This window comes from Oncorhynchus tshawytscha, linkage group LG05 (assembly GCF_018296145.1).
Source record: "Oncorhynchus tshawytscha isolate Ot180627B linkage group LG05, Otsh_v2.0, whole genome shotgun sequence".
Taxonomy (NCBI): Eukaryota; Metazoa; Chordata; class Actinopteri; order Salmoniformes; family Salmonidae; genus Oncorhynchus; species Oncorhynchus tshawytscha.
In genome coordinates this window covers 32801864-32946042 of record NC_056433.1, presented here as the reverse complement: position 1 = coordinate 32946042, position 144179 = coordinate 32801864, and the positions used below count along the sequence as shown (strand labels likewise).

The window sequence follows — 144179 nt, the reverse complement described above, 5'->3', positions numbered from 1 at the left end:
GCTGCAGTTAGTTTCAGTGTGGGTGGCAAGGAATAAGTTAGTCCTAAATATTTCTAAAACGAAAAGCATTGTATTTGGGACAAATCATTCACTAAACCCTAAATTAAATATTGTAATAAATAATGTGGAAATTGAGCAAGTTGAGGTGACTAAACTGCTTGGAGAAACCCTGGATTGCACACTGTCATAGTCAAAACATATTGATACAACAGTAGCTAAAATGGGGAGAAGTCTGTCCATAATAAAGCACTGCTCTACCTTCTTAACAGCACTATCAATAAGGCAGGTCCTACAGGGCCTTGTTATGTCGCACATGGACTACTGCCCAGTCGTGTGGTTAAGTGCCACAAAAAGGGACTGAGAAAATTGCAATTCGCTCAGAACAGGGCAGCACAGCTGGCCTTTGGATGTGCACAGAGAGCTAACATTAATAATATGCATGTCAATCTCTCTTGGCTCAAAGGGGAGAAGAGACTGACTTCATCACTACTTGTATTTGTGAGAAGTATTGGTGGCCTTTTTTGTGAGGCATTGGAAAACTTACCTGGCCTTTGTGGTTGAATCTGTGTATTTGAAATTCCCTGCCCGGCTGAGGGATCTTACAGATAACTGTATGGGGTATAAAGATGAGGTAGTCATTCAAAAATCACAGTAAACTCTGTTATTGCCAACAGTTAGTCCATGCAACTTATTATGAGTCTTGTTAAGGATATTTTTACTTCTGAACCAATTTAGGCTTGCCATAACAAAGGAGCTGAATACTTACTGACGCAACACATTTCAGCTTTTCATTTTTAATTAATTAGTAAAAAAATTCATTCCACTTTGACATTATGGGTATTGTGTACAGGCCAGTGGCAAAACAAAATCTAAGTGTAACTTTGAAATTTTCAGGCTTTAACACAACAAAATGTGTAAAAACTCTGGGGTGTAAATACTTTCTGAAGGCACTGTATGTGGAAAATGCATTGGATTTGAAAAAAGTCACCGACTGTTGTTTTGAGGATGGAATTTAAAACCACAGGATTATGTCATTATGGTAACCAAATTTAAACATAGACATACTTTGTATAAAATGTGTTCAATTTGTACCTTTCAGCAATGTCAGATATTCAACATTATAACTTTATTTTATTTATTTATTTGCACAAAAGAAAACAAGTAATAGACAAATATACAGATGAAAAACAAATAAAAAATAAAAACCGGTGTGTGTGCAGGTGTGGTTGGAAGCCCAAGGGTTTATATGAAAACCACACCACAAACAAACAATATACAATACATAAGTACAAATATAATAAAGGTTTGTTAAAACAGATTATCCTACTAATTATAAATATACAAATGAACGGATCAGTATAATATCTGCTTTCAGAAAAAAAATATAGGCTGGGCGGAACCATAAATCTAAGTTAAAGAATAGGACTAAATCTAATAAAACTTTATTTGAAGTGCATTTAAAGTTTGATTTGATTTAGTCCTACTCTTTAACTTAGATTTTTGGTTGAGATGGAGATGTGAATCCAACATATCCATGATTAATTTGTTGACAAACTGGGATAAAGCCAGACTAAGTCAGTGGCACTGATGGAACTAACCAAGCAGAAGATTCATCTCCTTCAAATGTTGATATTTGGTTGCGTTGACAACCAAATACAAATCAATATCACCTTTGAACTACAAAAAATAGCCTATTAACTTGTTGACAGGAAAACAAATGATATGTTGGATTCACGTCTTCAACTAAACCCAACATTGAAATGGAAGAATAGGATTATGACAGTGGCTCGGATGGAACTATCCAAGCAGTAGATAAATATCCTTTAAATGTTGATATTTGGTTGTGTTGTCAACCAAACACAATTCAATATTACTTTTGAAATACAGTAAATAGCCTAAAGTTAAGGCTATTTTACAGACCAATGTAACATTCAATCTTAAAATGAGTAACTCATCCATGGCCACATTTGAGGTTACTTTAACTATAAATGTATTCTTATTTAATTATATAGACCGTGCATGGTCAAGATAGCATGCATACTGTCGGTTGTTGCAGGTCTGCGGAGAGCTTCACAATTGCTATAATAATCTGTGCAGAATATCGAACGCCATTGATCACTTGCACCATGTACTTATAATGTAATTTCAACTGCAATCCAACTTTTGTTCTGCTGTTAGAATGAAGCACAGTGATAATACATTAATCTGTTGTATAAATAAACAAAATATCTGATATTGCGTTCCCATTTTAACTTTGCAGCGCTTTTAAATGGTTGAAAGTGCAGTGATAGCCATTTGGATGGCAACGAAACCAAAAATCAGACATAGTTTTTCCATTGGAATTTGGTTGTGCTTTTAGATGGTTGAAAGCATAGTGAGTGATAACACATTGGAAATTCAACTCACTTTTGACTGTCTTTTTGAGTGGGTTGAATATGGGTTGTAATCTCATTTATCAACTTCTCAACTAAATATTACCCAATTATCCATGTTGAAATGATGTGGTGTCCACTGTGGGTATTTTATCAAACACAACATATTTTGTCCTCATATGACAATTCTGAGGCCACTTTTAGTGAGTCTCCAAAGAGGTCATTATTGTGCATTTGTCTCAGGCTGTCTTGGGAAGAGCCAGGACAAATGGGACAAGGGCACCTTTTGCCTCTACAGGTGATTTGAGTGTCAGTGCCTCAGGCAAAAACTGTTCATTCTCCTCTTCCAAAACAAACTGCAATGTTTGGGACTTGTTCACACAGTAAATGGTGTTGCCAATGACAGCACAGCGAAAGGGCAAGGGGTTGGTCTGCTCCAGGGACGCACTGTTGTGCCATATCTTTACCACGGTGTTGTATTTGAACACGTTGACACCGTAGTCACGGTTGACATCAAACCTGTAGATGAAGTTTTTGAATGCCACCATGTCGGTGGATTTCTTCCTGCTGTTGTTGAACGGGCATTCCTCCCAGTCGTCTCTTTTAGTGTCATATCTTAGCAGACGATAAAATAGAGAGCCTCCGGACACGAACATCTCTCCATTACAGGTTGTTGCCTCGTGCGCAATAGCAAAAGCCCCTTTTGGTAGTGGTGCCACTGGGCGCCATCTATCCAGGCGAGGGTCATATTTCTCCACGGTAAAGAGACATTCCCCTCCGATTGCAAACAGGTAGCCGTCCATGGCCACCAGTTTGAGCTGAGACCGACCCTCGGTGAGCGGTCGAATTTCGCTCCAGCTGTCAGTGAGTGGGTTGTAGCAGAACACCTTGTCCGAGACTTTGCCTTTGTCGTCCTGCCTTTTGATTCCACCTGCCACGAATAGGTAATTGTACATGGTGCATATCCCAGAACCCTTTGTGTTGATTTCATCCGGCATCTTCGTCAGCACTTTCCAGTCCTTTGTCTCCTTGTTGTAATAGTAGATCACACGATTCTCATTCAGGGACACTATGGATAGAGGGCTCTGAGGGCGACTGTTCTCACGACTTGTAGGTCTGCTCCCGGCGCCGTCATACACCTCGTTGATTTCAGCCACCATCAACGCCCTCTTTCCCTCCATTCTCCTGGTGATAATTAGTTCTCTCTCCCCTCCGGTCAAACGCCCATAGACACCGGGATCCCGCAGTATTTGCAAGAAATTGTCACTCATGTACTTGTAGGCTTTCTCCTTCAACTCGCTGAGACGTTGCTTTTTGGCTATTGTCAAAATATCATAGCAGTTCTCGGCGGTAATCTGCTCCGACATTGTATCGAGAGCAGCTTGAACCGCGCAGGGGATTTGTAATATTTTAGCTCCGGTGATGACCTCTACAATATTATCCTTACTAACCTCCATTCGGCATGAGTAAATGTAATCCACCAAAATGGTCAAAGTCTTAAAACTCACCCCCTTCACTCGCAATACGTCTCGGGACTGCCGCGCCTTGAAATAGTCACTTTTCTCTGCCAAAACGGCTTTATGCGCTCCAAGTTTCTTTCCAGACACTTCAATCACTAAATCCGTCTCCTCTTTAGAAGCAAAGACTCCGTTTCCATATCCACATCCTTCCTGCCTCGACTGCAGTGCTGAGTTTCCCTGTGTAGCGTCTGGGTCGCTTTCTCCGCACACAGCATTCTGTCCCGCACTGCCTGTCTGTCCGCGCTGATGTATTGTCAGCGCTTCTGCAGCGATACAATAGGTGACAGACGCAGAGCTCCCCTCCTTATGCTCCACCTGGGAACTCGCTTTATCAATCAGACAGTGGTACTTCACAGCTCCTCCGCCGACTTCACACACGAGAGGGGTGCTCTGTGCTTGCGTTTCGTCATCCAGGCAGCAGAGGGAATATCCCAGGCTGTGCGCCACGTCAGCCTGTGCGCGGCAATTATCCTCTACCGCATCGCGCTCTATTGAACAGGGCTGCTCTTTGTTGAGCTGTGGGGTATTGCAATGTGTTAATGACATATGCTTTTGATCATCATTTGCATTTCCTGAGCCATTCCTTGGTTGGCTACCATTATAAAATCCAAGACCCATCACTCCATTGTCCATTTCAACAAGTGGTCTATTAGTCTCCGTAATACACTGGTACCCAAAGTTTTGATTCTCGTCTGGATCTGTTATCTCGGGTATATTTCCAACGAAGTCCTGCATCAGCAAAGCCATTTTGTCCACCTGCTCTTTCTCGTGACAGGCAGGTGGTGTATCAGCATCAACACTGTGTAGGCACAAGTCTGGGATGCACTGGGCACTGTTATCCATTATCAGAACGCACGGGTTTCTGATCTATGTATTTTTTAAAAATAATATTCTAGTTAAATCAGACAAGTCCAGTATATTGAAATAAGAGGCAATATAAGAGTCAATAGGTTTGATGGCAATCACCACTTAATGATTGATGGCAATCACCACTTAATGATCTCTTCCAGTCCCTTGGGCTAGGCCCACTACAGGCAATACAATTCATCTTCTGCACATCTATCACTCCAGTGTTTATTTTGCGAAATTGTAATTATTTCGCCACTACGGCCTATTTTTTGCTTTTCTATTGTGTTATTGACTGTACGTTTGTTTATCCCATGTGTAACTCCGTGTTGTTGTTTGTGTCGCACTGCTTTGCTTTATCTTGGCCAGGTCGCAGTTGTAAATGAGATTTTTTTTCTCAACTGGCCTACCTGGTTAAATAAAGGTGAAAAAAATCAAATTAAAAATAAAACTCTGGATTGTCACGTATGCTATCTCCTCTGGTCTCTTATTCATTTTCATTTGATCAGAGGGAAATATAAAAGAAAGGCATTTCCCTTGCAGTAACACGGCGGGTGGATGATGCCACGCAAGGAAACTGGGGATCATCGAGGACACAATCCTGTTTTCCTTTGTCCATCTTCATTTCAGGGTTCAACAGGTGCTGGTGCATCATCTGTGGAGAGGTGGGGAAATTATGCGCATCTGCATCGAGATTTATTTACCTCTTCTAAACATAATATACACAACAGCGACAAATGTTTGAGACAGTGGATTGTGGATGTGGCTATTAGCGTTTTCACCACTGTATTCTGACTTTTAAGAAAATACTTATATTGATAATGATCTATTTGAATTATACCATCTAATGTGTGCTATAGGCTATCAGAGGATTTGTGTTGATTGTGTAATTACTTTTGTGCGCCATAATATGTATACTGTGAGCGGCTTCATTTTCATCCATGGAACCACTTCAATAATTAAATACTTTCTTCCTTATCCTATTATTGCAATCAACAATCTAGTTTTGAAACAAACAATACGATTTGTAACGAACTAAAGAACAAACGCATAAACTACAAAACTACAAAAGCCAAAGTTAATGACATACTTACTCGTACAATAGGCTTTACTCCCCAGCTGCAAAATATGGTGCCTGATGCAGCCTGGTTATAGCCTATCTGATGCAGTGCAGTTTTATAAGGGCTTCCCCGATCGCAAAACCGCTTTGCTTGAAGAAAGAGCGAGTCGAGCCCCGAAACCTTAGGCTACTCGCTGCCGCAGACGACCGTGGCCTGTCAGTTTCGGATTGAGATAGGATGAAAGACTATTTTTCACCTTTAATATTCCTTTCAGCATAACTTCGAATCCCATCCAAACCAAATTTGAGAAAGTAAATTAGAAAAACAGTTAATGATTGAAGATTTGCCTTGCTCCTAAACACATTTTGCGGATGATGTAATATAATGAAGGGATTCTGGTTTGTACATTAAACCCTCCCCTTTTATTAACCCTTCACAGAAGTGTAATCTAAAGTATATCATTTATGACCGGATTGAATGCCAGAGAAATGCACGCAGGTCAAATGGTTTAACCTATACCCCACCCCGTAATACATGTGGGATTGGATTATTGTTCATTTATGACTGCATCCGTAAATTACTATAAGAAAGACAAACACTTACAAAAGAGAAGTGTGGGGATGGATAGCTAAACAAAAACGTAGGAATCAGATTCACACAGTGTACACAGCGCACAGTTTTTCCTTAGCAATCTAGACACAATACCCCCATAATGACTAAGCAACAACAGGTTTTTAGAATAAAAAAACAACAGAAATACCTTATTTACATAAGTATTCAGAACCTTTGCTATGAAACACGAAATTGAGCTCAGGTGCATCTGGTTTCCATTGACCATCCTTGAGATGTTTCTACGACTTGATTGGAGGCCACCTGTGGTAAATTCAATTGATTGGACATGATTTGAAAAGGCACACACCTGTCTATATATGGTCCCACTGTTGACAGTGTATGTCATTGTGATTGTGTCAAGACACAGATCTGTGGAAGGATGCCAAAACATTTCTGCAGCATTGGAAGCCCCCAAGAACACAGTGGCCTCCATCATTCTTAAATGGAAGAAGTTTGAAACCACCAAGACTCTTCCTAGAGCTGGCCACCTGGCCAAACTGAGCAATCAGGGGAGAAGGGCCTTGGTCAGGGAGGTGACCAAGAACCCGATGGTCACTCTGATAGAGGTCTAGAGTTCTTCTGTGGAGTTGAGAGAACCTTCCAGAAGGACTACCATCTCTGCAGCAGTCTACCAATCAGGCCATTATGGTAGAGTGGCCAGATGTAAGCCACTGTAAAAGGCACATGACAGCCCGCTTGAAGTTTGCCAAAAGCCACCTGAAGACTCTCAGACCATGAGAAACAAGATTCTCTGGTCTCATGAAACCAAGATTGAACTCTTTGGCCTGAATGCAAAGTGTCACGTCTGAAGGAAACCTGGCACCATCTCTACGGTGAAGCATGGAGGTGGCAGCATCATGCTGTGGGGATGTTTTTCAGCAGCAGAGACTGGGAAACTAGTCACGATTGAGGGAAAGATGAACAGTGCAAAGTACAGAGAGATCCTTGATGAAAATCTGCTCCAGAGCGCTCAGGACCTTAGATTGGGTCAAAGGTTCACCTTCCAACAGGACATTGACCGTAAGCATACAGCCAAGACAATACAGCAGTGGCTTCAGGACAAGTCTCTGAATGTCCTTGAGTGGCCCAGCCAGAGCCTGGATTTGAACTCGGTCAAGCATCTCTGGAGAGACCTGAAAATAGCTGTTTAACAACGCTCCCCATCCAACCTGACAGAGCTTGAGAGGATCTGCAGAGTAGAATGTGAGAAACTCTCCAAATACAGGTGTGTCAAGCTTGTAGCTTTTCAAGGCTTTAATCGCTGCCAAAGGTGCTTCAACAAAGTACTGACTAAAGGGTCTGAATACTTAAAAAAATACATCAATTGTATTTAACCTTTATTTAACTAGGCAAGTCAGTTAAAAACAAATTCTTATTTACAATGACGGCCTACCCCGGCCAAACCTGGACGACGCTGGGCCAATTGTGCGCTGCCCAATGGGACTCCCAATTACGACCGGATGTGATGCAGCCTGGATTTACTTAAGTAAATGTGATATTTCAGGTTTTGTTTTGAATACATTTGCAAACATTTATTAAAACCTGTTCTTGCTTTGTCATTATGGGGTATTGTGTGTAGATTGATGAGGGGAAAAAACAATTTAATCAGTTTTAGAATAAGGCTGTAACGTAACAAGATGTTGGAAAAAGACAAGTGGTCTGAATACTTTCCGAATGCACTGTATATCCAGATTGTCCAACTCAATATTGAAGGCACATAAAATGGATCCGTGGTATGGCAATCCCAGAGGAATTAGGCCTACAATATAAAAGGGTAAGGGCTATTACATTTTCCTACTCTCCTTCTGCCAAATGTCTTGTTTCATCTCAAACCCAGAATTGTGTCTTGAATGATCCCCATGTTGATAGCAAGTAGAACAACCAGCAACCGCCAACCAGCACCCAGGGCCTTTAATGAGAGTCTATTTTAATAGACCCTGCTTTATCTTCAGGAGAGAGTGCATGGCTCATGACCAGATAACCGCATGGGAAAAGCCTCCCCTCTGCACAGTTAATCAGAAATAGCTGTTGGCACAGGAAAGCAGAAGGTCATTTTAAACGGCTCAGAAACAATGGTGAGAAAAAGGAGGGAGAGGAGGGCCACAGGAAAGATGAAACCTCAGTTTCGCCGGGCCACAGTCTCTGATAGGATAGATCAATGGTTGCCATCCAGGGGTACTAGGACCCCTGGGGATACTTTGCCAATTCAAAGGGGGACCATAGGCCTACTGGTAAAATGCACATGAGTGGGTACTTCAGGGGTACTCCGGTCAGAGCAAAATTAAATTGGTGGCACAGCACCAAACAAGGTTGGGAACCACTGGGATAGATAAAGGAGCATGCAGATGGGGACCAATGGAGGTCAACACACACACACACACACACACACACACACACACACACACACACACACACACACACACACACACACACACACACACACACACACACACACACACACACACACACACACACACACAAAGTCCTGCAGTAGTTCACTGATGCCTGACCTCACTCTGACAGCAGAGATGAGCTGGTGAAAAAGGGATATTAGATATTATAAACCCTCTGTCATGCTTTATGATGCCACACGGATGGAGAGTGGGCAGCAAGCTAAAGGTCACAAACGCATACTTAATAAGTCTACAGCCATTCTAGTATAAATTGTTGTTATGGGGCATTTATTCCTAATTTACGAATTCTCTTTGTTTATGAGTGGGCAGGATGAAGATGACCTCTTCCCGCAGCTCCATTAGTGTATTTCAGTATCCAGTACACAGACCAGAAGGAGTAGGACTCATTACCAGGGACATACAGTATATACTTCTCCGTGGAGGAGACCACTCCAGAGCAGGCTATATATAGGCCACTGCAGTAGATGGAAGGTAATAATAGCGAAGCAAAAGATGGAATGAGAATAAGAATGAAGATGCAAGGGATGTGATTAGTCCCAGGCTGTATGTTATTTGCATCACTGGGTTTTGTACATGAGAAATAACTTTGAGTGAGATCTCGAGGGTAGTTTTAGCTATAAGTCCCTTGGTATATTCAGTCAGTTTGTCTGTGGGCTTACCTGGATTGTTCTTACCTAGCATGCAAGATCAAAGAATGGTATTTTTTTTTACAGCTCTTTATCGTAAAAAGGATCTTGATCATTAACTGCGGATATGTCTTAAAAGGATAGTTCACTCAAATTACAAAATGGCACATTAGTTTCCTTATTCTGTAAGCAGTCCGTGGACAAGGTATGACAACAATCCATACTTTGGATTTACTTCCCTAGCCGTTTTAGCATTTGTGGTACACATCCCATTCGAGTTCTTAGCAATTTTCGCACATCATGCCCAAATCACCCGAAAGTATCTCAAATTGATTGTGAAGCTCAACATAGTCACTGATAGATGATGTGAACATGAGGCACGGAAAATGCTCATATCTGTCCCATGACGTGAACAGGATTATTACCACACATGCATTTGGAAACTGTGCCAGGGAAGCTAATCAAAAGCATAGATTGCTGTCATACCTTGTCCATAGACTGCTTACACAGTAAGAGAACCAATATGTCATTTTATAATATGGGTGCACTGTCCCTTTAAAGTTGGACAGGAGGAAGAATAAGGTATCGTCATCATGCATGCCACCCACTGAAAAGAGAGGTATTTTAATGAATCCCCGTGGCAACTCTATCAGCATGTCTCATTGCTTTGGACATCTGAGATGGAACGCTGAGAAAATCCCATCAAGAAAGACACATCACAAGTTTGAAGTGGGCATAACATTATTAATGATAATCAATCATCAAGTGGAAACTGAGTTACATCACTGTATGGTTCCCAGTCTTGTGGACAAATAAACAGCAGGCATCTTTTCCTAATTAGGCTTTAATCAGCGCTAATGAATCTTCCAGAGCAAAGCAGCAGACAGTGATGTGAATGAACTCACTGTCCAGTCCCAAGGGACAGCCCACGGTACTGACAATGAAGCCATAGGCAACTTCACTGAGTGACACAGGAAGTTAGACATAACAGCAGTTTATATCTACACCATGCAAAAAAAAACAGTATGCTGTACTGTAGACGTAAGCAGAGTATGTACTGTATAGTTGCCAACTACAACCTGGCCGGTTCCCCTCTCTCCACTGGGATTCTCTGCATCTGGTGCTCTTCCATGCCGTCCCTAGGAGGGGTGCGTCACTTGAGTGGGTTGAGTCACTGACATGGTCTTCCTGTCTGGGTTGGCGCCCCCCCTTGGGTTGTGCCGTGGCGGAGATCTTTGTGGGCTGTACTCGTCCTTGTCTCAGGATGGTAAGTTGGTGTTTGAAGATATCCCTCTAGTGGTGTGGGGGCTGTGCTTTGGCAAAGCGCGTGTGGTTATATCCTCCTGTTTGGTCCTGTCCGGGGGTATCATCGGATGGGGCCACAGTGTCTCCTGACCCCTCCTGTCTCAGCCTCCAGTATTTATGCTGCAGTAGTTTATGTGTCGGGGGGCTAGGGTTAGTCTGTTATTTCTGGAGTATTTCTCCTGTCTTATCTGGTGTCCTGTGTGAATTTAAGTATGCTCTCTCTCTCTCTCGGAGGACCTGAGCCCTAGGACCATGCCTCAGGACTACCTGGCATGATGACTCTTTGCTGTCCCCAGTCCACCTGGCTGTGCTTCTGCTCCAGTTTCAACTGTTCTGCCTGCGGCTATGGAACCCTGACCTGTTCACCGGATGTGCTACCTGCCCCAGACCTGCTGTTTTCAACTCTCTAGAGACAGCAGGAGCAGTAGAGATAGTCTCAATGATCGGCTATGAAAAGCCAACTGACATTTACTCCTGAGATGCTGACCTGTTGCACCCTCGACAACTACTGTGATTATTATTATTATTATGAACATTTGACCATCTTGGCCATGTTCTGTTATAATATCCACCTGGCACAGACAGAAGAGGACTGGCCACCCCTCACAGCCTGGTTCCTCTCTTGGTTTCTTCCTAGGTTTTGGCCTTTCTAGGGAGTTTTTCCTAGCCACCGTGCTTCTACACCTGCATTGCTTGCTGTTTGGGGTTTTAGGCTGGGTTTCTGTACAGCACTCAGCTGATGTAAGAAGGGCTATATAAATTAATTTGATTTGATTTCAACTACATAGGGCAAGTGTCATAACCCTCCCAATGGAAAGAATGTACTCATTATTTCTCTGCAAGAGTTTCTCAAGGCTCTGCTTCAAAGCAGACATGGTTGCAGGAACTGTTATGATATGCATGCTCATGACTATCACATAAAGGTTTGACAGATAGCAGCGGAGGAGAGGAGAGCTTTAATTTAAAATATATCTCTCCTGAAAGAGAAACACTGTGCTGGAAATATGAATATGAATCCCAATTCTCTTCTCCATGATGCCATTCATTTGAAGAGTTTGCAAGTGAATTTCCTTTCTTGCTAATGCAGGCAGAATTGCTTGTCTATCTAGCTAGCAGAATCACCTCAAGTGGTTCTTATGTGAAGTAATGTGACTACCTAGAAATGGAAGATAAGAAATGTTCAGAGAGTAAAACGGATGAAATGTCATATTCACAAGTGAAAAGATGCACGCAAAGCCTCAACAAACATGACAGTGACTCTAACAGTTAACTGGAAGTTGGAGTCGAGCAAACTTACAGTAATTTGCTGAATTGAAGGCAGGCTTCTCCAGTACATAGCTTTCGGCCACATCAGCCACCCTCTTTCCCAGCCCAAGGCAGGACACACTGAAAACACACACACACACACACACACACACACACACACACACACACACACACACACACACACACACACACACACACACACACACACACACACACACACACACACACACACACACACACACACACACGCCTGCTTACAATATCTTCCACTGCTTCGCATTAAAACCAGACTGCTTACATTTGCCTCTTTAATAAGCAAACTTCTTCCCACTAGTGCCAGAACAAGACTAACCCTAATGTGTATTGACTTTGCGTGGGTCTTTTACCAATGTGAAGAAAGGGGATGCTTGGATTAGTCAGTGTACGTATGTTAAGTGTCTCTCACTGGCCCTGCAACCACGTTCATTACTCATCAAGACAAATATTTGTCACAGGAACGTTCAATACTTAAATGGATGATTGAGGGTCATCGTACGGCAGTCCCACTCTGGTAAAGGATGAGATCTATTGAATGTATTGGTGCTTTTTTTCACTAGATTCACGCTGATTTTTAACCAGAAGTTGAAACAACCGAGACATTCAGTGTGGCAGATACTTCTTCAAGGGCTTTCTAAAGGAGGCCCTTCCAGGAATTCCAAGTGTTCCAAAGACATATTGTGCGGTGCAGAAATCTGCTGCCGTATCTCATTCCACATGGTTAAATATGAGTGAGACGATTACATCTCATCTGGAAATATTTCTCCATGCTCCTTTCCCCAGGGCTGGGGACCCCCCCCAGCAGATCACAGAGGAGGGGAAGAAGAGAGAAGAAAACAGAGTGGAAGACTGAAAGAAAGGAAGGAAGCCCCATTGGCCAGTGTTTGTTCCTGTTGTTCCTCTCTCCCTCATATTTCCACCCTAATGAGATCACCATTACCCTGCCTCAGCCACAGCCACCTGCAGGGGAATATGTGTTCCCAGCTGTCCCAGTAGAATCACAGCTAGCATAGCGATTGGCTAAGTTAGCGTCGCTATTATTTGCTACTGCCTTCCTGACACCTGAAGTACTATCACCCCAAATCCAGAAATACAGTATCTTGGTAGAATCATATCTACAGCTCTGGAGGCTTTAATAGATGCCCACGCCACTCACTCAATGCCTGCAGAACCAAGAAGGAATCCGCTATGTGTCCAGGAAGAAAATAACTCAGAAGGATACAAAGTTGTTGCGAATCAATGTGTGCGTCACAAATGGCACCCTATTTCCTATGTAGTGCACTACTTTTGACCATGCCCAAAATAGGGCTTTGGTCCAATGTACACACTCCTACTCCTACTCACAATCAATACATCTGCCTATGCATGGCTGAGCCTTTACTCCATGACCCTTACACTCTGAAATGACTGTTACAAGCTGCGCTAGCTAGACTCTCTTTCCTTCTATGTGTCGCTCTTGCCACAGTGATTATATAAATCTCAGGGGTGGATGAGCAGATGTGTAATTACAGAAAACACTTACCAACTGGTCTTGGTGTGTGATTGCAGGAAACCCTTGCCAACTAGCAGGACTTAATAGACCTGATGCATTCCCTACCCCTGAGCTGGCTCAGTGACCAACCACACAGAACGAGACAACCAACATTAGGGCAGCAAATTGTGTGTATGCTGCTTCTTTGTCATTTGCGTCACAATATCTTTTGAGAATGTGTATCTTAAAGACACGTTAATCTGAGCTGATGTTGAGTCATACTGAGATATTCTGAAATGTTACAGTGAAGTAACTATACCGTCACCCACTAATATCCTCTTGGGTAATGCTTTGATGCAATTTGGTTCCAAAACCTGTCTACGCATCATACAAGAGGACCGACCGCTCTGATGATAAAATAGCAGGATTGAAAGAGACAGATTGTGGCCCTACACTTTTGAGGTGAAAGCCAACAAATAGCATCTGAGCTACTTTCAACATAGAGTACAATTCCACGGCCAAACGTAATTAACCTGCCGTGGATCAAAGCAGGGAAAAGGCTAGACAGAAACAAAGATGGTACTGTCTATTATTGATAGGGCATTGACTGTGTCAGTGACATCAACAGTGTTTGTTGTCCTCAGCTGTTGCCACACGGCTCATAGAGTAACAGGTAATGGGAAGGGGAAGACTTTACTTTTAAAGCACACTCACTTCCTCTGCAGCAGTCTTTCTGGCCAGCTGACTTCCTGTGTATAGCTGATGCATCCCTGCTCTGTAGCCTTGTGGTGTCTCAGCCCACCAGAATCATTGGTTCCGGGGCCATGTGGAAAGAAAGCTCATCGCAATCACCCACTAATGGAATCACATTATAGGTGAGACACGACCTACTCAACAGTTAAAATAATCAACAAACGTTCTAGCTTTTGTAGCACTCACGTGGTGTTTTGTTTGAGCAACGGTCAATGAGACATTCTTGAACTTTTGGCACGTTCTTTCTCATGTTGTAACATGGCATGTTGTTGTGCTGTACCCACTGATGCCACTCAGTCGCAAAAATTGGACAGTTTGTACATCTTTGTGTGCACAGGCCTCCTCATTCCAGTAGGCCATTTACTCTGCTCTTATAGCCCTGGAAACCAATCAAAACAAACAGAGAGTATACTGCATGACGCCAACCCTGCCTTTCTGCTTACTTCCTTTAATTGTGACTGAACCACATGGTTGTGCAAAACAGCATGGGGATAGCAGCTTGCAGTTGTTATCTATTGTCACAAAGTGTTATCAACAAAGGAATGAATCCACTGGAAACAAGATAGAAGACACAGCACATATGCCACAGTTTACACAATGGAAAACAGTCATCAAGTCTTTCCAAGTGCATAAGGTAGGCTACTGCATGACAGCAACCGGATGACATTTTTTGTTATCAGAAATATTTTGATGGTGACCTACCAAGTAGAATTTGGTGGTTGTGGATTATGAAATGACATTGCAATAAAAACAAACTGAGAGATGCAGGAGTTATTTGAGGGAAACTAAGTGTCCATCTCTTCACAGCAGTGGAGGATCCTCAGAGGAGGAAGGACAATTCTCCTCAGTGAATTTCATAAAAATGTGAATAGTAAAACATTTAAAAAGTTATCCCTTTTAGAAAAAAACTATACTAAATAAAATCACGTCACCAAGCAATTGATTAAAACACACTATTTTGCAAAGAAGGTCTACTGTAGCCTCAACAGCACTCTGTAGGGTAGCACAATGGTGTAGCCAGAGGACAGCTGCTTCCGTCCTCCTCTAACTTCAATACAAAACCTAGGAGGGTCATGGTTCTCACCCCCTTCCATAGAATTATACAGTAATTATGACAACTTCCGGAGGACGTCCTCCAGCCTATCAGAGCTCTTGCAGCATGAACTGACATGTTGTCCACCCAATCAAAGGATCAGAGTATTGATCTAGTACTGAAAGCAAAAGCTAGAGCTAACTAGCACTGCAGTGTATAAAATGTGGTGAGTAGTTGACGCAAAGAGAGAGAAAGACAATAGTTGAACAGTTTTGAACAACTTCATTTTCTCCAAAATGAACGAGAAGCAAGAGAGATATATATAGAGAGAGATTTTGTCATTTCTTTTCACTTTCAGTTTCACTTACTTAGCTAGCAAATTCAGGTAGCTAGTTTAGCCTACTGAAACACCCTGCTCAAACAGAGGGTTGCTATGTTAGCTAGCTGGCTATGACTATCCAACACAACCCTGGAACTCTTCCAAGTCAAGGTAAGCTTTTGGTTTTACAAATGTATTGCCACCTTGGCCCGCAGGTGTAACTGCTTATTGACTGTACACTAACGTTATTGCATGATTGCAGCGGGTTTTTCTAACACATTAGTTCTATTAGGTATGCTGACTATGATGTTACTTTAGCTAATATGGTGACAACGATGTAGGCTGTGTGTAGTGGTTATGATATGTTTTGGCTTGGAAAGTTTTTTTTGCCTGGTCACATACAGCTGATGTGTTGTGCATTGAAGTCCACAAGCAAAATGTGAGAGGAGGAGAGCGCATAGAAGGAATACAACGTGGCTGCTATGAAAGTGAACTATTTTTTTAAGCGTGTATTAATTTAGCAGATTCTGTTGAAAAACAGAAGCAAACGGAACAAAACAGTGATAAACATACCTGGCAAGAGTCAAGGCAACATTGAATGTCATTGTCTGTCCATGTGTCACTGTCGGTAGCCTCAAATTTGTCTCTCAAACTGTGTGCACCTACGTTGTAAACTTTCGTTCATAGGCTAGCTTGAAGCAACCTCATGATAGGTAAAGGGAAAATTTGAGTATCATGTAGTAGCCTAAACCTATCGCTGTTACATTGAACTGGGTGAATGGAACATGAATGAGAGTCATCCAATATGCTGTAATAGAAAAAAAACATCCTCCCTCATCTTAAATGGCACTGACCGCCACTGCTCCACGGTGACATACAGTACCAGTCAAAAGTTTGGACACACCTACTCATTGAAGGGTTTTTCTTTATTTTTACTATTTTCTACATTGTAGAATAATAGTGAAAACATTAACACTATGAAATAACACATATGGAATCATGTAGTAACCAAAAAAGTGTTCCTTTACATCCTTAGCCATCCTTTACAGCCTTGCTCACTCTTGGCATTCTCTCCAACAGCTTCACCTGGAATGCTTTTCCAACAGTCTTGAAGGAGTTCCCACATATGCTGAGCACCTGTTGGCTACTTTTCCTTCGCTCTGCGTTCCAACTCATCCCAAACCAGCTCAATTGGGTTGAGGTCAGGTGATTGTGGAGACCAGGTCATCTGATGCAGCACTCCATCACTCTCCTTCTTGGTCAAATAGCCCTTACACAGCCTGGAGGTGTGTTTTGGGTCATTGTCCAATTGAAAAACAAATGATAGTCCCACTAAGCGCAAACCAGATGTGATGGCGTATCGCTGCAGAATGCTGTGGTAGCCATGTTGGTTAAGTGTGCCTTGAATTCTAAATAAATCACAGACCGTGTCAACAGCAAAGCACCCCCACACCATCACACCTCCTCCTCCATGCTTCATGGTGGGAACCACACGTGGAGATCATCCGTTCACCTTCTTTGCATCTCACAAAGACACTGCGGTTGGAACAAAAATCTCAAATTTGGACTCATCAGACCAAAAGACAGATTTCCACTGATCTAATGTCCATTGTTTGTGTTTCTTGGCGCAAGCAAGTCTCTTTTTCTTATTTGTGTCCTTTAGTAGTGGCTTCTTTGCAGCAATTCTACCATGAACGCCTGATTCATGCAGTTTCCTCTGAACAGTTGATGTTGAGATGTGTTACTTGAACTCTGTGAAGCATTTATTTGGGCTGCAATCTGAGGTGCAGTTAACTCTAATGAACATATCCTCTTCCTTTCCTGTGGCGGTCCTCATGAGAGCCAGTTTCATCATAGCGTTTGATGGTTTTTGCGACTGCACTTGAAGAAACTTTCAAAGTTCTTGAAATGGTTTGATTACCTCATGAAGCTTGTTGAGAGAATCCCAATAGTGTGCAACGCTGTCATCAAGGCAAATGGTGGCTACTTTAAAGAATCTCAAATATAACATTTATTTTGATTTGTTTAACACAATTTTGGTTACTACATGATTCCATATGTGCTATTTCATGTCTTCGCTATTATTCTACAATGTAGAAAATAGCAAAAAACTAAGAAAAACACTTGAATGAGTAGGTGTGTCCAAACTTTTGACCGGTACTGTAGGCCTGAAGTTACATTACTCAGAATGCTCTCCGTGGGTTGTGTACACACACACAGGCAGAGGGGCTTGTTAACACTGCTCAAATAAATAAAAGAGTTCATTCATTTAAATCACAGTCAAAATGGACAGAGGAAAACTTAAATAGACCACATTAGACATTTTGTTCAGAGGCAGTAGGGGGGAGGTTAATAAGGAGTGCCCAAGGTCACTGAAGAGAGCTGCAACCTAGACTCAGGGATAGATGTAAATCATTTAGTATGTTATGTTATGTTTCATATGGTATGTATTCATCTGTAGATGTTCAGCATCCATTTTGTACGATATGTTACGAATTGCAATTTGTACAATATGTTACGAATTTTCTATACGCATGACATGTTATGCATTCCACTTTCCTGTGTCTAATGTTAGCAAGGCTAGTGGTGAGGGTTAAGGTTAGGGTTAGGGTTAAGGTTACGTTTAAGGTTAGGAGTTAGGGTTAGGGGTTAAGGTTAGGGTTAGAGGAAGGGTTAGCTAACATGCTAAGTAGTTGCAAAGTTGCTAATTAGCTTAAATCCTCAGGTTGTTCGTGACAGTCGCATAATACGTCCACAAATCCCCCCTGACCAAACTCCCTCCTTTCGTTTTTTTGGCTGAAGTAGCAAATCTGTCTTATGTAACATATCATACTAATTTGAGTTGGTGTCACAGGTTAACATTTAGTATGTCAGAGGCCTTGGCTGGTGGAAAAAGGAAAACCCGAGCCACCTCACTACAGCTTCTGAGAGCTCTGACCTTGACAATAATGATCTACTGTAAGAGAAACATTCCAACCAAACCTTGATTTACTGCAAGGATATAGAGCTGCTTGCAAGTATTTCTTTCCAACAGTAAAACACAAACAGAGTGCTCTTGGTTGATATTGGGTGTCCAGGCATTTTTGCTAGGATTTGTGAGTCATGTTAACCCTAAGCCTCCCGTTAGATTCAGGTGGTAGAAAAAAATTGTCACTGACGGATTTCTACCATACAGATGAATGTAAATATGCTTTTCACTGTCCCTTGAGGGCCAAAGAAGCTAAACACTCCCATGTTTTGGCACTAAATAAAACGATGACAACCAAAAGAGCATCAAAGAAGAAGACAGGATAGAGTGTAATAACCTCAACGGATTTAAAGTGATCTTAGTCAAATGTTACTTATAGGAAATTACAGATGTCCCGTTGGAAGACTTTGTAATGTTTATACATTCTGATACGCCTAACTGTAATTCTGCTTATATGAAGAAACCCTTTATTGAGTTAAATTCTATTGTCTGGCCTTTTGTTTTTGTGTCGGGCTGAAAGCAGAAGGGTACGCTGGACTTAAGAACATTTTGACTTCTGTTTCTCTTCATGATGAACAACATCACCATTCTGTAAAGCTCAAGCAATTCTTCCTAGAAAACATTCCCAGAACCGCAAGTGACAGAGCAACATTCCCAGAACTCTGCGGGAAAGTTATTTTTCAAATAACCAAAGGAGAACTTTTAGGGAATGTTACAGGAACAGTTGGGAGCCCTCATTTTTCATTATTCTGTGAATCTTTCCCCAGATCAATAAGACAACAGTTACCCAAACTTATAAAACATGAGAACACTCTCAATAAATCCTATATTGTCACTCTTCATCATTTCAAAGTATGTACTGATCAATGTTCACAGACAGCAGCCAGATACTAATGACTGTGCCTATCCTGAAAATAGCCTAATTGGCTAATTGATGGATTTTGAGTCAGCAGCAGCAGCACTGTAGATGGATGGGAATTGAATTTGAGGACTGGTTGAGGGAAGGATGTTTATACACAAGGCCAATCAAATCTCTTGATGGCAATGTCTTGAGAACCAGTTAAATGCCAGTTTGGACATGTAGTAAACAGAGGAGGTCCTTCATAATGCATTCTTGGCAGAATTGTATGGCTTGTCAGCAGAACGAAGTTCATAAGATTATGCAAATCATAGCTGAATGAGCTCTCTCTAGCTTGATGTATTTAGCAACCAGCCTAGGAAACACTTGTGCCTAATATTTAGAAAATGTGTGTGTGTGTGTGTGTGTGTGTGTGTGTGTATGTGTGTGTGTGTGTGCGCATATGCGTGTGCGTGTTTGTGGTTGATGGGGAATTAGGCTTCACAGGGCACCCTTGAGTGACAGATCACAGAGATGTTCAGTGTCAGCACTCAGTGAGGGTATAGACCAGGGGACACGGAGGGCAATTGGTGTTGGGAGATCCAGGAGAGCTCACCACGCAGCCCTCTTTGTGAGCATCATCGCAGATATGTAGTATGTGCTGTGGCTCCCGTAGAATCTGAGTCAAGGTACCGAAACAGCATCTGTGTGTGTGTGTGTGTGTGTGTGTGTGTGTGTGTGTGTGTGTGTGTGTGTGTGTGCGCACGCGCATGCGTGCGTATGCTTGTGTAAGGCAGTGTGCACACTTAGACTGGTCTCTCCAGGTGATCCCATGTCACTGGCACATTTCATTAAATCATTAACCCAAAAATGGTTGAGTGTTTTTGAATATAGTTTTGCTGTTGGCATATTTGTATACCCCCATCCTTAAGTGTTCATAACAGCATGAGTCAAAATAGACCGCTCATTAGTAAAACCACAGATCCCACTGTCACCCTGACAAAGACCCTGAGGGCCGTCTTGTACAGATGTGTGTTTATTTTGTTCAAAAGGGAACAGCTAGGATGTATGTCATTCTGTCACTGAAATCCCCCTGTCATCCTGTCACTTGAGGTCACGATATCACTGCACTGTATGTCGACAGGTCACATCTCTATGCATTCAGGTGACAGAAGTGACACAGTACTTTGTTTTCCTTTGGTGGAGATGGCTCCAGAACAGAAAGACACAGAGATTTATGACAACAATACGCCAATCAGGAAGAATCTCTCTCCAGTGAGGTAAAGCATTCAGACAGGACTAGCACATTCCATTAGCATAGGGAGATTTCCTCTTGCAAAAGGTTGCTCAGCTGCTCTGTGAATCAAGGCCAGTACATTCCCCACATACTGCCTGAGGTAGAAAATGGAGGTGGGTTTGGACTAATCGAATGATATAGTATTTTATTGGAGTTATAAGGGGCAGAATTTCCCTGAGAACCGACTGAGGTAAACCTATTTTGATGCACGAGGGCATCGATAATTCATTTGGAGGAGACATGACAGCAGACATCAGGTCAGACAATTAGTGGCTCATGTTGAATGAGGTCATATAACTTTGATAATTCTGCATGTACCTCAGCAGGAAGGTGTATAGGCTATTTACCTCTGCACAGATTTTGCCTACACACCTCAGAGCATAAATAGAAAGCAGACCTACTGCTGCAGCTGTTGTTCTGGGACCATATCTAGTCAGAAATGGAACAGCTCTCATTTCCTCCTCTCTCTCACTCTCTCTCTCTCTCCCTCCCCCACTTTCCAACTGTTTTCTCTCCTACTTTTCTTTTCCTACTGTCTGTTAAATGATCACTCTCAGGAGTGTAACAAACTATTCAACTAGTACCAGAAACTATTTGTATTGAACAACTATGGAATATCAACAATTAAAAGTCACCCCTCCACTTTCGCTCCTCCTGGGTTGGTACTGACTCAGCACACCCTCCTCGTGCTGACAAAAGACACATCCATTCAGCTCATTTACTGCATTCTTGAGTCTCGGTTAGACACCTGAACAGAATAGTTCACAAATAGGCCAGGGCTCTGTTGATATTATCTCCCAGGCAACCAGAGATGTGAGTGAGAAGCTAGAGTTCTGACCTCCACTCTAACACAAGATGGAGATGTAATCCTATCATGTGAGCCCCAGATCAGTTTACAGTCTGTATTCAATCCCCCAGTTTTTCCTTCACTTCACATTGTTCTTTGTTAATTCATTTGTCATAGATATCTTTATCGAGATTCTTTTGTTGCCGAAAGCTGCAACCACAGCCAACAATTAAAAATCCTTAAGAGTCTATTGACACACCCGTGGGTCAATCTAAATGATAAAACAATCCCCACCTGTCAGTTTGGGCTAGAGATATCAGTTTCTTGCATGGGCTGCGTCAAATGTTATTGGTCACATACACATGGTTAGCAGATGTTACTGCGAGTGTAGTAAAATGCTTGTGCTTCTAGTTCCTACAGTGCAATAATATCTAACAAGTAATCTAACAGTTTCACAACAACTACCTTATACACACAACTGTAAAGGGATGGAATAGGAATATGTACATATAAATATATGGATGAGCGATGGCCGAGCGCCATAGGTAAGATGCAATAGATGGTATAAAATACAGTATATACTGTATATATGAGATGAGTAATGTAGGACATGTAAACATGTATTAAAGCGGCATTATTTAAAATGACTAGTGATCCATTTATTAAAGTGGCCAATGATTTGAGTCTGTATGTAGGCAGCAGCCTCACTGTGTTAGTGATGGCTGTTTAACATTCTGATGGCTTTGAGATAGAAGCTGTTTTTCAGTCTCTCGGTCCCAGCTTTGATGCACCTGTACTGATCTCGCCATCTGAATGGTAGCGGGGTGATCATGCAGTGGCTCGGGTGGTTGTTGTCCTTGTTGATCTTTTTGGCCTTCCTGTGACATCGGGTGCTGTAGGTGTCTTGGAGGGCAGGTAGAGAGCCTTGCAGTTGAGGGTGGTGCAGTTGCCGTACCAGGCAGTTATACAGCCCGATGCTCTCAATTGTGCGTCTGTAAAAGTTTGTGAGGGTTTTAGGTGACCAGCCAAATTTCTTCAGCCTCCTGAGGTTGAAGAGGCGCTGTTGCGCCTTCTTCACCACACTATCTGTGTGGGTGAACTATTTCAGTTTGTCCGTGATGTGTACGCAGAGGATCTTAAAACTTTCCACCTTCTCCACTAATGTTCCATCGATGTGGATAGAGGGGTGCTCCCACTGCTGTTTCCTGAAGTCCAGTCAGCTCCTTTGTTTTGTTGACGTTGAGTGAGAAGTTGTTTTCCTGAAACCACAACTCTCAGTGCCCTCACCTCCTCCCTGTAGGCTGTTTTGTCGTTGTTAGTAAGTAATCAAGCCCACTACTGTTGTGTAATTCACTGCATCCGCTTATGTCGGCCTTATTCATCTGCGGCACAATGATGTTGAGCTACAACAGTGTTTGTCACTAAAACGTCTGTAACGCCACAAGTGTCATGGGACTCATCTGAAGGTAACCCATACAAACAAATGGAAGTATGGAGGTAATTTTGTGCCAACAAAAATAAAGGGTTATATATGCATAAAAAATATATATGCATATACAGTTGAAGTCTGAAATGTACATACACCTGAGCCAAATACATTTAAACTCAGTTTTTCACAATTCCTGACATTTAATTGTAGTAAAATGTCCCTGTTTTAGGTCAGTTAGGATCACCACTTTATTTTAAGAATGTGAAATGTCAGAATAACAGTAGAAAGAATGATTTATTTCAGGTTTTATTTCTTTCAACACATTCCCAGTGGGTCAGAAGTTTACATACACTCAATTAGAATTTGGGAGCATTGCCTTTAAATTGTTTAACTTGGGTCAAATATTTTGGGTAGCTTTCCACAAGCTTCCCACAATAAGTTGGGTGAATTTTGGCCATTCCTCCTGACAGAGCTGGTGTAACTGAGTCAGGTTTGTAGGCCTCCTTGCTCGCACACGCTTTTTCAGTTCTGCCCACAAATTGAGGTCAGGGCTTTGTGGTGGCCACTCCAATACCTTCACTTTGTTGTCCTTAAGCCATTCTTCCACAACTTTGGAAGTATGCTTGGGGTCATTGTCCATTTGGAAGACCCATTTGCGACCAAGCTTTAACTGATGTCTTGAGATGTTGCTTCAATATATCCACATAATTTTCCCTCTCATGATGCCATCTATTTTGTGAAGTGCACCAGTCCCTCCTGCAGCAACCCCACAACATGATACTGCCACCCCGTGCTTCACAGTTGGGATGGTGATCTTCGGATAAGGCAACCCCTTTATCCTCCAAAAATAATGATGGTCATTATGGCCAAACAGTTCTATTTTTGTTTCATCAGACCAGAGGACATTTCTCCAAAAAAGTACGATCTTTGTCCCCATGAGCAGTTGCAAAACTTAGTCTGGCTTTTTTATGGCGGTTTTGGAGCAGTGGCTTCTTCCTTGCTGAGCGGCCTTTCAAGTTATGTCGATATCGGACTCATTTTACTATGGCTACAGATACTTTTGTACTTGTTTCCTACAGCATTTTCACAAGGTCCTTTGCTGTTGTTCTGGGATTGATATGCACTTTTCGCACCAAAGTACGTTCATCTCTAGGGAGACCGAACGCGTCTCCTTCCTGAGCGATATGACGGCTGTGTGGTCCCATGGTGTTTATACTTGCATACTATTGTTTGTACAGGTGAACGTGGTACCTTCAGGCGTTTGGAAATTGTTCCCAAGGATGAACCAGACTTGTAGAGGTCTACAATTGTCTTTCTGAGGTCTTGGCTGATTTATTTTCATTTTCCCATGATGTCAAGCAAAGAGACACTGAGTTTGAAGGTAGGCCTTGAAATACATCCACAGGTACACCTCCAATTGACTCAAATGATGTCATTTAGCCAACCAGAAGCTTCTAAAACCATGGCATAATTTTCTGGAATTTTCCAAACTGTTTAAAGGCACAGTCAACTTAGTGCATGTAAACTTCTGACCCACTGGAATTGTGATACAGTAAATTATAAGTGAAATAATCTGTTTGTAAACAATTGTTGGAAAAATGACTTGTGTCGTGCACAAAGTAGATGTTTAACCGACTTGCCAAAACTAGAGTTTGTTAAAAAGAAATTTGTGGAGTGGTTGAAAAACAAGTTTTAATGACTCCAACCTAAGTGTATGTGAACTTCCGACTTCAACTGTATATATTTCCTGAGCTTTCTTATATCACCAGTCTTCTTTTTTGTTGCCATTTATGATTGTGTTATTCAATGCCTTTCTATGGGCTATAATAGTAAAGGCCAAATTCAATATTTTATCTAATGTTTTTTTTATATGAGAATGACCACATTGTTTTTTACGGGTAAGATAACTGAATGCCTCAAACCGCAAATAAAAGAGTTGAACTCCCGACGTAGACACATTTGTTGCAGTAGAAGCATAGTGCCGGTTCGTGCCGCGGTCTCGACGCATCTTATTGAGATATTTTAAGAAAACATTAATGTCATTGAACAGTCTCAGGAGATAGGCAAACCATGTTTAATATTTTGAAGAATTTGGATTTTTTTGCAATTTAGACAGCTGGCTTGTGGGACACGGGGGTGGATTATCATTATATGCACCAATACTCTGAGCCAAATATCCAAATGCAAGTCTCCACAGCGGAAACCGAAGTAGCATGACCAATGCTCCTCTCCAATCCCCACACAGGCCTCTACCCTCTGACAAGGGAGACAGACAGTATGCACTGGGGGCTGCCCTGCTGGTAGTCTATAGTAGCCCATTCAAATATCAATATCAAATATTCAATATCAAATATTCAATATATCCTGTACAGTAGAACATAAGTGGTGGGAATAGCAAAATGTTGTCCTTGTGCGGCTCTAGATATATACCGGTAAGCTTTGCTGCAACATGTTCAAAGTGTGTGACTGTGCGGTGTTGTGGATTAATGTCTGTAAAGGGCTTAGCCGGTTCCGTTTCAGTCCTACTGCTACTGAGCTGGCAACACAACCAAATCTGCTGCTTTGAACACCACAGACAGAAACCTTTTGAGCTTTTATCTTTAGAAACAGCTGTGGTCCCTTTTACTCCCGGACAGATAAGGCAACCCACAAACATGACACTACTCAATTCTCTTACTCTACCATGAGATTAACTCTACCTACATGTACCCCACTAACCGGTGCCCCCGCACATTGACTCTGTGCCGGCAACCCCCTGTATATATTGTTATTTTTTTTACTGCTGCTCTTTAATTACTTGATACTTTTATCTCTTATTCTTATCTGTATTTTTTGGAAACTGCACTGTTGTTTAGGGGCTTGTAAGTAAGCATTTTATTCGGCGTGTGTGACTAATAATGTTTGATTTGATTTAGAAGTTCGCAACTCAGAGCAGATGGTAGTAGATGCCGTGTGTGGTATTGCGTAAGTCTATCATGGCATTAGAGGCAGTATCACTTAATCAAGTGACTTTATTTGTGTAAACTTACCTTCGAAAGCAAATATCAAAATAACCCAAAACATGCTAGAACTCACAAAAGATCTGTATGTGGTTGCATAGGAGTAGCCAGTTGGGCATTTGAAACATGTTGTTCTAGGATTTTGCTAACTGCTTTAAGTGGGGTAGACTTTCTTTATTCACAGTTTCACAATGGTCTTTCAGATGCAGGAAGGCAGGAGTATGCCCTTTAACCGTTACCATAGAGACCTCTGGGGGCTATTGTGATGTTGGCAGCTAGTGACCACCCTGCAGAGCTGCCTGCAGAAAAAGATTCATGACGAAATACGCTAACCTGCTCCCGTAGCCAGGGTTGTCAAACTCATACCATGGAGGGCCTAGTGTCTGCTGGTCTTTGGTTTTCCCTTTCGATTAAGACCTAGACAACCAGGTGAGGAGAGTTCCTTGCTAATTATTGAACTTACTCTTTGTTTTAACAAACGCGTCGTGAGCGGTGGCCATGGCAAGTGTCCACGTAAAAGACAATGAAAGGGTGTGAAAGAGAGGTTGTCTGTTTTTAAACCAGAGCTTTTTTTATTGGAAGGAGCAAAAACAAGCAGACACTCTGGCCTCTGTGTAATGCCTTTCAGCATGGTTATTTCCATAATATTTTCCTCCTTAAAGAAATGCGGTCTTTTTAAGTGCATTTTTAAATCATCACTGTATGTCAAGTGAAGCACTGTGTGTTCATTTCATGAAAATAAAATATATTTTTTAATATTTACATTTATTTCCCCGACCCTCCTTTTGCCATTGAAACGTTGTCTGGTCTTGCAGGCATGTTGATACAAATGAGTCTGCCGCTACAATGTTACCTTGCAAAATGCTCTACATCGATTTGCTCATGTTGCCAAGAGGCATGCTAGAAAGATTAGGAATCACCGATAAATAGGCTTCACCAAACACAAATATGCAATACTTGTACGGGACTGAAAGATGAACAATATGGTCACATTTCAACAAATTCAATGCTGAGGGACAACACTCATAGCGATGTTGTAAACGTTACGGATCTATACCCTATTCAAGTAAAGTTTTACCCTGAAAGGTATACTGTCTAAAATGAGGTCAATGGAAGGTTTAGTGTTTTGATGGTCTGTAAAGGTTGAACATGAACCTGAGCAAATACCAAGCTGAGATGTTTCTCGTCTCGGAGCTACACCCTCCGGCCAACACAGTTGGATTTCACATTGGCTGAAAGAACAGGTTATGGCGGTTTAAAAAAAATGGTGGATAGAATAATAACTTCAATGAAGTTAAGGGACTATCCACCTTAATATGCATTGTTTCTTCTCATCATAACACAGACATGTTGCTTTTCTCTCTAAAATTATATATGGATGGAAATATTAAAATACTTTCTCTCCCAAAAAAACAGAAGCGGTTTTCTTCCAAAAATGTTTATTTGCAGAACTATTTACAAAAGATGGTCATTAGCAATACTTAATTCAAAGAGTCAGATTGATAAGTTATAGCATAAAAATACTGAAGCACATTGATAAAGCAGGAAAATAATCAAATCAAATCAATAGTTCAAAAACTCTTATTTAGAAAAGAAAGGTTAACAATCATTTCAGATAATCAAATATATAATTTAAATTGAAATAGTAACTTAAACAGCAAATTAGTCAAATACAAAACAATCTGTAGAATGCTGCAATACTGAACAGCAATGAAACATCAGATAATACATTCATACATACATTTCACTATCATGCATGCTGTCTTAAGTCCTTGTAAAAAAAAACCTAGACAAAGGAAAGTTCAAACAACAAAAACATGGTCGACTCAAGAGCGGAAAATAGTTTAAATTAGGCATGAATTTATATATTTATATATGTATATTTCTGTACAAATAATGAATATTTGGCATTATATTCATCCTTATTATTGATGTGATATCTAACAATTCAAAATAGTTTAAGCTAAACATCTGCCTTTATCCAATCAGACTCTTTCTTCCATGTTACATTCCAAAACTCATGAGAGGCCATTTATTAAATATACCCACAAAACAATAAATTCTTCACCATAGGTAAACATACAGTGAAAGCTATCTCCCCTCGCAAAACATTTAGCAAAAATAAAAAATTGCACAGGTAAATGGTGCCCTTTCTTTTCCCTGGGAAAGTTGTATTGGCTTTTAAAGGCTAAAAACACAACGACTGTCAATGTGAACAATGAATGCACATCTGCCCCGAATGTCCATATAGTTGAGTTACAGTGCCTTCAGAAAGTATTCAGACCCCTTCACTTTTTCCACATTTTGTTACGTTACAGCCTTATTCTAAAATGGTTTAAATAAAAACAAGCCTTAGTAATCTAAACATAATACCCCATAATTACAAAGTGAAAACAGACTTTTTGAAATTTAGGAAAATGTATATATATTAAAAAAACTGAAATACCTTAACATAAGTATTCAGACCCTTTGCTATGAGATTCAAAATTGAGCTCAGTTGCATCCTGTTTCCATTTATCATTCTTGAGATGTTTCTACAACTTGGAGTCCACCTGTGGTAAATTCAATTGATAGGACATGATTTGGAAAGGCACATAACTGTCTATATAAGGTCCCACAGTTGACAGTGTATGTCAAAGCAAAAACCAAGCCGTGAGGTTGGAGGAATTGTCGGAAGAGCTCCAAGACAGGATTGTGTCGAAGCACAGATCTGGGGAAGGGTACCAAAACATTTCTGCAGCATTGAAGGTCCCCAAGAACACAGTGTCCTCAATCACTGGAAGAAGTTTGGAACCACCAAGACTCTTCCTAGAGCTGGCCACTCAGCCAAACTGAGAAATTGGGGAGAAGGGTTTTGTTCAGGGAGGTGACCAAAAACCCGATGGTCACTCTGACAGAGCTCCAGAGTTCCTTTGCAGAGATGGGAGACCTTCCAAAAGTACAACAATCGCTGCAGCACTCCACCAAATATTATGGTAGAGTGACCAGATGGAAGCCATTCATCAGTAAAAGGCAAATGACAGCCCGCTTGGGAGTTTGCCAAAAGGCACCTAAAGGAGTCTCAGACTATGAGAAACAAGATTCTCTGGTCTGATGAAACCAAGATTGAACTCTTTGGCCTGAATGCCAAGCGTCACATCTGGAGGAAACCTGGCAACATCCTTACGGTGAAGCAAGGTGGTGGCAGCATCATGCTGTGGGGATGTATTTCAGCAGCAGGGACTGGGAGACTAGTCAGAATCGAGGCAAAGATGAACAGAGCAAAGTACAGAGAGATCCTTGATGAAAACCTGCTCTAGAGCGCTCAGGACCTCAGACTGGGGCGAAGGTTCACCTTCCAACAGGACAAAGAACCTAAGCACACAGCCAAGACAAAGCAGGAGTGGCTTCGGGACAAGTCTAAAAAAAATTGGAAAACCTGTTTTTCCTTTGTCATTATGGGGTGTGTAGATTGATGAGTGGAAAAAACTATTTAATACATTTTAGAATAAGGCTGTAATGTAACAAAATGTGGAAAAAGTCAAGGGGTCTGAATACTTTCCAAAGGCACTGTACATGTAGGCCTAGGTAATAGCAGGGGAATGGGAGACCTTGTAAGCAGAACCCTCCATTGGCATTGACTAAGGAATAAAGTGTTTGGGTGGCAGGTCAAATTAGAAGGCCATACTGTAGATGTTGTGATGTAAAGGCTACAATGCATTGAATGAAGCTTATTGCTAAACGGGCAGTGGGCACATTCAGTCCATGTGGTTTTCAATGTAAAGCAGCTCTGATTCGCTCAAACCTTTTAAAATTAAAATAAAATAACATTGCCTCAAGGAAATTAAGAAAGAGCCCATGGTATTTTGTGGAAGGTCAGTGGCCAAAATCAGTGATAATGATAAAGAACAACACTGTGCTCCTTATTGAATCAAATATTTTATGAGGAGAGAGAGAGACATTCTTAGAGTGCAACTGCACTGGAAAAAAGGAAAAAATTGAAAGAAAAACTCAAGCAAAGTTTACAGGGCCATAGAAAATCGTGTTGGTGTCAAAATACCTCAAGATGAATTGTTCAAAATAAAGAATTTAGGGTGCCATCTTGAGGACATTTTGTCTTACTGCTGTGTAGTGTGTGCGCGTACCTGTGTTTGTGCGCTGATTGTCAGAATAAACCAATCTCTGTAATTCTTGAGAAAGAAAAGAAGAAAAAACAAGTTCAATTAACTTCAGCACCTTTACTGACTTCTTTGAGGTTTATAGCACAACAGCTCACCAAACACATTTGCCCAAGACGATGTACATTTTAGCCCCTAAAAGAGTTCCACACGTAAAAGGGCTGCAGAACAAAATATCACACCAAAGAACTTGGATATGATGCAATTTGTTATTCTAAATGTCTGTTTATATGTGTGTGATTAGCGTTTAAGTCTTGAAGAGCATTAAAAGGAGGATATTTCCAATCGTTAAAATGCAATCAGGAAAGCAATTCATCATGGACATACTGCATATTATATGAGGGTGATGTACCGTGTGTTTAATAGAATACCAAGCTGCTTTCAGAATGACCTGGCCAGTAAGTGTGCAAACACCAACGTTTCTGAAGATAGATCAAGATGACTGAAAACGTACTGAGATTTGAACTGTGCACAACAACTCAATTCTTCAACCTCCTTAAGACAATGTCCACTTCCATAGAGATCAGCAAACAAAGACTCATTTCCACTGGGGCCATCATGCGTTAGAGGGAATGTCTGTAGAAATGGGGACATGATGCAGGCTGGCAGGACTACTGCATAGGACACAGGCGTGTGGTGGCCGTGTGTTGTCACTGTAACTGACTCTCAAACCATGAGGTAAATAGCTGTATGTGTGCCTGCCTGTTGTATGAAACACTATTGCACTTTTTAGCAGGTCAAGTTTAGTCAGTCTCTAGTTTGTGGTAACGATAATAAGCCATAAAGCATTGAGAACTGGGACGAGGTTACGATATCATAGCAAGGAAAAATACTCCCTGGGATGTTGTTTTTCTCTGCCATCCCCCTCCGAGCCACACACACACAAACACGCAGGGCACACACAAATGCAAACACACGTACACACATAACCTATGTTCGCTCCTGTTACATTGATTCAGTTTGATTCTGATAAAAAATGTCTACGCAGCACTATCTGTTGGTCAAAATAAATCAAAGATCATCAACATACACGATTTCATGATGATAAATGATATACAGTGTGTACCAATCACGAAGACACTTGCATACCGGTGACATAACGTAAACTTGGGGACATGTACCATGGGAACAATCTCTACCTGTGAGAATGAATGGATGCCAACAATGACAGATCTTACCAAAAGCATAGTTTAAACAATCACACAAAATGTATCAATTCAATTTTCACATCATCTCATCCTCTTCAATTATCAACTTGTGCTGCAGTCATACAACAGTATAACAATTCAAAATGATCCAATGCTAATCCAAACTACTAATATCAAGGCATTTGGATGAAAAAAAAAACAAGCTAGCTTTCCTCCCAAACAGCCCTTTGAGGTGACATTGCAACTCAATCAACACAACCAGAGATGGCCAAGCACTCTGCATGGCATCATATTCCAACCAAAGACCTCAAACTAAGACATTCATTCATAGATTCTTGTAAGTCTGATTTTAAGGCACCTAAGGATTTTTTCCCCCCATCGTACGTAGTTGCCGAACTTGCAAACCCTCCTTAGATCATGAGAAAGTATACGGTATGGGACAAACATGATAATAGATTATGTTTGAGATTGGAGAAAGGGCAATTCACTTTCTACGAAGACCAACAAAAATTGCTGGGCCATACATTATAATATCACACAATATGAATAACTAAAGACTAGGAAACGATAAAGGGGAAAGAAGAACGTGAAGATCCATGAACTATTTGCCTTGGCCAATCTATCATGTTTAATATAATCTTCAATTTGGTGTTATGTATCAGTGTGCAAATTAGTAACTGTGGTGACGTCACTATAGCAGCAGTTGTTGACCCTGTGGTTATGAATCTTTCAGATGAGACCACCACGGGTGTGAAAGTGACGTCATTTCAACGATCATACTCTAATCTAATGGGAACCTCTGACTGTTTTTTCTTCATTAAGCTATCAATGTCTCTCACTTTCTGCTGTTACCTCACTTAGACCAGACATGGACTTTGTGTCCACATAGAATCACAATACTGTACTGTTTGCTGTTACACAGCACCTACACATCTCCTATGACCTTTTTGTTGTTGTTGCATTGTTAGTGACTCTACATTCGTATATGATTTTGCTTTCGATGTGTTTAAGGCCGTCTGGTACGTAACGGTTTCATTGAGGTTCACAGCAGAGAGAGGCCGATGTCAGGGAATGAAATTGGAGACGTTGAGTGGTTTACCAGAAGCTATAGAGGAATGAGGAAAGTCCCAGTTTATTCAACTACTTTCCACCCTTTTTTAGCAAAATATCTGGCAACGTATCTGACCAACTGAACTGTTGCTTATTGTGTGTTGCCCTTTCAAAAGGTCGCAATTAAAATGGTCTTAATCTAGGCTATGTGGATATATAACAGCTCACCCTGTTTTTGCATCACATTCTATTGAAAATTCCTAGTCGACCACTGGTGCTAGAAGCTTACAACCCTAACATAACAAGTATATGGGAATAAATGAATTATACAAAAAAAAAAAAAAAATCCAATTTACTGTTCATATGGGTAAATGGATATACTATATCAATGACACGCAGTACAACACAAATGCCAGTATATCATGTCATATAGTATAAGTACAGTTTCATTTTTTGAAGGAAATATAGAGTTTATTGAAACAATAAGCTCCAAGTGTGGTGTTGTCGGGCACCGCCAAAGCAACGGAGTAACGTCATAAAAATGTAAATGCCTTGCGCTCTCTCTCTCTCACTAGAATTCCCTAGACCTTTGACTACGGCTACTATTACAGCAACCCTCTTAGCTCATGGCAAGATAGGGAGTAGAAATACCTCATCGTACGTGTTGTCAATAAACAACTTTTAAGCAGAAATGAACACTGCAAATAGACATTTTGCAAATATGTTTTTTTTCTTTCTTCCCGCAAGTCAATAGCCGCCATCTTTAATTGCAGATGCTATGGGCACCATTTTAGTAAATCTCTGTTATTAAAAAGTCCTTGAGTGTGTGTGTGTGTGTGTGTGTGTGTGTGTGTGTGCGTGCACATAGGACTGGGTAAAGGACAACCGTTTCAGGTAAAAAGCAGCACCATTTACTAGTAACTGGATAGTGTTAAAGTGACATTTGCACCTGTCTGTCCCACACTACTTCTGTAAAAAATACTTGATTGTTGTGTGCCGGATGGGATAGAATGTGTGTGATGTGGTCTCTAATAGGTATAAGTCATCTGTCTGTTGGGGCACTGCTCTCTCCACCCCATCGACAGTCATTCTTTCACAGCGTCCACTATGATACAATTCAAGTTCAATGTAGTTTGTGATGTTGGTCATTGGGTATATATGTGATAGATTACATTATTTATCACCATTATTATCATTACAATAGTACTGGACATCAGGGGATGGACACAAAACTCAAGGTGCAGATTGATGCTGTGTATAGAACAGCATCATAGACATATTCAATAGCAAATGTTCCATTTTTTTGTCCTTGCAATTCAACTGCAACAATATCATGTGAGTGTCATTTACTACATTTCCCTTGGAAATACAAACATGAATAGTATATATATAAGGTGCAAAAATGCATTATATCATAGTCAACTTTTTTTTTTTTCATGAAATTTGAAACATTTTTTCCCTTTAAGTGTTTTACAATAGTGTTGCAATGGAAACATGGATCAGACGAATAAATGCACTGTACAACCCATATCATAACCATGTTTCAACCTTACGACAAAGCCGTTATCGTAACTGAAAATGCATAAATGCAGCCCTAAGGTACTGTCCCAGCTAGCACATTACGTTCTGAGAACCATAAGTTTCTTAGAGCATGGTGACCGGGTGGTTGTCCCATGGTTATGTTGCATTCAACCTTCCCACAACTTTCTGGGATTGGTACAGGATAGTTGCTTGGCTTTGGAACCTTCTCAACACATTTATAGAACTTGACAAAAAACACTTTATTTTCTTGTTATTTCATTTACTTTAACAGAATGTTTCCTAAAAGTTCAAACATGGTTACGTTTAACAAAAAAAATTGTAATGTTAAAGGAATGTTCGTCAACTGGTTTGACATTGGGAATATTCTGAAATAGTTCTGAGAACGTTAAGAAACAACGTTATTCTGTGGGAATTTCAGTACTTTAGTGTAAAGTTTTCTGCAGGTTTCCTCACGGTTCTATTTAAAGCCATTGTTTTAAGAACATTAAGAAAATGTTACAACATTGTAGCGTTCAAAGAACATCATAATTATGTTATTTAAAATCTTATACATCTATTCTCAGTGTCAACAAAACTCTCTCTATCTTCTTTCTTCGTAAGTGTGTTGAGGTGTATTGGCTGTCCCCAATAATTGGGCACCCTGGTCTTAAGGAGTTTCCTTTGAACTGGGGTCCGTTGGAATATACTAAAATTAACATCTTTGTATGAGTTTAAAAAACATGGCATGCTACTGTAGCGCCATCCTGCTGTCGCAGATCATAGGTTTGAATCTCACTGACGCTGTGCCAAAATAAAAAAATACATGTGTTTGCATGATTCATTTCCGTGTGTCCTATCTCATTGGAGTTCAAAACAGTTAACCTAAGCTAGCAGTCTTATTGAAACGTTCAGTGAACGTTTTAAGTGATTAAAAAACCTCAAAATAACCTTAATATTTAGTTCCAAACATTCACAATATTTAGAGAATGTTCTCACAACGTTATTTGATCACCTTCAAATAACCTATAATTTCCGTTCTCAGAACGTTAATAAAACCTCCCAGGAAAACTTTCAGGGAACCGTAGTAAAAGGTTCTCAGAACCTCCGTGCAACCTAAAAATGTACATTCCCAGAACGTTTTAAAAACGTTCAGTTTTACCGATCAGGAAACTTATGGCTTTGTTCCCAGAATCAATTGGAAACCAAAAACTTCTGTCCCACAACTTCCAAGGAACTAAATGTGCTAGCTGGGTTACTGCTGCATGTCTTTTTCACATCCCATGTCTCAGCAATGTTAGGCAGTGGCTGCAGCAGCAAGCCTGGTAAAAAGTGGTGTGAGTACGTCCCAAGAATAACAACGGAACTACTATACCCAGGATGCTGTGCGACCATATCAGATGTGATGACTACTCCTTGGTCTCTACCATAGAAATAGAATAGACCCCATAGAAATAGATTTTAATTCTATGTCTATGGTTTTTACCCTAGAGTGCCCACTGCAAGACTGAGGTATTTCAATAGCAGGTGTTGATCAATCGCACTACATATTCCCCCCACTTTGACTGACAACCCACAAACATGGGGGAGACATTTCCAGACTTCTATCTTGACAGTGAGTCATCACCACCTCTGTGCTACCACTGGGGAGTAGTAGTCTCCGCACAGGGTGATTTAGCCCAAGACCACTGATGCTGGTGAGATTCTCCATAGAAAAGTTGCACTTTGTGATTCCTTTTGAACACGGTGGGAAAATACTGATATTACCCTTACTTTACCCAGAGGCTCATAATACATGATGGCAATGCGAAAGCTCTTGGGGGGGATGAATACATTTCCAACAAGAGAATTTGTTACAGTATAGAAAATAATCATTTTGCTTGTAATTAGCCAAATATAATTGTGATGGTGGATCAGTTCGGTTAAAGGGGAGGTTGTAGTAGCAGCTCATTATAATGGGGTGGAGGGGTGGTGAATATTACCTCCGTCTTAAAGGGGAGAGGACATCAGAAGAAGGGCAATAGATGGAGAGAAACAGTAAGAAGTGAAAGTGAGAGACACAGACGACAAGAAAGAGGGAGGAAGGAGTCTGGGTGACACCCACTGGCTGGGTCTGGGATATGGGGGCCGGAAGGGGGTAGAGCTGGGGTCGGGGTCAGGCTAGAGGGGTAAATGCTTGGACCTCAAAGGCGGGTCTGGGCCTCGGGGATGTAGATCTCGATGCTGTCCGCACGCTCTGTGGCTGAGTTCTGTCTGAAGGAAGCCGCCCGCTTAGCTGCCATGAGGCGGCGCCGTGCCTCCTGACGCTGGCGGTCCTGCAGATCCAGAGAGCGCTCCCGCATCACGCCGCCACGCCCCTTCGGAGGCCTCTTTGGCAGCGGGGGAGGCCACTTCCTCTCCTTTATAGAGAGTGAATGAGAGATAAAGAGAATGCGATCGAGAGGATGAGAGAGAGAAAGAGAGAGAGAATGAGAGATTTGAGCCATGTCATTTTCTGAACAAGGGCAGGATAAAACAATACAAATAAGTAAGAATTGGCCAATACCATTAGACAATACACCTCCACAGTCCAGTTTGCTAGCTGTGAAAAGCTATACAGCTAAGCAAGGGTAACAACTCCATTAACATACCTGTAATGGTGTCTTCTTCTCGGGGCTCTCCACGGGCCTCCACTCGTTGCTCTTGATTTCCTGCAGCTCGTCAAACTTGGCAGTGACGTCGTCGATGGAGAGCTGCAGCAGGTCCCAGAATCCGGCCAGGTCCTGAGAGGTGGGGCGGGGCATGGCGCTGGGGTCCTGAGGGGTGAAGGGTGGCAAGGAAGGGGGGGTGACCGGAAAAGTGAAAGGTGGGGGAGGGAGAACATTTTATATAGTTATCAACACCTCAGTGACCATGAGAACGTATAGTCATAACTGTTATAGACTATAATTGGGATTTTTTTAAGTGCTTGTGTTACATCACCAGCTATTGCATCTTCCAACACCTGCTTCCAAACCCCCCTCCTGTAAACTGTCCAACCACTAGATGTCCTCCTTAACTCTTTAAAATAACAGATGCATTTCATGTCCTTTTGCCAGCCATGAGCTCCATTTCATGGAGCAAATCAAGGCTACATCCATGTGGCGTTCTACACTATAAAAGAGCATTCATCACTCCCACTTATCTGTTTGTGTGAACATTCAACGCATAATTACACATAAAGGTCGGCAATGACTCAGCACACAAACGCAACACGGTGTGCTGTATACCTGAACAGGTTCGACATTGACATTTGTGTTACTGACCACTTGCGCTGTCCAGATGACACAAACACGTGCACTTGCACGCACGACTCCACCCCCCCCCCCACAGTCATTACAGTTGTGGTATGGGGTTATGCCAGGGGTAGTGCTCTCTCTCTGGTAGGGGTACTAGTCAGTGGGACACGTTTGAGAGGCTCAGGGCAATCTAAGCCCTGTCACAGTAAATGTGGGACTTCATCCATCATCCCATTATCTCTGGGGGAACGCAGATAGTGAACCCACGGCCCCTCAGAAAGAGAGCAAAACACCAGCTTTAAGGTATCATAGGCATCAGACACAAAAAAGAATCACGCTACAGCAAAGGAGAAGGGTCATTAAAGCCCCTCCTCTCACAAACTCTTTGCTTTTTTTCATTTAAGAAATGTCTGCATTGTGTGAAGAAATGGCAAGTGAAGCATCATTTGAGCAGTCTCTCTCAAAAAGTAACTTAACAAAGAGGATAGCTCTGGAAACTGTATTTGTGTGTCTTCTGAGACTAGCCCTACAGTAACTAATGCAGGTTGACATTAGGCGGGTAATTAAAATGAGGTCTTACGAAAATGTGAAAACTTCTCGACTACGTTTGGGGTGAGTAACGAGAGAGGGTGGAAGGTTCGTTATTCAAAACCCATTGAAAGTCTGTCTCTCTGTATTAATGAACGGTGTGAACGTAGACACCTCAGTTTCCTATTTTTATTCTTCTTCCGCTTACTGTGGGGGGTCAGTACAAGCAGAAGGCCTGTTTCGATGTCAATTGGGACAGCCAGTCAGTGCAGCTTCAGGCACAGCACTTATCAAGCCCTGTGTGCTGTCAGTAGGTTATCAACAGTGAGAATGTGAGATATAAGGCGTAATTTCAATACACAACACTGACGTATGCATGCATATGTTCTCACACACACACACACACACACACACACACACACACACACACACACACACACACACACACACACACACACACACACACACACACACACACACACACACACACACACACACGTCATAGTACACCCATCATGGTACACCCGCCATGGTCTATTATAGTATTATTGGGCACTTACCAGGTTCTGCTGACACAGCCAGTAGAACTGCTGGAATTTTTGAGACATGAGGAGTTGTGCGCTGCCCACGGCACTTCGGATTTTCCCTAGGACTGGAGGACACACACACAGAGAGAGAGAGACAGAGAGATAGAGACAGAGAGAGACAGAGATATAGAGACAGAGAGACAGAGACAGAGAGAGAGAGACAGAGAGAGAGAGACAGAGAGAGAGAGACAGAGAGAGAGAGACAGAGAGAGAGACAGAGAGAGAGACAGAGAGAGAGACAGAGAGAGAGAGAGAGAGAGAGAGAGAGACAGAGAGAGAGACAGAGAGAGACAGAGAGGGACAGAGAGAGAGAGAGAGAGAGAGACAGAGAGAGAGAGGACAGAGAGACAGAGAGAGACAGAGAGAGGGACAGAGAGAGACAGAGAGAGACAGAGAGAGAGACAGAGAGATAGAGACAGAGAGAGACGGAGAGAGAGAGAGAGAGAGAGACAGAGAGAGAGAGAGACAGAGAGAGAGATAGAGACAGAGAGAGAGAGAGACAGAGAGAGACAGAGAGAGAGACAGAGAGATAGAGACAGAGAGAGAGATAGAGACAGAGAGAGAGACAGAGAGAGAGAGACAGAGAGAGAGAGACAGAGAGAGAGAGACAGAGAGAGAGAGACAGAGAGAGAGACAGAGAGACAGAGAGATAGAGACAGAGAGATAGACAGAGAGAGAGAGAGAGAGAGAGAGAGAGAGAGAGACAGAGAGAGAGAGATAGAGACAGAGAGAGAGAGAGAGAGAGAGAGAGATGTGCATATGGAGTGAGATTAGACTCCTAATTCTGTAAATATAGTCAGGCAAAAAAATACTATAAAATAAATAATACAAATACTGAGCTATATGGTATGCTCCAAAACATTTGAAAATTATATATATTTTTTCTCTACCATTTCTCAGGGAAAGAGATTTTGTTTAATAAGTAATCTTTGTTTCTCTCAAAACGATAGTGGTGAAATAATTGGCACCCCTGTTTTCAATGTTTTCAATACCTCGCCTTGTAAGGAAAACAGCACTGGAGCTATTTCTAAAATGTTTTATGAGATTGGAGAACACATTGGGAGGGATCTTGGACCATTCCTCCATAAAGAATCCTTCCAGATTCTTGATATATTTTTATCTGCGCTTATGGCCTGCCATCTTCAATTAAAACCACAGGTTTTAAATGGGGTCAGGAGGCCATTTAATGGCCATTTTGATGTGTGCTTGGGGTTATTGCTGGTAGATTCACGCACGACCAAGCTTCAGCCTCCTGGCAGAGGCAACCAGGTTTTTGGCTAAAATGTCCTGGTACTGGGTAAAGTTCATGATGCCGTTGACCTTAACAAGGGCCCCAGGACCAGTGGAAGCAAAGTAGCTCCAAAACATCAAAAATCCACCACCATATTATACAGTATGTATGGGGTTCTCTCCTGCTTATGCATCCTTATTTCGATGCAAAACCCATCACTGGTGTACGTGGCCAAAGAGCTCTATTTTCAAGTCATCTGACCACAGCACCGGTTACAATTAAATGCCAATGGCGTTTAGCAAACTCCAGGCGTTTACATTTGTTGGATGACATGAAAATAGAGCTCTTTGGCTACGCACCAGTGTTATCTCACTCAAATCTGTCCACTGCATCAAGAATCAAAAACGCTGGACAGGTATTCATTAGCAAAGCAAATGTGTCAATAACAACACTTGTAGGTTGTAATACATTTCCATCCACAAACATGACTTTGCCCATTCAATTCTAAAGGGTTATCAGTGAATGCATTGAGAAACGAATGCATTAGAATATGAACAGCCCCTGCCTTAGGGACTATAGAGCCAGTACATGCCTCTATGCTGCAGCGTCAGAAACTCACTCTCCTCCGACAGGTCATGCTCTTCCGCCTCCCTCTCCATGTCTTTACACCATCCCTCCATCCTCTTAGTTTCATTATGGAGGAGCTGCATGAACCAGCTGCCGTCCCTGCGGAGGGGGGACACTCGGCCCGTCTCAGCCCCCTCCAGAGAGGGCTCTGTCAGCCACGACTCGGGCTGCGGGCTGGGCGGTCCGCTGGAGGAGCGCTGGTAGTCCTCCCGGTAGCTGAAGAGGCCCTGGGTGCGGACGGTACGGACAGCCCCGTACTGGGTGGGCGTGCTAGGCTCCGAGTGGCCCCCGCGGAAGCCCAAGCCCCCTCCGAACTGCAGGCCCTTGTCCTCCATGGTGGGGAAGCCCTCTAGTTCCATGTCAGCTTGTACGGCCGTCGTCACGCTGTTGGAGCGCTTGAACCTGCCATGCCTGAGGGAGAATACACACATGCAGACACACACATACAAATATATGTATACAGAGAATAATAAATAGTTTAGGATAATAATATATGGGTCCAAAGAGAGAGAAAACAAATATATTGATGATATTGATTCAGAGAATCAATGACTTTTTCCAAATTGTGTTACGTTACAGCCTCTTTCTAAAATTGATTAAATGAAAAAACATCCTCAGAAATCTACACACAATACCACATAATGACAAAGCGAAAACCGTTTTTTTTAAAAGATATTTTTGCAAATCTATCAAAAATAAAAACAGAAATACCTTATTTTACATAAGTATTCAGACACTTTGCTATTAGACTCAAAATTGAGCTCAGGTGCATCCTGTTTCCATTGATCATCCTTGAGATGTCTGTACAACTTGATTGGAAGCCACCTGTGGTAATTTCAATTGATTGGACATGACTTGGAAAGGCTGTCTATAAAGGGTCCCACAGTTGACAGTGCATGTCAGAGCAAAAACCAAGCCATGAGGTCGAAGGAATTCTCGGTAGAGCTCCGAGAAAGAGGCACAGATCTGGGAAAGGTATATCAAAACATTTCTGCAGCATTTGAAGTCCCCAATAACACAGTGCCATCCATCATTCTTAAATGGAATTTGGAGCCAACAACACTTCCTAGAGCTGGCCGCTCGGCCCAAATGAGCAAATGGGGGGAGAAAGGCCTTGATCAGGGAGGTGACCAAGAACCCGATGGTCACTCTGACAGAGCTCCAGAGTTCCTCTGTGGAGATGGGAGAACCTTCCAGAAGGACAACTATCTGTGCAGCACTATACCAGTCAGGCCTTTATGGTAGAGTGGAAGCCACTCCTCAGTAAAAGGCACATGTCAGCCCGCTTGGAGTTTGCCAAAAGATTCTCTGGTCTGATGAAACTAAAGACTCTTAGGCCTGAATGCCAAGGGTCACGTCTGGAAGAAACCTGGCACCAGGTTCCTAAAACGAAGCATGGATGGTGACAGCATCATGCTGTGGGGATGTTTTTCAGCGGTAGAGACTGGGAGACTAGTCAGTATCGAGGCAAAGATGAACGGAGCAAAGTACAGGGAGATCCTCGATGAAAACCTGCTCCAGAGAGCTCAGGACCTCAGACAGTACAATGACCCGAAGCACACAGCCAAGACAAGTCTCTGAATGTCCTTGAGTGGCCCAGCCAGAGCCTGGACTTGAACCCAGTCAAACATCTCTGGAGATACTTGAAAATAGCTGTGCCGCGACGCTCCCCATCCAACCTGACAGAGATAAAAATGGGAGAAACTCCCCAAATACAGGTGTGCCAAGCTTGTAGCGTAATACCCAAGAAGACTCGAAGCTGTAGTTGCTGCCAAAGGTGCTTCAACAAAGTACTGAGTAAAGGGTCTGAATACTTAAGTAAACATAATATTTCAGTTTTTATTTATTTATTCTAAATTAGCAAAAATGTCTAAAAACTTGTTTTTGCTTTGTCATTATGGGATATTGTGTGTAGATTGATGAGGGGAAAAAAACAATGTAATCAATTTAGAATAAGGCTGTAATGTAACAAAATTTGGAAAAAGTCAAGGGGTCTGAATACTTTCCAAAGGCACTGTATACAAAAAAACTATTCATTCAACAGAACATGTTCAATATAAGTTTCACAATATCGATAAATATTGATTTAGTGCAATCAGGACCCAGAGGGAGATTATCAACTGCTGCTGTAAAAGGTCAGAGGGCAAACTGCAACGGTTGTATTTTCTGTTTCCATTTCCTGCATGCGTACCCTTTGTCATCCTCCACCTGGGTGCCCACAGAATGGTACTGAGGAAGCCCTTTGCTCTCCGACTCGGAGTCTGTCGCCGTCTCCACCTGGTAAATACCAATTTGATCATAAAAAATAACACACGTCAATGTCAGTAACACCTTTATTACAGTATCAGGGGTGAACTATTTTACTACTACACTAACTGAACATCAATGAGGGTGCTTGGTAAACTATAGTGATCTATACTATACAGTGGGGCAAAAAAGTATTTAGTCAGCCACCAATTGTGCAAGTTCTCCCACTTAAAAATATGAGAGGCCTGTAATTTTCATCATAGGTACACTTCAACTATGACAGACAAAATGAGAAAAAAAATCCAGAAAATCACATTGTTGGATTTTTAATGTATTTATTTGCAAATTATGGTGGAAAATAAGTATTTGGTCACCTACAAACAAGCAAGATTTCTGGCTCTCACAGACCTGTAACTTCTTCTTTAAGAGGCTCCTCTGTCCTCCACTGGTTACCTGTATTAATGGTACCCGTTTGAACTTGTTATCAGTTTAAAAGACATCTGTCCACAACCTCAAACAGTCACACTCCAAAGTCCACTATGGCCAAGACCAAAGAGCTGTCAAAGGACACCAGAAACAAAATTGTAGACCTGCATGAGGCTGGGAAGATTGAATCTGCAATAGGTAAGCAGCTTGGTTTGAAGAAATCAACTGTGGGAGCAATTATTAGGAAATGGAAGACATACAAGACCACTGATAATCTCCCTTGATCTGGGGCTCCACACAAGATCTCACCCGTGGGGTCAAAATGATCACAAGAACGGTGAGCAAAAATCCAGGAACCACACGGGGGACCTAGTGAATGACCTGCAGAGAGCTGGGACCAAAGTTACAACAAAGCCTACCATCAGTAACACACTAAGCCGCCAGGGACTCAAATCCTGCAGTGCCAGACGTGTCCGCCTGCTTAAGCCAGTACATGTCCAGGCCCGTCTGAAGTTTGCTAGAGAGCATTTGGATGATCCAGAAGAAGATTGGGAGAATGTCATATGGTCAGATGAAACCAAAATAGAACTTTTTAGTAAAAACTCCAACTCGACGTGTTTGGAGGACAAAAAATGCTGAGTTGCATCCAAAGAACACCATATCTACTGTGAAGCATGGGGGGGACATCATGCTTTGGGGCTGTTTTTCTGCAGGGACCAGGACGACTGATCCGTGTAAAGGAAAGAATGAATGGGGCCATGTATCGTGAGATTTTGAGTGAAAACCTCCTTCCATCAACAAGGGCATTGAAGATGAAACGTGGCTGGGTCTTTCAGCATGACAATGATCCCAAACACACCGCCCGGGCAATGAAGGAGTGGCTTTGTAAGAAGCATTTCAAGGTCCTGGAGTGGCCTTGCCAGTCTCCAGATCTCAACCCCATAGAAAATCTTTGGAGGGAGTTGAAAGGCCGTGTTGCCCAGCAACAGCCCCAAAACATCACTGCTCTAGAGGAGATCTGCATGGAGGAATGGGGCAAAATACCAGCAACAGTGTGTGAAAACCTTGTGAAGACTTACAGAAAACGTTTGACCTCTGTCATTGCCAACAAAGGGTATATAACAAAGTATTGAGATAAACTTTTGTTATTGACAAAATACTTATTTTCCACCATAATTTGCAAATAAATTCATTAAAAATCCTACAATGTGATTTTATGGATTTTTTAAAACTAATTTTGTCTGTCATAGTTGAAGTGTACCTATGATGAAAATTACAGGCCTCTCTCATTTTGTTAAGTGCACAAGTGCACAATTTAACTTGCACAATTGGTGGCTGACTAAATACTTTTTTGCCCCACTGTATATACAGAGAGACGAGAGACTGAGAGAGGCCGGTGTTTGTCCCGAGACCCCTATATCCTGAGCAAAGGATTGTCTCCCTGAGAGTGAAGGCGTTTATGGGCCGGTCCCTCTCTATATCCCCAACGCATGGCTCACTTTACACACACACACACACACACACACACACACACACACACACACACGCACACGCACACGCACACACACACACACGCACACACACACACGCACACACACACACAGTCATTTCAACAGTACAGTACAGTGCTTAAAAATAATGACGTAGAAAAAGTTGAGTATGGAATATAATGTCAATGAGTACTTCATAGTACATAACTATTCACACCAGATGCGATGACCTGTATTAATATGGTGCTGAACTGGAGGTTATTCTGCTGACATTGATGATGAGGTTGACGAAGACGATGGTGGCGATACATCGGTTTCTATCAACCCCTTAAGAAACCCCTTAAGAAAGGGAAATGAGCGGTTTCAACGGTCACATTAATGCTATATAACGTGTTTCATATCAACTCAGAGGCCATGAGAATGTGTAAAACATGTTCACAAGCCGCCGCGGCAGTCGTCCAGAAAATACTTTGAGTCATTAGTAAATGTAATTCCATTTCTTTCATTAGTTTGATTTGTTGCCAGTGTAAAATAGATAACGCGATCAAATTGAATTACACTGATAAACAATCATCATCAACATTTTTGTCTAATGTTATTCTACTCTATTAGTCATCATGAGGTGATATATGTGTGTGTGTGTGTGTGTGTTATATTGAGCTGAGTGCTGCCTGGGCTCTCTGGGCTGGCCAGTGGCTGTAGAGCTGTGTGGTCATTAATCCTTATTGGTCAGGGTCCCATTGGGTTAGTGTGAGATCGCTACTTTTTTTTTTTTGTATTCATTTTTTATTTCACCTTTATTTAACCAGGTAAGCTAGTTGAGAACAAGTTCTCATTTACAACTGCGACCTGGCCAAGATAAAGCAAAGCAGTGCGACACAAACGACAACACAAATCAAATCAAATCAAATTTTATTTGTCACATACACATGGTTAGCAGATGTTAATGCGAGTGTAGCGAAATGCTTGTGCTTCTAGTTCCGACAATGCAGTAATAACGAGCAAGTAATCTAACTAACAATTCCAAAAAAAACTACTGTCATACACAGTGTAAGGGGATAAAGAATATGTACATAGGATATATGAATGAGTGATGGTACAGAGCAGCATAGGCAAGATACAGTAGATGATATCGAGTACAGTATATACATATGAGATAAGTATGTAAACCAAGTGGCATAGTTAAAGTGGCTAGTGATACATGTATTACATAAGGATGCAGTCGATGATATAGAGTACAGTATCAACGTATGCATATGAGATGAACAATGTAGGGTAAGTAACATTATATAAGGTAGCATTGTTTAAAGTGGTTAGTGATATATTTACATCATTTCCCATCGATTCCCATGATTAAAGTGGCTGGAGTAGAGTCAGTGTCATTGACAGTGTGTTGGCAGTAGCCACTCAATGTTAGTGGTGGCTGTTTAACAGTCTGATGGCCTTGAGATAGAAGCTGTTTTTCAGTCTCTCGGTCCCAGCTTTGATGCACCTGTACTGACCTCGCCTTCTGGATGGCAGCGGGGTGAACAGGCAGTGGCTCGGGTGGTTGATTGTTGTCCTTGATGATCTTTATGGCCTTCCTGTAGCATCGGGTGGTGTAGGTGTCCTGGAGGGCAGGTAGTTTGCCCCCGGTGATGCGTTGTGCAGACCTCACTACCCTCTGGAGAGCCTTACGGTTGAGGGCGGTGCAGTTGCCATACCAGGCGGTGATACAGCCCGCCAGGATGCTCTCGATTGTGCATCTGTAGAAGTTTGTGAGTGCTTTTGGTGACAAGCCGAATTTCTTCAGCCTCCTGAGGTTGAAGAGGCGCTGCTGCGCCTTCCTCACGATGGTGTCTGTGTGAGTGGACCAATTCAGTTTGTCTGTGATGTGTATGCCGAGGAACTTAAAACTTGCTACCCTCTCCACGACTGTTCCATCGATGTGGATGGGGGGTGTTCCCTCTGCTGTTTCCTGAAGTCCACAATCATCTCCTTAGTTTTGTTGACGTTGAGTGTGAGGTTATTTTCCTGACACCACACTCCGAGGGCCCTCACCTCCTCCCTGTAGGCCGTCTCGTCGTTGTTGGTAATCAAGCCTACCACTGTTGTGTCGTCCGCAAACTTGATGATTGAGTTGGAGGCGTGCATGGCCACGCAGTCGTGGGTGAACAGGGAGTACAGGAGAGGGCTCAGAACGCACCCTTGTGGGGCCCCAGTGTTGAGGATCAGCGGGGAGGAGATGTTGTTGCCTACCCTCACCACCTGGGGCGGCCCGTCAGGAAGTCCAGTACCCAGTTGCACAGGGCGGGGTCGAGACCCAGGGTCTCGAGCTTGATGACGAGCTTGGAGGGTACTATGGTGTTGAATGCCGAGCTGTAGTCGATGAACAGCATTCTCACATAGGTATTCCTCTTGTCCAGATGGGTTAGGGCAGTGTGCAGTGTGGTTGAGATTGCATCGTCTGTGGACCTATTTGGGCGGTAAGCAAATTGGAGTGGGTCAAGGGTGTCAGGTAGGGTGGAGGTGATATGGTCCTTGACTAGTCTCTCAAAGCACTTCATGATGACGGATGTGAGTGCTACGGGCGGTAGTCGTTTAGCTCAGTTACCTTAGCTTTCTTGGGAACAGGAACAATGGTGGCCCTCTTGAAGCATGTGGGAACAGCAGACTGGTATAGGGATTGATTGAATATGTCCGTAAACACACCGGCCAGCTGGTCTGCGCATGCTCTGAGGGCGCGGCTGGGGATGCCGTCTGGGCCTGCAGCCTTGCGAGGGTTAACACGTTTAAATGTCTTACTCACTTCGGCTGCAGTGAAGGAGAGACCGCATGTTTCCGTTGCAGGCCGTGTCAGTGGCACTGTATTGTCCTCAAAGCGGGCAAAAAGTTATTTAGTCTGCCTGGGAGCAAGACATCCTGGTCCGTGACTGGGCTGGGTTTCTTCCTGTAGTCCGTGATTGACTGTAGACCCTGCCACATACCTCTTGTGTCTGAGCCGTTGAATTGAGATTCTACTTTGTCTCTGTACTGGCGCTTAGCTTGTTTGATAGCCTTGCGGAGGGAATAGCTGCACTGTTTGTATTCAGCCATGTTACCAGACACCTTGCCCTGATTAAAAGCAGTGGTTCGTGCCTTCAGTTTCACACGAATGCTGCCATCAATCCACGGTTTCTGGTTAGGGAATGTTTTAATCGTTGCTATGGGAACGACATCTTCAACGCACGTTCTAATGAACTCGCACACCGTATCAGCGTATTCAGAGTTACACATGGAATAAACAAGCGTACAGTCAATAACACAATAGAAAAAAAAGAATGTCTATATACGGTGTGTTCAAATGGCGTGAGGTGGTAAGGCAATAAATAGGCCATAGTAGCGAAGTAATTACAGTTTAGCAAATTAACACTGGAGTGATAGATGAGCAGATGATGATGTGCAAGTAGAAATACTGGTGTGCAAAAGAGCAGAAAAGTAAATAAAAACAATATGGGGATGAGGTAGGTAGATTGGGTGGGCTATTTACAGATGGTCTATGTACAGCTGCAGCGATCGGTAAGCTGCTCAGATAGCTGATGTTTAAAGTTAGTGAGGGAAATATAAGTCTCCAGCTTCAGCGATTTTTGCAATTAGTTCCAGTCATTGGCAGCAGAGAACTGGAAGGAAAGGCGGCCAAAGGAGGTGTTGGCTTTGGGAACGACCAGTGAGATATACAGTGAGGGAAAAAAAGTATTTGATCCCCTGCTGATTTTGTACGTTTGCCCACTGACAAAGAAATTATCAGTCTATAATTTTAATGGTAGGTTATTTTGAACAGTGAGAGACAGAATAACAACAAACAAATCCAGAAAAACGCATGTCAAAAATGTTATAAATTGATTTGCATTTTAATGAGGGAAATAAGTATTTGACCCCTCTACAAAAAATGACTTAGTACTTGGTGGCAAAACCCTTGTTGGCAATCACAGAGGTCAGACATTTCTTGTAGTTGGCCACCAGGTTTGCACACATCTTAGGAGGGATTTTGTCCAACTACTCTTTGTAGATCTTCTCCAAGTCATTAAGGTTTCGAGGCTGACGTTTGGCAACTCGTACCTTCAGCCCCCTCCACAGATTTTCTATTGCTTTAAGGTCTGGAGACTGGCTAGACCACTCCAGGACCTTAATGTGCTTCTTCCTGAGCCACTCCTTTGTTGCGTTGGCCGTGTGTTTTGGGTCATTGTCATGCTGGAATACCTATCCACGACCCATTTTCCATGCCCTGGCTGAGGGAAGGAGGTCCTCACCCAAGATTTGACGGTACATGGCCCAGTCCATCGACCCTTTGATGCGGTGAAGTTATCCTGTCCCCTTAGCAGAAAAACACCCCCAAAGCAAAATGTTTCCACCTCCATGTTTGACAGTGGGGATGGTATTCTTGGGGTCATAGGCAGCATTCCTTCTCCTCCAAACACGGCGAGTTGAGTTGATGCCAAAGAGCTCCATTTTGGTCTCATCTGACCACAACACTTTCATCCAGTTGTCCTCTGAATCATTCAGATGTTCATTGGCAAACTTCAGACGGGCATGTACATGTGCTTTCTAGAGCAGGGGGGACCTTGCCGACGCTGCAGGATTTCAGTCCTTCACGGCGTAGTGTGTTACCAATTGTTTTCTTGGTGACTATGGTCCCAGATGCCTTGAGATCATTGACAAGATCCTCCCGTGTAATTCTGGGCTGATTCCTCACCGTTCTCATGATCATTGCAACTCCACGAGGTGAGATCTTGCGTGGAGCCCCAGGCCGAGGGAGATTGACAGTTCTTTTGTGCTTCTTCCATTTGCGAATAATCGCACCAACTGTTGTCACCTTCTCACCAAGCTGCTTGGTGATGGTCTTGTAGCCCATTCCAGCCTTGTGTATGTCTACAATCTTGTCCCTGACATCCTTGGAGAGCTCGTTGGTCTTGGCCATTGGTGGAGAGTTTGGAATCTCATTGATTGACTGCTTCTGTGGACAGGTGTCTTTATACAGGTAACAAGCTGAGATTAGGAGCACTCCCTTTAAGAGTGTGCTCCTAATCTCAGCTCGTTACCTATATAAAAGACACCTGCGAGCCAGAAATCTTTCTGATTGAGAGGGGGTCAAATAATTATTTCCCTAATTTTATAACATTTTTGACATGCGTTTCTCTGGATTCTTTTGTTGTTATTCTGTCTCTCACTGTTCAAATAAACCTACCATTAAAATTATAGACTGATCATTTCTTTGTCAGTGGGCAAACATACAAAATCAGCAGGGGATTACATACTTTCCCCCCTCACTGTACCTGCTGGAGCGTGTGCTACGGGTGGGTGTTGTTATCGTGACCAGTGAGCTGAGATAAGGTGGAGCTTTACCTAGCATATACTTATAGATGACCTGGAGCCAGTGGGTCTGGCAACGAATATGTAGCGAGGGCCAGACAACTAGAGCATACAGGTAGCAGTGGTGGGTGGTATAAGGGGCTTTGGTGACAAAACGGATGGCACTGTGATAGACTGCATCCAGTTTGCTGAGTAGAGTATTGGAAGCTATTTTGTAAATGACATCGCCGAAGTCGAGGATCGGAAGGATAGTCAGTTTTACGAGGGTATGTTTGTCTGCGTGAGTGAAGGAGGCTTTGTTGCAAAATAGGAAGCCGATTCTAGATTTAATTTTGGATTGGAGATGTTTATTATGAGTCTGGAAGGAGAATTTAGAGTCTAGCCAGACACCTAGGTATTTGTAGTTGTCCACACATTCTAAGTCAGAGTAGTGATGCTAGTCGGGCGGGTGGGTGCGGGCAGCGAACGGTTGAAAAGCATGCATTTGGTTTTAATACTATTTAAAGAGCATTTGAAGGCCACAGAAGGAGTGTTGTATGGCATTGAAGCTCGTTTGGAGGTTAGTTAACACCAGATGTATACAGAATGGTGTCGTCTGCGTAGAGGTGGATCAGGGAATCACCCGCAGCAAGAGCGAGATCGTCGTTATAATATATGATATACTTCTCGGTGTGAACGGTTTTTAATGAATGTGCATGTGTGCGCGTATGTTTGCGTGTGTCTTTGTCTAACATCAGCTGTCATGGGGAGTGGAGACAGTGACTGGCGGTGTGTTAGTGCGCATCACTGCAGGCACAATGTGCTGTTGTGAGAAAGGATTCACGTCCTGTGTGTGTGTGTATATAAGCATAATGTGTGTGTGTATGAGCATATGTGTGTATGAATGAACTTGTCTTGCCTGAATCCCTATGGAAGAGCGTGGTGTTTTGAGGTATTCCTCAGCCTTGGACACGAGCACCGCCTTGTCACACGTCTGCACGGAGCTGTGGCTGCCCGTGGAGGCGTGCCGCTTGCCCGCCGCCGTCTCCATGGCCAACGTCACCGCCTTGGCACTGTCCAGGCTGTCGGTGGAGTTGTAGAGGTTTCGACCCGAGCCGCCCAGACCGTCCGGCGCCCACAGGATACTCCCCCGCGGGTGCCTTCCCTCGTGGTAGGCATCCTGGGTGGAATCTGTGCTGCTCTGGGCCGTCACCGAGATGAGGGGCTTGGAGGTGGCGCGAGGTGGCACCGGCGGGGGCGTCTTTGCCTTATAGCTAGGCGTGTGCGTCACCGCTGGAGAGCAAGCAGGGAGAGGAGGGAGAGGAAGAGGAGTTATTGTAAAGCAGAGGTTTTGAAGGGGAGAGAATGGAGGACGATAATATAATAGTGAAAGATGGGGCGAGAGTTCTCACAGGAAGGCGGCCCAGTGCACCTGAGTACGTATGCTACTACAGTGAGTGATGAAAGTGAATGGCGGAGTGATGAGGGGATTATGTTAAATGCATCACAAGGACACTGGGGACACAGAACAGAAGAAAGGGGAAACTCTGAGAGGATTTAAAAAATATTTATTTTTTATTTTTACTGCCACAGAGATGAACACTCGACACTGATGCTTCTTTTTGGTTAATAAGCCCAGTGTTTACAGGCTATAGCTCCTTCTGTGCAGTGGAGGATTATGGGTAGCAACCCTTCTTTCAAGTGCAAATGAGAATGTGATCTTAATCCAGATGGACCTCACAGCAGAAAAGGGCTAGCAGCAAGGAGCTACAGTATGCCTACTTCAGAGGCTGGGCTCAAACAGGTAGAGTACCATTGCTTCAATGATATTAAATGCAGTAGCTTGATATGAACTTCTAATTCTGATAGCCTCATATAATTGTTTAAAAAAAACATAGTTATATCTAACAAGCTATGTTAGACAAAAGGTCAGAAGGTGTTTCTACCAGATTCCTTATGAATTATAACCAGGCTAATTTAGTCGTGAAGAAATATATTAAAAGCCCAATGAAGTAAAACAAAATCCTGTGTTTTATATATATTTCCACACGATGAGGTTGGAATAATACTATGAAGTTGTGAAAATTATGATAATACTATTTTAGTGTAAGACCTGTTTGAACAGACTGCCTGACATTTCTGCCTGTTTTGGTGGGAGGGAGTTTTGGCCTTCCATGGTGACACCACCATGCGGTAAATTAGTTAATAGACCAATAGGAAAGAGAGTTCCAAACCTCTCTCTTAATAACAGCACAATTTTCAGCACATCCAGAATACAGTACTACAAATAATGACAGTTAACAGGATAAAAGGAACAGCTCATGGGAGTTCTTGTACTGGAGTCCCAGATACTGCATGCATCATTAAACACACCAGTTACAAAAAGACTGCAGCATGCCGATGGCCCTGTGCACATTGACATGCAGAATTACGAAACCACTATTTTATGAAACTGTTGGATGAGTCATTGAGGGAGAAAAAAAAAGTCTGTGATTCATTGCGGTGTCAAAAATAGACTTCATCACAAATAGGTTGTGTAACTGGGGAACTCAATAGTCCTCAGGTATATTTATTCAGGCATTCATTTGTTCATGTGTTCATCCACCCACTGAAACATTCACCCATTCAGAAAAATATTGAAAAAACCTCCCTAGTCCTTTTAAGGTCACACATACACACACACACACACACACACACACACACACACACACACACACATTGTCGGCAGCTGATTGACACATCTTTGACATAATTATACTACTCGTATAAAATCAGGGATAACTTGAACTTAATCCATTTACAATTTTAACAAGCACATCATTTGATGGATCTAATTAGTCATTAGATGTGGTACAACTCTGCATATACTCTCACTTTAGATGGATTTATTCCATCTTGAAAGGGTTGTATTTTTTGTTGTCGTCGGTGGGATACCAAATTGAGTAGGATGGGTGACGCAGTCATAGACAGCGTTCAACTTTACATTTCTATCCCTGAGCTTTAATGGTGTGCAGCTTCAAAGCCACTCAAGAAGTGTGAAACTCAAGACTTTTTAATAAACAGCCTCCTATTCAATCTGAGTGGATTTGAATACTCTGTAGGCAACAGCCTCTTTTGAAAAAGCACAACAATTGTATCCAGCAAGAGACGCCATATTGCCTCCCTACAGAAAGCAGACAGACAAACCCTGTGTGCCTGGGGACCTTGCACTGCAGCTTGACAGGCAGGAGCTGTGCGAGTCTCTCTCTATATTCGGGTGGTGTGTTATAGCCAACAGCCGGTGGGAAAGGCTGTAGATGGAGTTGCTGGGGTCAGTCAAAGAGTCTGGGTTAGAGAGCTCCTTGAAAGGAGATGACGTGTCTGTCATAGGCCTCTCCTTACACGGCACTCTAAGAAATAAAGGAGCCTTGAAGAACCCTTTGGGGTTCAAAAGATTGCCACTGTTGGTTCAAAAAGGTTAATTGAGGAACCCCTCTAAAAAGGTTAATCGAGGAACCCCTGTGTAAAGGTTCAAACTGGAACCTTTTTTAGTGATGGGAAGGGCCTCTCAGAAGATTGGAGGGGTTGCTTATTGGCGTGGCGTGAAGATTTATTTGGTCACCCGTGAGATGCTCTACAGATGGTCATACTATCTGTTGATAAACAGCTGATTACTAAGGTTACAGTTAGGGTTAGGTTCAGAATGAGGGTTAGGGTTAAGTTTTGTGCTAGGATAAGGTTTAAGGTTAGGTTTAGAATGAGGGTTAGGGTTAAGTTTTGTGCTAGGATAAGGTTTAAGGTTAGGTTTAGAATGAGGGTTAGGGTTAAGTTTTGTGCTAGGATAAGGTTTAAGGTTAGGTTTAGAATGAGGGTTAGGGTTAAGTTTTGTGCTAGGATAAGGTTTAAGGTTAGGGTTAGAGCTAGGGTTTGTAGATAGATAAATGTCACTGATAGTCTGTAGAGCAGACTATCTACAGATTTACCATAAATTCAAAGTGTTCCACACGCACCAGCAAAAAGGTCCCTCCAGGAACTCTTTGCTACACTGAATCATTAAAAGGTTCCTCCAAGAACTCTCAATTAACCAAAATGTGTCAATATGAACCTATTGACTGCAATGGTTCCTTGAGAAACTCCAGGGTTCCTCGGGTCACCCTTAATTCAAAGACTGAGGGTTTCGCAATGTTGGTAAAGGTGATGAGGACTTCTTTTTTACCTGGAGGTGGATTGGCTCGGTCCACACTGCAGGAAGAAGGGAGGCGAAACTGGATACCTGAAAATAGTAGGCAACACAAGTTAGTAAGGGAAATGGAGGGACAGGAGAGACTCCTCCACATATAGTTCATCTGACTATAACAGTACCTACCATGCCTCAGGCCAACACTGGTATCAGGATCACAGTCAAGCGAGAGTCACAGACATGATATACACATGATATACACATACGTTTCTTCTAATTGATCGTGATATTTGGTCAATCAACGACGAACAAAGACGTGGACATTACAGTGTTGGGATGGTCCACCGTTTTCAACGTTTGCTGTGTTCCCATCCACAACAAGAACATTCACACAGCAGTGTCAGAGATGGTTTTCAGTTATGACTGGTGGAACCACAGGTATTAGACTGTGCTGAACAGTCATGATTACACAGCGGAGAGAAAACATGCGGTATCATCTAATAATCTTGTAGTACATAAAACTATGCCCTGATGCGCACCACATAGACAAATAGGCAAACATGAGAAAGTAAACACAAGAGATGAGGCGGGCTAATTAACATAATCAGGGGAGGCAGGTAGCCAAGTGGTTTGAGCATTGGGCCAGTCGCCGAAAGGTTGCTGGATCGAATCCCTGAGCTGACAAGGTAAAAATTATGTCGTTCTGCCCCTGAACAAGGCAGCTAACCCACTGTTCCCTGGTAGGCTGTCATTGCAAATAAGAATTGGTTCTTAACTGACTTGCCTGGTTAAATAAAGGTTACATTTTTTAAAAATGAAATAAATCAAAATCAGATACAAAGAAATACATGAGTAAATATACAAATAAACTCAGAGGTAGATTATAGGTAATGAGGCATCTACAAAAAGTTAAATGAGAATGAGAAAATAAAATATAAAAGAAGAGAGGGACTAAATAGATGTGTACAAAAACAACAACTTATAATGACGATTACAAATGGAGTTGACTAAACAACAGAAAAATATGTTAGAGGGAGGACAAATAAAGAGAATGAAGACAGACATATAAATCAAACATTCAATTAACTAGTCCACCAGGCAAACACCACATTAACATGAAATTGAATTGGAACAAGATCTGTCAAGAAGTTGCAGTTGTGTTTCGATCTAGAGGGGGCCATGAGGATCAGACCGCAAGGCGATAGAGCAAATTAGACAAAGCGGGCCTGCGAGGACAGAGACCGAGTAGCTCATTTACACCACAGAAAGGTAGCCTGGAAGTCGCAACAAAGGATCTCATTTCTCTATCTGTCTATTAATCTATCTGTCGGTCGGTCGGTCGGTCAGTCAGTCTCATACTCCCAGGGGCAGCTAACACAACATGGTCAACACATGCTGTGGTGCCTACTGAACAGCGCCTCATATTAACTTAGCTGAAAGGTTTACATTTTGGGTGAAATGTTCATCATTTTAATCTTCGTACGAGGGCGTGAATTCATAAAACAAGTATCTCATTTCTTTAACCAAAAAGGTCATGAAACATTTACAGTAAATCTACCATTTTCTTGTGGGGGAAATTGTGTTCTTCATTTCCCATGACCTTCCTTATTACATAACATCAAGTGGCAAGGATAAAATGTTGATCGATTTCAATTTCTATGTGTAATTACAGTAGCTAGCTTTAACTACACCGTTGCAATTAATTATATATTTAATTAACTCATTGTCTACAGGCGTGTCTATAGTTAGTGTATCAGTGCAAAGTAAAATCACACTCTCGTAAATAGTTACAGGTTAGCTACATGGTATGGTATAAAGGCAACTTAATGAAAAGTATTTCTTATACAATATCTTGTATTTGTTCTGTCTAGCATATTCTGATTGGTCAGTCTGCCTTTGACTCCTTTTCTCTGTCCAGAGGAACTCTCAGACCTTTTTTGTTAGTTTCCTGGTGGTCCATTCACCTCCCTCCATTCGAGCCATTGGCAGTCCCCTGCCATAGCCGTGGAACTATGACTGGCGGTAAGGCTGGAGGGAAGGTTATCTTTCTAAGGTCAGGATGGTTCTGGTGTAATGTTATGGGATGACTGACAAGCAACATGAGCATGGGGGGGCAGCAGCTCGAGCAGTGGGCTATGGGTATTCATCATGCTGAATTAATGGGACCAATTCAGATGAGAGAAATGGTGAATAATAAAACACTGCACAGACCTACATACACAATAAAATACATGTCATTTGTTCCTAACCTTCACAAAAAAAAGTCCAAAAGAGCAGGAAAGTATTGCTTTTCTTACAAAAAGTGTCAAATGAATACTACAGAAATTCAACTAATGGTACACTCAGAAAAAAAAGATCCTATCTAGAACCTAAAGGGTCACCATAGGAGAACATAGAATCCTTTCCACATAGGGTTCTACATGGAACCCAAAAGAGCTACCTGGAACCAAAAAAGGGTTTTCTTATGGGGACAGCTGAAAAACCCATTTGGAACCCTTTTTTCTAAGAGTGTATATTAGACTGTATGCTAATTGTACTGCATATGATAGGTGCTTTGCCAAAGTGAATGGAGTGGATTAATGAATGGACGGAGGGAAAGATGGATAGATGGTTGGATAGAGGACAGGTTCGAGGATGACAACAGTCCGTTATGGTCCAGCTGACTCCACTACTGTCGGTTTTCTGAGCCAAAGATCTGGTGATTTGGGTCCTCTTTCAGTTGAATGAAGAAAAACAACCATGTTTTCCATAGTCACATACATATATACATACAGTGGTGATGCCCCCATGGATGCAAAGTGGACTAACCATTCGTGTATGGTAAATAACAACAAACCTTTACAAATCAATGGGCTGGATAATTGTTTCAACAATGTACAATGTACTTGAGAAAACCTCCCTAATCTTTGCTTCTGCACTGTAGTACTGCGCTGTGGATACTCTTCAGATTATCCACTTCTCTGTGTCACTTGTAGATTCATATCTTCTGTTCTATCAAGTCCTAGGTAGCAGTGAGTAGCAGTGTAAAGTTAATGCAAATTCAAAAACAATGTTGTTTAAGAACAGTATAAAGATGCAGGCAAAAGTGATTATTTGCTTTGCATCACCAACAAAGCTTCAGGTTTACAACAATGTTCACACAGTAGCTAGTTCGCTTTGCAGACGTTATAAAGTGTTGAAATGAAAACACATTTTCCAATCTGTAATGAATGTACACCAAGGTTATTATAGTTTTGTTTCTATATTAGTTTTTATTTCTATGATTTTTTATTCAGTTACGTTTTAGTTAGTTTTCCAACATGATTTTTTTGTTTTTATTCAGTTTTAGTTTGATATATATGATTTAGTTTCAGTTTTAGTGTTAGGAAGCTAATGCATGCGAGGCTAGTAGCCATGTATGTGTTTTAGGTTCTATTTTTCCCCGTTAGCTAGTGATAGCTAGTAGTCTTGGAAATTCCAAACCTACAATAGAGCAACAGCAATAGTTCTGGGGGGGGGATGTTGGATTCTCTTGGACATTTTGGAAAATGCAGACAGACAACTCTCCCAACAAATCACGAGTTTGGGTATGCGGGCCAATCCTGAAATATCAAACTCTTTCTCAGAACGTTACGATTTGAAACCAAAGTTTACAAGCAAAACCTTTGCAGTGCTTTTAGTGAAGATAGATAGAACTAGCCACTTGCAAAATGTCCTCATTAAAAATAACCTCAGTGTTCTCCATCTCACTAGCTAGCTACTTTTTTGTGTCCGGCTGGGATGTTGACGCTAGGGCAACAAGCATAACAGGTTGTGACATCACCGGATAAGGTGTTCAATAAAGATGTGTATAGTGGATTCGGGAAAGTATTCAGACCACTGGGCTTTTTCCACATTTTGTAACATTTTGTAAGTCTTATTCTAAAATAATAATAAATGTAAAAAATATTCATCAATTTACACACACTACCCCTTAACGACAAAGCAAAAACAGTTTTTTTGAAATGTTTGCACATGTATTAAATATAAAAACTGAAATATCACATTTACATAAGTATTCAGACCCTTTAATCAGTACTTTGTTGAAGCACCGCTGGCAGAGATTACAGCCTCGAGTCTTCTTGGGTATGACGCTACAAGCTTGGTACCCCTGTATTTGGGGAGTTTCTCCCATTCTTCTCTGCAGATCCTCTCAAGCTCTGTCAAGTTGGGTGCGGAGCGTCGCTGCACAGCTATTTTCACGTCTCTCCAGAGATGTTCAAGTCTAGGCTCTGGCTGGGCCACTCAAGGACATTCAGCGTGAGGTCCTATGAGCAGGTTTTGAGAGCAGATTATCATCAAGGATTTCTCTGTACTTTGCTCCTATTCATATTTCCTTGATCCTGACTAGTCTCCCAGTCCCTGCCACTGAAAAACATCCACACAGCATGATTATGCCACCTCCATGCTTCACCATAGGGATAGTGCCAGGTTTCCTCCAGACGTGCCACTTTGCATTAATTTCATCAGACCAGAGAATCTTGTTTTCTCATAACTTCTTTAGGTGCCTTTCGGCAAACTGCAAGCGGGCTGTCATGTGCCTGTTACTGAGGATTGGCTTACGTCTGGCCACTCTACCATAAAGGCCTGATTGGAGGAGTGCTGCACAGATGGTTGTCCTTCTTGGAAGGTTCTCCCATCTCCACAGAGGAACTCTGGAGCTCTGTCAGAGTGACCATCGGGTTCTTGGTCACCTCCCTGCACAAGGCCTTTCTCCCCTGATTGCCCAGTTTGGCCGGGCGGCCAGCTCTAGGAAGAGTCTTAGTGGCTTCCATTTAAGAATAATGGAGGCCACTGTGTTCTTGGGGACCTTCAATACTGCAGACATTTTTTGGTACCCTTCCCCAGATCTGCGCCTCGACACAATCCTGTCTCAGAGCTCTACGGACAATTCCCTTGACCTCATGGTTTGGTTTTTGCTCTGACATGCACTGTCAACTGTGGGACCTTATATAGACAGGTGTGTGCCTTTCCAAATCATGTCCAATCAATAGAATTTACCACAGGTGGACTACGATCATGTTGTAAACATCTCAAGTATGGTCAATGGAAACAGGATGCACCTGAGCTCAATTTCGAGTCTCATAGCAAAGGGTCTAAATACATATGTAAATAAGGTAAACCTGTTTTTGCTTTTTCATTATGAGGTATTGTGTGTAAATTGATGAGGAAAAACATTTATTTAATCCGTTTTAAAATAAGGCTGTAGTGTAACAAAATGTGGAAAAAGTCAAGAGGTCTGAAAACTTTCCGAATGCACTGTATGCCAGTTAGGCTCCACACCCATTGTAAAGAATATTCATGTGATTCATTTTAAGAAGTTATTTGGCAACTTTAGTTGTGATTACAAACCTTATCCAAACATATAGGCCTATGGGCTGGGCTACATGAGGTGTGTGACTATGATTTGAAAAAAATGGGCATCATTCACAAGGGATAATATAACATTCACAAGTGATGGGATAATATTGTCACCCATCAGACTGTTGTTGATTTCATCTTGTCTTTACATATACTAAGTAATATATGTGTGAAATTTGTTTGGATTTATTATGGACTATTATCATGCACCTGTCTCAAAACAGGGGCAGCGGGAAAAAATACATGTTATCTATGCACTTGGAATTTGACTGCTTTCATGACTCGTGACCGCAGGTGTGGCGGTGATACAGTCACCATAACAGCCCTAGTCCCTAACAGTCCCTCGCTGTTAACAGGCTCTATGCGCCAGCAATTCGTGTTTGAGGACGAGGTTAGACGCCATAATGGGACAGTTACAATATTGCAGTCTCTATTGCCTAGTTAAATAAAGGTTAAAAAAACTATATATATATATATATATATATACACACATACATATATACACACATATCTCATTGGCTGGAACATTGTTACATTGTGCGAGGTAACCTGTCTGTCTAGACTAGATACTGTAGCTAGTGACAGTGATGCATGAGTTAGGCCTGTTTGAAACATCACAATATCCTGGAAGCTTGAAAATACTTTTGAAAAAAACTTCAAAACCTCATTAGATTTTTGCCCAATGTTAAGGGAAAACACTAAAACTGAACATAATTTATGATGCTCTTTATTTTATTTAGTTTTGGAAACAAAGACAATAGTTTCATTATAGTTTTCATTTTTCAAACGGGTTTCTTAAATGATTTATTTATTATGATTATTTTTTAGTTTTAGTTTCAGTTTTAGATGACTATAATGACCTTGGTGTACACCTAAAAAAAAGACCAGGAATGGTGTAGGCATACTTGTAAGGGATATGTATTACTGTGTTTAATCCTATCTGCTGGCAACAAAGATTTATCACTTGTTTGCCTTGCTGCGGATCAGCATCTCATGAGGATTTGATTACTTGCTTTTCATAAAATGGCCTTGCGATAGACTAGCGCCCTGTCCGGGCAGTGTACTTGTACATAAGCTGCCTTGTGCTAAAGAAACAGGATATAGGCTCTTGCGCCTACGAGTCGTTCCGGCTCTCAAGGCTACTTACTTACGAAGACACTCATTGATTGAATCAAGAAGAGATTCAGGAGATTCAGGTAAAACACAAATGCCAATACTATGATGTTAATGAGAAAGCTAACAATGCTAATGTTAATTCTAATGCAAAGTCAAACTCGATTGGTACCAATAGTGGTAGTAGTAGCAGTAATAATAATAATAAAAGGTACAATAAACAATTAAGGACATGCTTAAATAACAAACAAATGAAAGCAAAATGTGTGGCTATTGTATGAAAACTATAATAAAAAATGTAGGGACTTTTTCTGGGTCACATCTCAAGTATGATTTGAATGTGAAAACGATGTGTGTAAGACAACTCAAATGCAATGATAGTTTATGTTTTGTATCTTATAAAAGGTACCATGCAGGCACCATGTAATAGAAAAAATATTTAATTAAAAGAAAATAGTATTTGTGTCAACACTAACCAACTGTGCTATTTTCTGTGTTTTTCCGCATTGTCCGTAACTTATTTTGTACATAATGTTGCTGCTTCCATCTCTTGTGACTGAAAAAAGCTTCTGGATATCAGAAAAGCGATTACCTACCTCGAACTGAACAAAGATTTTTTTCTTTAATGAGTCCGACACGAAGGATATACTGTTTCTCTGAGACTAGGCCCCAAATCCCCATCATTTGCGTGAAGAAAAGATGGAGGTACAGGGGGCGGAGATCGGGGAGCCTTGTGAGAATTCGTTGGCAGTGGGTAACCCGCCTCTACCATCCGTTTTATTGGTCAACGTGCAATAACTGGAGAATAAAATAGATAAGCTCCGTTCGAGACTATCAAAACTGTAATATCTTATGTTTCACTGAGTCGTGGCTGAACGACGACACAGATAATATACAGTTGGCTGGGTTTTCCGTGCATCAGCAGGACAGAACTGCTACTTCTGGTAAGACGAGGGGTGGTGTGTGTCCATTTGTCAATAACAGCTGGTGCGCGATGTCTAATATTAAGGAAGTCTTGAGGTACTGCTCGCCTGAGGTACCTCATGATAAGCTGTTGACCACACTATCTACCAGTAAAGTTATCAATATTTTTTCGTAGCCGTCTATTTACCACCACAAACCGATGTTGGCACCAAGACCTCAATCAACGAGCTGTATAAGGCCATAAGCAAACAAGAAAATTCTCATCCAGAAGCGGGGCTCCTAGTGACCGGGGACTTGCAGGCAAACTTAAATCTGATTTTACCTCATTTCTACCAGCATGTCACATGTGCAACCAGAGTTAAAAAACTCAGAGACGCATACAAAGCTCTCCCAAGCCCTCCATTTGGCAAATAATTCATAATTCTATCTTCACACGAATGACAATTCGAACCTCCTGATTCCTGCTTACAAGCAAAAACGAAAGCAGGAAGTACCAGTGACTCGCTCAATAGGGAAGTGGTCAGATGACGTGGATTACACACTACAGGACTGTTTTGCTAACAGACTGGAATATGTTCCCGCGATTCATCCAAGACATTGAGGAGTATACCACCTCAGTCACCGGCTTCATCAATAAATGCATTGACGATGTCGTCCCCACAGTGACAGTACGTACATATCCCAACTAGAAGCCATGGATTACAGGCAACATCTGCACTGAGCTAAAGGCTAGAGCTGCCGCTTCCAAGAATAGGGACACAAATCCGGATGCTTATTAGAAATCCTGCTATGCCTTAAGACGAACCATCAAACAGACAAAGCGTCAATACAGGACTAAGATTGAATCCTACTATACCGGCTCTGAAGCTCATCGGATGTGTCAGGGCTTGCAAACTATTATGAACTACAAAGGGAAACCCAGCCGTGAAATGCCCAGTGATGCGAGCCTATCAGACTGGCTAAATGCCTTTATTAATGCTCGCTTCGAGGCAAGCAACACAGAAGCATGCATGAGAGCACCCGCTGTTCGGGATGACTGTGGCATCACTCTCTCCGGAGCTGATGTGAGCAAGACCTTTAAACAGGTCAACATTCACAAGGCCGGGGGCCAGATGGATTACCAGGACTTGTACTCAAAGCATGCGCGGACCAACTAGCAAGTGTCTTCACTGACATTTTAAACCTCTCCCTGACCGAGTCTGTAAAACGTACATGTTTCAAGCAGACCAGTCCCTGTGCCGATGAAAGCGAAGATAACCTGCCTAAATGGCTACCACCCCATAGCACTCACGTCGGTAGCCATGAAATGCTTTGAAAGGCTGATCATGGCTCACATCAACACCATTATCCCGGAAAACCTAGACCCACTCCAATTCGCATACCGCCACAACAGTTCCACAGATGACACAATCTCAATCGCACTCCACACTGCCCTTTCCCACCTGGACAAAAGGAACACCTACGTGAGACTGCTGTTCAATGACTACAGCTCAACATGAGCAAGACAAAGGAGATGATCATGGACTACAGGAAAAGGAGGGCCGAACACACCCCCATTCACATCTAAGGGGCTGTAGTGGAGCGGGTCGAGAGTTAAGTTCCTTGGTGTCCACATCACCAACAAACTATCATGGTCCAAACACACCAAGAAAGTTGTGAAGAGGGCACGACAACACCTTTCCCCCCTCAGGAGACTGAAAAGATTTGGCATGGTTGCCGAGATCCTCAAAAAGTTCTACAGCTGCACCACGGTCTTGACCGGTTGCATCACCGCCTGGTATGCAACTGCTCAACATCCGACTGTAAGGCACTACAGAGGGTAGTGAGTACAGCCCAGTACATCACTGGGACCAAGCTTCCTGCCATCCATGACCCATATACTAGGCGATTTAATAGGAAGGCCCAAAACCCCCCAAAATAGTCAAAGACTTCAGTCACCTAAGTCATAGACTGTTCTCTCTGCTATTGCACGGCAAGCGGTACCGGAGCGCCAAGTCTTGGTCCAAAAGGCTGCTTAACAGCTTCTACCCCCAAGCCATAAGACTGCTGAACAATGAATCAAATGGCCACCTGGACTATTTACATTGACACCTTCCCCCCTTTGTTTTTACACTGCTGCTACTCGCTGTTTATTATGTATGCATAGTCACTTTACTCCTACGTACATGTACAAATTACCTCGACTAACCTGTACCCTCGCACATTGACTCGGTACCGGTACCCCCTGTATATATCGTCGTTAATGTTATTTAATTTTGTATCTTTTTTATTTGATATTTTACTGTAGTTTATAAATATTTAGTAAATATTTACTTAACTCTATTTCTTGAACTGCATTGTTGGTTAATGGCTTGTAAGTAAGCACTTCACGGTAAGGTTTGACAAATACACTTTGACTTGATTTGATTAGTAGTGACATTAGTAAATTAATTTGTAACTTTGGAAAAGCAGAAAAATAATATTGTTTATTTTTTAAATGAAATGTAATCAAATTTGTGAAAAGCAATATGATGACATTACTGACAGAGTTGGAGAGTAATGATTTTTACATTAAAAGGTGGGACAAAAATGGTGTAAACGAATATATTAACATAGAAAAAAAGTATAAGAAAATGGTGCCCTACCAGACCTACCGTACGCTCTACGCCCCCCAGCTAAGCTACGGGTTCCTATAATAAAAAAAAGGTGATAGCTTAGTACAAAAATATAACATAGAGAGAGGATCAAAGAAATAGATACTTTGCCTGGCCCATGCTGTGTGTGGATTATGGTAACTGTTGTGTGCCGTTTCCTGGATCATTGACATTTTATGAGATGTGCTTTATGAATTCATCGTATACTTAGTTGGACCTTTACACAAAGAAATTAACTTTAACATTTGCAATGACTTTTGACTCTTTCTTCAGTAAAAACAAATGAGATATTTTGATTGCCCATTGTAAAGCTATGATCCCCATAGAAATTGTGAATATACTACACAACCATTTAAAACATCTTCAAGATCATCAAAAATCGTGTCATCATTTTTTTTAGATTGATTTATGAAAAAATACTAAAGGCAAATATAACAGAAAATTCACAATTAAAGATCAGAATTAGAAAAAAAAGACAAATAAATAATATACAGTGCATTCGGAAAGTATTCAGACACCTCCACATTTTGTTACATTACAGCCTTATTCGAAAATGTATTCAATTGTTTTTCCCCCTCATCAATCTACGCACAATACTCTATAATGAGAAAGCAAAAAATATAGATTTTCTATTTTTGCAATGGTATTACATTTTATTTTATATATATATCACATTTACATAAGTATTCAGACCCTTTAGTCAGTATTTTGTTGAAGCACCTTTGGCAGCGATTACAACCTCAAGTCTTCTTGGGTATGACGCTACAGGCTTGGCACACCTGTATTTGGGGAGGTTCTCCCATTCTTCTCTGCAGATCCTCTCAAGCTCTGTCAGGTTGGATGGGGAGTGTCGCTTCACAGCTATTTTCAGGTCTCTCCAGAGATGTTAGATCGGGTTCAAGTCCGGGCTCTGGCTGGGCCACTCAAGGACATTCAGAGACTTGTCCCGAAGCCACTCCAGCATTGTATTGGCTGTGTGCTTAGGGTCATTGTCCTGTTGGAAGGTGATCCTCTCTGGAGCAGATCAAGGATCTCTCTGCACTTTGCTCCGTTTATCTTTCCCTTGAACTCTCCCAGTCCCTGCCGCTGAAAAAAATCCCCACTGCATGAGGATGCCACCACCAGGCTTCGTAGGTATTGTGCCAGGTTTCCTCCAGACGTGACACTTTGCATTCAGGCCAAAGAGTTCAATCTTGGTTTCATCAGACCAGAGAATCTTGTTTCTCATGTCTTTTCAGTGCCTTTTGGCAAACTCCAAGTGGACTGTTATTTGCCTTTCACTGAGGAGAGGTTTCTGTCTGGCCACTCTACCATAAAGGCCTGATTGGTGGAGTGCTGCAAAGATGGTTGTCCTTCTGGAAGTTTCTCCCATCTCCACAGAAGAACTCTTGAGCTCTGTCAGAGTGGCCATCGGGTTCTTGTTTACCTCCCTGACCAAGGCCCTTCTCCTCCGATTGCTCCATTTGGCCGGGCGGCCAGCTCTAAGAAGAGTCTTGGTGGTTCCAAACTTCTTCCATTTAAAAATGGAGGCCACTGTGATATTGGGGACCTTCACTGCTGCAGACATTTTTGGTACCCTTCCCCAGATCTGTGCCTCAAAACAATTCTGTCTTGGAGCTCTACAGACAATTCCTTCGACCTCATGGCTTAGTTTTTGATCTGACACGAACTGTCAACTGTGGCACCTTATATAGACAGGTGTGTGCCTTGCCAAATCATGTCCAATCAATTGAATTTACAACAGGTGGACTCCAATCAAGTCGTAGAAACATCTCAAGGATGACCAATGGAAACAGAATGCACCTGAGCTCAATTTCAAGTCTCATAGCAAAGGATCTGAATAGATAGGTAAATAAGGTATTTCTGTTTTTTTTTTTACCTTTAATACGTTTGCAAAAATTTCTAAAAACCTGTTTTCACTTTGACATTATGGGGTATTGGGTGTAGATTGAAGAGAGAAAAAAAAGTATTTAATCCATTTTAGAATAAGGCTGTAACGTAAGAACAGTTGGAAAAAGGGAAGTGGTCTGAATACTTTCTGAATGCACTGTATACTGTAAGTATTATCTAAAATGAAATACAACCAATCATATATAATTATAAAAAGCAATATCTTTCATTAGCAGTGGTCAACCCATAGCAAATAGGTATGAAACTTGGACTAGTATATTTATGATACCTCAAACCCTTTCAACATTTAAATAAAACATGATGAACCTGTTGCCTCAGCCTGGTCTCATAGAAAACATACATCTGGGACACTGAAATTAGTATGATATGTTACGTTTGGTATGGTTACATAAGATAGATCGTTACTTAAGGCAGAAATGAAAGTATGGTGGTTTAGTCGGACGTATAAGGCAAACGTCTAGCAACCCAAACGTTATGAGTTCGAATCTCATCATGGAAAACTTTAGCAATTTAGCAACTTTTCAACTAGTTACTACTTTTTTTAAAAATCTACTTTTCAACTACTTAGCATGTTAGCTAAACCTTCCCCTAACTCTAACCTTAATCCTTTAACTTAAATGTAAACCTAACATTAAATCTAACTCCTAACCCTAAACCCTAGCCTAGCTAATGTTAGTCAGCTAGCTAGCTAGCGTTAACCACCTAACTATAATTTGTACCATATAATACAAATTCTAATTCATGCATACCATAAGAAATGTAACATATCGTACAAAAAGGAGTGTCTCGGATTCAAGCACAGAATAATACGAAATGCTCTGACCAGGTTGGTTACCTGCCAAATGTACTAGGCTGTAATAAAGAATCAAACATTAAGAGGACCTTTGAAAGTGCCATTAAAGCTTTTGCTCGTTATATTATACCTAAAGCAATGTGTTTGTTTTCTTAAAAAAAAAAAGTAAATACAGGAGAGGAAATCTCTTGATGGGTAGAAAATGAATTTGTATTCAAGCAGTGTTACAGTCTATTTGATCATTTTTTAAATTGAACTACGATCAGATTCCAATCCAAACCAGTGGACTCCAAGATGGGCAGCACAGTATTTGTGTCAGATCTCTGTATAGCAATAAGACGTCAAAAGAAAATATCTCAGGGGTCCATTAAATAATTATCAAAATGAAACTGGAAATACATAGACCAGATTTGACATACAGTATAATTAATATGGTCCCATTACTCAAAAGAGTTAACGGTAAGATTTCATGATACAAACAACATTTGTAAGCCATGCCTCTACCAACATATTTTTACTTTTTTTTTTGTAATCGACGTACATTTCTTTTCCCAATGTTCTTCAGACCAAATATAAATATTATCCTCAGCATATTGCTACATGTCAAGTTGTTCTGGGGGTAATGTTGTCATTTCTGACTACGTAATGCAATAATTGTGAAGCATGTTTTACACCTTTCTAGCTAACTGATATGACTTTATATCAATAGTTGACAATGATAATAAAAAAAAACATTTGTGTGTCAAGATCTTAAAGAAGCAACTAAATGAATAGCATTGCCTGAGTTTCATGCAACATATTCTCCACCATTAATGTCTCTGCTCAATCCATTTGTTCATGATACATATTTTCCAGTGTTAAAAGACTTGTATGAGGGGAACAAACCTAAAGACCTAATAACAACTACAAAAACGGAACATAGCCTGAAACGATACAACGGAAAATGACAAAGGACTTGCATAGAATGAATGAATGTAGTTCTGAGACATCAATAATTCACCTGCCCCATCATAGATTAAGCACCTTTATATAAGTTAATTCTCCCCGGGCTGGGAAGGATGCATTCTCTCCTCTTTGTCATTCCAAGTGAAAAGAGGAAAATGTGAATGTTAGGGTTTCTTAGACCATTCTGTTATATATTTTTTATTGAAATAAATTAATATATTTCAATTCAAACGGTTGATTTGTGTGATGCTCTCACATTCTTATTGTTTCCTCTGAAACGACTGGAAATGTCAGCCAACTGGTACAGTAGCTGTTTAAGTATGGGGGACACATTCAGAGAACATTCAATATCCTTTTTTGTTTTGGAAATCCGGATCTATAACAACAAAAGTGCTATTCCTGTATTGCAAATATATATATATATATATATTTTTATAGTTACAGTAGAACTCCTTCAGCCAAACTGTCCTATATATGTCCATTTGGTGATATGGTACTGTACCACATGTCGAGAGCAAAAACCAATCCACTGCAAGGCGAAATAACTTGGGCCCATTGAGTTACAGTAACCAGGTGGGGAAATAATTTAACTGCCAGGTCAGAATTTTTGTGCCTGTTTTCTTTTCATCTTTCTTTTTGTGGTACACTTCGTGTCAATGTCTTCTTTCCAAAGTGCCACTTGTTTCTCAAGTAATGTATTTTGGTCCTGCACCCCCCACCCCTCTCCCCAAAAAAAGAAATAAGAGGTCTTTATGTTGAACCATGCCTAGAAAGTATTTGAGCGATTTAAGTTAAGAGTTGTGATTCGCACATGCCTCTGTAACATTATGGTCTGGAGGGTATAACATCCTGTCCTGGAGGGTATAACATCCTGTTCTGGAGGGTATAACCACAGACAGGTGCGCTGTGGAACTTGGAGCTGTTTCAGGTGGGCCCCATTTCCATGGGTCCCAGCCGTGACTTTGGTACGCCATGTTGGTATGATGTGACGATGAAGGAGATGAGCAGTTCGGGGTACCATTTGACTTGTTCAAATGCTTCTTTTTTTAGGAACACTCAAACAAAGATAATTGGGGACTCAACCTTTTAAGGTTTCCATAGAGCTAGTAAAGGCGGTGTTAGTACATTGAGGGGTACAATACTACCTTGTGCCTCTGGAAACATTGAGGCAGCGGTAGGGGACTATGCCCTCTGATTGTCTTATAGACGAGAACTATCTATGAGATGTTTGTGACATATAACACACAGGACAGTGATTGCATTTGAGTAATGAATGGAACAACATGAGGGTAAATGGTTTGATTTAGAACCATGTAGGAGAGTTTCGAGCTTAGCTTGTGTTAACCCCTCATATTGGGATAATGTAAGCAATCAGAATGGTCACAATGAATTAGATAAACTTGGAATATATGCCATCATTTTCAGTCTATATAAAACTATTACATTTCCAAAACCATATAGAGGTTAAACATGTAACATAGATTGTGCTTGAATGAACTTAAGCTTATACATTGGCACTAAGATATTGCCAAACCCTGACTATTTATAGTTTTTCTTTGTTGGACACTGGAATTAAATTTTAAGATATATGTTCATTCATTTTGAGAGTTAATTTTAGATAAATATGGGGTAAACCACACTTAAAAATGTTAGGCTATTCAACTTAAAAATACTAGTTAGTAACAATGCAACTAATATTGAGTTAACATAACTCTAAAGCATTTTAAGGTAACTGGGTAACTAAAATGTAGGAGTTTGCAACTTAAAATGTTAAGAAGTCAAATCAGGAAATATTTTTCAATGGAACTACACTTTAAGTGTAATTGTATAATCTATGTGAGATATTATACAGTAATATAACAGACTTAAATTATCATTATCTCTTATTTTGTTGCAAATTCTGAGAATCATTTAAATATGATTGTTTATATTATTCTCCACTAAAACTAAAGTTGTATACAGCTTTGGCATGTTCTATTTGTTCACTTTAACTCCAAACACAATCCGATTTACGGCTTTCATTTTCATTAACTAAATACCCAAAAATGAACAGAAAAATATACATTTGTATGATGACACAGGGAATGATTAGGGAATGGTTATTGATTCAATTTACTTTACATTTAATCTAACTATTCATAAATATTCATGTTTTTCCTTTTGATTTAATCATACAAAAAAATTGGGATTTAAAAAGTTGCTCACAGTATAATTTCAATATAAAATGGTGTTTTCGTTTTCTACATGAGAAGAAACTGGAATGAATAAGGTTGGGAAACAAGCCACTAAATCACTGGAATTTCATGGACTCAGTTAATGCAAACAATTCTAGGATTTAAGTTTCATGACAGTTTTCTCTCTCAAATGTAGTTGTATGCAAATTTGCATTGTCTTTTATCTCTGTTATCTGTTGCCCGGTTTCATAAAGGTTCTTAGCCCCTTTACCCAGCTCCTATTTCTTAGTTTTTCTGAGATCTGAAAGGATATGATTGGTGTAAGCAAAGGGACGGGATAGGACCTAGGATTAGAGGAGGGAGACTGGAAAGAAACGGGGCTGTTATATTCAATTCATATATTACATTTCCCCCCAAATGGCCATTTTGTGCATTCAATTAGTCTTAATGGTATCAATGATTTTATACCACACCTCATGGAGTGGCAACATTATATAGGCTACCTTACCAACAAGATAAGACAGTTGAGAGCGCACATTCACTGTCACGTCTATTTATGGTGGCTTGAGCAACATCTTCCTCACCTATTGATTGTAAAACAGTCAAATTGGTGACTAAGTGTTACAAAAAGTATAAACTCAGTTAACACAGAACTAAAGTCTTAAGTAATTGGTCAGATTCTCAATTAAGGTCTGGGTCTATATGTGTTAATAGAAGAGATTGGAACCAGAACAAAGTGCTCAACCCTCTGTCTTTGCAAGTTAAGGGCAAGTCTATGGGACAAAAGTCCCCTCCACTTTCCCGAAATTCGAAAGATGCTAACACCTGCAAAATTGTGATTTGTCCAAAGCACCAGAACTAATGCTGCTCGTCATGCATCACATTGTATCATGACATATCTACGGTACCATTTAAGTTGACGTAGTCTGTCCACGAGAGATTACGTACAGTAATATATTTGATACACAGTAGCCTAGTTAGGGATGGAAGGTGCTGAAAGTCACTCTGTGGTGCTTATGGAACAAGACATTCCAATGTATTCAACACATCCCATTATAATTGCTGTACTGGTCCCTTATTATTGATTAGTTCAATGTTCAATAGTTCACTAGTTCAAAATCTACAGTGTCTTCAGAAAGAATTCATACCCCTTGATATTCCGCATTCTGTTGTGTTACAGCCTGAATTCAAAAATGGATGAAATAGATATTTTTTCTCACCCATCTACACACAATACTCCATAATTACAGAGTGAACACGTTTTTAGACATTTTTGCAAATGTATTGAAATGTATATATAACACTAAATTGAGCTCAGGTGCATCCAATTTAGTTTGATCATCCTTGAGATGTCACTACAACTTGATTGGAGTCCACCTGTGGCCAATGAAATAATTTGGACATATTTAGAAAGAAACACACCTGTCTATTTAAGGTCCCCCAGTTGACCATGCATGTCAGAGCAGAAACTATACCATGAAGTCCAAAGAACTGTCCATAGATCTCTGAGATCTGTGATGAGGCATATATCTGGGGAAGGATATAAAACAATTTGTTGAAAGTTTTCAAGAGCACAGTGTTCTCCATCATTGGGAAACTGAATATGGAAGAAAAAAATATGGAACTACCCAGACCCAGCCTAGAGCTGGCCGTCCGACCAAACTGAGCAACCGGGCAAGAAGGACCTTGATCAGAGAGGTGACCAAGAACCCAATGACCACTCTGACAGAACTACAGAGTTCCTTGGCTGAGATAGGAGAACCTGCCAGAAGGGCAACAGTCTTTACAGTAGTTCACCAATCTGGGCTTTATGGGAGTGGCTAGACGGAAGCCACTCCTGAGAAAAAGGCACATGACAGTTGAAGTTTGCAAAAAGGCACGTGAAAGACTCTGAGATCATAAGGCAAACGATTCTGTGGTCTGATGAGACAAAAATGGAACTCTTTGGCCTGAATGCAAAGCACTATGTGGATGCTTTTCAGAGGCAGGGACTGGGAGACCGCTAAGGATAGAAGGAACAATTAATGGAGAGAAATACAAGCAAATCCTCGATGAGAACCTGCTTCAGAGTGCAATTGACCTTAATTTCCCCAAGCATACAGCCAAAGCAACGCTGGAATGGCTTCAGAACAAGAATGTGAAAGTTTGTGAGCTGCCTAGCCAAAGCCCATTGAAAAGCTGTGGAAAATCTTGAAGATTGCTGTTCACCGTTGCTCCCCATCTAACTAAACAGAGCTTGAGAAAATCTGAAAGGAAGAATCAGCAAAGATGATACAAACATAGTCGAGACAACTAAAAGTTGAAGCCGCCAAAGGTGCTTCCACAAACTATTGACTTAGGGGTGTGATTACTTATGTAAATTAGATATTTCTGTATTGAATTTTCAATACATTTTCATTGTGTGAAATAAAATCTGTTTAATCCATTTTGAATTCAGGCTGTAACACAACAAAATGTGGAATACGTCAAGGGTTATGAATACTTTCTGAAGGCCCTGTAGATCTCTACATAAGTAAATGGGGTTTTTGGCTCCGGCTCTGGTTCTCTAGGGGTTGTTATCAAGGGGAAACCCATGTGTTTTGTTTCATTTGGGTTGTATGGGAATGATTAGAATGACATTGACAGGTATGACATGGGCCCACTGGTGTACTTCCTACTCCACAGTTCCAGACTGGCACTCCTGCGGCCACCGCCCAAAGAGCGCTTGCGGGTCTTCTGCTTCTTGTTGTCCCACGTTGCGGAATTGTCCGATGGCTGGGAGCTAGCAGGGCTGCTCGCTCCCTCCTCTGGCGTTGAGTCCCCAGCTATCTCAATGCGGGGAGGGTCCATCAGGTCTGTGATGCTAAAAGCAGCTGGTTCCGGCTGGCACATGACAGACTTGTCCTCTGTGTTCTGCCTGATGAGCCCGCTGGTGCCAGCCTGGATGCCCACAGACACCCGGTCCCCGGTCTGTGTTGAGCCGTCACTTGCGCTCTCACGGCACAGCGTCCACATGTTGTAGCACTGGGTGAAATTGAAGAAGTTGCTGTTGAAGGTCTTGAGCTCGCCGCACACGTCCCTGCGCAGCTCGGCCAGTTCGTAGCGCATGGCCGAAATCTCGTCTTTCCACTGCATGTTGAAGGCGGCCACCATGTTGGCAGACTCTTTAAAGGCCTGGATGGCCTGAGGTATGGGGGGATCGGGGGCGGCAATGGAGGGGGCAGCAGGGATCTGGTAGGCAGGTGGTGAAGTCGGGGGGACAGAGATGGGTGTTACAGTGGAGCTTGTGCTGTGCTGGCTGCGAGCTACAGCGTTCTCCCTCTCCAGACGTTCCAACTCCACATAGGCAGAGGAGCTGGCCCCATCGTCGTCTTCTATCATGTCCTCGTTTAGCAAAGAAGTGCCTTCCAGCACATCATATCCCTCTGGAAGACAAATTTGAATATGCAAATAGAGGGAGATTCAAAGGGAGGGAACAGCTGGAGTGTTATGTAACTGTGACGCCCAAATGTTCCAACCTAGAGTGGGCATACATATACCTACAATATGAATACAGTATGTGAGTAAAATACCACAACTACCCTATCATTCCAATGGATATATCAGATAAAATCAAATATCGTTGGAACAAGGATTTTGACTGGTTGCATTGAGAATATAGAGAAAGGGGTGAACAGCTAGATGATTTGTTGATCATCAATCTCCTGCGAATATGATTACCCTTTTATCAAATTATGCATTTGTGATCCCTTTATCAGATGCATTTGTGATAGTTGAAACTCGAAAAAGAGACAATGTAAAACTTAATGAAGAGGTGCTCTTCAGACACTGAAGTGGTCTCCAGAATTAGAATGCTCTCTAACACAGCTCTATCTGGCATACTAAAATACGGAAAGGAATTATTCAGCCAGGTACACTGAGCCACTTGAGCGATGCATTTTGACTCACATACTGCAGGCTTTTCATGGTGTTTTTACACTGCCTTCTCACTCATCTGAATGAACATCAACCCTCCACAGTCTTTCCATCTTTTCACTGCACTGCACCATGGGAAGCGGAACCCCGTTGGTTCCTAGCATAAGCCATCATTACCAATCAGTTTCAAATGAAAATACCATTCTCTGAATTAAATCAAAGCATGGTTCTCCCCCAAAAAATTCTTAAGTGTTTTCCAATGGTTTCCTTTTCCTTTTTTTTTGTGCAACAGAAAAGATGAAAAGGCAATGAAAAATCACAACTCAAGTCATTGGGCCGAGAAGCAGTTATGAACCCTATTGAACATATCAGGTCCCTCACCATGAGGTTGATTGGACCATGTAGAGTTCCCAGTGGCGGGTAAATCCCCCCTAAAGGGCTGCACCAGGGAGGGGCTGCAATCCCACAGTCAAAGACAGCTGATAACTTCCAGGCCAAGGGTCAACCCAGCCACATGTGGCCTTTACAGAGGTTGACTTTCATAGGAAGAAAACCCCCCACAAAACTACTATGACAAATGCTCTCATTGTCACTGACTGTTGACAGTGACAATGTGATAACATTCAGTGCTATTTCATGGCTGAGGTACGAACACACTATGTGTTAGACTGGAAAGTACAGCTTTATCATATAGTTCCACCAATGAGTCGCTTTTAGAGCACTTGAAAATAGAGACACTTCAAACAACTCGCAAAAGCCAGTGAGGCACCATCATCACATATACAGTATAATTCTGGAATATTAATGCATACGAACAAGGAATTCAAGGCCTCTGAGTTTTGTGAGTTGTTCGGACCCCTGTTGGTTTCTCATTGTGTTTAAATCAGATTTTTCTATCCTGCTGTTATATCAAAGTGGTCATTTTTTATCTATTGCTGAGAAGGCAGTGCAAAAAAACACACACATATATATATATAGATATATGTATGCGTGTTGTCATTAAAATACCTGTGACAGGCATCCAGCTGTTCTGTCCCCCTGGTTATCCTTCCAGAGATGCATGGCTGGTCAGATTGGGAGGGGGTGTTGCTCTTCATCCCAATGGGGCATCATAGGATCCCTTCCCCACTCAAGGGCCCCCCGCTAGCCTCGACATTCTTGCATTTTGGTTGGTAAGCGATTTAGAATTCAGATCTCATTTCCGAATTGTATAAGTCAGTGGCATGGCCAGTCAAATACTGTGGATCATTCACTTCATTTCAAGGCCACTATTCCCTCAAAAATGACACCAAATGGTCGATACCATGTAAAAAATATTTGCAATATGGCTTGAGATGGAGGCATCAGGTCAGCCAATTATTTCCCTGAGGATCACTAACATATCCTGTTCCATAGCCCAGTCGGATGTGACTGTATTTGGAGAGAAAAAAGTCCTAGAGAACTACTCATTAAAAAATACAAATATATACAGAAAACGCTGGGAGTAACCGACACCCATTTGAGAGCCAATTTAGTGAGCCAATTGTGAAGCAGACAATTTGACCAGAGAGCTTATTGGGTGAAAGGAGTTCAGCAGGTAAGACGGTGGGATTGGAGGACTTCCTTGATCCTCAGTACTTCAGTCACATCGTAGGCTGAGGGGATTCTGACTGTGCAACCCAATTGAGCATGACAAGATAAACAAACAAAAAAACTCCAGATTGTACAAGAAAACAGGTAAACCAACAGAAAACAAACAAATGCAGAGGTCTAATACAATTGATTTTACAAAATGTATTAAAATCCCGGTCATAATATTGTCAAATGAAAAACGTCATATGAAATGATAGTATTTCAATAGGGTTCATAGCTTTACTCTTCCAGGCATACACCAAATGCACTAGATCAATTAGGTTAGAGGCAGCAGTGGTTCTGTTTGCACAAAGAACCAGATATGTTGATGTTTTTGACGATGACATTGTGTGTACAATGTTGCACAAAACCTTCAAATCCCTGAATGTTTAATATCAAATCAGCAAATACTACAACAAATTGACTTGGTATCCTCACAATTACTAAGACGATGTTTACATTATTCTACAGACACACTTACAGGAGCAATTAGGGTTAAGTGCCTTGCTCAACAGCACACCGACAGATGTTTTCACCTAAGAGGTCATCTAAATGTGAGATTTAGGACAATGAGAAAGTGTCTAATACGTTGGCCCTACAGGTTAAAGTAGCTTTTGACATTTCTTTTGCGAGAGCGCTACTCTAGTCAAACCCTCTTCGAACCTTGTCAAACTTCAGGTCAACTGATCAATCTCCCTGAAACACATGATTGCCAGACTACCTGATGAAAGACCATTGAATATTATCTTCTGATCTGGCTACATCAAAAATGATCACTATTCCAAATGAAAGCTTCATTTATATAATACCTCCAAATGTGGTTTTATGCAACACAATACAACAATATAGAATAACGTAATATATTTTATGCACTCTGAATTGACTTTACTAGTAAGTTCCTTTGTGCAACCAGTACCCTATCTGAGTTTGTTGACTTACCGTATGTCGGTTACAAGTTTTTGCTGTCTTGTGTTCTGTGGGCTTATAAGCCAAGATCAGTTAGAGACGCTAGTGTAATGAACTGGTCAAACAAAGCATGGATGGGGGAAACCTAAGACCTCTCGAGGAGACTATGAGCCTTCCTAACACTCTCTAGAGGTCTTTACAGCCCTCCTCCAACCACTGTTCTGTTTCACACTTAACCCTTCCCTACCCGACTCACACTCTCTACACACGACACATATATCAATGAGATTATCATGCTCGATACAAGGCCTGTTTCTCTTACACATGCCAAGTGCTGTGAGTGTGACTGTCGTGTGTCGTGGGTTTAACTTCTCATTGGGCTGGTTTGAATGAGTCCCCCTCCCATCCTCTACTCCGGGTCCAGCTTTGCCACCGCCACATGTGACGAATCAGAAAGCGAATCAGAAAGCTAAAGCTAAGGGTAATGATGTATATGGACTGTGCAAAGCAACACGCTTGCAAGCAAATCCCTCAGAACACTCAGGATATGCAGAGGCAAGACAAACAAGAGACACACAACAGTGACAGTAGCCAAAAGGAAACGACCGGAATCATTCAACCCAGCATCTCTTCAAGCTCAAGGGTACCCCCCACTGTACATATGTAGGTATGTACGCATGTTATAGAATGTATGAGGAGTATGTTTTCTAAGCCTTCTCTCATTTTTCTTTTGAGGTCGTACTGTTACCTGTTGTGGATCTGAGAGTTGAAGTGACAGTGGAGGATGTCATTGAAGGCAAGCAGTCGTCGTCTTGGGAATACCCAGCCTGAATTGCACGCAGGTAACTGTGGCTTCGAGTGCGGAACGAGCCAGGCAGGTCCAAGGCCTCCATGGCCTGGGATTCTACTTCGCTAAAAACGGACTCGCAAACTGACTCAAACTGGCCATTGACCTCAGTCTCACTCACCTGAGAGACAAAAACAGGAATAGCAGTCCTTAATTTTTCCTCTTCCTTTCTCTTTCTCACTTTGACTCTTCCCCTTTAGCACAGTAAATATGAAGGAGTGTTAGCATGGGAAAGAATAAACAAGCAGATAAAAACCAGCAAATGAAAAACAACAAAAACAATGCATCATTTTGGTATACCGTTTCAAGACGTACTATTCCACTGCAGGTCATCGTCACAGACGTACATACGTTACTACTGTGACAAAGGGGAAAGCAGGTGTCCTTTCAAGAACCTATTCAAAGGCAGAGATGACGGTGCAACACAGTAAAAAAACGACATGCGGTTAACGGAATTTCAATGTTGCGAATATATATATATTTCCATCGCAATGCACCCAATATAACGGCAGGCGGGAAGCCGTACTAACGTCATCTGTGTGAGGCGATTTTTTTTTTTTAATAGCACCAAGGTTGGTTGAGATATTGTGCCAAACGTGTATTAAAATCCATCCAGTCTATATTACGCAGTGCATAAAAGCCTGCTACTATGTAATAAAAATGACTGCAAAGAATGTATTAAATCATTGTATCTTGTACCTAATATTCAGTTGCAACGGATAAAAAGCATGCTTTATAGTATAACTCCTGCTGTTCAAACATAAAAAACATTGTCTAGACCGACTGAGCAGTTCAACACAACTTCTAGTAGTGTGCATGAACTTACTTAACGGGTAACTTGAACTTGTAATGGAATAAATATTTAAGTGAACAGATATGTACAGTATGGTACTGCTTGTTTATGCAACGTCACCAATAGCAAATCTATGGACTTCACACGCGTAGTTCTGAAGATGTGCACTGAACATAGTCAAAATAGGATTCATTGTAAATAAGCATTACCAATGACAACTCAACCTATCAATAAAACCTAATCCTGCAGACAATAACAGCTAAACATCTCATGGAGTGGGGGGGATCAGGTTGTGACTAATGTATTTCTGTAAATAACTATATTATTTTTGCCACCCCTTTAGCAAACAACAGAAGGTTCCACCCACTCTACCAACATGGTGGCATCTACAGTATCTCTCAATCCTCCTACTCCTCCAGGGCTCCTGGTGTTCCCCCTGTGAGGGGCCTGCGTGGGACTCACCTGGCTGACGCAGCTTGCCTGACTGAGGGTGCTAACCGCGCGCATGTAGCTCTGGTTCCGGGATCGGAACTGAGGGCCGAGGGGTATATGGTGTTGGGGGTAGTTGGTGGCTGGGTCCAGGGTGACACTGGGATGGGGCCGCATCATGTCTCGGGTGGTTTGCAAGTGGTAGCTCTGACTGTACAGAGAGAGAGAGAGAGAGAGAGTGGATAGACAAATATGAGAGGCATTGTGAGTCAGACACAGGGCTGTGGTGGTCATGAAATTTTGTCAACCGGTTATAGTCCTGCAAAAGACTGCCGGTCTCACGATAATTGACTGTTAATTAACAAACACGTTTAGCATCTCCAGGCCTCCACACATATTGTAGAAGCCACTGATGTGCGCCTTTGGAACATCTACATTAAAAAAAGTATCATGAATAAATTGCAATATATATCATCGCAATAAAGCTCTTATTTATTCTAAACATGATGATATTAAGAAAATGTATTTCAGAATATGAGTTGGTTCACTTAGCAGACAAGATACAAGTCCCGTGCCACTATTTTACAGAGGATGTTTCGACATTTTGTTACGTTACAACCTTATTCTAAAATGGATTAAATAAAAACATTTACTCAGCAATCTACACACAATACCCCATAATGACAAAGCGAAAACAGGTTTATATTTTTTTTGCAAATGAATTAAAAATCAAAAACAGAAATAACTTATTTATATACAGTGCATTCGGAAAGTATTCAGACCCCTTGACTTTTTCCATATTGTTACATTATAGCCTTATTCTAAAATTGATCAAATAGTTTTTTCCCTCATCAATCTACACACAATACCCCATAATGGCAAAGTGTGTAGATTGGTGAGGAAAAAATCCATTGAATCAATTTTAGAATAAGGCTGTAACAACAAAATGTGGGAAAAGTCAAAGGGTCTGAATACTTTTGGAAGGACAATGACCTTTTATAGTAAGAATGTCATTTAACTTAGCTGAATAAAATAGAAAGGATATTTTTCCCATTCCAGAGCGAATATGCATATGAAATGGCTATGTGGAGCTTAAAAGTGATCATTTGAAACACGTCCTATACACTAGATTTAGAGGTTTTTGTCAAATGTGGTTGTTAATGATACACACCTTAGAATGTCTTAGAAATCAAAACATATTTGGGCTGCATGATGCGACTACAGGCTGTTGACGATTTGCGATTTGCAGAAAAATGTTGCGCCGTAATCCTTGCCTCAGGCTGCACACGCTGTTCTCTCATCAAGTGATCATATTTTCATCTGTCAGACTATTCTCAATTTAAATCGGGTCTTCACTTATGTAAAATTAGTTTAGATTAGAATTGCCCATTCTCAAATGGGCAGGAACAGGGACAGGGGTAAAAATACATGACATCCGTATGCACTCGAATAGTGAATGGAGGCTGCCTTCCCGCTGGTTCACTTTTCAATCGTGGATAGGCTGCTCCCATTTCATAGCAGAACATGTGATTAATATGAGCATCTGAGAAATAAATATAGTAGCAGCTGAACTCCTTCTCTTTTTAACATTGAGCGCTGTTGCCTTCAAGTAGCATCGGCCTCCGATTCCAGAAGTTGCAAGTTCAAATCCAGTGATAGAATGTTGTTTCGGTTATATTTCTTATTTCTATCCCAAATCTTAACCCTTACCTTAACCATTCGGAGGTAATGCCTAACCTTAAAAATTCAGAGTTAATGCCTAAACTTAACCTTAAACACATACAAATGTTATATTTGGAAGAAGTCGAAATTTGACTTTGAGAAACATGGGCGAACGTCTAATTTTGTCGTGAGATTAAGAGCTGCTTGAATAATACAGGCCACACTCAAAAGCTATTACTGGAATTAGTTTAATTTTGGAGTAGAGGCTAGACCAATTATGTACCAAATTATGTATTGTATAATAGCACCATCATTATTTTAATTCCTGGGGTTTTTGTATGCACAAGTGTATGCATAAGACCTAATATGTGTAACGGTTGTTGGTGGAAGAAGGTGAGGACCAAGGTGCAGCATGGTACGTGTTCATCCTTTCATTAATGGAACTGAACACTGATTAACAAAACAACGACGAGAACAACCGAAACAGGTCTGTCTGGTGCAGACACAAAAACAGAAAACAACTACCCACAAAACTCAGGTGGGAAAGGCTACCTAAGTATGGTTCTCAATCAGGGACAACGATAGACAGCTGCCCCTGATTGAGAACCACACCCGGCCAAACAACAAAGAAATCAAAAACGTAGAAAATGAACATAGAATGCCCACCCTAGTCACATCCTGGCCTAACCAAAATAGAGAATAAAAACCTCTCTATGGCCAGGGCGTGACAATATGCGTATGTGTTTTGAATGAATCATCACCTTAGAAAGCGCTGTCTATTTCGTTGTTAGGCTTTAAAACAACATCCACAGCGACCATATTTCCACTCAGTTTCAACCTGTTGTTGAACTTCTTTCTTCAAGTTGATCGATGAGGTGAGTTTTAAAAGCATGACACTGTTTTGAAGATAAGTGGTTTGATGTGATTTTTGATTGCATTTGCATTGATGTCAGAGTGGTAAGAGGGACAATAGAGCCCTGATTACCAGGCCATTAGGACCTGATGCTCGTTAGTGAGTTGGGTACCACCAACGCATGTCCAGAGTTCATAAAATGAGATTACCGTGACTCAAAGGTCACGTGGAATTTTACTGTGGTCATAACTCATGACTTCCGGTGTGGCGGTAATACGCTCACCACAACAGTCCTAGTCAGACATCCCTGGAAAATGCTCAGGGCTAAAGACCCAACAATGTCACATACTGTTAAACAGGTAACCTGGCTTACATGTAGTACATATGTATCCAGGTTATGTTGTGTTGTGACCAGCAGGGTATTGGTGTGCCCAGCTTATATCGCTCACTGAATATAACACTGTGCTTGCGGCAAAAGTGACTCATCCTCCTACAACATTAGCAGCATTATTGCAATCAACTCTAAACTATGATGACACGTGCAGATATCGCAAGCCCCAAAAACACAGGTGACTCGCTAGCCCAACAATTACAGTTTGCACATCCCACCTACACCTCCCATTAGTAAAATATACGCTTCTCAGAGCTTCAGTAATAATGGAGTGTGGAAACGAGGCTTAATGTGTGTCTGTGTGTGTGGGACAAAAGCAGGAAGTGAGACAAAAGCAGGAAGTGAGTAGATTCCCAGTGATATGACGATTAAGCCGTGGGTGATAAAAGGATAGGGAGTCTGAGCGTCACACAGGACTGATACATGCAGGGCACCTCACCAGGTTCTCTCTCGGTGTGTGTGTGTGTGTGTGTGTGTGTGTGTGTGTGTGTGTGTGTGTGTGTGTGTGTGTGTGTGTGTGTGTGTGTGTGTGAGTGCATGCATGCGGGCGTGAGTGCGGGTAGACCTCCAGAACACAAGCAACTGTCCTGTTCTGGAAGGGTGATTTTCAAAGCCAGCTTAGAATAACAATAAACTAAGACACATCTCAGGGGGAGAGCCGATGCATCCTCTGGGTCACAATCAGGAAGGGAAGATATTCTGCTCTGACGCATTCAACAGTACAAGGTAAGGAAAATGTTATCGTAACCATCCTTACTGCTTCCATGATCCCCTGCCAAGCCATGCTACATATCTAGCTGTACATTCTTTTGCTGGTGTCTTTCATTTTCTGTCCAATCATTCTATTATTTGTATTACAATATCACTCTGTACCACTGTCCTTCTTCCTATAGCTTACCTAAAGCGTATTTATCTATGAATCTATGGAGTGTTGCTTGTCAAGAGGGGAATGAGTGCAAACAGGCACTGTACAGTTAGGTCCAAAATTATTGGCACCTTGGATAAACATGAGCAAAAGAGACTGTATAAAATTAATAATACAAATACTGAGTTATGTTGTGCATTTATAATAGTGGGGCAAAAAAGTATTTAGTCAGCCACCAATTGTGCAAGTTCTCCCACTTAAAAAGATGAGAGGCCTGTAATTTTCATCATAGGTACACTTCAACTATGACAGACGAAATTAGAAGAAAAAAAATCCAGAAAATCATATTGTAGGATTTTTTATGAATTTATTTGCAAATTATGGTGGAAAATAAGTATTTGGTCACCTACAAACAAGCAAGATTTCTGGCTCTCACAGACCGGTAACTTCTTCTTTAAGAGGCTCCTCTGTCCTCCACTCGTTACCTGTATTAATGGCACCTGTTTGAACTTGTTATCAGTATAAAAGACACCTGTCCACAACCTCAAACAGTCACACTCCAAAGTCCACTATGGCCAAGACCAAAGAGCTGTCAAAGGACACCAGAAACAAAATTGTAGACCTGCACCAGGCTGTGAAGACTGAATCTGCAATAGGTAAGCAGCTTGGTTTGAAGAAATCAACTGTGGAAGCAATTATTAGGAAATGGAAGACATACAAGACCACTGATAATCTCCCTCGATCTGGGGCTCCACGCAAGATCTCACCCCATGGGGTCAAAATGATCACAAAAACGGTGAGCAAAAATCCCAGAACCACACGGGGAGACCTAGTGAATGACCTGCAGAGAGCTGGGACCAAAGTAACAAAGCCTACCATCAGTAACACACTCAAATTTGATTTGATTTGATTTTGAAATCCTGCAGTGCCAGACGAGTCCCCCTGCTTAAGCCAGTACATGTCCAGGCCCGTCTGAAGTTTGCTAGAGAGCATTTGGATGATCCAGAAGAAGATTGGGAGAATGTCAGATGAAACCAAAATATAACTTTTTGGTAAAAACTCAACTCGTCGTGTTTGGAGGACAAAGAATGCTGAGTTGCATCCAAAGAACACCATACCTACTGTGAAGCATGGGGGTGGAAACATCATGCTTTGGGGCTGTTTTTCTGCAAAGGGACCAGGACGACTGATCCGTGTAAAGGAAAGAATGAATGGGGCCATGTATCGTGAGATTTTGAGTGAAAACCTCCTTCCATCAGCAAGGGCATTGAAGATGAAACGTGGCTGGGTCTTTCAGCATGACAATGATCCCAAACACACCGCCCGTGCAACGAAGGAGTGGCTTCGTAAGAAGCATTTCAAGGTCCTGGAGTGGCCTAGCCAGTCTCCAGATCTCAACCCCATAGAAACTCTTTGGAGGGTGTTGAAAGTCCATGTTGCCCAGCAACAGCCCCAAAACATCACTGCTCTAGAGGAGATCTGCATGGAGGAATGGGCCAAAATACCAGCAACAGTGTGTGGAAACCATGTCAAACGTTTTCTGTAAGTCTTCACCTCTGTAATTGCCAACAAAGGGTATATAACAAAGTATTGAGATAAACTTTTGTTATTGACCAAATACTTATTTTCCACCATAATTTGCAAATAAATTCATAAAAAATTCTACATTGTGATTTTCCGGATTTTTTTTCTAATTTTGTCTGTCATAGTTGAAGTGTACCTATGATGAAAATTACAGGCCTCTCTCATCTTTTTAAGTGGGAGAACTTGCACAATTGGTGGCTGACTAAATACTTTTTTGCCCCACTGTATTTTATGCTAATACAATTGCTCAGATGCAGAGATTTTGTTTAACAAATAATACTTTTCCCAAAAAACAATAAGAGGTCTAAATGATTGCCACCCCTGTTTTTAATACCTTTCAATAGCTCACCTTGCAAGGATAACACTGAACCTTTTTCTAAAATGTTTCATGAGATTGGGAGGGATCTTGGACCATTCCTCCATACAGAATCTTTCCAGATACTTGATATGGACTGCCCTCTTCAATTCAAACCAAACAACAGGTTTTCAATGGGGTTCACGTCCGGAGACTGAGATGGCCATTGCAAAATGTTGATTTTGTGGTCAATTAACCATTTCTTTGTGGATTTTGATAAGTGCTTAGGGATACTGTCTTGCTGGAAACTTACGGCAAAGTTTCAGCCTCCTGGGAGAGGCAATCAGGATTTTGGCTAAAATGTCCTGGTATTTGTGTAAAGTTCATGATGCCGGTGACCTTAACCAGGACCAGTGGAATCAAAATAGCCCCATAATATCAAAGATCCACCCCCATATTTTACAGTAGGGGTTCTGTTCTGCATATCCATCTTTCTTTGTAAGCAAAACCCACCATCGGTGTGCATGCGTCTATTTTCATGTCATCGGACCACAACACCGGTTCTAATCCAAGTGCCAATGCTGTTTAGCAAACTCCAGGTGTTTACATTTGTTGGATGAAATGAAAATGGAGCTCTTTGGTAACACACACCAGTGGTGGGTTTTGCATCAAAAGAAAGATTAGCATTTTTTTTTTGCATACAATTTGTATTTATTATTTATTTTATACAGTCTTTTTGCTCATCTTTATCAAGGGTGCCAATAACTATGAATCTGACTATATGTGCTGAGTGAGACATATCAATTTCTCCTTTATGAAGACATTCAAATAAATAGATTTTATTGTCAGACAATTTATTTTCATGTTTAAAACCTTGTCCCTTGACCATGACATTGGAGAGAAGTGACAGGGTTGCCATAGCCTTGTCAACAGTGCTGTGATGCACATTTCCTCTGTAAGGTGACGGGCAAATATTGAAATAGCAGTTGAAAAACGTCAGATATACCTGCATTGGTCTGTGACACTCACCAGCTAGAATACTTCTTTTATATCAGAGCTGATGAACAGAACTGGGTTGCAATTACTAAACAAAGGCAGTGAAGTGGCTGCAAACCAATTGGCCAAACAAATGTAGCAAAGCTCTTAGTCATGCATTTACACAGGTTGTTGATGCACTGGGGTAGAATAGGAACATGTCACAGCCAATCGTAACCAAGGAGTTATTCTTACTCTGTTGCCCAGCAACATCGAATGACATGTCTAAATCATGCATGCTCCCCCCAGAATGTCCCACTGCAGACAGAGGTCACAGAGACATGAAATGGATATAACAGCCAGGTAAAATAATGTCATTGCTTTAGCAAGCTAGAGGTGTATACAGTATAACTACTGTAGGAGAGTTACTGTAAAACAAACAGGCAGGAGGGACACAAAAATGACAAAAACACTGTTGGCAGTGTCTGACTTTGATGAAATTCAACGATGAAAGCCGGGGTTAGGGTTGAAAACCGCTTGCAAAAAGCCTAGGCTAGGGTTAAGTTTTTTTTAAATGGCGTGTCAAAAAGGCGGAAGCCGTGTTCAGGGTTTTGAAAGGGGGTCAAGATCCAGCCAAGATAAAGGTCAGAGCTTCTGCATTATTTACGGTAATCCAAGAGCCACTATCGGAGCGAAAATATCATTTTAAATCCTGCCATCCAATCTAATGTCCAAACCAAGATTATGAGCACAGTTATTTAAAGTATTCAGTAATTATTCAGTAATGCAGCCAAATGTTTACCCAAAGCCGTGTCAGTAATGCTGTGTAATATATAATTCACACCCGACTGTCATTCCTGTAACAATTCATAAACAATTGTTGCCTTGTCTGTAACAATCCCAAAATATACTGTATGACAGTATATTCTAGAGGTCGCCCGATTATGATTTTTCAACGCTGATACCGATACCAATTATTGGAGGACCAAAAAAAGCCAATGGCGATTAATCGGACGATTTAAAAAAATATATTTTTTTTTTAAAAATGTATTTGTAATAATGACAATTACATCAATACTGAATGAACACTTATTTTAACTTAATATAATACATCAATAAAATCTATTTAGCCTCAAATAAATAATGAAACATGTTCAATTTGGTTTAAATAATGCAAAAACAAAGTGTTGGAGAAGAAAGTAAAAGTGCAATATGTGCCATGTAAGAAAGCTAACGTTTAAGTTCCTTGCTCAGAACATTAGAACATATCAAAGCTGGTGGTTCCTTTTAACATGGGTCTTCAATATTACCAGGTAAGAAGTTTTAGGTTGTAGTTATTATAGGACTCTTTCTCTCTATACCATTTGCATTTCATTAACCTTTGACTATTGGATGTTCTTATAGGCACTTTAGTATTGCCAGTGTAACAGTATAGCTTTTGTCCCTCTCCTCACTAGGAACCTGGAACACAACGACAACAGCCACTCTCGAAGCAGCGTTACCCATGCAGAGCAAGGGGAACAACTACTTCAAGTCTCAGAGCGAGTGACGTTTGAAACGCTATTAGCACGCACCCCGCTAACTAGCTAGCCATTTCACATTGGTTACACCAGCCTCATCTCGGGAGTTGATAGGCTTGAAGTCATAAACAGAGCAATGCTTGGCGCACAATGAAGAGATGCTGCCAAAAAACACGAAAGTGCTGTTTGAATGAATGCTTACGAGTCTGCTGCTGCCTACCACCGCTCAGTCAGACTGCTCTATCAAATCATAGATTTAGTTATAACATAATAACACACAGAAATACGAGCCTTAGGTCATTAACATGGTCGAATCCGGAAACTATCATCTTGAAAACAAGATGTTTATTCTGTCAGTGAAATACGGAACCGTTCCAAATTTTAGCTAAGGGGTGGCATCCATTAGTCTAAATATTCCTGTTACATTGCACAACCTTCAATGTTATGTCTTAATTATGTAAAATTCTGGCAAATTAGGTGGCCCAAACTGTTGCATATACACTGACTCTGCGTGCAATGAATGCAAGAGAAGTGACACAATTTCACGTGGTTAATATTGCCTGCTAACCTGGATTTCTTTTAGCTAAATATGCAGGTTAAAAAATATATACTTCTGTGTATTGATTTAAGGAAAGGCATTGATGTTCATGGTTAGGTACACATTGGAGCAACGATACGCACCGTATCGATTATATGCAACGCAGGACACGCTAGATAAACTAGTAATATCATCAACCATGTGTAGTTAACTAGTGATTATGATTGATTGTTTTTTATAAGATAAGTTTAATGCTAGCTAGTAACTTACCTTGGCTTACTGCATTTGCGTAACAGGCAGTCTCCTCATGGAGTGCAATGAGAGGCAGGTGGTTAGAGCGTTGGACTAGTTAACTGTAAGGTTGCAAGATTGAATCCCCCGAGCTGACAAGGTAAACATCTGTCGTTCTGCCCCTGAACGAGGCAGTTAACCCACCGTTCCTAGGCCGTCATTGAAAATAAGAATGTGTTCTAAACTGACTTTCCTAAAGATTAAATGAAGGTGTAATTTATTTATTTTTTAAGCGGTCCAAAAATAATCAGCCATTCCGATTAATCGGTCGACCTCTAGTATATTCATCTCTCACACTCCACACTTGCACTAGTTTGGTTTAAACATACCCTGGTAATGATAACCAGTACAGTGTCCATTTTAGAACATCCTCAGCCTCAAGCAGGAGTGATGTATGTGGCTGAGGGTGTCCTGAAACAGACACAGTAACCAGGATGTAGTGACAATTCATTATTGAAAACCAGACGTACAGTAGCTCTAGTCGAGACATTAATAGGCCTACCTTTGGGGTTCTATGTGGGGTCTCTGCATAGCTGATTTGAGGACGAGGGCGTCGGGTCGGATGGCCTTCTGGGGTGAGGTCTTGGGGCTGCCATCAGATTCGCCACCAGAGTCGTTGTCTTCTTCTCCCATGGCTTTGACGTAGCTGCTGCTGCGCATCCGCCGACACGGGATCTCCTCGTCCTGGTCCCCATCCTCTGGGTATCCACTCCACTCATCCTGAGGCACCTGTGGCAGAGAGTAGGGTTGAATATTTTTACATGGCTTAAATAATTCAACATTCAACAAAAACAGTTCTGTAGGAATGAGGTTTGGGAATTAGGCCTAATACATTATCACAGCATATTGGCTATACACTTGGCCTGCCAATATTGTACTACCCAGACCATATTATATTGAGCTTTGATAACAAAATAGATCAGTTGGTGTAACACTTGCGAGGCAAGTGTTTAAGCATGAGCTTAAATTGAAATAGCTTTTATTTTATTGGACTGAGCTATTGGACTGAGCTCAGAACTCAAATCTCCAACTTCAGCCTATTCAAAACAACTGGGAACTCTGAAAAAAAACGATCATCCAACTCGGAATTCCTTCTAGAGCTCCGACTTTTCGAACTGAAGATCACTGATGTCATGATTTGACCTCGTATTTTTCAAGTTGTTTTGAACGCAGTATTAGTCTCAGTGGAGGGAAAGAGCAGCATAGGGTCTGCCTCAGGGTCCCTGCTCCCTCCTTCCTTTCCTTTGGTGAGACTGACCAGAGAGAGGGGACACTGTCGTCTAACTGATGGCGAAACTCGAGTCGTACCGCATCTGCCTCATACACAAATTCATGTTGTTCCTGTGAAAACAAAAAGTGAAATATTCCTAGATATTAAAATAGACACGACAAGCTGCTAATAATAGCCTAAACAAAAAGTGAAATATTCCTAGATATTAAAATAGACACGACAAGCTGCTAATAATAGCCTAATAAAAACGCAGGGCCATTGATACACGTGGCTACTCATTCATTGAAGCTGCAGCGCAAGTGAAAGTAGCCTACTGAGTAGCTCGTTTTATGTTTTGTAATAGTGTTAAAAACAGTGTTGACAGTGCTGAATAAACATTAACTCACTCATAAAAATAGCAGCTCTTTGCTGTGTTCTTTGGCGGTCTCTGTGGTCATGGTTTTAAAAGTTGTGAAGTCCTACGTAGGGTCGTATCAAACATACTCGATTTTAGCCACAGATCTACTGGTCCGCCGGGTAGGACAAATTAAATAGTTCAAAACAGGAACACTTTGGCAACCCGGTGTGCAGAGCTTCTGAATCAAGCAAACCTACCGCCAGCAGTCCAACACGAATAATAATAGAAAAGGAGAGCAAGCCTTTATCGTTGGCTTTTCTGCAGAAATGTTTGGTGATCGACTATGAATGCCTTGAAGATTGCGATCGGCCGGTTGGCAACCACCGCAGAACTACATTGTAATTATGACCTTATTACACACCTCATTCAAACCATCAAACTGGGAGAGAACATGCAAAGATGGTGCAGGACATGCGGCCTACAAAGTTGCAATTAAAGTCTAGCAAATTGATTGACTTTGGACATATAACAGGGCCTATTTTACATTTGTATAATTAGTAGGCAGACGCATAAGTCTCCTACCTTTCACAATATGTCCCCTGGTAATTTGTAACGTGAGCATTAGTCTACTTCGTCTTTCTGTCTCGAATGTTGCTTCATTCCCCTCCTCATTTTCAACAGTGAAGTTTCGTTGTCCTCATCTTCTTCATAGTAATGGCATGCTTGAATCATTTAGGACTAGAATAAGACGCAGACGGCTTTCACTTCTCTTCACGAAGATTGAATGGGTATGGGTGACTGGTACAAAATAAATAACTGATTAGCCTACCGCCATCACGCATTCTCTCTCCTCCCCGTCAGTTCTATTGGCTGCTGTATATAACATTCAGCAAATAAGAGCTTGTATCCCTCTTCCAATGGTCTGTTGGTAAGCCATACGAAATGCAAACAAACAAAATCCAGTACACTATTCTAGTCTAGTTTTTCGTGGGACTCGAAGAGCGAAGGAGCGTTTTTTAATTGCCAGCGGTGCACAGGTGCGTAATGCACAAGAGACAGAGGCTATACACTTTTGCATAACCCATCATTCATTAGATATATGGCTTACACTGCATTGAATTTATTACCTGAAAATGATTATCTATTTTGGATGCAATTTGAAGGGAATTGATGCAGAGAGCGAGAAAGACGGTAAGAGCGTGCTCGCGTATGTACTGATTTAAAGCAACGATATTCAAGTGATAGGCTGCAAAAACATGTATATCTAATGTACAATTAATAAATAAGGGGACCACCGAAAGCCAGAAGGAGATGTATAAATTAGACGTGCAATCAGTCCTTATATTACTGTAACATAGGCCATGCTGCAGCAAATGTAGGCCTACCTGTCACAAAAACCGTGATGAGATCATACATGCATTGTGAACTGCCCTCCTCCTGATATGCAGTGTCTGGCCCCACCCTGAGCGTTGATGATTGATTATGCAGATAGCAGAGAGGCCATAGAGAAGCCAGATTTAGACATCTTGTATATACGGAATAAAAATAAAAACTCATGTTTCATGAGCTGAAATAAAAGATCCCAGAAATTGTCCATTTGCACAAAAAGCTTATTTCTATCATATTTTGTGCAATAATTTGTTTACATCCCTGTTAGTGAACATTTATCCTTTGCCAAGACAATCCATCCACCTGACAGGTGTGGCATATCAAGAAGTTGATTAAACAGCATGATCATTACGCAGCTGCACCTTGTGCTGGGAACAATAAGGTTACTCTAAAATGTGCCGTTTTGTCACACAACACAATACCACAGATGTCTCAAGTTTTCCCCCAGAGCTTTATTTCTCTAAAATGCATGTTTATTTCTCTACCATAAGCCAACTCCAATGTAGTTTTAAAGAATTTGGCAGTACGTTCAACCGGCCTCACAAACGTAGACCACGTGTAACCATGCCAGCGCAGGATCTCCACATCCGGCTTCTTCACCTGCGGGATCGTCTGAGGCCAGCCTCCCAGATAACTGATGAAACTGAGGAGTATTTCTGTCTGTAATAAATCTGTTTTGTGGGGAAAAACTAATTCTGGTTGGCTGGCACCGCAGTGGGTAGGCCTGGTTCCCAAGCCTATTGCTGCGCCCCTGCCAAGTCGTGTGAAATTCATAGATTAGGGCCAAATGTATTTATTTCAATTGACTGATTTCCTTATATGAACTGTCACTCAGTAAAATCATTGAAATTGTTGCACGTTACGTTTACATTTTTGTTCCATTTCACCTCATAATTGACAGTTTTCTCGTAATTATCTATCCCAGGAAAAGGGAATGGGTTTGGGCGGGAAATCTTGGTGTATCTCAGTAACCCATTTTCTGGTATTCATCCCTAGCAGAGAGCCCACCTCTGTCAGTCACATAGATCCAACTTGTCTGCACAGGTGAACATGTAGGATGTACTGTATTGTATCACACACACACACACACCTCAGCCTTGTATGCCTGCTCTCTTAGCAGTTCCTTTATTTGCAGGGACAATGGGGGCCAATTAGCCAAAGGATTGGGAGAGCTGACTCCGGCCAGAAAGAGTTTTCCCCAAACACACACAGGGACTCACTGAAGCAGAATGATCCCCATTCCCAGCCTCTGTTCTCCCCTCAGATTCCCCCCTCGCTCCCCAAAGGTCTAGCTACTCTAAATCTCCAGTCTCATTCCTCTCTCCTACTCCAAAGCCCTTTTTGTAATATTCATCTTTCTCTAACATTAAACATCTTGTATTTTAGCCAAAGATCTTTGAACCAGAACAATGGACAGTACGTGTGTGTATAGGCAGCTAAATAACAGCATGAAATATTTTACAGAAACAACTCAAAAGAAATGATCCTCGTGGCAAGATAATATTCTCTGTATGATAAGCGACAATTATCTCCAAAAACATTATATGATACAATTGTCCAAAGCACTTAAGTACTAAAATACACAAGAAATGTAGCAAAATATACTTTTTGTAAAGATGTTGTACCGCAGGCTACACCAATTCCCTTTCCACTTGGACTCCCATCTTGTACAGAAGGGTTATGAATACGACCCCCCATTGAGGCCCACTTGTGTATAGCATGGCTCTGAAGTCAGCACAGAGTGGAGTCAAACTTCCTAGGGAATGGAACTGTGGATTGCAGAATTCCAGCCCATTCCAGATTCCAAACAGGGAATGACACCACAAGCGCCTGTCGGAGTGGCGGGTCCCGGTGAGATGGGCTCTGTGTGATGAAAGGAGTGGTGTGAAAGGAGTGAGAAATAAAGGCATTGCAATCTGTCACCAAATGGCTTGTTTCATCTACAGGGAGGCTCTGTGGACTAGCTCCACTGTGCCCTGTTAAAATGTTGGGGGACAGACAGACAATCAATTCTTACATTCTTGTGACACAGGACCAATATGATTTCTCATACAATGCCGGTTTAAGCACAGTGTAGGTTTGATTGAACCCTACCTACAGTGGCTGCCATTCATTCACCTGAGGCTGTGCTCATTACTTTTACGTTGACACAGTGTAGTTAATAACAAATTATTAATTCAAGCAGCAGACAAGTTAAGTGGCAAATAATCTTGGTACTATTATTAAGTTTCAATGTCAGTAATTGTTCTGGACAATGTGATTTAAAGTACCCTCTTTTTTTTTTACATACAGTATTTACATATACATTTTTTTACATACTTACATACATACAAAAGCATATAGCTTTAGGTACCGCAGTGTACATCAACAAAAAATGAAACTCCACTGATTATAGGAACTATTGCTATGCAGTATCTAAGATAATGAGGACTTGTCCAGCGATTGTCTTTCCCATGGGCCCCAACAGCAGTTAACAAGCCTAAACAAGCGGTGCATCTCAGTAAATTAATGTCCTGTTGTAGTAAATTTGAAACTTATACTGTAAATTCACACGTCTCAGGGTCCGCCCTAGGGAGAAGAGTGTTACACAGCATAGTGAGTCAGGGGAGAAATAAAGTAATGGATTCCTCCTGAATCCTACAGTATGTCCTTTTACTCCTCCAGATTCATTTGAAGGGGAATGTACTGTAGGCAAGTGTGTAGGTTGCAGCCATAGCAACTGGAGATGAACAAGCGACATTAACACATCATGCATATGCAACAGCGTAGCCTCGACTGTAAAAGGAAAAAAGGGGCCTGCTTCGACGAACAGCAGCACAATTAATAGCGATTAAGAGATTAAGGTTAATTACATAGTGGTGTATGGTGTAAACGAACGCTTTGCCGTAAACATACACCAAAACAAAGTGGCTTGTGTTTTACTGTACGAGTGGCTCTAATTGGTGAAGTCAAAGAAGGCCCAGTAACAGTCAAAATTATTTTTCCCCCTGTGTTTTATATCACATTGTACAACAGCTGATGAAACTATCACTGTAAAAATGGGACAGTTAAACGTATGTATTCCTTTATGGGTAGTGTGATGCGTAAGACACATTTTACTGGAAGTCATTAGTGGCTGTTAAAATGCATGATCCTTTCTCTCTCTTTCATTCTGTCGGAATATAACAGGATATAATGACTACATGGAATGTGTTTCTCTGCCGACAGGATTATAACAGGATATAATGACTACATTGAATGTGTTTCTCTGCCGACAGGATTATAACAGGATATAATAAGGACTACGTGGAATGCGTCTCTCTGCCGACAGGATTATAACAGGATATAATAAGGACTGCGTGGAATGTGTCTCTCTGCCGACAGGATTATAACAGGATATAATAAGGACTACGTGGAATGTGTCTCTCTGCCGACAGGATTATAACAGGATATAATGACTACATTGAATGTGTTTCTCTGCCGACAGGATTATAACAGGATATAATAAGGACTACGTGGAATGTGTCTCTCTGCCGACAGGATTATAACAGGATATAATAAGGACTACGTGGAATGTGTCTCTCTGCCGACAGGATTATAACAGGATATAATGACTACATTGAATGTGTTTCTCTGCCGACAGGATTATAACAGGATATAATAAGGACTACGTGGAATGCGTCTCTCTGCCGACAGGATTATAACAGGATATAATAAGGACTACGTGGAATGTGTCTCTCTGCTGATAGGAATGTAACAGGATATAATAAGGACTACGTGGAATGTGTCTCTCTGCTGATAGGAATGTAACAGGATATAATAAGGACTACGTGGAATGTGTCTCTCTGCCAACAGGATAATAACAGGATATAATAAGGACTACGTGGAATGTGTCTCTCTGCTGATAGGAATGTAACAGGATATAATAAGGACTACGTGGAATGTGTCTCTCTGCCAACAGGATAATAACAGGATATAATAAGGACTACGTGGAATGTGTCTCTCTGCTGATAGGAATGTAACAGGATATAATAAGGACTACGTGGAATGTGTCTCTCTGCCAACAGGATAATAACAGGATATAATAAGGACTACGTGGAATGTGTCTCTCTGCTGATAGGAATGTAACAGGATATAATAAGGACTACGTGGAATGTGTCTCTCTGCCAACAGGATTATAACAGGATACAATAAGGACTACGTGGAATGTGTCTCTCTGCCGACAGGATAATAACAGGATATAATAAGGACTACGTGGAATGTGTCTCTCTGCTGATAGGAATGTAACAGGATATAATAAGGACTACGTGGAATGTGTCTCTCTGCCGACAGGATAATAACAGGATATAATAAGGACTACGTGGAATGTGTCTCTCTGCCGACAGGATTATAACAGAATATTATAAGGACTACGTGGAATGTGTCGTGCATGTAATGGACATAAAGAACTGGTCTTGCGTTAATTGACTTCTGTCCGCATAACGTAGGCACAGTCGATCCCCTTATTGTATGGGACACTTTCAAATGTACTTTTAAAGGCCATTCAAATTAATACTCAGCATTAAAACAAAATCAGTTTGTAAAAAGAGATTAGACTAAAAGGAAATATAGGTAATGACAGCACAGTTGGCAATTAAAAAAAACTGTACTATAGAGGCCCATTATTATTATACTATTATTATTATTTTATTTTTTTTCACCTTTATTTAACCAGGTAGGCTAGTTGAGAACAAGTTCTCATTTGCAACTGCGACCTGGCCAAGATAAAGCATACAGTGCCTTGCGAAAGTATTCGGCCCCATTGAACTTTGCGACCTTTTGCCAAATTTCAGGCTTCAAACATAAAGATATAAAACTGTATTTTTTTGTGAAGAATCAACAACAAGTGGGACACAATCATGAAGTGGAACGACATTTATTGGATATTTCAAACTTTTTTAACAAATCAAAAACTGAAAAATTGGGCGTGCAAAATTATTCAGCCCCCTTAAGTTAATACTTTGTAGCGCCACCTTTTGCTGCGATTACAGCTGTAAGTCGCTTGGGGTATGTCTCTATCAGTTTTGCACATCGAGAGGCTGAAATTTTTTCCCATTCCTCCTTGCAAAACAGCTCGAGCTCAGTGAGGTTGGATGGAGAGCATTTGTGAACAGCAGTTTTCAGTTCTTTCCATAGATTCTCGATTGGATTCAGGTCTGGACTTTGACTTGGCCATTCTAACACCTGGATATGTTTATTTTTGAACCATTCCATTGTAGATTTTGCTTTATGTTTTGGATCATTGTCTTGTTGGAAGACAAATCTCCGTCCCAGTCTCAAGTCTTTTGCAGACTCCATCAGGTTTTCTTCCAGAATGGTCCTGTATTTGGCTCCATCCATCTTCCCATCAATTTTAACCATCTTCCCTGTCCCTGCTGAAGAAAAGCAGGCCCAAACCATGATGCTGCCACCACCATGTTTGACAGTGGGGATGGTGTGTTCAGGGTGATGAGCTGTGTTGCTTTTACGCCAAATATAACGAATTGAGTAGCTGCGGGGGGGGCGGAGCTGTTGGCCGAGGTTGGAGTAGCCAGGAGGAATGCATGGCCAGCCGTTGAGATATGCTTGAAGTTTTCGATAATCATGGATTTATCGGTGGTGACAGTGTTACCGAGCCTCAGTACAGTGGGCAGCTGGGAGGAGGTGCTCTTGTTCTCCATGGACTTCACAGTGTCCCAGAACTTTTTGGAGTTAGAGCTACAGGATGCAAATTTCTGCCTGAAGAAGCTGGCCTTTGCTTTCCTGACTGACTGCGTGTATTGGTTCCTGACTTCCCTGAACAGTTGCATATCGCGGGGACTATTCGATGCTATTGCAGTCCGCCACAGGATGTTTTTGTGCTGGTCGAGGGCAGTCAGGTCTGGAGTGAACCAAGGGCTATATCGGTTCTTAGTTCTGCATTTTTTGAACGGAGCATGCTTATCTAAAATGGTGAGGAAGTTAATTTTAAAGAATGACCAGGCATCCTCAACTGACGGGATGAGGTCAATGTCCTTCCAGGATACCCGGGCCAGGTCGATTAGAAAGGCCTGCTCACAGAAGTGTTTTAGGGAGCGTTTGACAGTGATGAGGGGTGGTCGTTTGACTGCGGATCCGTAGCGGATGCAGGCAATGAGGCACCTGTGCTGTTATTTCCTCTATTTCCTTTAGTCTAATCTCTTTTGACCTAAACTGTTTTTGTTTTAATGAATATTGTATTGAATAACTTAGAGGAAAAATAAAAGAATTGGAGGAACTTATTCAAGAACAAGTATTTTATTACAAAAATAGTGAAATAGTGAATTGAAAATTGTGAAAAATGCACAACAAAATGATTGAATCGTCAACATAGAAATGCTGCAAAAATCATTTACAGAAACATTACAAATGGAGTCATCCATGATTTCACCAAATTATATTTTGAAAGAGGAAGCAAAATATTTCAAGCATGTGTTTTATTTTCAGTCTCCTCCATCTCAACTGAATGGGTGTTAACTGTAAGGAATTCTTTCCTAATACATGTAAAGTGAACAAATGTAGACAGACCTGTATAAAGGCCGACTTGCAGAGAAGGAACTTCGAGGCAATTAAATCATTTCAGTCTGAAAAACCACCAGGGCTTGATGGCATACCTTTTTTTAATGTACTCAGATCTATTATCGGAATGTCTGAACTAATTTCAGTAATGTTTCAGTAATGAAATCAAACCTTGAGTAGTCTCCAGATCTCAACCCCATAGAAAATCTTTGGAGGGAGTTGAAAGTCCGTGTTGCCCAGCAACAGCCCCAAAACATCACTGCTCTAGAGGAGATCTGCATGGAGGAATGGGCCAAAATACCAGCAACAGTGTGTGAAAACCTTGAAGACTTACAGAAAACGTTTGACCTCTGTCATTGCCAACAAAGGGTATATAACAAAGTATTGAGATAACAAAAGTTTGACCAAATACTTATTTTCCACCATAATTTGCAAATAAATTCATAAACAAATCATACAATGTGATTTTCTGGATTTTTTTTCTCATTTTGTCTGTCATAGTTGAAGTGTACCTATGAAAATTACAGGCCTCTCATCTTTTTATGTGGGAGAACTTGCAATTGGTGGCTGACTAAATACTTTTTTTGCCCCACTGTGTGTGTATATATATATATATATATATTAATATAGAAATGGTGGAGTTGTCACATATGCAGCTATCGGAAATATATGGGAATGTCTGCTCAATCCAAAGTTACAACCAATTAATTGCAGCAACAATGGAGGAGGTAGTGGAAGAGGGAGAAGGTCGAGAACTTGTTTGTCGGCTATATATATTAAAGATAAATTATCTGAAAAGGATTGGAATGTCACGGACGTCGTAGTGAGGAGACCAAAGCGCAGCGTGATGTGAATCCATTCTTTTAATGAAAGACGAAAACACGAAGTACACTAAACAAACAAAACAGAATATCAAAACAAACATGACAGCTATAAACACTGAGTGCAAACATGCAATATCACAGACAATAACCCACAAAACACCCAAAGAAGATGGCTGCCTAAATATGGTTCCCAATCAGAGACAACGATAAACAGCTGCCTCTAATTGAGAACCAATCTAGGCAACTATAGACATAAACACCTAGATGGTAAACAACCCCATAAACCTACAAACCCCCTAGACAGTACAAAAACACATACATCACCCATGTCACACCCTGACCTAACAAAAATATATAGAGAAAACAAAGAATACTCAGGCCGGACACTCTGGACTGGGTACTGTCGCCGGACGCTCTGGACTGGCGAGGCGCACTGTAGGCCTGGTGCCGTCACTGGTGGTACTGGGCCGAGGACACGCACCTCAGGGCAAGTGCGAGGAGCAGGGAGTACTGGACCCTGGAGGCGCACTATAGGCCTGGTGCGTGGTGTTGGCACTGGTGGTACCGGGCTGAGAACACGCACCTCAGGATGAGTGCGAGAAGCAGGAACAAGATACACCGGGTTGTGAAGGTGTACTGGAGACCTGGTGTGTATAGCCGGCATCAAATCTTCCGGAACTTTAACACAAGTTTCAGGCTGAGTACAAGGAACTGACACAGGTGGCATCGGACAGCTAACACGCTCCTCAGGGCGAATGTTGTGCATACTACACCAAACCAACAGCTCTCTCTTCACGCTCCTCCAATTTCATGAACTCCTCGAATGTCTCAATCTCCCCTCAACTTCGCTGACTGCTCCAAGTGCTCCCCCCCAATAGATTTTTGGGGCTGCCTCTCGGGCTTCCAGCCGCGCTGCCTCCTCATACCGGCGCCTCTCTGCTTTCGCTGCCTCCAGCTCTGCCTTGGGGCGGCGATATTTCCCTGGTTGTGCCCAGGGTCCTCCGCCATCCAGAATTTCCTCCCAAGTCCATGAGTCCTGCGATCGCTGCCTTTTACCACGCTGCTTGGTCCTTTGTTGGTGGGTTATTCTGTCACAAACGTCATAGTGAGGAGACCAAATCGCAGCGTGATGTGAATCCATTATTTTAATGAAAGACGAAAATAACAACGTACACAGAATAGAACCACGACCGCTATCACCACTGAGTGCAAACATGCAACATCACATAGACCCACAAAACACCCAAAGAAGATGGCTGCCTAAATATGGTTTCCAATCAGAGACAACGATAAACAGCTGCTTCTAATTGAGAACCAATCTAGGCAACCATAGACATACATAAACTACTAGATGGTAAACGACCCCATAAACCTACAAAACCCCTAGACAGTACAAAAAACACATACATCACCCATGTCACACCCCGACCTAACCAAAAAAATATAAAGAAAACAAAGACTACTCAGGTCAGGGCGTGACACTGTTTGTGTGCTTGAGCATGAAGACTGTGAATAAATATAAAAATATGCAAGTTTAATTTAAGATTTTTTTTTGACAGCAGCGCCTTACAGGTTGCAAAAATAAACCCGAAGAGATTTTCGATGCACTGATTCCATGGCACATGGTATATGAACTCACAAAAAACAACACTTGATTCTACACTTCAAGTTATTTTAATACAAAATGATTGCCACCAATTGAATGCTATATACATGGTAAATACAACAGTCTCAGCTATGTAGATTTTGCTATGAAGAGACAGATCTTGAACTCTGTGAAGCAGAGCAAGGCCTATTTGACAAAGGAGAGTGATGGTTCTACATCAGATGACCTGGCATCCACAATCACCCAACTTCAACCCAATTCAGATGGATTGGGATGAGTTGGACCGCAGAGGGAAGGAAAAGCAGCCAAGAAGTGCTCAGCATATGTGGGAACTCCTTCAAGACTGTTGGAAAAGCATTCCTCGTGAAGCTGATTGAGAGAATGCCAAGAGTGTGCAAAGCTGTCATCAAGGCAGAGGGAATTTGTTTAACACCTTTTTGGTTACTACATGATTCCATATGTGTTATTTCATAGTTTGATGTCTTCACTATTATTCTACAATTTGGAAAATAGTAAAAATAAAGAAAACTCTTGAATGAGTAGGTGTTTCCAAACTTATGACTGGTACTGTGTATATTTTTGTAAAAACACTGTAAAAGTGTGAAAAGTTACAGCATTGTCAGTGTAAAATTTTAAGACCCTTGTAGGTAAAAAAAACAGAATATATATATATATATATATATATATATATATATATATATATATATATATATATAAAATATTGAATTTGGCCATTCATACTATCGCCCATGGAAACCCACTGAATGACGCATTCATGAATGGCAAAACACAGTTAAAAAATACTTCCTACATCAGGAAATATTTTAGTTTTTGGGACACATATTTAACCCCTTTTTTTATTGGCACAAAACTACCTCCATGCTTCCATTCATTTTTACCGTCAGACAAGTCCCGTGACACTTATGGGGGTCGTAGAGCTAAATGGAGAATGCCATCGTACTTCTGAGATTCTTATCTTTCCATGGAGTTGTCATAATTAGTAGGCCAAACTGTTCGTACACTACAGCCTTTTTTCAGGGTGTGTCCTGGTCTGACAAACAGTGCTGTAGCTCTGCCACTTTCCACCAACATAGGCGGTGGATTTAGTGGATTTAGACCATGTCCATACAAAAAAAAACATTAGTTTAAACTGACGGATTATATGTGGGGATTTTTTTATTATGTTAATTAGATTGACACACAGGTGCATCAATCGACCAATAACAAAGAGTTCCAAACCTCTTTGTCAATAACAGCTCGTTTTCCCCTCCTCACTCAGACCATTGACCACTAGTCCTAGCAAAAATTCTTAATTGAGAAATTGTTTTTTGCTAAAAAGCTATTTTTTACCAATTTGAATGAAATTCTATTACACTAAGGTACTTAATTTTTTATCCACAAATTATTTGATGTTATTAATATAAAAACAGCTGCAGTCTGCCTTTAATAAGGCATGTTCTAGTCAATCAACATTAGTAGACTGTACATGACCATAGAATATATGTTTTATCACTCTAAGAAAGATGATCATATTCAAGGCAATTTATTTTGATCTCAGATACTTGAATCATATTTATCTTATACATCCTTATTTCACTGCAGATTCATTGTTATTGAGATTTACATGAAATTAACCATCAATGGCCAATCAAATAAATGCTCCCGTCACCGTGAGCAACCTTAGCAGAGTTGCCAACAACCGGATGCATCTGGTTTTCAGGAATAGAGCTATCTTCAACCTAGCTTCCTTTTCCGCTGAGAACCAGATATGGGAATTCCGCTCAAGCGTTTCTTTTACTCTTCCTGTTTCTTTCCTCTTCCTGGACCTTGGAGATGGCAATCTAAAGCTGCGTGATGTCGCACATGTTGTAGTGTCCAGTATATTGATCAGGTGTATGTGCTGTATGTATAGCATAACATTCCATTACGCTGCTCATGCTGTACTCCGAGTGGATAAGGGGAGCTGCGGTTCTTAGAACAACAGCCCAGGGCACTAGTGGTCTCTCTCTCCCTCTGCCAGTTACTCACTCCAACCAATCATGGGCCCTCCCCAGCTATTTCCTCTCAACAGTCCCAGTCCCTGGGCTGCTATCAGAAAGAGCAAAGCGGATTATTGTTTTTTTCTTTTCCTGGAGGAATGGTTAGATCTCTCCCTTTATTTCTCTCGTTAGCTTTCACCCTGTAATGACAAAGCAAAAACAGGTTGTTCAAAAAAAAAAACTAAAATATAACGTTTACATAAGTATTCAGACCCTTTACTCAGTACTTTCTTGAAGCACCTTTGGCAGCGATTACACTAGATTGTTCTTGGGTATGATGCTACAAGCTTGGCAAACCTGTATTTGGGGAGTTTCTCCTATTCTTCTCTGCAGATCATCTCAAGCTCTGTCAACTTGGATGGGAAGCGTCACTGCACAGCTATTTTCAGGTCTCTCCAAAGATGTTTGATTGGGTTCAAGTCCGGGCTCTGGCTGGGCCACTCAATGACATTCAGAGAATTGTCCCATGCCACTCCTGCATTCTCTTGGCTCTGTGCTTAGGGTTGTTGTCCTGTTGGAAGGTAAACCTGCAACCCAGTCTGAGGTCCTGAGAGCTCTGGAGCAGGTTTTCATCAAGGTTCTCTGTGTACTTTGCTCCGTTCATCTTTCACTCGATCCTGACTAGTCAACTAGTCCCTGCCGCTGAAAAACACCCCCACAGAATGATGCTGCCAGCATGCAGACCAGAGAATATTTTTAGGTGCCTTTTGGCAAACTCCAAGTGGGCTGTCATGTGCCTTTTACTGAGGAGTGGCTTCGGTCTGGCCACTCTACCTGCAGAGATGGTTGTCCTTCTGGAAGGTTCTCCCATCTCCACAGAGGAACTCTGGAACTCTGTCAAAGTGACCATCGGGTTTTTGGTCACTTCCCTGACCAAAGTCCTTCTCCTCCGATTGCTCAGTTTGGCCGGTCCGCCAGCTCTAGGAAGTCTTGGTGGTTCCAGACTTCTTCCATTTAGGAATGATGGAGGCTACTGTATTCTTGTGGACCTTCAATGCATCAGAAATGTTTTGTTACTCTTCCCCAGATCTGTGCCTCGACACAATCCAGTCTCTGAGCTCTACGGACAATTACTTCAACCTCATAGCTTAGTTATTGCTCCGTGGGACCTTATATAGACAGGTGTGTGCCTTTCCAAAGCATGCCCAATCAGTTGAATTTACCACAGTTGGACTCCAATCAAGTTGTAGAAACATCTCAAGGATGATAAATGGAAACAGGACGCACCTGAGCTCAATTTCCAGTCTGAATGCTAATTATTTTTATTTTTTGCAAACATTTCTAAAAACATGTCTTCTGTTTGTCATTATGGGGTATTGTGTGTAGATTACTGAGGAAAAACTTTTATAAAATCCATTTTAGAATAAGGCTGTAACGTAACAAAATGTGGAAAAAAGGGAAGGGGTTTGAATACTTTTGGAATGCACTGTGTGTCATGGAAAGAGTTTCACATTTTTTGTACACTCCGTTTGCATACACTGAAAGAAAATAACAGTTCATATAAGGAAATCAGTCAATTAAAATATATTAATTAGGCTCTAATCTGGGAACACAGATATGCATCTGTTGGTCACAGATACATTACCTTAAATAAAAGTAGGGGCATGGACCAGAAAACCAGTCAGTAGCTAGTGTGCCCACCATTAGCCTCATGTAGCGTGACACATCTACTTTGCATAGAGTTGATCAGGCTGTTGATTGTGGCCTGTGGAATGTTGTCCCATTCATCTTCAATTGCTGTGCGAAGGTGCTGGATATTTTTGGGAACTGGAACATCCCAAATATGCGTCATCCCAAATATGGGTGACAAATATGGTGAGGATTCAAGTCAAGGAAGAACTTGGATATTTTCAGCTTCCAGGAACTTTCTAAAGATCCATTCAACATGTGGCTGTGCATTATGATGCTGAAACATCTAATCTAATTATATTTGTCACATACACATGTTTAGCAGATGTTACTGCGAGTGTAGCGAAATGCCCAAAAACATCTTGTGTACCAGAAAAAAAACTCACCAAAGTCCAAAACAAGCAAAAACGTCACAAAATGTCATCATAATATAAACACAAACTCTATCGATCTGTTTCGGCTGGGAAGCATGCGGACGCCTTAACAGGGATGTAAACAAATATGCACACACAATTTGAGATAAATAAGCTTTTTGTGCCTGTGGAACATTTTCAGCTCATGAAACATGAGATCAACATTTATGGTACGTGTTGTGTTTATATTTCATAGTCATTTTTGTTGAGTGTATTTCCTTAAACATCCTGTGTTGTTGTCACGGATCCCTCCGGAACTTTGATTACGCACACCTGGTCCCTATTCCCAGTAATTAGTAACTGTATATGTGTGCCCTTGGTTTACCAGTGTCCTGTCGATTATTGTTACAATGTCCGTTGGTTTGTGTGAATACCTGTGCTGTGTGTTTTGGCTTTCGTGCCATTGTGGATTGCGCAGATGATTACGGGTCTCGTTCCCGTGTGTTAATCATTGTGCGCTTGTGTTGTTTAATCGAGGTACTCCTTGCTCTTTTGTTTGGGTTTCTACCCTGTGTTTTGTATAGTGTTTGTTTAGTCTTCAGTCCCTGCGCCTTTACACGGCATGCCGTAATTTGGGTGTAATAAAAAAACCTATTACGCATTCTTGCGCCTGTCTCCAAATCCTTTGTACCAGCGTGACAGTTGTGTGTGTGTGCTTATTATTTTACTAGGTACTGCAGGAATGTCTACCAATGGCATGCCCATCTTTTCGTGAGAAATTTCACTCGTCACTCATAACATTATTCATAAGTATTTATAAAGTATGAATAGCCCTCACTTTAGATTAGGGAATGCAAAAATACTTTACTAATGATTAGTCAATTGTTTATAAATGTGGGAGTAATGATTCATTAATGGTGGACACATAATTTATGAATGCCCTACACATGGTTTATCACAGACCCTTAATATAAAGTGTTACCTAACTATGCTACAGAAAGGCACTACGGATGCCATCTGCCTCAGATACCTGTATCTCTCAATTACAGTGTTGCCTTGTTGATCGGTGAAGAGGGATATAGAATTACAGGTAACTAAAATCTACATCAATGTAGCTAATTACTTACAAGGTGAATTTTTACATTTATTTAACCTTTATTTAACTCGGCAAGATTTATACCTTGTCAGCCCGCGGATTTGAACTTGCAACCTTCCGGTTATTAGTCCAACACTAACCACTAGGCTACCCTGCCGCCCCAAAAGTCTGAATGGCGAATGAACACTTCCTAAAACAATGCAAAGCCAGGTTGGGTCACAATGCAATTGACAGACAGACTGCTGTTGTGGCCTAAGAGGACACCGTTAGGTGTGTCATCCCGCTTAACAGAGCAGAGATGCTAAGCTTCCCAAAACACTCAAATCTCCTCACCAATGCCTGACTTGGCAAGTCAACATGATAATTAGCTGGCTCGCTTATATCTTTGCTTCAAAGCTCTATCAGCAAAACGATCACGCACACTAAATTGCTGTTTGTGCATTTCTCTGTTCCCACATGAGAGCATTGAAAAAAAGCACAGGGATTGTATGGAAACTAAATTAATCAGGCTAAAGACAGCAATAAAGGAAAGGAATAATTTTAAATAATTTTCCTTCTAATGCGTCATCTTTGAGCAGCTGGCTAGGGCAGTGGTTAACAAGGCAGGCGTCATTCATGTGAGCCCAGCGCTAGCTCGTTAGCATTCCCCTATCTCTTCTCTGAGCGGGTGTTATTATACCTGAAAGAAGAGGTACCAATGTGCCACTGGGTCCAACTACGCTAGCAAAGTTCTGGCATCATTAGTTTCTTCACATTTCAGCCATTACAATGAGCCCGACCTCCCCATTTCTATTTACACCAGCCTCCACTGATCATATATTGTACGTCAATGAGGATTTTTCGAGATGTTATAGTCTGCAGTTATGCTGTATCAACAGCCCATCAACAAGCGAGATAAAAGTTGATACGAGGCTAAAATGGACTATATTTATTGAACTTTATTTAACAAGGCAAGTCAGTTAAGAACAAATTCTTATTTACCAAAAGACAAAAGGCCTCATGCGGGGATGAGGGCTGGGATTAAAAATAAAATATAGGACAAAACACACATCACAAGAGACACCACAACACTACATAAAGAGAGACCTAAGACAACAACATAGCATGGCAGCAATACATAACAACACATCATAGTAGCAAAACAACATGACAACAATGTAGTAGCAACACTACATGGTAGGAACACAACATGGCAGCAAAACAACATGGTAGCAGAACAAAACATGGTACAAACATTATTGGGCAAAGACAACAGCACAAAGAGCAAGTAGGTAGAAATAACAATACATCAGGTGAGCAGCCATAACTGTCAGTACGAGTGTCCATGATTGAGTCTTTGATTGAAGAGAAGGAGATAAAACTGTCCCGTTTGAGTGTTTGTTGCAGCTCGTTCCAGTCACTAGCTGCAGCGAACTGAAAATAGGAGCAACCCAGGGATCTGTGTGCTTTGGGGACCTTTAACAGAATGTGACTGGCAGAATGGGTGTTGTATGTGGAGGATGAGGGCTGAAGTAGATATCTCAGTTAGGGGGAGTGAGGCCGAAGAGGGTTTTATAAATAAGCATCAACCAGTGGGTCTTGCGACAGGTACAGTATACAGAGATGACCAGTTTACAGAGGAGTATAGAGTGCAGGGATGTGTCCTAAGGAGCATTGGTGGCAAATCTGATGGCGGAATGGTAAAGAACATCTAGCCGCTTGAGAGCACCCTTACCTGCCTATCTATAAATTATGTCTCCGTAATCTAGCATGGGTAGGATGGTCATCTGAATAAGGGTTAGCTTGGCAGCTGGGGTGAAAGAGAAGCGATTACGATAGAGGAAACCAAGTCTAGATTTAACCTTAGACTGCAGCTTTGATATGTGCTGAGAGAAGGACAGGGTCCCATCTAACCATACTCCCAAGTACTTGTATGAGGGGACTACCTCAAGCTCTAAACCCTCAGAGGGAGAGGGGAATTCACACCGGTAGGGAGAGGGGCATTCTTCTTACCAAAGCACATGATCTTTGTTTTGGTGGTGTTCAGAACAAGGTTAAGAGCAGAGAAAGCTTGTTGGACACTAAGAAAGCTTGTTGTAGAGCGATTATCACAAAATCCGGGGAGGGGCCAGCTGAGTATAAGACTGTATCATCTGCATATAAATGGATGAGAGAGCTTCCTACTGCCTGAGCTATGTTGTTGATGTATATTGAGAAGAGCGTGGGGCCTAGGATCAAGCCTTGGTGTACTCCCTTGGTGACAGGTTAGTGTCTGAGACAGCAGATGTTCTGAGTTTATACACTGCAGTCTTTAAGAGAGGTAGTTAGCACACCAGGCCAAAGACCCATCAGAGACACCAATACTACTTACAGTAGCTGGCCCACAAGAATGGAATGGTGTACCGTATCAAAAGCTTTGGCCAAGTCAATAAAAATAGCAGCACAACATTGCTTTGAATCAAGGGCAATGGTGACATCATTGAGGACCTTTAAGGTTGCAGTGACACATCCATAACCTGAGCAGAAACCAGATTGCATACCAGAGAGAATACTATAGACATCAAGAAAGCCAGTCAGTTGATTATTGACAAGTTTGTCCAATGCTTTTGATAAACAGGACAAAATAGAAATTGGCCTGTAACAGCTAGGATCAGCTTGATCTCCCCCTTTAAATAAAGGGTGCATTGTGGCTGCCTTCCAAGCAATAGGAACCTCCCCAGAGAGGAGAGACAGGGGCATCAACCTTAAATAAGAAAGACTCTTAACCATCTGACCCAGATGTTTTTTTGGAGTCAAGTTTAAGGAGTTCCTTTATCACCTCGGACTCAGTGACTGCCTGCAGGGAGAAACTTTGTTGTGACAACCACATCATCAACATTAAGGGACATGGGCAGCTGTGAGGAGGAGGGTTTATTCTCCAGGTCTCCAGAACTTCTTGGTGTTTGACCCACAGAGAGATAACTGCTCCTTAATGTAACTAACTTTGTCCTTCCTTCTGAACGAGAGCCAGTCATCCTGAGTATGCGTGTGCCTTTCGCCAAATGGAATTCTTGAGGTGGAGTAACTCAACCAGATCATGATTGAAACGGGGGCTGAACCTGTTTGTAAATCTAATTTTCTTTTTGAGGGCGTGTTTGTTAACAATACCAGTGAAAATAACAAAAAAGAATGTCCAAGCGTCTTTGACAGCTTAAGGATCGAAGCTGGAGACAAGAAACAGGTACAGGGAGTGAACATTTAATAACCACGGACAGGAACAGAATATGGACAGCGTCTGGACAGGGGAAACGGAAATGACAATAATGCTGACACAGGGATGAAACAGAGGGAACAGACCCATGTAGGGAAGGCAATAAAAAAGTGAAGAGGTCCAGGTGAGTCCAATGAGCGCTGATGCATGTAATGATGGTGACAGGTGTGCGTAATGAAAGGAAGCCTGGCGCCCTCAAGTGCCAAAGAGTGAGAGAGGGAGCAGGAGTGACAGACAGACAGAGGGGATCAAGCTGATTCTATACCAACTAACAGAGACCAGGTCATGAAGGGAGGCTTTCTCATTAAGTGTTTTAGCAAGCGTCTATGACAAATCAGGACAGGTCATTTCACTGAGCAGCCATTACAAACACAGGCTGTAAAACAGTGATCACTAAGGTCAAACACCAGACTGATACCTATCAGGATTATTTAGTGAGGATAACATAAAGGAGAATAGCCTTTTCTGGGTGTTTGGAGTCATACTTTGTGGGATTGGTAATAATCTGAGAAAGATTTAGGGAGTTCCATTGCTTTAGGACTTGGTCAGATGGTTTAAGCATGTCCCAGTTTAGGTCAGCTACCAGGACAAATTCAGACTTTGTGTAAGGGGCCAGGAGAGAACTTAGAGAATTTAGAGTACAGGCAGGTGCTTATGGTGGACAATAACACCCAGCAACAGTCAACAAAGAGCTATTTAAAAGTTTAATGCTTAAAACCAGCAAATCAAATTGTTTGGGGACAGACTTGGTGGAGACAACCAAACATTGAAGGTTTTCCTTGGTTAAGATTGCCATACCACCACCTTTGGAAGATCTGTCTTGCCAAAAAAGGTTATAACCAGAACGGTTAACATCAGTGTTCAAAACACTTTCTTAACCATGTCTCAGTAATGACCAACACATCTGGATTGGAGCTGTGAACCCACACTTTCAATTGATACATTTTTGGTAATAAGCTTCTAGTGTTAATGTGGTGGAATCCGCAAGCTTTTACGAGAGCAGAAATCAGTGAAGCAGATAACAGAGCACAAGTCAGAATTGGGGCTAGCAACAGTAGATGGGCTAGGGTGCATGCACATTTCTAGATATCATCAGCAGTAATACAATCAGGGCATGGTAGAGGACAGGCAGAGCTCTGCAGTGTTGATTTATGACATTTGAATGTACATTAGATGGCAACAAGATCATATCGTACAGCAACTTCATCAGGTAACATGAATACAAAGCCGGCTATAGGTGGTTAGAATAGGATTGGGGGCCATGAGTCCGTGTAACCAATAGAGCCAGAGTCCCGAGTGTGTGAACAACATAGCCTTTCCCACGGTCAGGTAAACAAGCAAGTTCATAGTCAACAAATCCAGCAGGTTTCATGAGGCAAATAGCATAAAACATAAGAAAAAAATATACAACGACTTGGGGCTAGCCATTGTAAGTTCAGAGTCACTCGCCCCAACAGTGCGTGTGTGCTGGAGGCGAACAAAAGCTCGGAAGAGAGCTGGGAGTGTGGCGGGGATACCTATACCAGACAGGGGGAGACAGGCCAGGTCAGACGGTGAACAGATCGCCAGGTGAAATCCAAGCAGCAGTGCAGCAGGCAACATGAGTAGGTGTCACACTCACATGGGAGAAGCTGTTTTGGGGATGCAGATTCCTTATAGAAAATCCCAGCTAGCTAGCTAACGTAGTAAGCAGGTCCATCGTTTTTGTCCACATGGTAAAGGAGGTCGTTAGCTAGCTACATCTCTTCCGTTTCGACAAATGGTCCTTTACGACGTCCAAACAAAGTTGTCCTGTGGCTGTTCTATTTTGGAGATTGTGAGGAGGATATCTTCTGATGTGATCAAAGCAACAATATTGTTTCTTATTGCTGTAATTTACAATTGAAGTGGCCTGGCTGCATATCAGTTCAAAATAGAGATGAATCAAATCAAATTCAAATTGTATTAGTCACATGTGCCCGAATACCTAGACCTTACAGTGAAAGGCTTACTTAAAAGCCCCTAACCAACGATGCAGTTTAAAAATATATGGATAAGAATAAGAAATAAAAGTGAGAAGTAATTAAAGAGCAGCAGTAAAATAACAATAGTGGGGCTACTGTATTGTAATGACCTCTGCACAGATCCAGGAGGCTTCAAAGGCCTTTGAATTTGGGTGATGGAGGCTGTAAAACTATCCTGCCATTGTTGGGCTCAAGGGCTTTGACACCTCTCACTTCACATCTCAGTGCTCATTGATCTGATCTGTTATGTTCTGTCCAAGCATGCTTGGTAGCCTTAACTTAGCATTCAACCCTTATAAAGTAAAATATATCATTGTAATTTAAAATATATATATATTTTATTTTTATGTTTGGAGTTTTGATTTGGGGTGAAGGTTATGTTGTGGAGGGTAATATCCTTCCGAAAAAATCTAAGTTTATTTAACTCTAAATCTATCTTTTTGTAAAAACATGCTGAAAAATGCTGGAGCCCATCTGCTCATGATTTCCCTCTCTCTCTTCTCTCTCTCTCTCTCTCTCTCTCTCTCTCTCTCTCTCTCTCTCTCTCTCTCTCTCTCTCTCTCAATTCAAAATTGCTGGGAATAGTTTGAGTGTTGCGAGCAGATCGCCCAACCAGCGAGTGCTCAGGAAAAAAAAAATATATATGTGAGGCCTGAGTCTTGACAGCTTATTCATTACAATTACTGGGTGCACGTGATTACTGGGTGCACGTGATTACTGGGTGCATGTGATTACTGGGTGCATGTGAGGCGGCCAGATGTTGAACCATGCCCCTCAGACAGGGACGTAGACCATTACCCTAATCCGTCTCCATAACGCTTCATGGCACACACGTACACATACATGTACCTTTTTCCTCTCTCAAAAACACACACACAGACTGGGGACAGGTGTGTCACAGTCTCTAAACATATGGAGGCCGGGGTGTTTAGGTCTTGGGAACATAATTTGTTACAATGACTGGTACAAATCATCCGGGGGACACATGGCCATGACCTTCAGATGTGTTACTGTCTAAATCTAACTTCAAATGCCATGTGGATGGACGGATATGAAAATGACGTCTGCTAGGGACAGAAGGCTGCCAGATTCAGCCCAGTCTACTTCTCCATTAGGCTCCAGACTATCCCATGAAAAACACATTGGCCATATGATGAAAGAACAGTTGAATGTTTCACCTCTTGTTTCTTGATTTTTATTCCCTTACGAAATTAACAGATGCAAACATTGCTGTGTAATGTAATCATCTAATCTGGCCCTATAGTAGATATACCTGTATGTAAACAATCCTCATAAGCAAGGGCAGGAACAGAATAATTAACATACTGAAGGATGGGTAACTGGAGTGACAGTAAAGCCTTGAGTGATATTAATGCAATCAAACTCTCTCCTTTGCAGTGGTGTAAAGTACTTACCCCAAAAAACTACTTAAGTATTTTTAGGTATCTGTACATTACTATTTATATTTTTGACAACGTTTACTGCACTACATTCCTACAGAAAATATTGTACTTTTTACTCCATACATTTTCCCTTACAACCAAAAGTACTTGTTACATTTTGAACGCTTAGCAGGACAGGAAAGGGTCGAATTCAAGCACTTATCAAGAAAACACGTGGCCATCCCTGCTGTCTCTGGCCTGGCGGACTCATTAAAACACAAATACATCTTTTTAAAATAATGTCTGACTTGCAGTGTGCCCCTGGCTATTACATACATTTTAAAAACAAGAAAATGGTGCCATCTGCTTTGCTTAATTTCAGGAATGTTTAATTATTTATACGTTTACTTTTGATACTTAAGTATATTGCAGCAATTACATTTACTTTTGATAATTAAGATGATTTAAAACCAAATACTTTTAGACTTTTAATCAAGTATGACAATTGGGTACTTTTCCCACCACTGCTCATTTGGCCTGAATGCAACGCTTTATTACACTACTGGCCTCACCATAGTCTTGACGTGGCCACACCGTTTCTAAAGCAGGTGCAGCAGAGGCTAATTGGATATCATTATCATAATGACTTTGCCTGAAAGATGCAGGTGAGACTAATAACATATCATTAAGAGCCCAGCATCGCTCAATCACTGTCCTCCCTCTAAAGTCCCGTGCATTTACCAGGCTTAGGTCACTGAATGTAGAGTAGACCAGAGCCATGTATTTAGAGAGTTGGGCCAACTTTTCGAATTTTGAATAATTGTTTTTTTTTTCTTTCTAGACATTCAGTTCCATAGCATTAAGTAAATCAGGGTTAGGCAACTTTGATGAGGGTGGGGTCCACAAAAAAATCTGAACTCATCACGAGGGGCCTCAGTGGCTCACTGGTCTGTAACCAACAGCCAGCAGCATACCACCCTGCATACCACTGCTGGCTTGCTTCTGAAGCTAAGCAGGGTTGGTCCTGGTCAGTCCCTGGATGGGAGACCAGATGCTGCAGGAAGTGGTGTTGGAGGGCCAGTAGGAAGCACTATTTCCTCTGGTCTAAAATAAATCAATTGGGGACACTGCCCTGTGTAGGGTGCTGTCTTTTGGATGGGACATTAAACGGGTGTCCTGACTGAGGGCATTAAAGATCCCATGGCACTTATCGTAAGAGTAGGGGTGTTGACCCCGGTGTCCTGGCTAAATTCCCAATCTGGCCCTCAAACCATCACGGTCACTTAATAATCCCCAGTTTACGATTGGCTCATTCATCCCCCTCCTCTCCCCTGTAACTATTCCCCAGGTCGTTGCTGTAAATGAGAATGTGTTCTCAGTCAACAAACCTGGTAAAATAACAGATAAATAAATAAAAATCCATTCCCACACATGCACTGAGAGCTGGGCCCTAAGCAAAATGTTGTTTTGTTTTTAATATGATATCTGAGTGAGAGTGACTAACAGAATCAATGGGGATCTCCCGGTCGGTAATTTGACCATGATTATTGCAAGTTTAGATAGCTGACCTCTCTACTCCCTGATTGCTATAAGTTTAGATTTCTGTCCGCTAGACTAACTTACCAACCTAAAACATTGTAGGTGACATGGGCTAACTGAGTGACTGTCAACGACAGACATAAGAGAACAACTGCTGATGAACAACCACATTTAGAAATTGCACCTTGTATATTCTACAAGGTAGATCCGTGGGCCTACAAAAAGGAGGTAGACCGCCAGCTGCCCAACCCTGATATAAATATTCCCCATGTCATGTTAATGGGGTGCTAACATGGCTGCCATATGGGTGCCTACCCTCTGAAGTGCCTTGCGGTCGGACGCCAACCAATTGCCGTACCAGGCAGTGATGCAACCAGTCAGGATGCTCTCGATGTTGCAGCTGTAGAACCTTTTGAGGATCTCAGGACCCATGCCAAATCTTTTTAGTACCCTGAGGGGGAATAGGCTTTGTCGTGCCCTCTTCACGACTGTCTTGGTGTGCTTGGACCAATCTAGTTTGTTGTTGATGTGGACACCAAGGAATATGAAGCTCTCAACCTGCTGCATGACAGTCCCGTCGATGAGAATGGGGACGTGCTCGATGCTCCTTTTCCTGTAGTCCACAATCATCTCCTTAGTCTTGGTTACGTTGAGGGATAGGTTGTTATTCTGGCACCACCTGGCCAGGTCTTTGACCTCCTCCCTATAGGCTGTCTCATTGTTGTCGGTGATCAGGCCTACAGTTTGTGTCGTCAGCAAATTTAATGATGGTGTTGCAGTCGTGCCTGGCCATGCAGTCGTGGGTGAACAGGGAGTACAGGAGGGGACTGAGCACGCACCCCTGGAGAGCTCCAGTGTTGAGGATCAGCGTGGCAGATATGTTACTACCTACCCTCACCACCTGGGGGCGGCCTGTCAGGAAGTCCAGGATCCAGTTGCAGAGGGAGGTGTTTAGTCCCAGGATCCTTAGCTTGGTGATGAGCTTTGAGGGTACTATGGTGTTGAACGCTGAGCTGTAGTCAATGAACAGCATTCTCACATAGGTGTTCCTTTTGTCCAGGTGGGAAAGGGCAGTGTGGAGTGCAATAGAGATTGCATAATCTGTGGATCTGTTTGGACAGTATGCAAATTGGAGTGGGTCTAGGGTTTCTGGGATAATGGTGTTGATGTGAGTCATTACCAGCCTTTCAAAGCACTTTATGGCTACGGACGTGAGTGCTACGGGTCTGTAGTCATTTAGGCTGGTTGCCTTTGTGTTCTTGGGCACAGGGACTATGGTGGCTTGCTTGAAGTATGTTGGTATTACAGACTAAATCAGGGACATGTTGAAAATGTCAGTGAAGACACCTGCCAGTTGGTCAGCACATGCCCAGAGCACACGTCCTGGTAATCCATCTGGCCCCGCAGCCTTGTGTATGTTGACCCGTTTAAAGGTCTTACTCACGTTGGCTACGGAGAGCGTGATCACACAGTCATCCGGAACAGCTGATGCTCTCATGCATGCCTCAGTGTTGCTTGCATCGAAGCGAGCATATAAGTGATTTAGCTCGTCTGGTATGCACGTGTCACTGGGCAGCTCGCTGCTGTGCTTCCCTTTGTAGTCTGTAATAGTTTGCAAGCCCTGCCACATCCGACGAGCGTCGGAGCCGGTGTAGTATGATTCAATCTTAGCCCTTTATTGACGCTTTGCCTGTTTGATGGTTCATCGCAGGGCATAGCGGGTAAGCTTCCGGGTTAGAGTTCCGCACCTTGAAGGCGGCAGCTCTACCCTTTAGCTCAGTGCGGATGTTGCCTGTAATCCATGGCTTCTGGTTGGGGTATGTACGTACAGTCACTGTGGGGACGACGTCCTCAATGCATTTATTGATAAAGCCAGTGACTGATGTGGTGTACTCCTCGATGTCATCGGAAGAATCCCGGAACATGTTCCAGTCTGTGATAGCAAAGCAGTCCTGTAGACCCCCCTCGTCTTACTGTGTGCTGTTCTATCCTGCCGGTGCAGCATGTATCCCGCCTACTGAATAACAATGTCGTCATTCAGCCACGATTCCGTGAAGCATAGGATATTACAGTTTTTGATGTCCCTTTGGTAGGGTTTTCGTGATCCTACCTCGTCTAGTTTATTGACAATGACTGCACGTTGGCGAGTAATATTGACAGTAACGGCAGCTTTCCTACTCGCCTTCTGCAGTTCCGGACGAGGCATCAGGCTCTTCATCCTCTGCGTCGCTTCCTTTTGCGAATAATTGGGATGTCTGCCCTGGGGGGTGTTTGGAGAATATCGTGTGAGTCCTGCTTGTTGTTGTTGTTGAAGAAATCTTCGTCTAATCCGAGGTGAGTGATCGCTGTCCTGATATCCAGAAGCTCTTTTCTTCCGTAAGATACGGTTGCAGAAACATTATGTGCAAAATAATTTACAAATATCGTGAAAACCCCCCACAAAATAGCACAATTGGTTAGGAGACCGTAAAACGGTGGCCATCTCCTCCGGCGCCATTTCATGTTACATCTACCAGTCTTAGGTCACTTCATATAGACCAACCTACAGTACTGTTCAAAAGTTTGGGTCACTTAGAAATGTCCTTGTTGTCCATGAAAACATACATGAAATGAGTAGCAAAATGAATAGGAAATATAGTCAGGACATTGACAAGGTTATAAATAGTGATTTTTAATTGAAATAATAATTGTGTCCTTCAAACATTCCTTTCGTCAAAGAATCCTCCATTTGCAGCAATTACACCCTTGCAGACCTTTGACATTCTATTTCTCAATTTGTTGAGATAATATGAAGATATTTCACCACATGCGTCCTGAAGCACCTCCCACAAGTTGGATTGGCTTGATGGGCACTTCTTGTCCATACGGTCAACGTACCATGTACAAATCTCCCACTTTACCACTACAAAAGCACCCCCAGACCATCACATTGCCTCCACCATGCTTGACAGATGGCATGAAGAATTCCTCCAGCGTCTTTAAAGTTTTTCTGCGTCTCACAAATGTTCTTCTTTGTGTTTGGAACACCTCAAACTTAGATTCCTCTGTCTATAACACTTTTTTTCCCCCAATCTTTCTCTGTCCAGTGTCTGTGTTCTTTTGCCCATCCTAATCTTTTATTTTTATTGGCCAGTCTAAGATATCTTTTTTTTTCTTTGCAACTCTGCCTAGAATGCCAGCATCCCGGAGTCACCTCTTCACTGTTGACGTTGAGACTGTGTGTTTTGCGGGTACTATTTAATGAAGCTTCCAGTTGAGGACTTGTGAGGCGTCTGTTTTAGAGGTTGACCGATTAATCAGCTTGACCAATTAATTAGGGCCGATTTCAAGTGTTCATAACAATCGGTAATCGGCCTTTATGGACGCTGATTATGGCTGATTACATTGCAATCCAAGAGGAGACTGCGTGGCAGGCTGACCACCTGTTACGCGAGTGCAGCATCAAAAGGATCTTGTGGCTGCAAGGAGCCAAGGAAAGTTGCTAGCTAGCATTAAACGTATCTTATAAAAAACAATAAATCTTCACATAATCACTAGTTAACTACACATGGTTGATGATATTACTAGGTTAACTAGCTTCAGTGCAAGCAGAGTTGGGGTGTATGCAATAGTTGCAAACTGTGTGAAGACCATTTGTTCCTAACAAAGACCGTAATTCATTTGCCAGAATTTTACATAATTATGACATAACATTGAAGGTTGTGCAATGTAATAGCAATATTTAGACTTCGATAAAATACAGAACGGTTCAGTATTTCACTGAAAGAATAAACGTTTTGTTTTCGAAATGACAGTTTCCGGATTTGACCATATTAAAGACCAAAGGCTTGTATTTCTGTGTGTTAATTACAATTAAGTCAATGATTTGATATTTGATAGTGCAGTCTGACTGAGCAGTGGTAGGCAGCAACAGGCTCGTAAGCATTCATTCAAACAGCACTTTACTATGTTTGCCAGCAGCTCTTAGCAATGCTTGAAACACAGCGCTATTTAAACTTTGCAAGGACATTTCTAAGTGACCCCAAACTTTTGAACGGTAGTGTACATCTACCAGGCTTAGTTCAACGCATATAAAGCAACCTGCATGCAAACACCTCCGGTCCTACAAGACTTTATTTATGTGTTAGAAATTCAATTTGCTGACTTTGCAAGACTATAATTCAGGATATAGTGGTAAAACAAATGTGACTAGGTGCTTTTCACAAAAAAAAGGACAAGTACAGTAAACACCATTTGCGCATCTTTTTATTTTGTTAATAGTGTTTACCCTCCACTATATTCCTGATTATCTTAGAATACAGTAACATGGCTCAGAAGATTGTTAGTGTTTAACAAAGCAAAAGAGCTATATTGAACAATAACATCTATCTCGACTTCCATTCAAGTGTACTGTACACAGCTCCCAGATACTATATTAGAACAAGGCAGTGTTAGACATTTTTGCAATTCATTGTTGTTGCAATTCAGTTGAAAGCCACAGACCTTTAATGTGTCAGTAGGTTAATAAACAGTCACATACCCCAAATCTGTCAAACATGGGGATTACATCATTTATTGCCAGTGTGTGTAATGTCATTTTACTTTCTATATACACTGTATACAGTGGGGCAAAAAAGTATTTAGTCAGCCACCAATTATGCAAGTTCTCCCACTTAAAAATATGAGAGAGGCCTGTAATTTTCATCATAGGTACACTTCAACTATGACAGACAAAATGAGAAATAAAATACATAAAATCACATTGTAGGATTTTTAATGAATTTATTTGCAAATTATGGTGGAAAATAAGTATTTGGTCAATAACAAAAGTTTATCTCAATACTTTGTTACATACCCTTTGTTGGCAATGACAGAGGTCAAACGTTTTCTGTAAGTCTTCACAAGGTTTTCACACACTGTTGCTGGTATTTTGGCCCATTCCTCCATGCAGATCTCCTCTAGAACAGTGATGTTTTGGGGCTGTTGCTGGGCAACACGGACTTTCAACACCCTCCAAAAATGTTCTATGGGGTTGAGATCTGGAGACTGGCTAGGCCACTGCAGGACCTTGAAATGCTTCTTACAAAGCCACTCCTTTGTTGCCAGGGCAGTGTGTTTGGGATCATTGTCATGCTGAAAGACCCAGCCACGTTTCATCTTCAATGCCCTTGCTGATGGAAGGAGGTTTTCTTTGTCCTCCAAACACGACGAGTTGAGTTTTTACCAAAAAGTTATATTTTGGTTTGATCTGACCATATGACATTCTCCCAATCTTCTTCTGGATCATCCAAATGCTCTCTGGCAAACTTCAGACTGGCCTGGACATGTACTGGCTTAAGCAGAGGGACACGTCTGGCACTGCAGGATTTGAGTCCCTGGCGGCTACTGATGGTAGGCTTTGTTACTTTGGTCCCAGCTCTCTGCAGGTCATTCACTAGGTCCCCCCATGTGGTTCTGGGATTTTTGCTCACCGTTCTTGTGATCATTTTGACCCCACGGGGTGAGATCTTGTGTGGAGCCCCAGATCGAGGGAGATTATCAGTGGTCTTGTATGTCTTCCATTTCCTAATAATTGCTCCCACAGTTGATTTCTTCAAACCAAGCTGCTTACTTGCAGATTCAGTCTTCCCAGCCTGGTGCAGGTCTACAATTTTGTTTCTGGTGTCCTTTGACAGCTCTTTGGTCTTGGCCATAGTGGAGTTTGGAGTGTGACTGTTTGAGGTTGTGGACAGGTGTCTTTTATACTGATAACAAGTTCAAACAGGTGCCATTAATACAGGTAACGAGTGGAGGACAGAGGACCCCTTAAAGAAGAAGTTACAGGTCTGTGAGAGCCAGAAATCTTGCTTGTTTATAGGTGACCAAATACTTATTTTCCACCATCATTTGCAAATAAATTCATTAAAAAAACTACAATGTGATTTTCTGGGTTTTTTTCTCATTTTGTCTGTCATAGTTGAAGTGTACCTATGATGAAAATTACAGGCCTCTCTCATCTTTTAAGTGGGAGAACTTGCACAATTTAATGACTGACTAAATACTTTTTTTGCCCCACTGTATACATAAAAGTATAAGGACATCCCCTTCAAATTAGTGGATTCGGCTATTTCAGCCACACCCATTGCTGACAGGTGTATAAAATCGAGCACACAACCATGCAATCTCCATAGACACACATTGGCAGCAAAATGGCCTCACTGAAGAGCTCAGTGACTTTCAACGTGGCACCGTCATAGGATGACACCTTTCCAACAAGTCAGTTCGTAAAATATCTGACCTGCTAGAGCTGCCACGGTCAACTGTAAGTGCTGTTATTGTAAAGTGGAAATGTCAAGGAGAAAAACAACGGCTCAGGCGCGAAGTGGTAGGCCCCACAAGCTCACAGAACAGGACCGCCGAGTGCTGAAGTGCATAGCTTGTAAAAATCGTTTGTCCTCGGTTGAAACACTCACTACCGAGTTCCAAACTGCCTCTGGAAGCAATGTCAGCACAAGAACTGTCGAACACAAGTCTAAGATCACCATGAGCAATGCCAAGTGTCAGCTGGAGTGGTGTAAAGCTTGCTGCCATTGGACGCTGGAGCACTGGAAATGCGTTCTCTGGAGTGATGAATCACGTTTCACCATCTGGCAGTCCAACGGACAAATCTGGGTTTGGCGGATGCAAAGAGAATGCTACCTGCCCGAATGCATAGTGCCAACTGTAAAGTTTGGTGAGGAGGAATAATGGTCTGAGGCTGTTTTTCATGGTTTGGGCTAGGCCCCTTAGTTCCATTGAAGGGAAATCTTGACACTACAGCATACAAAGACATTATAGACAATTCTGTGCTTTTGAACTTTGTGGCAACAGTTTGGGGAAGTATCTTTCCTGTTTCAGCATGGCAATGCCCCGCGCACAAAGCGAGATCCATACTGAAATGGTTTGTCGAGATTGGTGTGGAAGAAGTTGACTGACCTGCACAGTGCCCTGACCACAACCTGATCGAACACCTTTGGGATGAATTAGAACGCCGACTGCGAGCCAGGTCTAATCGCCCAACATCAGTGCCTGACCTCAATAATGCTCTTGTGGCTGAATGGAAGCAAGTCCCCGTAGCAATGTTCCAACATCTAGTGGAAAGTCTTCCCAGAAGAGTGGAGGCTGTTATAGCAGCAAAGGGGTGACCAACTCCATATTAATGCCCATGATTTTGGAATGAGATGTTCAACAAGCAGGTGTCCACATACTTTTGAGCATGTAGTGTGTGTGTATACATGTGTGTGCGCGTGTGCGTGTGCGTGTGTGTGTGTGTGTGTGTGTGTGTGTGTGTGTGTGTGTGTGTGTGTGCGCACGCGCACATGCATGTACATTTGTGTGTGTGTGTGTGTGTGTTTGAAAATGTGCATGGTGTCTGAAAAACAGCAGGAGTGGCCCACAAGATAGAAACCCTGTGGCAGGTTATCCAAGTCAGCTTCCGTCCTTATTATTTACAGTGTCTTCCTCCATCATGAAATTGATTCCCTCAATTGATCATGCCATCTAAATACACAATAGCTCTCCCAGATAGCACACAATAGGGAATCACAGATAAAGGCTATAGCCTCACACATAAAGGAGCTGGGACTTTTCCTTTGAAAATAGCAAAGGACAGGTTTGTTTAAGGAGTTTTTACTGACTGGGCTCCCTGATCGATGCGTTCATCATTATGTTTTTCTCGGGAAGGCCTTTCTAAGAATCAATGAAATCAATGGTTGTTATTGTTTGTAATATACAGGTAACTGCTAAAATAAAGGAAACATGAGAGATATAGAGTATATAGAAAGCAGGTGCTTCCACACAGGTGTGGTTCCCTTGAAAGAGGGGTCTCAAAGGAGTATAGATTGACCTTTTCACGAATGAGTTCCAAATATCTCTAACGGTTGTCCCAGCGTGAGTTTATTTATGCGGGTGATGTCAGAAAGCACTCCCTGTTCCAACATTGTTACGCAACAGGACAGTTACACTGTTTCAATTTGTCAATTTCAAATTATTTTCTAACAACAGATTGAATTGAGTTGTGTTCCTCCTTCTCATTAATTCACATAAGAAGTAGCCCATTTCACTGTTGCGGACAATTTATGTTTGACGCTTTACTAAGCCGGACAAACTTCTCTCTTTGAGGAGAGCCCAAGCTCTTCCCCGGTATTTCCCCCAGATCAAGTATGAAGACATTGCGCATCTCTAGCCAGACCAAGCCTTGCACAAACTTTGTCCCCTCGGCACATTTTATAGGTGGCACTTGCCTTCATTGTTGTTTTCCTTACAAATAATAACTTTGGACATGTGTGCGTTCAAAGTTAGTGCCATATTTTCTGTATATCGTCGTTTCTTCTGTAGCATACCGTATGTATGTATGTATGGAGCAAAATATCTTTATTTTCTGTTTCATTTAGGTTTTCAAGTACTGGTGACAAATCATGCATTCCAATTCTTGCATACATTGTAATGGACACATATGCTGTGTGTAAAAATACTTTTTTGAAGGTTGTACTGAGCTAATGCTAAGCTATTTGTGGTGTTATGTTGGTTGACATCATACAATGCATTCTGGTTGTCATCTGAGTTCCCAGTTGTCTTGAAAGCACTGAAGTTGATAGTCAGAGATTTCCGATTTCCCAGGTTCCAGTTGTTTTGAACACGACATCAGATTGTAACTTTGGTACCTCAGAGTTGCCACCTCAGACCCCCATTTCCAGGAGTTTTATTTTTATTTAGCGTATAAACTTCTGTGTTTGCCACAGATTTATTGAGAAAAAGCCCATCATAGTAACATTTCCTGCATCATAACCCCCCACGATACCTTCCCCCATTTCTATCCCCGATGGGCTCCTAAAATGGTTTCATCCATGCTTAGCTTTCACACTATGGTTTCGCTAGGCCGTAGACTTGTATTTTGTGTGATGATCTGTGAGGTGGTACCACAAATACCCACGAACTAAAGCTGTCCGTCTGCACTTTAACCTCATAGTAATCCAATCCAAAGAGTTTGAGTACAGAGCCAAAACAACAACAAAATTGTCACTGTCCCAATACATTTAGAGCTCACTGTATGTGAGATTAAAGCATTTCTCATCAATATGAGAGAATCAAATTAGGCCTACCTGGGTAATGATAAGCAGTATTCCACATAACACAAAAGTTACTGTAAGCTTTGTGCAACATTCAGAGTAACATCTACATTACGGTGGTGCACACACACACACACCACAGAACACAGACCACCACTGACCTGTAGGTAGTGACAGGCCCGTAGCGAGGGCTTGAGGTCTGTGTGCATCATGGGTTTCTCGAGGTTGAGGGAGGACTTCCTGTAGGCCTCCTTGGCCTGGCTGACGGTCAGCGTGGACCAGGAGCTCCTCTTCATAAACTTCCCCTCCGGAGTCATGGCCATGCTCTCACATGCTGAGCACTTGACATCGTTGTTGCTCTTGGAGGTCTTGAGGGACAGGTCCCCAAAGTGACTGTGGTGCATGGAGTCCGGGTAGCAGTGGGCGGTATGGGCATGGTCGCCATGGTGACGGCTCATGACACTGGGCGTGCGGTAGGTGCTGTCGCTGTCCAGGTTGTCGTCGGAACTCCAGAAACCGCCCGCTCCCCCCGAGCGGTGCGTCTTGCGCTCTTTGCTCTTACTTCGCTTGCTGCCATGCTTGGAGCCTCCGTGGTGGCTGTGTTGGGAGCCGCCGTGGTGTCCCCCTCCTCCACCGTCACCTTTGGTTCCGTTCATCTTGGATGAGCCCTCCAGGGAATGGGACTTGGTGAAGAGCTTCTGGACGGAGTGGACAAGGTGGCGGATGCGTCCGGGGCTCTCGCTGCGTTGCTCCGTGGTGGTGGTGGTGGACGTCCTCTGGTACTGCAGTGTGTGGAAGCCGTCACGGTGCAGTGGCAGCTGCTTCTCAAACTGGTCAAGCAGGTTTGCCGGGATGCGGTTGCTCTTGCCGCTGCCCTGGTACTGCAAGGCTGAAGTGGTGGGGGCAGCAGCAACATGGGAGGTGGCGGAGGCGGTGATAGCGGCGCAGTCATCCCGCGTGGCCGAGTCATAGTACTGGGAGCTGTAGTGCATTCTGGGGAAGGTGCTGCTGGAGATGTGGTCAATGGCTGCGCCACCACCAACACCCGACGAGGGTGCCATGATGACGGGGGACATCATCATGCAGTCAGAGTGGATGGAGCTGCGTGGTGAGTAGCGGTGGTGGTAGTCCATTGGGCAGCTCTCGGTGGGGCTGAGCAGGTAGGAGGAATGGCGCGACTCAGAGGCTCCGCCATGGTGGCCCATGCCATGGAAGTCTTGAGGATGGTCAAACTGGTCTAGCCCATGGGGCGAGGGGATCTGGTGCTGGGAGCGGCCACCCGATAAGCCCTTCATGTTCCTGGCTGGGGGGACAGGGAGGCGTCTGTCTTCATCGAAGTGTCAAGACGGGGACCAAGGGGAATACTGCTGGTCTGTCAGAGATACACAGAGGGAGAGGAATAAGATTAATGCTCAGACTGGTGTAAATGCATTCAGTGACCTTACGTAAGTACAGTAAGTGATCACTCGAAATCTCCATTAAAACAAGAGCTGCTGTTTCAGCTGCTTTCAAAAACAGCAGCAAGGTAGCTGGCAAATTGTTCCTTTAATTAAATTCTCATGAAATCTAATAAAGATTTTGATAATTTACTTTGAAGATCTACTATCGCACATGTGTCAAACTCATTTTATATTGGGCTTTGATATGCAGGTTTTTAGCTCCACCCATGTATTTGATTGATTAATTAAGGTCACTAATTAGTAAGGAAATATCGTTTTTATCTATACTTTTCATTGCTGTCTATTTACCACCAGAAACCAACGCTGGCACTAAGACCACACTCAACGAGCTGTACAGGGCCATAAAGCAAACAAGAAAATGTTCATTCAGAACCTGCACTCCTAGTGGTCAGTGAATTTAGTGCAGGAAAACTGAAATCTGTCTTACCTAATTTCTACCAGCATGTCATCTGTCCATAACTCTATCCTCCTGATTCCTGCTTACAAGCAAAAACTCAAACAGGAAGTACCAGTGATGTGATTAATACAGAAGTGGTCCGATGAAGTGGATGCTAAGCTACAGGACTTTTGATGGCATTGAGGAGTTTACTACATCAGTCACCGGCTACATTAATAAGTGTTTCGATGATGTCGTCCCCATACTGATCGTACATACATATCCCAACCAGAACCCATGGATTACAGGTAACATCTGCACTGAGCTAAAGGTTAGAATTGCTGCTTTCAAGGAGCGGGACACTAACCCAGATGCTTATAAGAAATCCCGCTACGCCCTCCAACAAACCATCAAACAGGCAAAGTATCAATACAGGACTAAAATCAAATCCTAGTACACCCTCTCTGATGCTCGTCGGTGTCATGACGTTGGCCTGGGGATAGGTTTATGACAGTCATAAATACCTCTCCCCCCATTTTCCTCTCTCTACCCTACTGATGTTTTATTTGAAAACCCCTTGGTTAACATAGAGATTCTAGGAACATCAGAAGGTGGGGGGAAATGAACTATATTCTGGTAATCCGACCAATTGAACATATGCAGTGGTACTTAACGAATATGATGTCAGTGTGGTTGTCATCTGAGACATTCTCATCAATGATAAGATTATATAAACTCTACTGTGTAAAGTCTACACATCAGTTATCGAATTCACATGGAAATGTTATTCGTGATGAGATGAAATGTGATTTTAGCTTCTAAAATGTGAGAATTGGGTTTTCATGAGTGAATTAGGCCTGACTCAATGGCCCACCCACGTGAAGAGACATAGGTTGTAAACTATGAAACACACCCCCTTTCTCCCTCCACTATATAAGCCCTTGACAAAAATGTAACCTCCTGTTCCGAGGATGTGAGGACGACGGTCCGATGTCAGAATGGTTCAGATAATAACTACAGAACGAAGCCAACATCAGCGTGAGCTTTGGTTGCGGATGGTATGAACTTTGAACTCTTATTCACTACAGAAGTGATAACTCCTAGCCGTTGAGTTAGCAACAGCAGCTGCAAACAAGGGTTAGGAAGGAACAGACAGAGTTTATCGCATTTTCCTTTTCAAATGTCATTTGGAATCACTGTATTTACAACAAACCCAGCCCTTTTCTTTTCTTTTGTGTAACCAGCCGTCATATATGTTCCGTCCGCTAGGGATGTTTTCCTTTATGACATTATTTGTAATCAAGGTATAATTCATTCTTTGTATATGTAATTCTGTGTGATTAGTTGGGTATTTAGTAAATAAATAATTAAACCCAATTTTGTATTGCGGATTCAACTTGTTAGCCAGGGTTCGTAAAGCCAAGAATTTACAACTTTCAGATGAGACTGAATTAAGGTGACGATTAATATTGACTGCTATTGATGTAAAATATGACTAGGTCTTTAACTTCTTATGGCTGACATCCCGTTAACAGGATAATTGTCATCAACAACCGCTGAATTGCATAGAGAACATTCAAATAATATTACTAAAAATATTTATATTCATGAAATCACAAGTGCAATATAGCAAAACACAGCTTAGCCTATTGTTAATCCACCTGTCGTGTCAGATTTTGAAAATATGCTTTACAGCGAAAGCAATCCAAGTGTTTGTGTAAGTTTATCGATCGCTCGACAAAGTATTATGTACACCTAGCATCAAGTAGCTTGGTCACGAAAATCAGAAAAGCAATCAAATTAATCGTTTACCTTTGATGATCTTCGGATGTTTTCACTCACGAGACTCCAAGTTACACAATAAATGTTCCTTTTGTTCCATAAAGATGACTGCCCAAATTCTGTTACGCATACAAAACGCTGCTGGCACCCAGCCATACAATGACGCAATGTTATCTTTCTCGCTCATTTTTCAAAATTAAAGCTTGAAACTATGTCTAAAGACTGTTGACACCTTGAGGAAGAGATAGGAAATGAATCTGGTTGATATCCCTTTAAATGGAGCAAAGGCAGGCTATGGAACATGGAGTTCCATCCAGCCACTTCCTGGTTTGATTTTCCTCAGGTTTTCGCCTGCAATATCAGTTCTGTTATACTCACAGACAATATTTTGACAGTTTTGGAAACTTTAGAGTGTTTTCTATCCAATACTAATAATAATATGCATATATTAGCAACTGAGACTGAGGAGCAGGCCATTTAGTTTGGGCAACTTATTCATCCAAGCTACTCAATACTGCACTAACAGCATGTGCTGACCAGCTTGCATGTTTGTCTTCACTGACATTTTCAACCATAAGAAGTTAAGAGTTTATTCGGAAGATAACAGCTCTATAAATATTATTTATTGGTGCCCCGACGCTCTAGTTAATTACATTTACATGATTAGCCCAATCAGGTAATATTAATTACGGAGAAATAATTTTATAGAATAGCATGTCATATCATAGCCAAAGACACGGCATCGGTGTGGCAGGGCTTGCAAACTATCACAGACTACAAACGGAAATCCAGCCACGAGTTGCCCAGTGACAAGCCTACCAGATGAGCTATAAATGCCATCGATGCTTTGAGGCAAGCAACACTGAACGATGCACAAGAGCACCAGTTGTTCCGGACAACTGTGTGATCATGCTCTCCATAGCCATGTGAGTAAGACTTTTAAACAGGTTCAAATTCAGAACGTTGCAGGACCAGACGGATTACCAGGACGCACACTAACAGCATGCGCTGACCAGCTGGCATGTTTGTCTTCACTGACATTTTCAACTTCTCCCTGACCCAGTCTGTAATACCTACATGTTTCAAGCAGACCATCATAGTACCTCTACCAAAAACGCCAAGGTAACTAGTCTAAATGACTATTTCCCAGTAGCACTCGCATCTGTAGCCATGACATGCTTTCAAATCAAATCAAATCACATTTTATTGTTCACATGCAGATGTTAATGTGAGTGTAGCGAAATGCTTGTGCTTCTAGTTTCGACAGTGCAGTAATGTCTAACAAGTAATCTAACAATTCCACAACAACCACATTATACACACAAATGTAAAGGGATGGAATAAAAATATGTACATATAAATATATGGATGAGTGATGGCCGAGCGGCATAGGCAAGATGCAATAGATGATATAAAATACAGTATAAACATATGAAATTAGTAATGTAAGATAGGTAAACATTATTAAAGTGGCATTATTTTTGAAAGGCTGTTCATGACTCACAACAACACCATCATCCCTGACACCCTGGACCCACTCCAATTTGCATACAGCCCCAAGAAATCCACAGATGTCGCAATCTCTATTGCACTCCATACTGCCCTTTCCGACTTAAGACAAAAATAACACCTACGTTAGAATGCTGTTCATTGACTACAGCATTCAGCACCATAGTGCCATCCAAGCTCATCACTAAGCTAAGGACCCTGGGACTGAACACCTCCCTCTGCACCTGGATCCTGGACTTCCTGATGGGACGCCCCCAGGTGGTGAGGGTAAGCAACAACACTTCTGCCACGGTCACCCTCAAAACGGTGGCCCCTCAGGGCTGTGTGCTTAGTCTCCTCCTGTACTACCTGTTAACCCACAACTGCTTGGCCACTCACGACTCCAACACCATCATTAAGTTTGGCGACAACACAACGATGGTAGGCTTGATCACCGATGATGATGATACAGCCTATAGGGAGGAGGTCAGAGACCTGGCAGTGAGGTGCCAGGACAACAACCTCTCCCTCATCAGCAAGACAAAGGAGCTGATCGTGGACTACAGGAAATGGAGGGCCGAGCACGCCCCCATTCACATTGACGGGCTGTAGAGGAGCGGGTCGAGAGCTTCAAGTTCCTCGTGTCCACATCACTAAGGATCTGTCATGGTCCAAACACACCAACACAGTCGCGAAGAGGGCACGACGACGCCTCTCCCTCAAGAGGCTTACAAGATTTGGCATGGGCCCTCAGATCCTCAAGAAGTTCTACAGCTGCCATTCATGACCTCTACATCAGGTAGTGTCAGAGGAAGGCATTAAAAATGGTCTCAAGCCACCCAAGTCATAGAATGTTTTCTCTGGTACCGCACGGCAAGCGGTACCGATGCACCAAGTCTGGAACCAACAAGACCCTGAACAACTTCTACCCCGAAGCCATAAGACTGCTTAATAGTTAGTTAAATAGTTAACCAAAAAGCTACCCGGACACAAAGGCAACCCAAGAACACAAAGGCAACCTGCCTAAATAACTACAGACCCGTAGCACTCATGTCCGTAGCCATGAAGTGCTTTGAAATGTTGGTAATGGCTCACATCAACATCATTATCCCAGAAACCCTATACCCACTCCAATCTGCATACCGCCCAAACAGATCCACAGATGATGCAATCTCTATTGCACTCCACACTGCCCCATCCCACCTGGACAAAAGGAACACTTATATGAGAATGCTATTAATTGACTACAGCTCAGCGTTCAACACCATAGTACCCTCAAAGCTCATCACTAAGCTAAGGATCCTGGGACTAAACACCTCCCTCTGCAACTGGATCCTGGACTTCCTGACACTTCCTGTCACTTTAACATTCATGTACTTACTAATTCAATTGGGCCGACCAACCAGTGCTCCAGCACATTGGCTAACCGGGCTATCTGCATTGTGTCCCACCACCCACCATCCGCCAACCCCTCTTTTATGCTACTGCTACTCTTTGTTCATCACATATGCACAGTCACTTTCACCATATCTACATGTACATACTACCTCAATCAGCCTGACTAACCTGTCTGTATGTAGACTCGCTACTTTTATAGCCTCGCTATATTTCTATTTCTTTACTTACCTGTTGTTTACCTAACACATTTTTTTGTACTATTGGTTAGAGCCTGTAAGTAAGCATTTCACTGTAAGGTGAAACACCTGTTGCATTCGGCGCACGTGACAAATAAACGTTGATTTGATTTGACTATTTGCATTGACCGTTTGCACAAACTCTGACTCATCATTTATGCTGTTGCTACTGTTTACTATCTGTCACATTAATCCTAGTTATATGTACATATAGTATCTACAGTTGAAGTCGGAAGTTTACATACACCTTAGCCAAATACATTTAAACTCAGTTTTTCACAATTCTGGACATTTAATCCTAGTAAAAATTCCCTGTGTCAGATCAGTTCGGATCACCACTTTATTTTAAGAATGTGAAATGTCAGAATAATATTTGAGAGAATTAATTACTTCAGATTTGATTTCATTCATCACATTCCCCATGGTTTCAGAAGTTTACATACACTCAATTAGTATTTGGTAGCATTGCCTTTAATTTGTGGTGGCCACTCCAATACCTTGACTTTGTCGTCCTTAAGCCATTTTGCCACACCTTTGGAAGTATGCTTGGGGCCATTGTCCATTTGGAAGACCCAATTGCGACCAAACTTTAACTTCCTGACTGATGTCTTGAGATGTTGCTTCAATATATCCACATAATATTCCTGCCATCTATTTTTTTGAAGTGCAGCAGTCCCTACTGCAGGAAAGCACCCCCACAACATGATGCTGCCACTCCCGTGCTTCATGGTTGGGATGGTGTTCTTCGGCTTGCAAGCCTCTCCATTTTTCCTCCAAACATAACGATGGTCATTATGGTGAACAGTTCTATTTTTATTTCATCAGATCAGAGGTAATTTCTCCACAAAGTACGATCTTTGTCCCCATGTGCAGTTGCAACCTGTAGTCTGGCTTTTTAATGGTGGTTTTGGAGCAGTGGTTCTTCCTTGCTGAGCAGCAAGTTGACATAGCAGTATGTTAGCAGTATGTTGATATAGGACTCGTTTTACTGTGGATATAGATATTTTTGTACCTGTTTCCTCCAGCATCTTCACAAGGTCCTTTGCTGTTGTTCTGGGATTGATTTGCACCAAAGACCAAAGATTGACTTTTTGCACCAAAGTACTTTAATCTCTAGGAGACAGAACGCATCTTCCTGAGCGGTATGATGGCTGCGTGATCCCATGGTGTTTATACTTGCATACTATTGTTTGTACAGATGAACGTGGTACCTTCAGCCGTTTGGAAATTGCTCCCATGAATGAACCAGACTTGTGGAGGGCTACAATTGGCTGAGGTCTTGGCTGATTTCTTTTGATTTCCCATGATGTCAAGCAAAGAGGAACTGAGTTTGAAGGTAGGCCTTGAAATACATCCACAGTTACACCTCCAATTGACTCAAATTATGTCAATTAGCCTTTCAGAAGCTTCTAAAGCCATGACACGATTTTATGGAATTTTCCAAGCTGTTTAAAGGCACAGTCAACTTCTGTGTAACCACAGTGTAACTTCTGACCCACTGGAATTGTGATACAGTGAATTACAGTGGGGCAAACAAGTATTTAGTCAGCCGCCAATTGTGCAAGTTCTCCCACTTAAAAAGATGAGAGAGGCCTGTAATTTTCATCATAGGTACACTTCAACTATGACAGAAAAAATGAGAGAAAGAAATCCAGAAAATCACATTGTAGGATTTTTAATGAATTTATTTGCAAATTATGGTAGAAAATAAGTATTTGGTTACCTACAAACAAGCAAGATTTCTGGCTCTCACAGACCTGTATCTTCTTCTTTAAGAGGCTCCTCTGTCCTCCACTCGTTACCTGTATTAATGGCACCTGTTTGAACTTGTTATCAGTATAAAAGACACCTGTCCACAACCTCAAACAGTCACACTCCAAAGTCCACTATGGCCAAGACCAAAGAGCTGTCAAAGGACACCAGAAACAAAATTGTAGACCTGCACCAGGCTGGGAAGACTGAATCTGCAATAGGTAAGCAGCTTGGTTTGAAGAAATCTACTGTGGGAGCAATTATTAGGAAATGAAAGACATACAAGACCACTGACAATCTCCCTCGATCTGGGGCTCCAAGCAAGATCTCACCCCGTGGGGTCAAAATGATCACAAGAACGGGGAGCAAAAATCCCAGAAACACACGGGGGGACCTAGTGAATGACCTGCAGAGAGCTGGGACCAAAGTAACAAAGCCTACCATCAGTAACACATTACGCCGCCAGGGTCTCAAATCCTGCAGTGCCAGACGTGTCCCCCTGCTTAAGCCAGTACATGTCCAGGCCCGTCTGAAGTTTGCTAGAGAGCATTTGGATGATCCAGAAGAAGATTGGGAGAATGTCATATGGTCAGATCAAACCAAAATATAACTTTTTGGTAAAAACTCAACTCGTCGTGTTTGGAGGACAAAGAATGCTGAGTTGCATCCAAAGAACACCATACCTACTGTGAAGCATGGGGGTGGAAACATCATGCTTTGGGGCTGTTTTTCTGCAAATGGACCAGGACGACTGATCCGTGTAAAGGGAAGAATGAATGGGGCCATGTATCGTGAGATTTTGAGTGAAAACCACCTTCCATCAGCAAGGGCATTGAAGATGAAACGTGGCTGGGTCTTTCAGCACGACAATGATCCCAAACACACCGCCCGGGCAACGAAGTAGTGGCTTCGTAAGAAGCATTTCAAGGTCCTGGAGTGGCCTAGCCAGTCTCCAGATCTCAACCCCATAGAAAGTCTTTGGAGGGAGTTGAAAGTCCGTGGAGATCTGCATGGAGGAATGGGCCAAAATACCAGCAACAGTGTGTGAAAACCTTGTGAGGACTTACATAAAATGTTTGACCTCTGTCATTGCCAACAAAGGGTATATAACAAAGTATTGAGATAAACTTTTGTTATTGACCAAATACTTATTTTCCACCATAATTTGCAAATAAATTCATAAAAAATCCTACAATGTGCTTTTCTGGATTTTTTTCCCTCATTTTGTCTGTCATAGTTGAAGTGTACCTATGAGGCCTCTCTCATCTTTTTAAGTGGGAGAACTTGCACAATTCGTGGCTGAATAAATACTTTTTTTTTTGCCCCACTGTATAAGTGAAATAATCTGTCTGTCAACAATTTTTGGAAAAATTACTTATGTCATCCACAAAGTAAATGTCATAACTGACTTTCCAAAACTATTGTTTGTTAACAAGAAATTTGTGGAGTGGTTGAAAAACGAGTTTTAATGACTCCAACCTAAGTGTATGTAAACTTCCGACTGTGCCTCAATTACCTCGTGCCCATGCACATCAACTCGATACTGGCCCCCTTTGTATATAGCCAAGTTATCAATACTCATTGTGTATTTATTATTACTTTTATTATTACGTGTTTAACTCTTCTAATTTTTCTAAATGTTCTTTCTCTTTGCATTGTTGCTAAGGGCCGTCAGTAAGCGTTTCGCTGTTTAGTCCACACATGCTTGCTTACAAAGCATGTGATGAATAACATTTGTTTTTAATCGGGTGTGCTAGCTCTGGAATGTATCTAATACATGGAGCGGTTGGGGGACCCCGAGGACAGGTTTGAAAACCTCTGATCTAAGGGATCCCCCTAACATATCGTACCTGTGTGCGTGCGTGCATTATTGTACTGAACATATTCACCAAACGTGCACTCTCCACTTCATGTTTCCACAATCCACACCCAGCAGCACACATTAAATCACGGTGCTCTGAAGGAGGGTCTAAAGAACAGGGGTCAAACTCATTCCACCAAGGGCCGAGTGTCTGCGGGCTTTCGCTCCTCCCCTTGTACTTGATTGATGAATTAAGGTCACAAATTAGTAAGGAACTCCCCACACCTGGTTGTCTAGGGCTTAATTGAAAGGAAAAAACAAAAACCTGCAGACACTAGGCCTTCCATGGAATGAGTTTGACACCACTGGTCTAAAGTCTCATGAGGAGAACATGGTGAGTGTAAGTTATTACTTATCAAATTGACAATAGTTCCACTCATATCTGAGGCTGACTAAGAAGTAATTGAAGCTGTATAGGAACCTGCAGTGCCCCCCCCCTCCTGTGTCAGGTCTATTTAAAACAGATGACAGGCTGTTCTGTGTCTGCCACCAGTGCAGCACAGCTCTGTGAAGACTGGTTGTGCCCGGCTGACAGGCTCAGGCTAATCATTCTCTAGGCTTTACCGGATCTGGAGAGGCCCACAGGAATGTTTTATCTCTTCTATTTCTCCTCTCATCTCCTCTCCTCTCCCTTCCATAAGACTCCTTAAGAGTCCTCCATAAACAAAACCATTGTACTCTACATCAGTTCCTGTTCCACTTCTAGTACTATACCTTGGAGCTTAGGATTAAAGACATCTTCCATTCTGACAGATGAAAGGCAGTTGCACTAGCAACACACTAACATGAGTATGTACTTGCAACATTTCATTTTGATACAAACTGTTTGCAACAATCCCTTATCAATACACCCCCCAAAAATATTTGAGGATATTCATTAACCAAATATTGTTAAACTGGCTGGGAAATTGCCAAGATGGTCGCACAAAAAGATTACCAAGGACTTATCATTCTGGAATGTCATTTGAACAAAATTATAAACAATATTGAACAAGAACCCCAAACCAGATGATAAGGAGTATCGGAAATAACTTGTTATTTAATCCTTCTCCTGCTGCAGGAAACCCCTGTCATTAATACATTCACAATCTTACATACTGTTAGGGACTCTGATCCCTCCACACTGTATCAAAAGAGCCTGAAATAAAATGCACAGTTGTCATGGCAACCACTGCTGAAAACTGAAAAACATAATAGGATTTTCACATCTGTTCAGGAGGACCCTATCTTAAAAGAAAATTGTGCAATGTGATACACGTACACTACCGTTCAAAAGTTTGGGGTCACTTAGAAATGACCATGTTTTTGAACGAAATGCAAAAGAAAAATTGGTCCATTAAAATAACATCAAATGGATTAGAAATACAGCGTAAACATGTAATGTTGTAAATGAATGTTGTAGCTGGAAACGGCAGATGTGTTTATAGAATATCTACATAGGCGTACAGAGGCCCATTATCAGCAATCATCATTCCTATGTTCCAATGGCACGTTGAGTTAGCTTATCCAAGTTTATCATTTTAAAAGGCTAATTGATCATTAGAAAACCCTTTTGCAATTATGTTCGCACAGCTGAGAACTGTTGTTCTGATTAAAAAAGCAATAAAACTGGCCTTCTTTAGACTAGTTGAGTATATGGAGCTTCAGGATTTGTGGGTTCGATTATAGGCTCAAAATGGCCTGAAACAAAGGACTTTCTTCTGGAACTCGTCACTCTATTCTTGTTCTGAGAAATTAAGGCTATTCCATGCGTGAAATTGACAAGAAACTGAATATCTCGTACAACGCTGTGTACCACTCCCTTCACAGAACAGCGCAAACTGGCCCTAACCAGAATAGAAAGAGGAGTGGGAGGCTTTTCTTTCAAAAATTCCAAACTAAGTGACCCCAAACTTTTGAACGGTAGTGTGTATATACTTATACAGTGCCTTGCGAAAGTATTCGGCCCCCTTGAACTTTGCGACCTTTTGCCACATTTCAGGCTTCAAACATAAAGATATAAAACTGTATTTTTTTTGTGAAGAATCAACAACAAGTGGGACACAATCATGAAGTGGAACGACATTTATTGGATATTTCAAACTTTTTTAACAAATCAAAAACTGAAAAATTGGGCATGCAAAATTATTCAGCCCCTTTACTTTCAGTGCAGCAAACTCTCTCCAGAAGTTCAGTGAGGATCTCTGAATGATCCAATGTATCAGAGTATCAGACCACTGCAAATCTACCAAGACCTGGCCGTCCCTCTAAACTTTCAGCTCATACAAGGAGAAGACTGATCAGAGATGCAGCCAAGAGGCCCATGATCACTCTGGATGAACTGCAGAGATCTACAGCTGAGGTGGGAGACTCTGTCCATAGGACAACAATCAGTCGTAATATTGCACAAATCTGGCCTTTATGGAAGAGTGGCAAGAAGAAAGCCATTTCTTAAAGATATCCATAAAAAGTGTAGTTTAAAGTTTGCCACAAGCCACCTGGGAGACACACCAAACATGTGGAAGAAGGTGCTCAGGTCAGATGAAACCAAAATTGAACTTTTTGGCAACAATGCAAAACGTTATGTTTGGTGTAAAAGCAACACAGCCCATCACCCTGAACACACCATCCCCACTGTCAAACATGGTGGTGGCAGCATCATGGTTTGGGCCTGCTTTTCTTCAGCAGGGACAGGGAAGATGGTTAAAATTGATGGGAAGATGGATGGAGCCAAATACAGGACCATTCTGGAAGAAAACCTGATGGAGTCTGCAAAAGACCTGAGACTGGGACGGAGATTTGTCTTCCAACAAGACAATGATCCAAAACATAAAGCAAAATCTACAATGGAATGGTTCAAAAATAAACATATCCAGGTGTTAGAATGGCCAAGTCAAAGTCCAGACCTGAATCCAATCGAGAATCTGTGGAAAGAACTGAAAACTGCTGTTCACAAATGCTCTCCATCCAACCTCACTGAGCTCGAGCTGTTTTGCAAGGAGGAATGGGAAAAAAATTCAGTCTCTCGATGTGCAAAACTGATAGAGACATATCCCAAGCGACTTACAGCTGTAATCGCAGCAAAAGGTGGCACTACAAAGTATTAACTTAAGGGGGCTGAATAATTTTGCACGCCCAATTTTTCAGTTTTTGATTTGTTAAAAAAGTTTGAAATATCCAATAAATGTCGTTCCACTTCATGATTGTGTCCCACTTGTTGTTGATTCTTCACAAAAAAATACAGTTTTATATCTTTATGTTTGAAGCCTGAAATGTGGCAAAAGGTCGCAAAGTTCAAGGGGGGCCGAATACTTTCGCAAGGCACTGTACACAATTGTCAGGGTAGTGTACGGCATGTTGCAAGGATTCGTGGAAGTATTGCAAGGGGTCCAATTATTATTTTGGAGATTTTGTAAAATATTTTTTATTAAAAAATGTTTATGAATTTCGCAGGCTGCAACAAAATACCACTGTGGATAACATTTGTATTTCTCTACGTCCAGTAGAAAGGAACTTTAGCTTTAGCGCAATGACTGCAATGACCAACTAGCGTTAACGCAATGACTAAGTCTACATGGACAGTTAGCATGCTAGCTGTTCCTGTTCATCCGAGTCTGGGGAAGTAGATAAATGGCTTAATTTCCAAAATCTCAAACTATGATTTTAATATGGAGGAAATTACAGTCATTGGAGCTAATTACAGTTTTTTCTGTATAGAAAATTCCTAGGTGGGCCATCTAAGTGGTAATTTTCAGGATGGAAAAACAGTTTAAACTTACACGACACACTGTTAAAATGAAGTGCTTTGTAACTCAAAACTAGTGGCAACTTTACTGCCAGCAACTTGTAGGAGATGAAACTCTAACTTTGCTGGAGTATTGAAACGCATCATCCTGAGATGTTATGAAACATTACATCATGCGTTGTAACATCACTTAATCAAGCGTTGTGCAACACCTCGCCAGGGACTGGGAACACTACCGGAAGAGGTTGAAAACACTATTTTGGTGTTTCAAGTCTGTTTAGTGCAGAATTAGGTAGCTTCTCTTTGGGTGTCATTTTCTCTCTCTAAACTTCTAAACACTATTATGGTGTTTCAAATCCTGTCTAGTGCAGAACTAAATCACTTCTGTGGTATTTTCATTGATTAATGTATCTGATCATTGGCAGGCGTTGTTGATAAGTGCTCAATCTGCCAGCAGTAACTAGAGGCTTCACAGCAAGCATAGCAAGATCCTTTATCTCCCTCTACCATTAAAGTTGGAAATGGTAATGGATCTTCTCATCATTGAACACCCTTTTGCCTGATAGTTTTGATAACCGTTCTTCATGATCCATTAGGCCAACACCTCATGGCACAACAAGCTGCTTAATACAAATATAGAAGTATACTTTTTTCTTCAAACATGCATACAACATTGTGTAAAATAATCACAAAGTCGACAAAAATGTAATTACAATCCTCTAAAAATAAAGCCAAGTGGAAGGAGATTAGTTAAATTACTAAATTGTCTCTATCGTTGTTTATCTTATAAAATATACTTAGGCCAACATTTTCAGAATCATGTTAAATAATGAAATTAACAAATCATTGAAACAACTTACATTTTTATCAAGTACATATTTTTTTAAAACGTTTACCCCTTTTTCTCCCCAATTGGTAGTTTACAGTCTTGTCCCATCGCTGCAACTCCGGTAAGGACCAGGGAGAGGGGAAGTTCGAGAAACATGCAACCTTTGAAACAAGACAGTGCCAAACCACAGTTGCTTCTTGACACACTGCTCGCTTAACACGGAAGCCAGCCGCACTTATGTGTCAGAGGAAGCACTGTACAGCTGGCGACCAGAGTCAGCCTGCAGGCGCCTGGCCTGCCACATGGAGTCTCGAGAGTGCGATGGACAAGGACATCCCGGCTGGCCAAACTCTCCCCTAACCCGGAACATTTGTGCGCTGCCTGATGGGTCTCCCAGTCACAGCCGGCTGTGACACAGCCTGGGATCAAACCCGGGTCTGTAGTGATGCCTCAAGCACTGCGTTGCAGTGTCTTAGACCACTGCACCACTCGGGAGGCCCTTGTTGGTTGTTTTTTGAGTCAATTTCAATTCAGCCGAGAATACATTTTTTTTTAGTGTGGTCTAGTGTGTAAACTTTCAATGACATGTACCATTTTACCTCCCCAGAAGTCAGGGGTCCAATTCCCACTTCCACCTGTCCCACATTCACCCCTTCTCTGTCTCCTGTTTCTAATCGGTCTAAAAGCGATTCAAAAATGAATGTGGAATTCCACAAAAAATATTCTTCATAGGCCATTATCATCAATCAATATTTAGGCAACAAACCATTTGCATTTCTTAACCAATTGACTATATAAGAGACATATAAGAGCCTTTTACATGCACTGAAAGCCCCCCCAAAATTTTTACAACACTCTTCAAAGCACCAATATTCAGATTGAAGAACCTCTTTGGGTGTTTCAGAGCACATTTCTGATTTAAAAAAAAAAGCACTTTCCGTGTATCAAAACACTTCCATTTGGTTTACATTCAAACACCCTACAAACACCAGATCTCAGGTTAGATGCACTACTTGTCATGGCTCCTGTACACTATCATGGTGTATTTGAGTCTTTCTATTTTTACACTGCAGTCAGGGACAAAAGAACATTCCAAAGACTGGGCATTCAGGGCACATGTCCATTGATTGTGTTATAATGTTTGAGCAGCGGAATACAGCATTAGCCATGTTAAAATGCATAGAATGGCTTTTACTCTGCAACATTTACTCTCAGCTCCATGCCAAACTGTAGAATTGCTGGAAATTAGCTTCAAAACTGCAACATTTTCTCTACGCTGCCTTGATACCTTTCTAGCTAATAGACACAAAGTTTACCCTTTTTTTTTGCTGACATATGATGGGGGTCCCTGGGTCGCAGGTTTGCCTGGGCGGGGGTCCCGTACAGAAACATTTGAAAGCCCCTGCTTTAAGGGATAGATGTCTTCTAACTTCACACACACATGCAGGCACACGCACACCTGTAGAACTCACCAGGTCCTCTGACAGACAATCATAGCAATCATGCCTGACCCTTACCTGCCTGGCTTGATCTCCAGCCTGTCCAGTCTCTGACCACCCGGTCCAGTCTCTGACCTTGCCCTACCCGGAGGAGACCTGCTTCCCTGTGACTTCTCTACAAGTGACCAACCTACTGAGACCTCCATCTGTGACCTGCTGGCGCCTGGATCTGCCCCTTTCTGTTCTGTCCCGGTCCACTGCCAAAGCAGAATAATGCTACAACGGCCCCATAGTTATCAATGAAGATAAAGAGAAAACGACTGGGTCAGTAGAGTAGAGGCAGGGATCAGCCCAGTGAAACTCATCAGACAGGCTTGGCAGCGCAATAAATCAGCCTTAGTGAGTCGCTAACCCCTAACATGCAGACGATATGACAGGTCCATCTTGTACTCTCCGTACATATGAGGGAGAACCAGGAGGATAGGAGGACAAGGGCAGTACTGCTGGATGGCTGCCGGCCATGGGAGAAAAAAGTCACTGTACATACTGCACCTGCAGTATAACAATTAAAACCGTAGCCATCTCACTCTCGTTCTCGCTTTCTCTCCCTCTCCCTCGCTCTACAATGCAGCACACAGCAAAGCAGATGAGATGGACTGTGTGGTTGCCAAGGCAACTACGTGTCAAAATGAGGCAAGCAAGCAGTAGTCATACATGTATAGAGCGCTGTACACATTGCATGTATACAGTACAACATGTCCACTTACGGTACACACAAACATGCACACACACACACACACACACACAAGCACGCAGACACACACAAACGCATGCAAACATGTGCACACTCAGGTTGACAAACACAATTGAATGTCAACAGAAAATTAACCCACAGCGGTCTAGTATACAGTATTTCCACATGGGCAGGGACCAAGTGGTCATTAACTAGTGTAATCGAAACACTTTCTGCTCTGCAGGCTGGAATAAGAATGAGATACACCACCCACACATAAGGGCCTTAGTCGTACATCATGTTTTTTTTCTCCAGGAAACTCTCTGCATTCTCTGGATATCAAATCAAAGTTTATTTGTCACATGCACCGGATACAACAGGTATAAACAATACATTGAAATGCTTACTTGCAAGCTCTTCCACAACAATGCAGTATTCAATATCAAAGGTAAATAAATAGGAAATCCAGGAAAGAATCAGAAAAAGTGTAGATATTCAATACTAGGTCAGTACCAGTGCAGTATCAATGTGCAGGGACACGGCGCTAGTTGATATGTAAGCAAGAGTAAAAGGGATTGGGCAAAATGAAAACAGATTTTTAGAAATCTTTGCAAATGAATAAAAATAAAAAACAGAAATTCCATATTTACATAAGTATTCAGACCCTTTGCTATGAGACTCGAAATTTAGCTCAGGTTCATCCTGTTTTCAATGATCATCCTTGAGATGTTTCTACAACTTGATTGGAGTCCATCTGTGGTAAATTCAATTAATTGGACATGATTTGGAAAGGCACACACCTGTCTATACAAGGTCCCACTGTTGACAGTGCATGTCAGAGCAAAAACCAAGCCATGAGATCGAAGGAATTGTCTGTAGACCTCCGAGACAGGATTGTGTCGAGGCACAGATCTGGGGAAGGGTACCAAGCAATTTCTGCAGCATTGAAAGTCCCCGGGAGCACAGTGGCCTCCGCCATTCTTAAATGGAAGAAGTTTGGAACCACAAGGACTCTTCCTAGAGCTGGCCGCACGGCTAAACTGAGCAATCGGGGGAGAAGGGCTTTGGTCAGGGAGGTGACCAAGAACCCAATGGTCACTCTGAAAGAGCTCTAGAGTTCCTCTGTGGAGATGGGAGAACCTTCAAGAAGGACAACCATCTCTGCAGCACTCCACCAATTAGGCCTTTATGGTAGTGGCTAAATGGAAGCCACTCCTCAGTAAAAGGCACATGACAGCCCACTTGGGGTTTGCCAAAAGCACCTAAAGGACTCTCAGACCATGAAAAACAAGATTCACTGGTCTGATGAAACCAAGATTGAACTCTTTGGCCTGAATACCAATCTTCATGTCTGGAGGAAATATTGCACCATCCCTATGTTGAAGCACGGTGGTGGCAGCATCATGCTGTGGGGATGTTTTTCAACGACAGGGACTGGGAGACTATTCAGGATCGAGGGAAAGATGAACAGAGCAAAGTACAGAGAGATCCTTGATGAAAACCTGCTCAGGAGCGCTCAGGACCTCAGAGTGGGGTGAAGGTTCACCTTCCAACAGGACAACGACCCTAAGCACACAGCTAAGACAAAGCAGGACTGGCTTCGGGACAAGTCTCTGAATGTCCTTGCGTGGCCTAGCCAGAGCCCGGACATGAACCCAATCGAACATCTCTGGACATAGCTCTGGACATCTCTGAACATAGCTGTGCAGCGACGCTCCCCACCTAACTTGACAGAGCTTGAGAGGATCTGCAGAGAAGAATGGGAGAAACTCCCTGAATATACAGGTGTGCCAAGCTTGTAGCGTCGTACCCAAGAAGACTTGAGGCTGTAATCTTTATTTGCAAAAATGTCTAAAAACCTGTTTTTGATTTGTCATTATGGGGTATGGTGTTTAGATTGAGGGGGAGAATATTTTTTATATACTTTTTAGAATAGGCTGTAACGTAACAAAATGTAGAAAAAGTCAAGGGATCTGATTTCTTTTCAAATGCACTATATGTGGTGAATGTGTGTGTGTTTGTGTTACAGTGTGTGTGTTTGTGTGCATCGATGTGTGTGTATGTGTCAGGATGGAGACTTGTGAGTGTGCATAGAGTCAGAGCAGAGTGTCTGTGGGTGAGGGTGGGCAGCCATTGATTAGCTGTTCAGCAGATGTATTGCATGGGGATAGAAGCTGTCTCGGGATATATATTCCTGGAATATACCATTTTGGGATAATCTCCTATACAATGGGTTAAAGTTATGTATATTAATCATAGGTGTAAAACAGTAAGTAATGGCTACTTCTCAGTATTAAACTGTGAAGAGGAGTAAAAGAGGTTGTCCACTATCGGCATATCTATTTAATAAGGCCATAGCTATTAAAATCAGATCCAACATTAATGGGGCTAGAAATACAGGGCTTAAAAACAAAGGTGTCATTGTATGCCTCACAGAGGATCTACATCATTTTTCCTTACCTCTCTGGATTCCTATCGAACGATGATAAGTATACTGCGATATTACGTATTGGATCACAAAAAATATAACTTTTTCATTACTGTGTAGTTTACCAATACAATGGTCTGACGGTGAAGTGGACATACTAGGTATTCATATCCCGAAAGAAACAAAAAAGGATCTCACTAAAATACCTTTTAATATTAAGGTAACAAAATAGATAAGATCTTGCTACCACAGAGACTCTTTGGTCTCTTTGCTTTAATCATATCCCAGTTTATGTATTTGCTCATGACTCTGTCTACACCAAACAACTTGTTGTATAATTTGATTTACACAACATGCCTACCACTTTGAATATGCAAATTATTATTTTCTTGGGTATGTCTCTATAAGCTTGGCACATCTAGCAACTGGGATGTTTGCCCATTCTTCAAGGCAAAATTACTCCAGCTCCTTCAAGTTGGATGGGTTCTGCTGGTGTACAGCAATCTTTAAGTCATACCACATATTCTCAATTGGATTTGACTAGGCCATTCCAAGATATATACATTTTCCCCCTTAACCCCCTCGAGTGTTGCTTCAGCAGTATGCTTAGGGTCATTGTCCTGCTGGAAGGAGAACCTCCGTTCCAGTCTCAAATCTCTGGAAGACTGAAACAGGTTTCCCTCAAGAATTTCCCTGTATTTAGCACCATCCATCATTCCTTCAATTCTGACCAGTGTCCCAGTCCCTGCCGATGAATAACATCCCCACAGCATGATGCTGCCACCACCATGCTTCACTGTGGGGATATTGTTCTCGGGGTGATGAGAGGTGTTGGGTTTGTACCAGACATAGCGTTTTCCTTGATGGCCAAAAAGCTCAATTTTAGTCTCATCTGACCAAAGTGCCTTCTTCCATATGTTTGGGGAATCTTCCACATGCCTTTTGGCGAACACCAAACATGTTTGCTCATTTTTTTTTCTTTCTGGCCACTCTTCCGTAAAGACCAGCTCTGCGGAGTGTACGGCTTAAAGTGGTCCTATGGACAGATACTCCAATCTCCGCTGTGAGGCTTTGCAGCTCCTTCAGGGTTATCGTTGGTCTCTTTGTTGCCTCTCTGATTAATGCCCTCCTTGCCTGGTCCATGAATTTTGGTGGGTGGCCCTCTCTTGGCAGGTTTGTTGTGGTGCGATATTCTTTCCATTTTTTAATCATGGATTTAATAGTGCTCCGTGCGATGTTCAAAGTTTTGGATATTTTTTTATAACCCAACCCTGATCTGTACTTCTCAACAACTTTGTCCCTGACCTGTTTGGAGAGCTCCTTGGTCTTCATGGTGGCACTTGCTTGGTGGTGCCCCTTGCTTAATGGTGTTGCAGACTCTGGGGCCATTCAGAACAGGTGTATATATACTGAGATCATGTGACAGATCATGTAACACTTAGATTGCACACAAACATTTAACTAATTATGTGATTTCTGAAGGTAATTGGTTGCACCAGATCTTATTTAGGTGCTTCATAGCAAAGGAGGTGAATACATATGCACGCACCACTTTTCCGTTTTTTTGTTTTCTTTAGAATTGATTGAATCAAGTAATTTTTCAAACTTCACTTCACCCAATTGGATTAGTTTGTGTATGTCCATTGCACGAAATCCAAATAAAAATCCATTTAAATTGCAGGTTGTAATGCAACAAAATAGGAAAAACGCCAAGGGGGATGAATACGTTTGGAAGGCACTGTATATAATGAATAGGAATTAGGTGGGCAGAAATTCTTAAATATTACTGCATTAGACCTCTCACAAAAGGCTTCAGTCATACAAAACATTACACTTAAATCTGAAATGGTTCTCTAGCACAGGTATTCCCAAACTGGGGTACGCGCAATGTGACTCACATAAACAAATATATATACTGTATATTTTCCAACGGGGCTATACATTTGGGTGAGGTTTTTTTCTCGCCCGAGTAACCTCGTTACACTATCATTTTTTTTAACCATCTAGCAAAATAACAACACAATGTCAAATACAGTTAGCCTAGTCAAATAGTTAACATCCAATCACATTAACCATCTGGTGGGAATTCCACTAACGATCTGTAAGTAGACAAATGTAGCTGCTGCTCATGTTGGTATCTGTACTGATGGCGCAAAAGCCATGACAGAGAGACACATGGGAGTGGTAACGCGCGTGCAAGCAGTTGCTCCCAACGCCACTTGGGTACACTGCAGCATCCACCGAGGGGCTCTTGCTGCCAAGGGAATGCCTGACAGCATGAAAGATGTTTTGGACACTACAGTGAAAATGGTTAACTTCGTTAAAGCAAGGCCCCTGAACTCTCGCATATTTTCTGCACTATGCAATGATATGGGCAGCAAACATGCAACGCTTTTACAACATTCAGAAGTGGGCTGATTATCAAGGGGCAAAGTATTGACACATTTTTTTTTTAAATTGAAAGACGAGCTTAGTTTTCTTTACTGACCATAATGTTCACTTGTCTGACCGCTTGTATGATGCCGAGTTTCTCACATGACTGGCCTATCTGGGTGATGCTTTTTCTTACTTTAATGATCTGAATCTAGGATCTAGGAAAAAATTGAGGGACTCTCCGCAACTATGTTCAATGTCCAGGAAAAAATTGTGGCTATGATTAAGAAGCTGGAGCTCTTCTCTGTCTGCATTAACAAGGACAGCACACAGGTCTTTCCATCATTGTATGATTTTCTGTGTGCAAATGAAATCAAGCTCACGGACTATGTCAAATGTGATATAGTGAAGCACCTGAGTTGGGTGCGCAATTACGCAGGTACTTTCCCGAAACGGATGACACAAACAACTGGATTCGTTATGCCCTGCCTCCAGTCCACTTAACGATATCTGAACAAGAGAGCCTCATCAAAATTGCAACAAGTGGTTCTGTGAAAATGGAATTTAAAAAGAAGCCACTACCAGATTTCTGGATTGGCTGCACTCAGAGTATCCCGCCTTGGAAAATTGCGCCGTTAAGACACTGATGCCCTTTGTAACCACGTACCTATGTGAGAGTGGATTCTCGGTCCTCACTAGCATGAAAGATAAATACAGGCACAGACTATGTTTGGAAAATGCTAATGCTAATGCTGAGACTCTTCAATACAACCCAACATTGCAGAGTTGTGTGCAACCTTCTCATTAACCTGTGCTATTATTCACAATTTTCAATGAACAAATAAGGTTTTATATGTAAGATGGTTAAATAAAGAGAAAAAATATTGATTATTATTATATTATTAATTGTGCGCTGGTCCTATAAGAGCTCCTTGTCACTTCCCACATGCCAGGTTGTGACAAAAACTCACATTCATTCTTATGTTTAATAAATGTATCATATAGTGTGTGTGTGTGTGTGTGTGTGGCAGGCT

At 41.8% G+C, this 144179-nt stretch overlaps 3 protein-coding genes and 1 long non-coding RNA gene across 4 annotated transcripts; all 4 read right to left on the bottom strand.

Moving 5' to 3' along the window:
* Positions 1-1121: 1121 nt before the first annotated feature.
* On the bottom strand, positions 1122-5036 carry LOC112250515 (kelch repeat and BTB domain-containing protein 11-like). The gene has a single exon (XM_024420720.2). The coding sequence runs from the start codon at positions 4733-4735 to the stop codon at positions 2612-2614; it is 2124 nt and encodes a 707-aa protein (XP_024276488.1). The 5' UTR covers positions 4736-5036; the 3' UTR covers positions 1122-2611.
* A 6428-nt stretch (positions 5037-11464) lies between these two features.
* LOC121846597 lies at positions 11465-13750 on the bottom strand. Its single transcript, XR_006083519.1, has 3 exons — positions 13581-13750; positions 12054-12142; positions 11465-11912 (listed from the first exon to the last, which is right to left on the bottom strand). It is a non-coding gene; the product is annotated as an uncharacterized LOC121846597 (long non-coding RNA).
* A 15693-nt stretch (positions 13751-29443) lies between these two features.
* LOC112245166 (disks large-associated protein 2-like) lies at positions 29444-42422 on the bottom strand. Its single transcript, XM_042321807.1, has 5 exons — positions 42247-42422; positions 40048-40466; positions 38171-38262; positions 36456-36620; positions 29444-36224 (listed from the first exon to the last, which is right to left on the bottom strand). The coding sequence occupies exons 2-5, from the start codon at positions 40412-40414 to the stop codon at positions 36009-36011; spliced, it is 840 nt and encodes a 279-aa protein (XP_042177741.1). The 5' UTR covers positions 40415-40466; positions 42247-42422; the 3' UTR covers positions 29444-36008.
* On the bottom strand, positions 42192-89592 carry LOC112251512 (disks large-associated protein 2-like). The gene is made up of 7 exons (XM_024422502.2): positions 89161-89592; positions 87513-87739; positions 78070-78247; positions 76716-76935; positions 53721-53777; positions 50445-50818; positions 42192-42332 (listed from the first exon to the last, which is right to left on the bottom strand). The coding sequence occupies exons 2-7, from the start codon at positions 87668-87670 to the stop codon at positions 42192-42194; spliced, it is 1128 nt and encodes a 375-aa protein (XP_024278270.1). The 5' UTR covers positions 87671-87739; positions 89161-89592.
* Positions 89593-144179: the final 54587 nt, after the last annotated feature.

Bases quoted from the DNA above. Each gene is read 5' to 3' on its own strand.
- LOC112250515 (XM_024420720.2), bottom strand. From the start codon at position 4,735: ATGGATAACAGTGCCCAGTGCATCCCAGACTTGTGCCTACACAGTGTT.
- LOC112245166 (XM_042321807.1), bottom strand. From the start codon at position 40,414: ATGGAACTAGAGGGCTTCCCCACCATGGAGGACAAGGGCCTGCAGTTC. The intron at 38,263-40,047 runs GTGAGTTTCTGA...TGTGTCCTCCAG, and splicing joins GCATGACCTGTCGGAGGAGA to TCCTAGGGAAAATCCGAAGT. The intron at 36,621-38,170 runs GTAAGTGCCCAA...TTCACCCCTCAG, and splicing joins GGCTGTGTCAGCAGAACCTG to GACCCCAGCGCCATGCCCCG.
- LOC112251512 (XM_024422502.2), bottom strand. From the start codon at position 87,670: ATGCGCAGCAGCAGCTACGTCAAAGCCATGGGAGAAGAAGACAACGAC. The intron at 78,248-87,512 runs GTAGGCCTATTA...CTCTCTGTACAG, and splicing joins CCCCACATAGAACCCCAAAG to TCAGAGCTACCACTTGCAAA. The intron at 42,333-50,444 runs GCAAGACAAGTT...GGTATTTACCAG, and splicing joins GCTCTTCCATAGGGATTCAG to GTGGAGACGGCGACAGACTC.